This window comes from Dasypus novemcinctus, chromosome 2, assembly GCF_030445035.2.
Source record: "Dasypus novemcinctus isolate mDasNov1 chromosome 2, mDasNov1.1.hap2, whole genome shotgun sequence".
NCBI classification, from domain to species: domain Eukaryota; kingdom Metazoa; phylum Chordata; class Mammalia; order Cingulata; family Dasypodidae; genus Dasypus; species Dasypus novemcinctus.
Window position 1 is genome coordinate 190,655,156 of NC_080674.1, and position 103,402 is coordinate 190,758,557.

The window sequence follows — 103,402 nt, forward strand, 5'->3', positions numbered from 1 at the left end:
GCCTCCACTTGCTTCCTAAGCAATAATGTTTGCAAAGTAAATTTTTTGGAACTCTTAGACATTTAGATGTCTTTTATTCTACCATACTGAAGTTTGTTTTTAACTTTCAGTTATAATTTACATACCATAAAGTTCATTCATTTTAAATGTACAATTCAATGATTTTTTTTAAAGTAAATGTATAGAGTTGTTGTGTACCCATCACCATAATCCAGTTTTGGAATATCTCCCAACTAGTTCCCTTATGTCTGTTTGCAGTCAACTCCGCTTTGACCTGGGAAACCACTGAAGTGCTTTCTGCCTCTGTAGATTTTCCTTTTGTAGGTAGTTCATATAAATGGAAGCATACAATATGTAGTCTTTTACATCTGGCTTTTTAAACTTAGTATGACGCTTTTGCAGTTCATCCATTTTATAGCATGCATTAATAATTTGTTTCTTTTTAATATTCCATCCTATGGATAAACCACATTTTGTTGAGGTACTGATCAGTTGATGGACATTTGGATGTTTCCAGTTTTCACCTGACAGATAATGCTGCTATGAATATATGTCAACATGTTTCCATTTCACTTAAATGCATAGAAATACAATTGCTGACTCATACCGTAAGTTCATATTTAACTTTTTAAGAAACTGGCAAACTGTTTTCTAAAGTGGCTGCTGTATTTTACATTCCTACATGGAAGGGTTCCAATTTCTCCGTATTGTCACCGACACTTTTTTTTTTTTACTCTTTAAATAGATTGTAAATATCTCTAAGTGAAAAACTCAAGAGCTACTGTTAGGCACAAAAATACTAAATATTTAATATCATCAAGCTTGTGTGATTCACACACGGTTTTGAGGCGAGCAACCTCAGTGTCTATCCTCCTGTCTACTTAGGTGAGAGCTCCATCTTGCAAGGGATACAGTGCCACTACTTCTGTCCTCATGTAGAGAAGTTTCCTTTCATTCCATGAAAACAATTCTTTTTTTTTTTTTTAAAGATTTATTTATTTATTTAATTTCCCCCCTCCCCTGGTTGTCTGTTCTTGGTGTCTATTTGCTGCGTCTTGTTTCTTTGTCCGCTTCTCTTGTTTCTTTGTCCGCTTCTGTTGTCGTCAGCGGCACGGGAAGTGTGGGCGGCGCCATTCCTGGGCAGGCTGCACTTTCTTTTCACGCTGGGCGGCTTTCCTCACGGGCGCACTCCTTGCGCGTGGGGCTCCCCCACGCGGGGGACACCCTTGCGTGGCATGGCACTCCTTGCGCGCATCAGCGCTGCGCATGGCCAGCTCCACACGGGTCAAGGAGGCCTGGGGTATGAACCGCGGACCTCCCATCTGGTAGACGGACGCCCTAACCACTGGGCCAAAGTCCGTTTCCCGAAAACAATTCTTATACTCTGCTCTTTTCTTGAATAAAAGCTAATTTGGTATCTCTTCCAACTTTGATCACTTCATCCATTACTTGTTTTATCCGCTGTAGTTCATTTTATTTTCTCATTTTCTGCTCCATGGGTCAAAAATTCATACTTTTCCATAATAATCATATCATTTTGCACTTTGGCAATCTGAGATATTGTGTGCTGAAGAGTGAGCTCTTGCTACATCTTGGTGAACATGTTTTTATAGACAGTATCCACAATGTCCTCCGTGACCTTGATCAAAGCTGATAAAATGATTTTGGCATGTTGAGTAGTAAACTCATCTACTCCTGGTAAACATGTGAGTAAGACATGGGTGTCAAAGTAAAGTCCCCTACTTCCAAAAGAGGTGAAATCTCTCCTTTTGTGCCCCACTTACAGGGACCCAGCAGAGGCTTGATTTCTTCTAGAGGAAGCAAGAGTGGCTGCTGGGATGCCCCAGGTGAAGGGCACCAGTGACACAGGTGATACCCCCAGCATGGCACCAAGGGCACCTCCGGAGGCCGCTGAGCCTGGCCTGGGTGGAGGACATGGGGTAGCTGTGGCCAGGCCTGTCTTTTTTTGATAAAGCCATTCTAGTGGTATCTCATTGAAGTTTGTTCCAGATCAAGCCAGCCCCCTGGAGTAGAGAAGTTGTAAGTTTGTGTGGTCTTCCCAGTCCTGATACTTCTACCTTGCTGATCAAGCTGGAGGAAGGGAAGCAGCTTCAGCCAAGAATGTCACAAACTCCCACTGTTCTCACTCGAATTTCATATGTGTTTCCTGAACAAATAAATGGCTTCTCAATGTCTCGTTGCTTTTGGTCAATTTCCAGAGTCCTAATTTTTTTTTTCCCAAGTATTTTAAAAAATATATTTTTTAATCAGAGCAGTTGGGGTTTTGCAGAAGAATCACACAGAAATTGCAGAGTGCTCATATCCCCCTTCGCACTGACACCATTTTCCCCACTCTAGTTTTCTGCAGTTTTATAGTGGTTTTGTGGGGAAAAGATTAGCTGATGTCACTTGGCCATACTACTACCCTTACAGAGTTTTAGGTGAAGATTTTTTTTCTTTCTTCAAAGTTGCTTCTTTTTTTTTTTCTGGCGCCTGTTTTAGGCCTCTCTGTTTTACATTGTGTGATGGTTTGAAGCTGTTTGAACCCCAGAGAAGTATGTTCTTAAAGTTAATCCATTCCTCTGGGTGGACCTATTGTAAATAGGATCTTTTAGTGAGTAGGATCTGTACAAGATGTGAACTTTACTTAAGATGTGACTCATTCGGGATGGGTCTGAATCTTCTTACTGGAGTCCTTTATAAGAGAATATAATTTAGAGAGAGACGAGAGAAAGCCAGGGAAGAAGCTGGAAGCAACAAAACTCATCATAGAAGGAAGAGCCCAGCAGATGCCACCATGTCCCTTTCCATGTGACAGAGGAGCCCAGGATCACCAACAGCAAGTCTTCAGGAACAAGGTATCGTCTTGACAATGCCTTGATTTGGACATTTTCACAGCTTCATGACTGTAAGTTTGTAAGCTAACAAATTCCCATTGTAAAAGCCAACCCAATTTCATGGTATTTGCATTTTGGCAGCTTAGCAAACTAGAATATTGCAAGGGTTCTCTACCTTGACCACACACACAAGAATCATCTGGAAAGCTTTAAAAATCCCAATGCTCAAGCTGTACCCCCAACACATTATATCAGAATCTCTGGAGGAGGGCCCCAACATCAGTATTTTTCAAAGCTCCCCAAGTAACTCCCATGGGCAACCAGTATTGGAGCTAATATATGGCTACTTGTGGTTGTTTGTGGGCAGACTAGAGCTTGGTGTGTTAGATGGCGGGAATCGCTCAATGTCCTATCTCTGGATCTAACTCCAGGGTTGAGCAGCTTCCCCAGGGAAGCCTCTTTCAGTCCCTTGCTAGGAGGTATGAGCCTGGTGCCAGCTTTCTGGGAGCTGAAGGGAGACTCTGTATAAAAATACACTAATCTCCTTATTTTCAGTTTGATATTCTGTCCTCAAATGGTGCTTGGTATCCCCCAAGTTTACTTTATTTACCCTTCCTAGTTTTCTTCCAGGGTAGAGGATATCACCTAACTTCAGTTTGGATGGAGAAAGGGATTTAACTTCTGAAACAGACTTTCAACCAACCTTCCTGTTAATAGTACCCTCTTCACACTCACATCCAGAGTTATTGGTGGCCACCATCTCTTGAGCCTTTCATTGGTTCTAGAACATCAAAATCACGCTATTTCTTGTTTCTCCACTGCCAGCCAACTAGGCATCTCTCAGCCTAATTTTTCAGCTACCCAGATTCTGAGGCTGTTTTCCCCTCTCCCACTCTCTTTGTTCTCATGGGTTTATGCTTTTTAATAAATCCCTTTATTGTCTTTTTAGAGAAGGTTCAGGAGACAGCAAAAGCGAATGCATGTAAGATTCATCACCAGTTCTTTTCAAATGCTGCCAAAAACACACAAGTGAAAAAACCAGCTCCCACTGGAAAGCAGATATAGCTCAGTGGTTGAGCACCTGATCCCATATACAAGGTCCTGGATTCATTCCCCAGTTCCTCCTTAAAAAAAAAAAAAAAAAAAGAATAAAATGTTAGGGCTAAATTTAACCTAAAAGGTTTAAGACTTGTACACTGAAAATTACAAAATATTGCTGAAAGAAATTTAAGAAGATCTAGATAAATGGAAAGAAATAAAGACATCCCATGATCATGAATTGGAAGACTTAATATTGTTAGGATGCTTGTTATTATTACCCAAAGCAGTTTACTGATTCAATGTAATCCCTTTCAAAATCCCAGTGGCATTTCTGGCAGAAATAGAAAAAAAAAACACAATCTAAAACTCATATATAATTTCAAGTACTCAGAAGAGTCAAAACAATCTTGTAAAGGAAGAAAAAAAAGGTGGAGGACCAATATTTCCTGATTTCAAAACATATTTCAAAACCATGTAATCAAAACCGTGTGGTACTGGCATAAGGAAAGACATAGAGACAGACCATTGGAATAGAACTGAGAGCCCAAAAATTAACCTCACATCTATGGTCAATTGATTTTCAACAAGAGTGCCAAGACCATTCAATGGTGAAAGAAAGAATAATCTCTTCAATAATGATCTTGGGAAAACTGAATATCCTCATGCAAAAGAATAAAGTTGGACTCTAACTTATATAATATCCAAATATTAACTCAAAATGGACCAAAGACCTAAATGTAAAAGGTAAAACTCTAAACTCCTACAAGAAAGTGGACATGGCTCAACCAACAGAGCATCCATCTAACATATGGAATGTCCAGGGTTTGATCCCCAGGGCCTCCTGACCTGTGTGGTAAGCTGGCCCACGTGCAGTGCTGCCATGTGCAAGGATGTCACATGCAAAGAAAACACAGGAGCAAATCTGCATGACCTTGGATTTGGCAATAGATTTTTAGATATGTTATCAAAGGCACAGCCAACAAAAGAATAAGACAATTGGACTTCATTAAAATTAAAAACTTTTTTTTTTTAAGATTTTATTTATTTATTTAATTCCCCCTCCCTCCCCTGGTTGTCTGTTCTTGGGGTCTATTTGCTGCGTCTTGTTTCTTTGTCCGCTTCTGTTGTCGTCAGCGGCACGGGAGGTGTGGGTGGCGCCATTCCTGGGCAGGCTGCTCTTTCTTTTCATGCTGGGCGGCTCTCCTCACGGGCGCACTCCTTGCACCTGGGGCTCCCCCACACGGGGGACACCCTTGCGTGGCACGGCACTCCTTGCGCGCATCAGCGCTGAGCATGGCCAGCTTCACACGGGTCAAGGAGGCCCGGGGTTTGAACCACAGACCTCCCATATGGTAGACGGACGCCCTAACCACTGGGCCAAAGTCCGTTTCCCAAAATTAAAAACTTTTGAGCACCAAAGGATACTATCAAGAAAGTGAAAGACAACCCACAGATTGAGAGAAAATATTTGGGAAACACATAATTGATTAGGGTTTAACATCCCAAATGTATAAAGAATTTCTACAACTCAACAACAAAAAAGACAACCCAATTTTAAAATAGGCGAAGGACTTGAATAGACATTTCTCCAAAGAGAATGTACAAATGGCTAACGAGCACATGAAAAGATGCGCAATTTCATTAGTCATTAGGGAAATGCAAATCAAAACCACAATGAGCTACCACTTCATACCAGCTAAGATGGTTATTATTTATTTATTTTTATTCCCCCCCCACCCCTCCATCCCCATCGTCTGCTGTGTCCATTTGCTGTGTGTTCTTCTGTGACTGCTTCTATCCTTATCAGTGGCACCAGGAATCAGTGTTTCTTTTTGTTGCGTCATCTTGTTGTGTCAGCTCTCAGTGTGTGCAGCACCATTCTTGAGCAGACTGCACTTTCTTTCATGCTGGGCGGCTCTCCTTATGGGGCGCACTCCTTGCGCGTGGGGCCCCCCTATGCGGGAGACACCCCTGCCTGGCATGGCACTCCTTGCGTGCATCAGCACTGTGCATGGGCCAGCTCCACATGGGTCAAGGAGGCCCGGGGTTTGAACCACGGACCTCCCATGTGGTAGGCGGATGCCCTATCCATTGGGCCAAGTCCACTTCCCGCTGGCTTTTTTTTTTTTTTTTTTTTTTAATGGCAAGTAACAGGTGTTGGCAAGGATGTGAAGAAGTAGGAATCCCCATGCATTGCTGGTGGGAAGGCAAAATCGTGCAACTTCTGGGAAACAAACAAACAAAAAAACAGAGCAAAAAAAGAAAACAACAATAAACCCAATCAGCAGAATGATAGTTTATTTCTAAGTCTCCTTTTGTGAAGGGGAAGGGGTCATCCCACCTTCTGACTTCAAACAGTAGCCTAACTCCATTTCTCTATTTTGCATGGAGTGCTTTAGGTCCTATTTCTCCCACCAGAACTAAACTTCCAAGGTCTGCTGTCTGCTTCCCAGGCAGAGCCCATTTAAGGTAACAGCAGGTGACACCTGTGGCGAACCAGTTTGTGTCCTTCTTCCATTTCAGGTTCAGAGAGTTGTTTATCTTGTACTTGATCCCAACTCTGTCCTTTGGTTTCCTCTTAGACATTTCATCCATTATTGCACAGAGGGGATTTTCAAAGTGTGATCTCACTGCGCCATACTCACCTGGAATATCTTAGCTCCCATTTTGCCTGATTCAAAAAAGAACCTAATAATATCTGGGTAAGCTAAGTCAAATTTGTGACAACTTACTAGTAACTCAATGTATTAGTTTGGCATATATTTGATAATACCTCATGATGTGGATTGAATTGTGTCCCCGTTTAGACAAGTTCTTAGTTTTGTTCCTCATTGTGGTGGGTATGGACCATTGTACATAAGATCTCTTCATGATGTCCCTCTAGTTAAGGTGTGGCCCAAATGAAATAGGTTGGGTTTTGATCCAGATTACTGGAGTCCTTCATAAGGAAAGAGAAAGAGAAACCACCACGGGAAGGAGCCAGAAGATGGAAATCAACATACCCAGAAGGAGAAAGTAGAAGTCTTCCATATTCCTTGCTATGTGACAGAAAAGCCAAGGAACCCCAGAGATTATCAATCAGCCAAAGGTACCAGTACTGGGAAGAAGCAAGACTTCTGGTCTCTGAAAGCTGTGAGCCAATAAATTCCTGTTAGGCTAACCCATTGTATGGTGTTTATCAGCCGGGAAACTAAAACACCTCATAAAGTCATTGTGGGGATTATATGAGTTAATATGCATAGGACAATACAATGCATAGATAGTAAACTCTAGAAAATGTGAGTTATTGCTAGCAAAAATTATTCAGTTGTAGACTGTCAAATGCAGGGCTCTGGCCCTTCCTTTCCTTCCTCAATACTGCCTCTACTGGCCCTACTTCTCCTTGCCTGCACATGGATCAGTACTAACTCTCAGGGCCCTTCACTCTCTTGTTTTTTTTTTTTTTTTTGAAGAAGTTTTATTTTTTATTTATTTTTTTTATTGACTTTCTAATAATATTACATTAAAAATATATATGTGAGGTCCCATTCAGCCCCACCCCCCACCTCCCCTCTCCCCCCCCCAACAACACTCGTTCCCATCATCATGACACATCCATTGGATTTGGTAAGTACATCTTTGGGTACCTCTGCACCTCATAGTCAGTGGTCCACATCATGGCCCATACTCTCCTCCATTCCATCCAGTGGGCCCTGTGAGGATTTACAATGTCCGGTGATTACCTCTGAAGCACCATCCAAGGCAGCTCCATGTCCCAAAGATGCCTCCACCTCTCATCTCTTCCTGCCTTTCCCCATACCCATCGTCCACCATGTCCACTTTTCCCAATCCAATGCCACCTCTTCTATGTGGACATTGGATTGGTTGGCCTTCACTCTCTTGTATACCAGAACTTGGAATCCACAATTTCTCAGGGGATTCTGGTCTCCTTGCCTGGGCCTGGGCCCTGTGGACTAGGGTGAAGAAGGGAATTTCTTAGCTGCTGATTCTGTTGCTCTCCTCTCTGAATTAGTTCTTGTCCTTTCCCTAGCATGGTGAAGTTCCTCTCCCTTTAGACAAGCAATTGGTCCGTCATTATGCATTCTCCTCAGTGCCAAGCCCAGCAATGATATATGGCATAAATTTAATAATTTCAATCCTTGAGATCCTCAGCCCTTTATAACTCTAAAATATCTCTCATGCACAGGAAAATCAGGCTTTCATGCCCAGATCTTGGTCTCTAATACTACTCCTCACTAAAAGGAACAAGGGCTCCTTGGAGAAATGGTGAATTCCATGGTGAGGTAAGGTACACACAAGATGGGCATGGAATATCTTGCTATGCCAGAAGGAGAGGCTGCCCCCAAATGATGGAGGTATCACAATGACATAGCAGCCAGCTTGAAGTAGCTCCTATAGGTCAAATCGGGGAAATACGAGAATCAACATCATTTAAACCTTTTTCATACAGAACTCATCGATTCCAAAGAATGTCCATGGAGCTGTTTTTTTTTATTTGAGAAGTTGTTAGTTAACAAAACAATCATGCATATTATACAGACTGCCATACATTGCTCCACTCCCAATATCTTACATTATTGATACAAATGATGAAAGAACAATGTCATAATACTACTGCTCTACAGTCCATAGCTTATACTTGGTGTGTTTTTCTCACAAACCATCCTATTATTTATACCACATATTAGTATCGTATATTTGTTAATAATTCATGAGAGAACATTCTTATATTTGTACTATTAACCACAGTCCATCCTTCACTATGGGATTCGCTGTTACATGGACACTTGCTGTAGCAGTTTGATAAAATTGATGAAATCCAAAAAGAAATATTGGATGATGCTTATAATCTGATCTGTACCTGGGCATGACTGAGTTATGATTAGGGCGTTGAGTCCCAACCACCAAGGGGTGGGTGGACAGATAAAGGCATGGCGAAGAACAGAGTTGAGGACTTTTAATGTTGGGGTTTTGATTTTGGAGTTTGATGCTGAAGACCTAAACTGGAGTCCTGGAAGTCAGCATGCAGAGGAAAGAGAAGCCAGCCCCGGGAAGGAAGGAAACTTGAAGCTGAGTAAAGCAAGCCCCAGAAACATAGGAGCCCAGGAAGCCTGAACCCTTGCAGACGTCGGCAGCCATCTTGCTCCAACACGTGGAAATAGACTTTGGTGAGGGAAGTAACTTATGCTTTATGGCCTGGTATCTGTAAGCTCCTACCCCAAATAAATACCCTTTATAAAAACCAACCAGTTTCTGGTATTTTGCATCAGCACCCCTTTGGCTGACTAATACACTTGCCTTGTACAATTCATCCAAAATGTATACTCAGTGGCTCTCAGTTTCATCACAGAGTTGTGCTGTCATCAACTTGGTCCATTTCAGAATGTTTTCATTACTTCAAAGGAAAAACCTCACACCTGCTCATGTCCCCCACCCCCATTATTGACCCTTAGCATTGATATAGTACCTTCTTGGCAAGGAGCCAATTTTAAAGAACACTGGCTTGGAAGCAGCATTGACAAGGGGGCAGGAAGCCATAGAAAACCCTGGATGCGGGAAGTCCACCACCACTGCCACCCATGCATTCTGCAAATCCCCCCACTCCTGTCACCACCAAACCATCCAAAAAAGCCAAAGAGGCTGAAAAAGGACCAAGTGGAAGATGAATCAGAGTAGTGGCATCCTTACCTGCTAAACGTGCTCTTCCTAAAAACACCACGTAAAGAAGGCAGAGAATAACTAACTACAGAAAATGTGTACATTTTTCATAGATGTGTACTTTCTGTATTTGGTATTGTCTGAAGAACAATATTTATCAAGATTTTTGACAAATGCAGAATTTTTTCAAAAAGCTTTATTAGCACAGATAATCCCTTATGATTGTTTCAGGGCAGGAGCAAATGTCACTTTCAGAATATCTCAGAAGCTGGACTGAAATGGTGTTGGGGGAAAGTAAGATTTTTGCTTCCTTGGTTTCCAGAAGAGACGCAGTGACATGCATACCCAACAACCACCGTGGAACAGATGCTTTGTGGTGCGGTGTCATGAAATTTATTTTTAGGTCCTATTCTTTCCTCTCTGCCATCAGAACGAACTTTCTGACCTGTTGGGACCTGGCCCTACCTCCCTGGCTCCAAATTTAGTCTTTACCATGAGGACATGGAGACAGAGTCGTCACAACCATAGCTTTTAGACTGTGGATCTGTAAATTCTGCCGTCTTCTTTCAGTTGCCTCAAAATCAAAGTCTCCTTGTGAAAGGAGTTAATGTTCGATGGAAACTGTCTGTCCTCTAAACGTTTCCTGTGCAAAGCATCAAGGATAAAGATGTCATTGGTTTTGTGGCTTTTCTATTTTGATAGTCCATGGGATAAGGGAAATTGAAAGTTGTACAAACCATGCCTGATTATTGCCAGTGTCCTGCCTGAAATATCATGATTGTTCATTAAAAGTGGCATTCATAAAGTGGGAGAGAGAGAATATGAATCCCGGGCTTGGTTCTGGGCTCTGATTCCACACCCATCAGACTAGCTGAAGGCTGATTTGGGCTCTCAGTATCCTGATAACAGGAAGAAGGAGCTTTAAACAGCCAGCATAAGGTTTTTGGGGAAAATGACATTCTAATTCTAAAGTTTATGTGGAAATACAAAGGACATAGAAATCCAAAGCAACCATAAGGAATACTGCGAAAGATTTTACACTACCAGATATCAAGACTTATGGTAAGCCACCATAATTAATCAATGTGGTGTTGGTACATGGACAGATCAACAGACTAGTGGAAGAGAAGAGAGAGCCCAGAAACAGATGTACCCATATGTGGCCCTATGATGAATACAGACAAAACTGCAATTAGTGGGGAAAAAGCTGGTCTTTTCTATAAATGGTGGTTCTGGGTTGATTTGATATCTACCTGGGAAAAAAATGAATTGACCCCTACCTCATACCATAAACAAAAATGAACCCAAAATGGAGGACAGAACTAAACATAAAACCTAAACCTACAAAACTTCCAGAAGAAAACAGAGAACATCTCAGCGACCTTGGGTCTGGCAAAGAATTTTTAAGAGTGACACAAAAAATCATGAACTCTTTAAAAGAAAGAAATTGATAAATTGGACTTTATCAAAATTACAAACCTGTTCTTCAAAAAGACACTGCTATGGAAATGAAAAGGCAAGCTAAAGACTAGGAATAAATATTTCTAACACATATCTGACAAAGGACTTATATCTACCATTAAGGAGTTTCTACAGGGAGCAGAGGTGGCTCAAGCAATTAGGTGCCTCCTTTCCACATGGGAGGCCCCAGGTTAGGTTGCCAGGGCTGCCTAAAAGGAAAGATGAGCAGACAGCAAGTACAAACAACGAGGGGTAGAAAAATAAACAAATAAAAAGAAATAAATCTTGAAAAAACAAAGAGCTTCTACAACTCAGCAAGACAAACAGCCAATGAAAAACGGGCAAAGATTTGAACAGCTACTTCCCCAAAATGGATATCAAACAAGCACGTGAAAAAATGCTCAATGTGATTAATCATTAGAGAAATGCAAATCAACACTATGATGAGATACAATTACATACTCACTAGAATTGCTAAAATTAGAAAGGTTTACCAGATTGAGTATTTGCAAGGATGTGGAAGAAGAGGTAATCTAATTTAGTGCTAGTAGGGATATGGTACACCATTCTGGAAAAAGTCTGGTGCCTTATTAAAATGTTAAATATCCATGTATAACATAACCCAGCCATTCTATTTCTAGTTATTTCCTCAAGAGAAATGAAAGCAAATGTCCACATCAAGACTTTCACACAGATTTTCATAGCAGCTTTATTTGTAATAATTTTTAAAAGCCTCCAAACTGGATATGTCCCTCCTTTCCAACAGGTGACTAGAAAAACAAAGTGTGGTATTTCCATACAATGGAATATTGCCCATCAATAAAAAGGAATGAACTATTGATAACATGCATCAACGTGGATGAATCGCAAAATGATTACACTGAAAGAAGCAAGTGCAAAAGAGTGCATACTATATAGTTCCATTTGTATAAAATTCTAGAAAATGCAAAATATTCTATGGTGATGGAAGTGGAGGAAACTGCTGTAGGGAACAGATACTCCAGAAGGTAATGGTGGTCACGATCTTGATTGTGCTAGTGAGTTCACGTGCAAAATTACCCATTTAAAGTATATGCAGCTTATGATGTCAATTTTACCTTCATAAAACTGTTAAAAAGTTTCCCAAGAGGTGGTGCTACCACAAGGCTCTACCGCAGACTGTGAGTTCCCTTGGAGAGTGGGTCACAGAGGAGGCTGGATGGACTTGGAGGCCCTAAGACAAGACTCGGACACCTCTGTAAAGGACATCTTAAGGTCAGGAATCCCAAGCAGATGAGATGGCAGTCGACAGGGTGGTCTTGGCAGGAAAGGCTGACTTCATTTCCTTCCCTTACCCCAATGCACAGCACTTGTCCTTCAAACACACTGAGCTCCTTCCCATCCCAGCCCCCACAGCTTCATGTGGCAGGGGTCTCCTGATCATTCAAGCCTTAGTATCAATGAGCATCACGTCACCCTCACCCTGCCCTAAAGCCACTTTCTCTATTTCCCTATTTTATTTTCTTCACTGCATGAATCACAACCAGGAATTTTTATACATTGCATTATTTCCTTTCCTTTTTATGCTCTGTTTTCTTGCTCTCTCCCCCAGGCTTGTTGGCACTCTACAGCATTATTTTTATTGGTGATGTACCCACTCCATAGATGCCATGAGTTTTGGCTGATAAGTTACTGATGCCTCTGACAACGACTGACTGAAATGGCAGTGGGGAAGGCAAAAGGCTGGCCCTCTTACCTTACGGGGGGCCAAACTCTGGAATGCAATTTATGCTCACAGCTCCCCGTGGGGGCATGGGACCACACATCTGCTTAGCTTTTCTTCCCTGCTCTGTTCTGCTTCCCTTGATCCCTTCTCCTGAGAACACAAACCCAATAAATCATTCACAGGATTCCGGTCACAGGTTCTGCCTCTAGGGAACCCCCCTGTACCACCTTAGTTAGCGTCAAGAGAGATGATCCTCTTCACTCCCCTAGAATGAAATTCCCATCTCAAGCTCTGCTTCTGATCCCCACCCCGTTTCACATGAATGTTCGCTTGATGAGGGAATATTTTTCTTCACTTCCATTCTTTTGATCATGGTCTTAGTTTGCCACAGGGCTGCTGATGCAAAGTACCAGAAATGGGTTGGCTTTTATAATGGGAATTTTATTTGGGGTAAATGCTTACAGTTCCAAGGCCATGAAATGTCCAAATTGAGGCACCATTAGAGATGCTCTCTCACAAAGCCAGCTACTGGTGATCCTGGGGTCCTGCCACGTGGTGAAGCAAGATGGCCGCTGTGTTAGTGGTGAAGCAAGATGGCCGCTGTGTTAGTGGTGAAGCAAGATGGCCGCTGTGTTAGTGGTGAAGCAAGATGGCCGCTGTGTTAGTGGTGAAGCAAGATGGCCGCTGTGTTAGTCAGGGTTCTCTAGGGAAACAGAATCAACAAGCGCTATCTGTCAACAGCATGAGATTTTATCAGAGTCTCTCACATGACCGTGGGGATGCGCAAGGCCAGGTTCCACAGGCAGGCTGCAATCAGGGGCTCCAATGAAAGTCCAAAGAAGGTTTTTGATCAGTTCTGGGAGACAATGGCTGTCCAAATACAAACTTGGAAATTCTCACTCCATGCTGGAATCACTTCCCCTTTTAAGGTATTCAACTGATTGGGTTAAGCATCACTCATTGCTGATGGCAATCTCCGTGATTGATGTAACTATAATCAGCTATCTATGATTTACCACTGCAATAAGGTCAACGGTGACTGAAGTCCATAAATGCCCTTGTAGTACAGTTAGCCCAGTGCTTGCTCGACCAAACAACTGGGCACAGTTACCTGGCCGAGCTGACACATTAGCCTAACCATCACAGCCACTGGTCTCTGCCGAGGTCCTTGCCTTCCCTCCAGAATCTACCATCTCCCAGAGCTCAGCTGTGGGCAACCAGGCATAGTGCTTGTCTCTTTCCAGGTCTCTTCTCTCAGCCTTGGCTGCTTGGCTTTCTTCCCGAGTTCAGCTCTGAGCCATCAAGACTATTGCTCGTCTCTTCAGACTTGAGCTGCTCTGTGGGCCCAGCCTCTTGGGGACAGCATGCTTCAGCTTTGGCTGCTAGTGATCCTCGAGTCTTCTCTCAAATGGATCAAAAATGGCAGCTTCCTTTCTCTGTTACTCTCTCTCTTTGGCTCTGTCTATATAAGGTTCCAGTAAGAGGGCCAAGACTCAGCCTGTGTCATGCCTCACTGATGCAGTCCAATCCAAAGGGTCTAATACCCACAGGAATGTATTAGTTCAAGAACATAATCTTTTTCTTTTTGGGATTCATAAAAGAACTTCAAACTGTCACAATCATCAGCAAAATTATATTTAAATGGAGCTATATTCATACAATGGAATACTATGCAATCAAAATGAACGAACCACAGCATACTAATATGGATGGATCTTACAAAGCTTGGGGAAAGAAATGAGACAGAATGATTCCATTTACCTACAGTCAAAAGCAGACACACTAAATTATATTGTATAAGAATTGGTACACGGGTAATGAAAACTTTCTAAAATTAACTGAGGTGATGACAGTACAACTCTGTGATGAAAATGAAAACAACTGAGTGTACACTTTGTATGGATTGTACAAAGCATGGGACTGTAAAACGGGAATCCAGTGGTGGATGATGGACTGTGGTTAACAGGACAAAAAGGAAAACATTTTCTCCTGAATGATAATAAATATATAATATTAATACAGGTGTTTGTAATTGTGTGGGTTGGAGGAAAATACTCCAAAGGTAAGATATGAGCTATAGTTAGCAAGAATATTTTTTTAAAAGATTTAATTATTTTCATCTCTCCTCTTCCCCCCCCTCCCCCGCCCCAGTTGTCTGTTCTCTGTGTCTATTTACTGCGTGTTTTTCTTTGTCCACTTCTGTTGTTGTCAGCAGCATGGGAATCTGAGTTTCTCTTTGTTCTGTCATCTTGCTGTGTCAGCTCTCCGTGTGTGCGGTGCCATTCCTGGGCAGGCTGCACTTTCTTTCGCGCTGGGCGGCTCTCCTTACGGGGCGCACTCCTTGCGCGTGGGGCTCCCCTACGCGGGGACACCCCTGCATGGCAGGGCACTCCTTGCAAGCATCAGCACTGTGCATGGGCCAGCTCCACACGGGTCAAGGAGGCCGGGGGTTTGAACCGCAGATCTCCCATGTGGTAGACGGATGCCCGAACTACTGGGCCAAGTCCGCTTCCCAGCAGGAATATTTTGATGATGCTCTTTCCTAATTTGTAACAAATGTTTCAAAACAATGCAAGGTGTTGCTGGTGGGGTGATGTATGGGAGCCCTGTAAGATGATATGCATGTTTATTTTGTAAGTTCACAAATTTTACTATATACTTATTGTTTATGTATGTTCATGCATTAAAAAAAGAATCCCTACATAGGTGGTGAAATGTGCCTAGAGCACACAGTAGGCTGATTAATGCGCTGCACGAACACAGATGAGAGTCCCACATCTGTTTTAAAGCTCAGCTGCCAGCATCTCTGCTATACTGGGCTGGAGGCATTATGAGTCATAACTGATGGACAGGAGCCGAGTGGTTCAGAGACGGGGCCAGGTCTGGGGCAGCAGCTCGACACCTCCAACGCATCTTCAAGGTGAGGCCCAACATGCAGGGAAGCTTCTCAGGGCAGGGTCCTCTGGGAAGACAGGGGCCCGGTTCTACCTCCTGGGTCCTCTGGGGGCTTCTAGAGATAATCTCCCTGAACTAGATCTAGGGGGTGGTACCTTCCCGCCTCTGCCTATGTAAAAGGAATAAGCAGGCATTGACTCAGTCAAGGCATGACAGAAGGAACCCTGCCCCAGTTCTTTCCCTTTACACCTTCCATGGGGAGAAGAGGGATTCAAAAAAACAAACAAACCCATAGCCCACCACCTCACACAATAGAATCAGTACTTACTGGGGTGGAGGGTGAGCCTGTCCTCCTCTGGACTTCAGCTTCCTTGAGGATGCAGCCTGCTTGGGGGCAAAGGTCATGTCTGTTCTGTACCACCCATTACCTGGAGACCTAAGCATAGGTCCCTGCCCACAGCACATGTCCCCAGGATGTCACTGAACACACTGGACTGGGATCTGTGCACACACTTGTGTTCCCAGTGGTACTGGAAGCATCTTGAGGGCAGGAACTGATTGTACTGGGATCCCCTGCCAAGACCAGGGCCTGGCCCAGAGCAAGGGGCCAGTGCAAAGGTGTCCAATGACTGCATGATGAGGGCGACTGGTGTTGGTAATGCTAGACATCCCACCAGATCCTTTTCAGAATCGGGATCTAACCCTGCCTTCAGCAGTTCCCTTGAGCGAAGTCTCAACTTCTAAACCCACCTGTACAACATTTCCCCTAGCACCCTGGCCCACCTTTGCGGCTTGCTCTCTGCTGATCCCAATCCTGTACCCTAGACCCAACCTACCCTCAAGCTCTTCCTCACACTGGGAACAGACAAGCCTCACCCAGCACTACACTCTGCTTACAAGTCCTCCAGGATCCACACCCCACAAGCCCCCAAACCTGGCCACTTCTCGCTCCTCCTTGGGCCTTTGGGGGAAGGGGGTTTGCCAATGAGCCCGCTCCCAGTGTAAGCATGCAGGTGTGGGCTCCACGGTGGTCAGCAGTTGGCTAGCGCGGAGCACGCAGGGCAGGGCCAAGGGCAGGTCCGTGAGGCTTGGTGATGAGGCAGGGGGAGGAGGTGGCCCTGCATGAAGCAGGACGCTCACCTGCACTCGTGCACTCCCCCGCCCCCCAGCAGTGGCCCCGGCTCGCCTTCAGCATTCAGGACACCAGGGCTCCCGAGGCAAGGGCTCACGGCTCCCCTCTGGTCACCGCGCGCCCCGACGACGCCCACCCCGACCTCACCGTGGAGGCCCTCGGGGGCCCGCTCCTGGGCCAGGCCGGCAGCCTGTGGGAGCGGCTGCGGCAGTTCTGGAGCACCCACTTCTCGCGGCGCTTCTCGCCGCGGCGGCCGCCGCTGCGCCGCATCTCCTCCATGTCCACCTTCTACCTGCTGGACCACCGCACGCGCCAGGCCGAGCTGGGCCTGAGCTACGGCGCGCCGCGCACGCGCCTCGGCGACGAGGCCTTCGTGTTCCGCGGCGGCCGCTGGGCGGCCGAGGGCCCGCCGGGGCGGCCGCGGGCGCCGCTGCCCTCGCCGCCGGGCGCCGCGGGCTGGAAGGCGCAGGTGCAGCGCGTCAAGAGCCAGGTGCTGCTGGAGGAGAACAACTACCTGAAGCTGCAGCAGGAGCTGCTCATGGACATGCTGACCGAGACCACGGCGCGCATGCACCTGCTGGAGAAGAAGCTCGACGCCGACGCCAGCCCGGCGGCCGCGGCGCGCGCCTGGCAGAGGAAGATGCGCAAGCGCGAGGGCGCGGGCGGCGTCCTCATGCTCGAGCCGGCGGCGTGGGAGGCGCGGTGACGCAATAAAGCTGCGTGCTGCGCGCGCGTCCTCGCTCGGCGCCGGCGCCTCCACCTCCGCGCCCGCTTCGGGGCTGGCGCGGGTTCGCGGGTGCCGCGGCCTGGAGCGGGTGGGCGCGGGCTGCGCGCGCCCGGAGGCCCGCGGCCGCCTGTCTCGGGGAGGGGGGCGCGGGGGGCGGTGGAGGGGGGCGCGGGGGGCGACCCTCGGGGAAGGCGGAGGTGGGAGCCAGGCCGGCAATTGGGAGTGTCCGGGGCGGGGGGGTGGCCGGTCATGGCCTTCCGGCCCGGGGGACGAGGGCGCAGTCAGGGACGCAGGGAAGTAAAAGTGTCCGGTGCTCGGGGACCGGGGGATAGGGTGTGCGCGGAGGCCGGGGGCCCCGGGCCCCGCACAGGGTTCCCTGGGCCTGGAGGCGCGGGGTCAGTGTATTTTACCACCCTCCGGAGAGGCGCTTCCTCCAAACCTTGGGTTCTTTCTCCACCACGTGGCTGTGCGGCTTGAGACCAGTTGCTCCTCCATTCAGGGCCTCCTTTTTCTCCTTGGTGGGATGATGGAGTCTGCCCCATCCCGGGTACGAACCAGCCCTCTCTGCAGGGGGGAGTCCAGTCCTCAGCTGGGTTTCGTTTCACCCACTTTTTTTTTTTTTGGCCTTAGTTGCCAATGTTTAAAAATTGGGAAGTGTCACCCCAAAACCCAAATTTTCTATTTCTCCTGAAAAGTCAGAAGACTCGGCTCTCCTGGACCTTCCTTCTGCTTAGCAGCTGTTGGCTCAAGCCAGGTTGAGGCTGTCACCTGGCCAGCTTCTCTCCTTGCCTGCTCTAGGAGTCTGATTTGGGTCCCCGTCTAGGTCAGTGTGCTCGCTCGGGTCGCTGACACCACCACCGCTCCTACACACACACGCACCCGTGCAAGGCAAGATATGTGTTCCTGAAGGCAGTGTGTTGTAGTTGTGAATGATGTGGATACAGAACAAAGGGGAGGGTGGGCACTGGCCCTTACAACCTGCAACCCAATACTTGGAATGTAGACAGGCCATTTCAAAATCCAAGGCGACATAGGCCCTTGGGACTAGAGCAGGGGTTCTTAGCAAGGGGTCGGTGAGCTGGAATTTAAATGAAAAAAAAAAAACGTTATTCTCGTGGGGACGTATTGGTGCGGGTGTGTGTGATATATTTAGTGAATAATACACAGTATAGTGTGGACTTAGTAAGGGGTTCCTGGTGTTCACCTGACTGGCAAAGCGGTCCGTGGAACAAAAAAGGTGAAGAACCCCTGGACTAGAGAGAAGATGGGTACCTGGCAGCAGCCTAACTTGCTTTCAGGAGCAGAGTAAGAATTGCTAAACTACAAGTTTGTATAAAAACATGTCTTTATAATTAAATCAGCAAAGCTGTACAAAACATTTCTTTAGAAAGTAAACTTTAAGAATGGCACTTTTAGAGCAGTGCTCTTTTGTATTTTAACATCCTGCATTTATGTTAATATGGATTAAGTGAAAATATTTGAAATAGTTACAATGGTTGTGAAACAAAATTTCCTTTTAAAATAACTAGAAGGTAATTAAGATCACTTAAAAATGGTTAAAATGTACATCATATATATATATATATATATAACCGCAATAAAAATAAATAAGGATAAATGTGATTGTGGCTGAAAGGGGTAGTCTAGGGATTTAAGTGTTGCTTGAAGGAAAGCTAGAGAAGACTCTAGGGACTAAATAACAGTGAACCCAGAGGTGGATAGGAATTGTGGTTAATAGTACAAATACAAGAATGTTCTTCTATGAACTAGAGCAAATGTGTTTTGTCACTATTACAAGGTGGTAAGAATATAGTGAGTATGGGAAGAATACAATTAATGTAGTTTATGGACTATAGTTGACAGCAATATTGTAATACCCTTTCATCGGTGTCAAAGAAGGTGCTCTATCAATGCTAAGGGTCAATAATTGGGGTTACGGGATTTTTAAAATTTTGGACTAAGGAAAATGTTCAAAAATTTGCTGAGGTGATGACTGCACAGCTCTGTGATGAAAGTGAGAGCCACTCAGTGCACACTTTGGATGGGTGTATAAAGCATGGGACTGTATAATACGGTGAACCATGAGGTGGGTGATCGACTGTGGTCAACAGTACAAATATGAGAGTGTTCCCTCATGAACTATAACAAATGTACAGCACTAATACGTGGTGTTAATAATGGGGGGACGTTTGGAAAATACACTAAATGTAAACTATGGACCATAGTAGTAATAGTTTGAGGATATTATTTCATTATCTATAACAAATATTCCACAACAATGCAAGGTGTTGGTGAAGGGGTGATATATGGGGATCCTGCACGTTATGTATGATTGACTTATAAGCTAACAACTTCTCTAGTAATTTTAAAAAGACCAGATATTACAAAAGTCTTAGAGAATAGTGGTATGTGTACAACCTTGCGCTTGTTGGAGATAGTGTCAAAAATAAGATTAAATTTCAAAAAAATTATAATTCCTTATCCACTGAGAATAAAGAGCTGCTTAAGAATAATTAAGAAGGAAGTCAATTTACATAAGAACATGAAGTTCAAATTGTAGATGGTATGGGGAAATAACAAAAGTCATAAAGGTGATCCAAGAATGCCTAAGGTTGAGGGAATATTGCTTTGGCCAGACTAATGGAAAACAAAAAGCAGTCCTTGGGCAGAGATAAGTATCTGCCCTGCCACTCCAGTGGCAGGTGGGCAGGAAATCCCAAGGTCCACTGTGTGCCCTGTTTAGGCAAGGACATCTAAGGGGCTAAAGTGTCCGAATTAAATGGGGCAGAATAATGTTTTGAGTATCTGACTTTGTTTTTCTGCTCTGGAATTTCACTCCCTGATCTTGACCTCCCGTGGAGATGGCTAAGCGCAGTGCCCCAGGGGAAGGACATGACAGAGCAGGAGCATAGAGGACTATTTGTGGCTTTCACTTACTACCAGAATACACTGGAGCTTTGCAAAAATATGACTTTGGGCTTAAGGAAGAGGGCAAAAAGCCTGTTAGATAAGTCTCCAGCTATAGTTGAGATTAAGGGAAATAAGATGTCGTTGGTTGTCTATCTTGGAAAAAAAAGTCCTTTCTTGACCCCACATCCCTTTCCAGCTCCTGCCCCATTTCTTTGCTCCCCTTTAAAACTAAATCCCCCAAAAGTTGCTGATAGCGTCTCAAATTCCTCATTTGCTCTTAAACCCATTCACTGTGGGATTTCTCACCCACGACTCCCTGCACACCACTCTTGTCAAGGATGCTGTGGACCTCTGTGTTAGGTCCTCGTCGTACTTGGCCCTTCAACGTTTAATGCCTTCCATCCCTCTTCCTCCATGAAACCTTTCCTAACTTGGCGCCCAGGCACCACACTCCTGATTTCCCTCCTGCGTCCCCGTGGCTCCTTGGTGTCTTGCTGATTTGCCTCACTGTCACTTCCTTCAGGGCTCTGCTAAAATGTCACCTCTTCAGTGAGATGACCTTATTTAAAATAGCCTTTCTCGTCCCCCGCCCCCAACCAAGCCAACACAATGTAATCTCCTTTCATCTATTTTTCTCCAGTGTCTATCACTGTTTGACAGGCTGCACATTTTATCTATTGTTTTTCTTCCCCCATTAGAACGCCAAGCTCCCATCAGGACAGGAAAAAAAAAATTATTTTAATTTGAGAAGTTGTGAGTTAACAAGACAATCATGCATACCATACAGAATTCCCATACATCACCCCACACCACCTTACATTGCTGTGACACATTTGTTACAACTGATGAAAGAATATTGTCATAATATTACTGCTATCTAGAGCCCATAGCTTATATTTGGTGTGTTTTTCTCACAAATCATCCTATTATTAACACCATGTATTGGTATTGTATATTTGTTAGAGTTCTTGAAAGAATGTTCTCATATTTGTACTGTTAACCACAGTCCGTCATTCACCACAGGGTTCACGGTGTTACCTGGTCCCTTGCCTTGTACAGTCCATCTAAAGGATACAATCAATGGCTCTCAGTTTCATCACAGAGTTGTGCAGTCATCAGTTCGGTTCATTTCAGAATATTTCCATTAATCCAAAAGGAAAAACCCCATACTCCATTATACCCCTCCATTATTTACCCTTAGCTTTGATATAGTACCTTCTTTGCCATTGCTGTGAAAATATTACAATATTATTGTTAATATTTTGTTCTGTTCTCTGCTGAATCCCAGGACAGAACAGTGCTTAGCACTTATTCGACTCCAGATAGCTCTAAAACAGGTTCTTGACAAGGGGTCCATGAGCTTGAATTGAAATTCAAAAAACTTTATTCTTGTGGGGGCATGTTGGTGTGGGTATGATATATTAATTAAATAATACACGGAACAGTATGGACTTAGTAAGGGGTCCATGGTTTTCATCTGACTAGCAGAGGGGTCCGTGAAACAAAAAAGGTTAAGAGCCCCTGCCCAAAAATGAGCAGACATCCACAAAAAACAGCACCTGAGTCCAGCTTTTCAAGAAGAGCGCAGGAGAGCAGATCATGTTTGACTTTTGGCATTATCACAGATTTCTAGGCCCCCAGGAGGCAGGGACGGTGTAGCAGGTGGTTGGGAACTTCTGGCTGCATCTGATTGGCCCACTTATTTTAGCTGCAACCACGCCAGATGGTTCTGTGTATACTGTCAGTGCCTCACTTCAAGAGTTGTGAGTTCTGTTGTGAGTTTCCCTGCTTTTCTGCTTTTCCACTTCAGGAGCTTTCTCCCAAGCTTCAGGAGCTCCCTTGGCCCAAAGGCTCAGTCTGGGAGCAGGCAGGAGAGCTGAGGCCCCCTGGGGCCACCTTCAGCCAGTAGATGGGAGCCGTGGAGACCTGGCCCGCCTGCTCGGTCGGTCAATTCTGAGAGGCCTACAACACGGTTCTCCAGAGGGTCCCCTCCAGTTGCCTTTACTGCTAACCAGCTCAATAACACACTTTTGAATTTTTCTCCAATCACTTTCCCTTCTCCTCCCGTTTCTTCTTTTTTTTTTTAAGATTTACTTTATTTATTTCTCTCCCCTTCCCCCCAACCCCCCAGTTGTCTGCTCTCTGTGTCCATTCACTGTGTGTTCTTCTGTGACCACTTCTGCCTTATCAGTGGCACCAGGAATCTGGGGTTCTTTTTGTTGCGTCATCTTGTTGTGTCAGCTCTACATGTGTGCGGCACAATTCCCAGGCAGGGCTGCACTTTCTTTCGCACTGGGCAGCTCTCCTTAGTGGGCACACTCTGCGTGTGGGGCTCCCCTACGTGGGGGACACCCCTGCATGGCAGGGCACTCCTTGCGCGCATCAGCACTGCGCGTGGGCCAGCTCCACACGGGTCAAGGAGGCCCGGGGTTTGAACCGTGGACCTCCCATGTGGTAGACGGACGCTCTATCCATTGGGCCAAGTCTGCTTCCCTGTTTCTTGGTATTATCTACAAAATAAACTGCCTGCCTCCAAGTTCTAATCTCAGGCCCTGCTTTTTTGGAGGTTTGGGAAAGACATAGGCAAAGGCAGTTCGTGCCGGAAGTAGCACTGGAAGGGCAGACTCTCGGGACGCGAAGCCGGAAGCCGGTCACACACCTGTCAGAAGGCCACAAAGACCCTGCCACTGCTGGTCATTGGGGGTGCTGATAACCGTGGTGTCCCGAAATGGAAAACCCTCACCTGTGGTAGATCGAGGGGAAGGGATTGGAAGAGAAAGCTTGGCCTAGGCAAGACTTCGGCAAGGACTCAGGTCAGCTGCCTCTCAGCTCAGAGTGGGCTGTGAAGGCCAGAAAGTCTATCAAGGCAGTGGTTAAGGAAACCCTTACTTCCTGCAGTCAGGAGGCAGACGTGCCTGAAAAACGGGGCCGCCTGTGTCACTGGAAGGGCAGCAGAGATGCAAAGGGGCCTCCCACATGCTCAAGAGTTTTCTTATACTAAAGTTGCAGCTCTGAAAGGGAGGGAAAGGGACCCTGAGACCTGGTATGGGGATGTCCGGGTGGGTGTACCCGGGACCCTGGAGCTCTGGGAGTGCCGAGGCCTCGTGGCTAGCAGAAGGTGCTTCCTTCCCTCTTCGGACCTGGAGACGATGCCAAGGCCTTACCCGCGGTGAACGTCTTAGGAAGATCATGCAATCCTCTTTCTAAAGGTCTCCTCCCTGTCATTTCTCTCAGACCAGTGCCCTGGACTGAGACTCAGCATAGAAGCCCCAGCCGCGCAGTACAGGCCCTGTTCTGGCTTAGTCATCTCAATAAACGACCCAATAAATAACATACGCTGTCAAAAGCGGCTGAACCTGTCTGACAGAAGAAACTGGAGCACCTGTGGGAGTGGGTCTTGAGGGTACCAGACTGGGGGTACTGGGGGAAACTGGGTGTGGCAGCTTATTGACATGCGAGCACCTCCCAAGTCTCAGGATTTAGAGTCCTGCCCAGGACACCCAGAGTTTGTCCTCGTGTGCCCCTGCAGGGTGCCCAGAAGCTGGGACACAGTGGTAGCTTTCAGTTAATGAGGCGGAGACACCAGAACTGCCCTGACTTGTTTTTACTTTTTTCCATTTTTAATATGGTAACCTGTTTTCGACTCAGAATTTCTAATTTTAACCACTTTCATGTATACCATTCAGTGGCGTTAATTACATTCACAATGTTCTGCTGCCCTCACTACGTGCATTATTAGAACTTTTCCGTCACCCCAAACAGAAATTCTGCACCTGTTAAGCATTAATTCCCCATTTCCCACGTCCTCCCCAGTTCCTGGTAACCTGTAGTCTACTTCGTGTCTATGAGTGTACATAGTTTAGGTGTTTTGTAGCAGTGAGCTCATATACTGTTTGTTCTTTGTGTCTGGCTTATTTAGCTCAACATGATGTCTTCAAGCTTCATCCCTGTTGTCACATGTGTCAGAACGTCATTCTTTTTGACGGCTGAATAATATTCCATTGTATGTGAGGCAGGGCCTCGCAGCAGGTAAGACCGATGCGAGTGATGCTCACGGAGACTGGCTGATGGCGCAGGTCCACTTTATTAAGGAAGCGATCAGACTTTTATAGAGGGTAAGGCAACGTGGGTGTACGCTATTGGAGGATGTGTTGTGGCATTGTGATTGGTGCGCGTAAGCTGTTACTAGGGAGAGAGTCTGAAGCAAAGGGCCTGGCACTGGCGCTATGGCTGGCACTTTGGAGCGGGCTTTCAAGGAGGCGGATTATCTACCTCATACTTGATGCCTGCAGAGGAGGCGCGTATCAACCTCAGACCCTGGTTTCAGCTACTTGCGCCAGCCATATTTTGCCTGCCTGCGGACCCTTCCCTCAGTTCCCCCTTCTTTTTTATTTAAGGCGAGGGTGGCTAAGGCTATAAGCTTTTGTTTTGTTTGTATAGCTTGGATAGTACGCATTGTACATTTCCAAAGAGTGAACATAAGCAATAGTACAACAATTATGGCACCATACGTGATTAAGGAAGAGGGGGAAAACAAGGAGGTTAATTTTTGTAGGATGTCTTCGAATATGCCAGTGGAGTAGGCGGGAAGGTTTAAGTCTGCTATGTTATTAATGTCTTGTTGCAGGTTGCGTGTAAAGTTCCAAAAGCTAGTATTATATGAGGTGATGATCCATTTGCGAAGATTGTACCGCGAGGAATTGGCGACTGGAACTGGAGTGATGCAGAACCTTGAGAAGGGGTACCGTCCATCACAATGGGTGCTAGCAGTTTGCCATAGGGCGAAAGTTTCTTCCGAGAGAAGGTCTATTTGCTGTTGCAGATTTAGTATGGTCTGATGGGTAATAAGATTTATATGCTGTTGCTCTTGAAGGGCAGTGGCGACTGTTTGTGTTAGGTTGTTGATAGTAGCAACTGTAAGAGTTTGTTGAGTTAATGAGATCGCAGCAGTGGTGGCGGCAGCAAGGCTGGTGATGAAGATGAGTGCTATTATGGCAGAAAGTCCAAAGTCTCTTTTTGGTCGTTGGGCGAGGCTAGTGGTGTCATACTGATAGTTGACGGGCCCCACCCAATTGGAGACGTTAACAGGAACCCACAGTAATTTAGGCTGCTGTATAATGAAGGCGTAGGGGTGCTCGGCTGTCCAGCAGTTGGAGATGTTGCAAAGAGATGAATTATCACCTGTAAAGTTAACAGTAAAGGGAGTGGAGCTCTGTCAGGAGCCGGTCATCGGACGGTGTTCTTGGTATCATGTTGGTGCTGAGTCGCCTCATTTGGTAGATTACGGTGCGCAGGCGACGTCTCTCGCGGCGCGATGATTGGCGTGCCGGTGTAGGCCTTGGTGTTTCTGCCCGGGACCCAGATAGGTTGCGGTTCGTCATCTGGAAAAACACAAGCATACCCTCGTCCCTGGGTTAAGAGGGGGCTGGGTCCCTTCCATTGCTGAGATTGTGGGTCTTTCCAATATACTAGTGGAAGTGGTGTGGGGACGTGGGAGGGTCCCCAGTGTTTATGTATAGGGGAAAGGCCTTTATCATCAAATGTGAATAGATTGATGTGTATAAGTGCTCTGGTGATGATTTCATCCAGAGATGCAGGCTGGAGGGACTGCTCCTTTTTTATTAATTGTTTGAGCAGATGATGGGTGTGTTCAATGATGGCTTGTCCTTGGGGGTTATATGGAATGCCGAAATGATGTGTAATATTGTACATTTGGATAAATTGCCTGAATGAGTCGCTGCGATAAGCAGGCCCATTGTCTGTCTTAACATCCCAAGGCACATCCATAAATAAAATGGCTTGTCTGAGCGCTTTGATGCAGTGTTTTGCCTTCTCTCCTGCAAGTGCAGCAGCATACATTATGCCGGAGAAGGTGTCTTTTATAACATGTACATATTTAAGTTTGCCGAAGCTGGGCACATGGGTAACATCTAACTGCCATCGGGCATTGGGCTTGAGCCCTCTAGGGTTTACTCCTTGTGGCTGTAGGGGCCCTAAGGGTAAAAAGGGGGCACATGTGGCACATGATCGTACAAGATGTTTGCATACTTCTTTGGTTAGGTTGGGTAGTAATTGATGGAGAGATGCTGCAGAAAAGTGAAACCTAGCATGTAGATTTTTGGCTTGAGTTATAAGGTCTTCAGAGAATATCGAGATAATGAATGTTTGTACATTCCTATCAGCTAATTCGTTCCCCGCGGTTAAAGGTCCGGGAAGGTTGGAATGACTACGTATATGGGATACATACCATGGGTGATATCTCTGTTGAATGGTTTCTTGAAGAGTGATGATAGCTCTATCTAATGGTGCTTCCTTGGGTGTAAATATGCTAAATGCTAGAACTTTACATAATTGACATGCATATTGGCTATCTGTAAAAATATTCACTGGGCAATTGGGATATGCTTGCAAGGCTGCTACTATAGCCAGCAATTCTCCTCTTTGGACTGAATCTTTCAAGGGAAATTGTTTGTTAAAGGGTTGGCACAATGGTGGTACACAACATAGCAATAAGCGGTTTTTGAGGCATCAGTAAAGATTGTTATGGCATGTGGAATAGCTGTTTTTGAGGGGAATGCATGTCCTGGGCAAAAGGATAGGTGCTGGATACCTTGTAAAAGCTTATGTGAAGGGTAATGATTATCCCATGGTCCCATATAAGTGGTTAGCAGTGTTTGAAAAGATATATTGTCAATTAATAATTGATTTGTTTGTAATGTATTGATTGGCCAAATTATACAAGAAGGATCCCGATTGTATGTTTGTCGAGAAAGATGGACTAGGTTAGAGGCTAACTGTATGAAGGCTTCTATAAGTGGGGTGATGCGCCCAAGCTTGGAGAGGGAGACGTGGGACCAAAGCAATGGTCCGTTTTGCCATAAGACTCCCATAGGTATTTTTGGCGCGTTGATGACAAGGGCGAGGATTGGAGATTGGGGATCATACCGCTGGCCAGTGACTTGCGTAAGGGCTTGTGACACTTTGGACACGGCTTGCTTTGCCTCTGGTGTTACCTTAATTGATTTTGCTGGGTTGTTAATATCAGATTTTGGTAGTCTTAAGAGGTTAAATAGCGGCTCTAAATCCGCTGCTGTAATAGGTAGACTGGGTCTAATCCAATTAATGTGTCCACATACTTGTTGTAATTGAGCAAGTGTTAAGGTATCTAGGATGTCTATTTTTGGGGAGATGGGCCTGACATATCTTTGGCTGATGTAATAGCCTGGGAAGGTGAAGGGGGGTATTTTTTGTATTTTTTCTGTTTTTATGTGTAAGCCTATCTTTTGAAGGTTGGATTGTAACTGTACAAGTCCTTTGCTAAGAGTAGCTTCATTTTCATGGGCTATGAGCAAGTCATCCATATAATGAATGAGGTAGTACTCTGCTCTAAGAGGTTTGACAGCTGCATTGACATAATTTTGACATATGGTGGGGCTGTTTTTCATCCCTTGAAGAAGTACCTTCCATTGGTATCTAGGTTTCGCTCCTTGATGATTTGGGAGGGGTACTGTGAAGGCGAACTTATGTTTGTCTTTTGGATGTAAGGGTATAGAATAAAAACAGTCTTTGATATCTATGATATAAATATAGTACTTCCTAGGGATGGCAGAGGGATGAGGTAGCCCTGGCTGAGGGGAACCCATTGGAAGGATGTGCTTATTAATTTCTCTTAGGTCATGGAGAAGCCTGAATTGGTTTTTGTCTTTCTTATGAATAACAAAGACAGGAGCATTATAAGGGCTTACAGAGGGCTCAATGTGTCCCTCTTGAAGCTGTTGGTGAACTAGTTGTTGTAAAGCTTGAAGTTTGTGGGACGGAAGAGGCCATTGTTCCACCCATATAGGCTCCTCTGTGTCCCATTGGAGAGGAGTGGGTTGTGGCTGTTCCACAGGGACAACGGCCAATTCTATTGGGGGGGGATGGCTGGTGGTAAGACAAACTGTAGCTTGCTGTAATATGTCCCGACCCCAAAGAATAGTGGGGAGGGAAGGCACGAATAGGGGTTGAAATGTGCCTGAATGTCCTTCTTCATCTTCCCAAGGTATGGGTTGTGCGGTTTGTACTGTGGCAGCCTCTCCTGTAGCTCCCTGGATAGGTGGACCGGGTATAGTGTCCCATAAATGTTGATAACACGCAGGGAAGCAAGACACTTCTGCTCCTGAATCTAAGGTGCCATGGAACCACCGATTATCAGCTTTGATAGAGAGGAGAGGCTTTTCCTTTGTTATGGGAATTGTCCACATTATGGTTTTGGGGTGCTGCGAGTAGGAGGTACCCCTTGGGTATGGGGCTGGGGTTTGCCCCATTTGGAGTTTAAAGGCTTCCCTTCTCTATCAGTTTTTGCTCTACAATCCTTAGCCCAGTGGTACCCTCTATGGCACCGAGGGCAGGGAGTGGGAGGTTTAGGACATGTGGGTTGTCCTTTTTGTGGGCATTCTTTAGCGAAGTGCCCTGGGGCTTTGCAATTGAAACAGGTTGCATTTTGAGAGAGGGCCATAGCTTCTGCAAGTGTTTTTGCTAAGGTGGTAGCTAGTATTTGGGTATTTTGGTCTAAGTCCTTGCAGGCTAAGATCCAGTCATGGATGTCAGCAGTCCTAATGGGGCCTATAGCTTGTTTGCATACTGAATTTGCTCCTTCCAAGATTAGCTCACGGGCCAAAGCCTCTTGGGCTTGCTCGTTTTCTACCTTTCTAGTGCAAGCTTCTTGTACTTGGGATACAAAGGTGGAAAAGTCCTCATCTTTTTTTTTGTATGAGTTTAGTAAATTTGTCAGTTTTAGTAGCTGAGCAATTTTTAAAGGCTCTTAAAGCACAGTGTCTTACTTGATCCCAGTATGGTGGAGGAGCTTGTAAGTACACTGCTGAGTTGGTGTAGAGCCCTGTTCCGAGGAGACATTCTAGGTTAAGCTGTACTCCTCTGGATCGGTTCTCTTCTGCTTGTCTTTCACATTGGTCTTGATAGTGGGCCTTCCAATTAATATACTGTCTGGAAGTAAGGACTGCTCGTGCTAATTGATGCCAATCTCGTGGGGTGTTAAGGTTAATGCCTATGTTATCTAATAACTCTTGGGCATAAGGGCTATTAAGCCCATCATCTCGGACCGCTTCCCTAAGGCGTTTATATCGGTATGGTCAATGGGATACCAAGGGAGAGGTCTTTGAGGTGTGCGGTTGAGATTCACTGGAAATATTTGAGCCTCGGGGGTGAGTGTAGGCCACAAGTTATCATCCCCTGAGGACACTTTTTCTTCCTTAGAATTATTAGTTCCCATCATAGCATTGTAAGCACTCTGATTGGCGTCACAAGCACAGCACATTTCTTGGAAATAGGTTTCAGACACCTCAGGCCATAATTGGGAGTGTTGTTTAAATTCAGGTTGTCCAAAAAGGGCGAATAGGGGATTCCTCTCCTGAGTTGCCTTTTCGATATTAGAAGCTCGGGCTACTTGGGGATAATTTGTGCAATGTTCCTCCACGCCACCAGATGGCGCTGATGGAGAGGGAGCACTAGGAAGCTTGGCGTATCCGTGCTTCCGCTTTTGCTCAGGGGAGGAGGGCGGAAGTTCAGGGTATAGTGACTTCCGATTTTGATCTGGAGAAGAAGGCTGAAGTTCCTTTGTGCGGCTAGAAGATGGGTGATCCGCCATCTTAGCTTCCGCTTTTTCTAAAAGATTATTCATTTGGAACACCAGAGAGACCTCGTCGTCCTCGTTGGAGGAGGTAGATTTCTTAGATTTGGTCTCAACTGGGAAGGTTTCTGCGGGGCGGGGGTGGGGGTGGGGGTGGGGTGGGGCACTGCCTTGAAGGCAGGATTTGATGGTGATTAGGGTAGGAAAGGTTCTTTTTTCATGCTGCATGGAGGTAGTTACCCTGTCAATTAGGAGTCGGTAAGTATCTGGATCCCGCAGGTTCGCTCTGAGGAGCCAGGGGTTGAAGGGGAGAAGGAGGTCCCAATAGCATTGCAGCTGTCGGACCGATACTTTACAGCGGTGGCAATCTAAGAGTGCAGCAAGCGCCTGAACCTGCGGAGCCTGTCGCTTAGAAAGCGCGGAGCCCATGATGGGGGCAAGAGGCCGGCGAGGGGGTCTTACCTGAGGTTTGCCGAGGGTCCCTGTTCGGGCGCCAGTTGAGGCAGGGCCTCGCAGCAGGTAAGACCGACGCGAGTGATGCTCACGGAGACTGGCTGATGGCGCAGGTCCACTTTATTAAGGAAGCGATCAGACTTTTATAGAGGGTAAGGCAACGTGGGTGTACGCTATTGGAGGATGTGTTGTGGCATTGCGATTGGTGCGCGTAAGCTGTTACTAGGGAGAGAGTCTGAAGCAAAGGGCCTGGCACTGGCGCTATGGCTGGCACTTTGGAGCGGGCTTTCAAGGAGGCGGATTATCTACCTCATACTTGATGCCTGCAGGGGAGGCGCGTATCAACCTCAGACCCTGGTTTCAGCTACTTGCGCCAGCCATATTTTTGCCTGCCTGCGGACCCTTACCTCAGTATGTATATCCCACATTTTATTTATCCATTCATTGTTTGATGGACACTTGGGTTGCTTGACAATTGTAAATAATGCTGCTGTGAACCCTGGTGTGCAAATATCTGTTTGAGTCCCTTTCAATTTTGGGGGGTTCATACTTAGCAGTGGCATGCAGGGTCATTTGTTAGTTCTATACTTACCTTTCTGATGAACCACCAAACAATCTTCCACAGTGGCTGCACCATTATGCATTGCCACCAACAATGAATGAGTGCTTCTATTTCTCTGCATCCTCTCCAAGACTTGTAATTTTCTGTTTTCTTAATAGCGGCCATTATCTAAAAAAAAAAATTTTTTTCTGGTGTCTGTCATTTAGCATAATGGTTTTTTTCATCTGATATTAACATCTTGTAACATTAATATACACTTGTTTTGGTTTCAAAGAAAAACAGTCATATATGCAATAGTACCCATATTCAAATTTCACATGAGGTTTTACTATGCTAAACAGCCCCAAGTTATATTTTTTAGCTTTCCTTTTAGTAATATACATGACCTTAGACTTTTCCTTATAACCACCATCATACCCATGTAATAGCACTGCTAGTTATATTCTGTTGTGCTTTTACCTTTTCTATTCATTCAGAAATATTAACACATCCTTTTTATTAATTCTGCATAAGTTAACCCTCAGCTTCCATTCTCTTACCTCATTCTGTTTTCTTGTGACACATATTCAAGTTATCTCCATGAGATTACACAACGTATTTCAGTATTTGTCCTTTTGTTTGCTTCACTCAACATAATGTCGTCCAGTTTCATCCATGTTGTCATATGAATAATAGCCATTCTAATGGGTATGAAATAGTATCATTGTGGCTTTGATTTGCATTTCTGTGATGGCTAATGATGAACAACTTTTCATGTGCTTCCTGGCCATTCGTATATCTTCTTTAGAGAAATGTGTATTCAAGTCTTTTGCCCATTTTTTAGTTGGGTTGTTGATCTTTTTGTTGTTGAGTTGTAGGGTTTCATTATATATCCTGGATATTAAGCCCTTATGGATATGTGTTTTCCAAATATTTTCCCCATTGTGTAGGTTGTCTTTTTACTTTCATGATAAAGTCATTTAAGGAACAAAAGATTTTTATTTTGATGAGGTCACATTTATCTATTTTTTCTTTTGTTGCTTGCATTTTTGGTGTAAAGTCTAAGAAACCATTGCCTAACACAAGGTCCTGAAGATGCTTCCCTATGTTTTCTTCTAGGATTCCCATAGTTCTAGCCCTTATATTTATGTATTTGATTTTTTAATTGATTTTTGTATATAGCATGAGGTAGGGGTGCTCTTCCTCCTCCTTCTTTTTTCTTTCTTCAAATGGAGATACAGTTTTCCCAGCATCATTTGTTGAAGAGAATATTCTTAACCAATTGAGTGGTTTTTGCCACCTTGTCAGAAATCAATTGGTCATAAATGTGAGGGTTGACTTATAAGTTCTCAATTCTATTTCATTGATCCATATGCCTGTCCTTTTGCCAGGCATATAGAGCCCATGCTGGGTTTTTATAACTTTATTTTGTACATTTAATAATTGAAAATATAAAAAATAATTAAAAATATAAACAATAATTTTAAAAGTATTAAGAAAATACAGTTGAATAAAAACATACATTTCTCAACTAAATGTACTGGATACATATTAAAAATTTTTTTTGAATCATACAATATGTTACACAATATATTTGGTTCATAGTAATGCATTCACACAGTATTTGTCCTTTTGTGTCTGACTTGCTTCACTCAACATAATGTCCTCCAGGTTCAACCATGTTGTCATATGCTTCACGACTTCATTTCTTCTTACAGCTGCATAATATTCCACAAAACTCCACAGTTTGTTTATCCATTCATCAGTTGATGGGCACCTGGGTTGTTTCCAACTTTTGGCAATCATGAATAACACTGCTATGAACACAGATGTGCAGATATCTGTTTGCGTCACTGCTCTCAGTTCTTCTGGGTATATACCTAGTAGTGGTATTGCAGGGTCATGTGGTAAGTCTATATTCAGCTTCTTTAGGAACTGCCAAACAGTCCTCCACAGTGGCTGTACCGCTCTGCATCCCCACCAACAATGAATAAGTGTTCCTATCTTTCCACATCCTCTCCAACACTTGTAGTTCTCTGTCTTTTTAATAGAGGCCATTCTAATAGGTGTGAAATGATAATTATCTCATTGTAGGGAAGCAGACTTGGCCCAGTGGTTAGGGAATCTGTCTACCACATGGGAGGTCCGTGGTTCAAACACCAGGCCTCCTTGACCTGTGTGGAACTGGCCCATGTGCAGTGCTGATACGCACAAGGAGTGCCGTGCCACGCAGGGGTGTCCCCGCGTAGGGGAGCCCCACGCACAAAGAGTGCGCCCCGTAAGGAGAGCCGCCCAGTGCGAAAGAAAGTGCAGCCTGCCCAGGAATGGCGCTGCCCACATGGAGAAATGACACGACAAGATGACGCGACAAAAAGAGACACAGATTCCCGTGCCGCTGACAACAACAGAAGCAGACAAAGAAGAAGACGCAGCAAGTAGACACAGAGAACAGACAACTGGAGCGGGGGAAAGGGGAGAGAAAGTAATTAATTAATTAATTTAAAAATATCTCATTATAGTTTTGATTTGCATTTCCCTAGTCATTAGTGACAATCATTTTTCCATTGTTTTGTGGGTTTTTTTTTTTGCTATTTGTATTTCTTCTTTGGACAAATGTCTATTCAAGTCTTTTGTCCATTTTTAAATGGGGTTGTTTGTCTTTTTATTTTTGAGTTGTAACATCTCTTTATATTTCCTGTATATTAAACCCATATCAGATACGTGATTTCCAAATATATTCTCCCATTGAGTCAGCTGCCTTTTTATCCTTTTTATAAAGTGCTGTGAGGTACAAAAGTGTTTAATTTTAAGGAGGTCCCATTTATCTTTTTTCTTTTGTTGTGTGTGTTTTGGGTGTAAGGTTCAAGAAACCACCACTTACTACAAGGTCTCAAAGATGCCTCCCAACATTTTCTTCCAGTAGTTTTATGGTCCTGGATTTTATATTTAAGTCTTTGGTTCATTTTGAGTTGATTCTTGTGCAGGGAGTGATATAAGAGTCATTTTTCATTCTTTTGGTTATAGATATCCAGTTCTCTCAGCACTATTTTTTGAAGAGACTGTTTTGTCCTGTTAACATGAACCTGGTAGGTTTGTCAAAAGCCCAGTTGACCATATAGGTAAGGGTTTATTTCTGGATTCTCAATTCTATTCCATTGATTGATGTGTCTGTTTTTATATCTGTTTTGACCACTGTACTTTTGTAATATGTTTCAAGATCAGGTAGTGAAATTTCTCCCATGTAGCTCTTCTTTTTTAGAATGCTTTTGGTTACTCAGATGCACTTTTCTTTCCAAATGAATTTGTTAATTGCCTTTTCTAATTCTGTAAAGTAGGCTGTTGGAATTCTGATTGGTATTGCATTGAACTTATACATCAATTGGGTAGGATTGACATCTTCATGATATTTCATCTTCCAATCCATGAACACAGGATATATTTCATTTGTTTAGGTCTTCATTGATTTCTTTTAGCATTGTTTTGTAGTTTTCTGCATATAAGTCCTATACTTCCTTGGTCAAATTAATTCCTAGGTATTTGAGTCTTTTTGTTGCTTTTATAAACAGAATTTTCCCTCTGATTTCCTCCTCAGATTGTTCAGTACTACTGTACAAAAACATGACTGATTTTTGCATGTTGCTTTTGTATCCTGCCACTTTGCTGAATTCTTTTACTAGCTCAACTAGTTTTCTAAATACAGGACATGTCACCTGCAAATAGTAGGAGTTTTACTTCCTCTTTTCCTGTTTGGATGCCTTTGATTTTTTTTTTTTCTTGTCTAATTGCCCTAGCTAGAACTTCTAGTACAATATTGAATAACAGTGGTGGGAGTGGGCATCCTTGTCTTGTTCCTGATCTTAGAGGGAAAGCTTTCAACCTTTCCCCATTGAGTATGATGTTGGCTATGGATTTTTCATATACACCTTTTATCATATTGAGGAATTTTCCTTTTATTCCTATCTTTTGAAGTGTTTGGTTTTTTTTTTTTTATCAAAAAAGGATGCGGGATTTTGTCAAATGCCTTTTCTGAGTCGATTGAGATGATCCGCCTGTTTTTTTCCCTTCACTTTGTTAACGTGGTGTACTACATCGATTGATTTTCTTATTTTGACCTGGCCTTGCATACCAGGAATAAATCCCACTTGGTTATACGTCTTTTGATATGCTGTCGTATTCAATTTGCAAGTATTTTGTTGAGAAGTTTTCCATCCATGTTCACTAGAGAGATTGGTGTGTAATTTTCTTTTTTTGTAGTATCTTTATCTGGCTTTGGTATTAGGGTGATGCTGGCTTCATAAAATATGTTGGGTAATTTGCCCTCCCCTTCAATTTTTTGGGAGAGTTTAAACATGATTGGTGTTAATTCTTTTTGAAATGCTTGATAGAATTCACCTATGAAGCCATCTAGTCCTGGACTTTTCTTTGCTGGGAGAATTTGGTGATGGATCCAATCTCTTTAAATGTGATTGGTTTTTAAATTCTTGTATTTCTTGTAGCATCAGTGTAGCTTGTTTGTGCATTTCTAGGGGTTTGTCTATTTCATCTAGGTAGTCTAGTTTGTTGGCATACAGTTTCTCATAATATCTTCTTGTGATCATTTTTATTTCTGTGGGGTCAGTCATAACTTTCCCCCTTTCATTTCTGATTATGTTTATTTGCATCTTCTCTCTTTTTTTCTTTGTTAGTCTAGCTAGGGGGTTGTCAATTTTATTGATTTTCTCAAAGAAGCAGCTTTCTGTTTTGTTGATTTTCAATATTGCTTTTTTTGTTCTCAATTTTATTTATTTATTTCTGCCCTAATCTTTATTATTTCTTTCCTTCTGACTGCTTTGGGATTGGTTTGCTGTTCTTTTTCTAGTTTCTGTAGTTGTTCAGTTAAATCTTTGCGTCATCTTGCTGTTTCAAGCTGGGCGGCTCTCCTTATGGAGCACACTCCTTGCGCGTGGGACTTCCCTACACGGGGACACCCCTGCATGGCAGGGCACTCCTTGCACGCATCAGCACTGCATGTGGGCCAGCTCCACGCGGGTCAAGGAGGCCGGGGATTTGAACCGCGGACCTCCCATGTGGTAGACGACGCCCTATTCATTGGGCCAAGTCCGCTTCGCTAGTCAGAATGTTTTTGTTGCAACCCTGATGGGGTCCCTGTGATAGAGCTTCCTGCCTGAAGGCTAATAGCCTTGTAATTCAGCCGTTATCAGGAGCAGTTCTCCAGCCTTCTCTGACAGCCCCTCCCTTTTCCTCTCCCCTCTGCGCCCTCAACACTCAGTCCTGGTTAGTAGAGAAGGAGATTGGGAGAGTCAGATAACTGTAGCCTCCTGCTGGCTCCCAAGGCAAATAAGGGCTCCGCCCCGCCTGGCCTGAAAGGGCTCATGGGACATAGCAGACCACATGTGTGGGTCAGACTCTGAGTCAGTCTCAGTGGTGTCCCCTTTCCTGGGGTGGTGGGTGCCTGGAGAGCACCTTGTACAGCCGGCCCAGAGGCCTGAGGATTCTCAAGGGTCTTTGGTGTGGGGAGGGGGGCTGGCAGCAGCAGCGGCTGGTCTTCACTCGCAGTTCCGTCATGGTGACGCCCCTCCTTTCTCCCTCTCTGCCTGGGTGGGGTCCAGCCTTCGCCTGGTGTCCTAAACCCCAGAAGAGCTTTTCCAGGCTGTTTCAGCCAGGCTTCTAGTTACTTTTCTGGAGGAGAAGAAAGTTCCATGTCTTTCTAGTCCACCAATTTCCCACCATGTTTTTGTTTTTTTTTTTATCATCCACGATAATGTTATTTTAAATCATGATAGATTACGTGAAAAACAAGGGATTCCAAAGAATTTCCTGCTCTGGGAACAGATAAGTCTATATTTAACAACATTTGAAACTGTCAAGAATGCTTTGTGGTTGGATAACAGAGGAAGAAAAATGTTAAAAATGCAGGCTACTGCTCTACCCAAATATGGAAATAATGTTACATCTGGTATCTGATTCACCATCTGGAAATACTTACAAACATGAAAGCGAATAGAAAAGATGCCACAACAGAAGCCAGGAATGCTCCTCTCCTTTCCTCCTCCTCAGTACTCCCACCATGCTGTTTTGATTACTATGGCTTTGTAATAAGTTTTAAGATTGCAAAGATTGAATCCTCCAACTTCACTGTTCTTTTTCAAGATGACTTTAGCTTCTTGGAGCTCCTTACCCATCCATATAAATTTGATGATTGATTTTTCCATTTCTGCAAAAAAACTTGCTGGAATTTTGATTGGGATTGCATTGGATCTATAAATTGCTTTGGGTAGTATTGACATCTTAATAATATTTTAGTCTTCCAATACAAGAACATGGAATGTCCTTCCATTTATTTAGGTCTTCTTTAATTTTAGCGATTTTGTGTAGTTTTATGTGTACAAGTTCTTTACATTCTTGTTTAGATTTATTCCTAGGTATTTGATTCTTTTTGTTGCTATTGTGAATAGAATTTTTCTTGATTTCTTGTTCTGATCGTTCATTGTTTGTGCATAGAAACACTATGATTTTGGGGTATTGATCTTGCACCCCTCCACTTTGCTGAATTCATTCATTAAGTCTAGGAGCTTTGTTGTGTATTTTTCAGGGTTTTCTGTATATAGGATCATATCATCTGCAAATAGGGGAAGTTTTACTTCTTCCTTTTTAATTTGGATGCCTTTTATTTCTTTTCCTTGCCTAATTGCTCTGGCAAGAAAGAACTTCCAGTATAATGCCAAATAACAGTGGTGATCATTAGCATCCTTGTTCCTGACTTTAGAGAGAAAGCTTTCAGCTTTTCACCATTAAGGAGGGTGTTGACTGTGGGTTTTTCCTATATTCCCTTTATCATGTTGGGGAAATTCCCTTCTATTCCTAGTGTTCTAAGTGTTTTTATCCAGACGGGGTGCTATATTTTGTAAAAGGCCTTTTTTGCATTGATTGAGATGATCTTGTGTTGTTTTCTTTTTCCCTTCATTTTTTTTTTGATGTGGAGTACTACATTAATTGAATTTCTTATGTTAAACCAACCTTGCATACCAGTGATAAATCCCACTTAATCATGGCATATAAATCTTTTAATATGCTATTGAATTTTGTTTTCTAGTATTATGATGAGGATTTTTGCATCCATAGTCATAAAATATATTGTTCTGTAGTTTTCTTTTCTTGTATTTTTGTCTGGCTTTGGTATGAGGGCAGTGTTGGCCTTGTAGAATGAGTTAGGGAGTATTCCCTCCTCTTCAATTTTTTGCAGGAGTTTGAGCAGAATTGGAGTTAAGTCTTCTTGGAATGTTTGGTAGAATCTCCCTATGAAATCATCGATCCTGGATTTTTATTTGTTGGAAGGTTTTTGATGACTAATTCAATCTCTTTACTAGTAATTGGTTTGTTGAGATCTTATATTTCTTTTGAGTCAATGTAGGTAGTTTGTGTGTTTCTAAGAATTTGTCCTTTTCATGTAGGTTATCTAATTTATTGGCATATAGTTGTTCATAGTATCCATTTAAAATCCATTTTTTTTTAGTGTGTTCAGTAGTAATGGCTCCCTTTTCATTTTTTATTTTTGTTGTTTGTATCCTCACTCTTTTTTTTAGTCAGTCTAGAGAAAGCTTTGTTGATTTTGTTGATCTTTACAGAGAACCAACCTTTGGTTTTGTTGATTCTATTGTTTTTTGTTTTCTATTTCATTTATCTCTGCTCTAATCTTTGTTATTTCCTTCCTTCTACTTACTTTGGGTTTAGTTTGCTCTTCTTTTTCTAGTTCTTCCAGTTTTGAGGTTCAGTCTCTGATTTGAAGTCTTTTTTTTTTTTCCTCCCCCTCCCCCCTGCCCTGCTGTTTTTGCAGTATGTGTACATTCGCTATGTGATCTTCTGTGCCTATTTTTCTTTTTGTCTTCTCTTCTCATTTTTCTCCTCTCAGATTAACTGAGATTTGATCCTGGGGACTCTGATATGGAGAGAGGTTCCCTGTCACTTGTGCAACCTCAGTTTCTGTTTCTCTTGTGCCTCGCCTTGACTCTCCCCTTCATCTCTCTTTTGTTGCATCATCATCTTGCTGTGCGACTCATTTGCATGGGCACTGGCTCACCGCACAGGCACTTGGCTCACCACGTGGGCACTGGCTCGCCATGCAGGCAAGCCTTTACTAGGAGCCCCAGGGATTGAACCCAGGTCCTCCCATATGGCAGGTGGAAGACCGATTACTTGAGCTACATCCACTTCCCTCTTCCTTTTTTTTTTTTTAAACACTAAAATTTTATAGGTCGTTATCTTTTAAGTCCTCCGATCACATATACCAAACTAAAAGGAAGTATAAGTTTTTTACTTTGAAACAAGACCTTAAATCAAATAATCTGCTGTAGCTATGGACAAGGTAGTTGTCAAAGTTATTTCAAAACAAAAGCTTTGTGGGCTGCATCAAATGCGGGAGAAAAGGAATACTTTGGGGTATGGTTAAATTACCAGTGTGCATAACAGTGAGGTATGCCTCAAATAAGCCTTTAGAACTTGAAAAAACGGAACTATAACATATCCATGCAGTAATATCTTTTCAGTGCTACTAATTAAGAAAAAAAAATTAAAGCCTGCACTGGAAATTTACAGTATGGCAGAATTTTGTTTCTCCTACTTCTTGACCCTAACATGTTAATGCACAGATTTTATGACAGGGTCTGTATTAAAAATCTAAACATTTTCACAAGACTTTAAACATCACTGGGAAACTGAATTTAGTCCCTCTTCTTTTTTAACGTAAGCATTTAAAGTTCTAAATTTCCTTCTCATCCCTGCCTTCACTGCATCCCATAAGTTTTGGTATGTTGTATTTTCATTTTCATTCACCTCAAGATATTACCTAATTTTGCTTCTGATTTCCTCTTTTACCCATTGGTTAAGAGTATATTGTTTAATTTCCACATATTTGTGAATTTTCCCTTTCTTCATCTGTTATTTATTTCCAGCTTCATTCTCCTGTGGTTGGGCATATACATTGTATGATTTCAATAGTTTTGAACTTATTGAGACTTGTTCTGGACCCAGCATATGTCTATACTGGAGAATGATCCATGTGTACTCAAGAAGAATTTGTATTCTGTTTTCATTGGATACAGTGTTCTATTATGTCTGTTAGGTCTAGTTGGTTTAGTGTATCATTCAAGTACTGTTTTTCCTTACTGATCTTCTGACTAAATGTTCTATCTATTATTAAGAGTAGTGTGTTAAAGTCTCCTACTATTAACGTAGAACCATCAGGTTTCCCCTTCAATTCTGTCAGTATTTACTTCATATATTTTGGGGCTTTGCTGTTAGGTAATTTGTAATTACTACATCTTACTGTTGAATTGTCCCTTTTATCATTTTATAATTACCATGTTTGTCCCATAACTGTTTTTGACTTAAAGTCTTTTTTTTATCAGATAGTAGTATAGCCATCCCAGCACTCTTTTGGTTACTACTTGTGCATGATATATATATAATATTTTATAAAATGTTACTGAAGTTATATCATTCATACATGAACATGCATAAATAATAAGTGTATAACAAAAGTTGTGAACTTACAAAACAAACATGCATATCGTCATACAAGGCTCCCATACGTCACCCCACCACCAACACCTTGCATTGTTGTGAAAACATTTGTTACAAACTATGAAAGAGCATTTGTCAAACTCTTACTACTAACTATAGCCCATATCTTACATTTGGTGTATTTTCCTCCCAACCTACCCAATTATTAACACCCTGCATTCATATTATATATTTGTTATAGTTCAAGATAGTACACTCTCATATTTGTCCTGTTAACCACAGTCCATCTTCCACCACTGGATTCCCTATTCATGGTATAAGTTTTTTCTATCCTTTCACCATCAACCTATTTGTATCTTTGAATTTAAGGTGAGTCTCTTACAGACAGCATATAGTTGGGTCATGCTTTTTCTTAAAATCCAGTCTGCCAGTCTCTGTCTTCTGACTGGAGAGTTGAATCCATTTACATTCAAAGTCACTACTGGTAATACAGGTCTTTGAAGAGCCATTTTGCTATTTAACCTTTGTAAGTCTTATACCCTTTTAGTCCCTTACGTCCATTAAAGCCTACTTTTATATTTATTTGCTTTCTTAAGTTGTACCATATTGAGTGCATTCTCATTTCTATCTTTTTTTTTTTAATTAATTTTATTCCCCTGCCTTATTGTTTGCACTCACTGTCTGCTCTCTCTGTCCATTTGCTTTGTGTTCTTCTGTGTCTGCTTGTCTTCTCATCTTTCTCTTTAGGAGGCACTGGGAACTGATCACGGGACCTCCGGTGTGGGAGAGACAGTTGCTTGAGCCACCTCATCTCCCCAACCAGGTGCGTCTCTCTCTGTCTCTCCTCTGCGTCTCCCTTTGTTGTGTCATCTTGCTGCACCAGCTCTCTGCGGCTCTGGCTGGCGTGCCTTCACCAGGAGGTACCAGGGCCTCCCATATGGTAGATGGGAGCCCAATCGCTTGACCCACATCTGCTTCCCTCATTTCTATCTTGATACATTTTTCATCTGTTTTCCTTGTGGTTTCTCTAGGGTTAAGATTTTACATCTTATATCCATAACCAAAAGAATGAAAGAGGACCTCTATCTCACTCCTATATAAGAATCAACTCAAAATGGATCAAAAACCTAAATATAAAAGCTAGGAGCATCAAAATACCAGAAAAAAATGTAGGGAAACATCTTCAAGACATTATGGTGGGTAGTAGTTTCTTGGACCTTACACCCAAAGCACAAGCAACAACAACAAAAAAGATAAATGGGGCCTTATCAAAATTAAACACTTTTGCACTTCACAGGACTTTGTCAACAGGGTGAAAAGGCAGCTGACTCAGTGGGAGAAAATATTTGGAAATCACATGTCCAATAAGGGTTTAAGAACCATGATATATAAGAGATGCTACAACTCAACAATAAAAAGACAAATGAACAAATTAAAAATTGGCAAAAGACTTGAACAGACATTTGTCCAAAGAAGAAATACAAATGGTAAAAAAAAAATGTTCAGCATCATTAGCAAGTAGGGAAATGCAAATCAAAACTACAATGAGGGAAGCGGATTTGGCTCAATGAATAGAGCATCTGCCTACCATATGGGAGTCCAGGGTTCAAACCCAGGGCCTCCTGACCCGTGTGGTGAGCTGGGTCCATGTGCAGTGCTGCTGCATACAAGGATTGCCGTGCCACGCGGGGTACCCACACACAGGGGAGCCCCACGTGTGAGGAGTGCACCCTGCAAGGAAAGCCGCCCCACATGAGAAAAGTGCAGCCTGCCTAGGAGTGACACTGCACACACGGAGAACTGATGCAGCAAGATGACAAACAAAAAGAGATACAGATTCCCAGTGCCACTGACAAGAGGAATAACAGAAAATGCAAGCGAACACAGGAGAACATACAGCGAATGGACACAGAGCAGACAATGGAGAGGGAAGGGGAGGGGGACAGAGGGAGAGGGAGCGGGAAGGTGGGGGAGGGGAAGGGAGGGAGGGGAAAAGGGAGGGGAGAGAAATAAATAAATCTTTAAAAAAAACTACAATGAGATATTTCACACCTATTGGAATGGTGACTATTAAAAAAACAGAGAACTACAAGAGTTGGAGAGGATTGGAGAGGTAGGAACATTTATTCACTGTTGATGGGAATGCAGAAAGGTACAGACACTGTGGAGGACTGTTTGGCTATTCCTTTTTTTTTTTTTTTCAGGGGATCAGGTTAAATGCCACTGACAAGTTTATTGTACCAAGTCATAGCATTTGTACAATTTGTTTGGCTATTCCTATAGAAGTTGAATATAGATTTGCCACATGACCCTGCAATACCACTCCTGGGTATATACCCAGAAGAACTGATGAAAGCAGTGACACAAACAGACATCTGCACGCTGATGTCCACGGTGGCGTTATTCACAATTGCCAAAGGTTGGAAACAACCCAGGTTCATCGATCAATGAATGGATCAACAAACTGGTATATTCACAGGATGGAATATTAAGCAGCTATAAGAAGAAAAGAAGTCGAAAAGCATATGACAGCATGGGTGATCCTGGAGGACATTATGTTGAGTGAAGCAAGCCAGACACAAAAGGACAAATACTGTATGATTGCCCTATTATGAACTAAATATATTGTGTAACCTCATGGAGTTAATAACTTGAATATGGGTTACCAGAAAATAGAAAGAGTTTAGAGAATGGAAAGCTGATGGTTAACTTGTGCAGAATTAGTAAAAAGGATATGTGTTTATCTTTATAAATGAATAGAAAAGGTGAAAGCACAACATAACATTTGTAACTAGCAGTACTATTATGTGGGTATGAAAGCGGTTTAAAGGGAAGTCAAAGGCCGTGTGTATTACAAAAGAAAGCTAAAAAATGTACCATGGAACTATATTGCATAGTAAAACCACATGTGAAATACGGAAAGGAAAAAAAAAAGGCATTTTGATAATGAATACCCTTTTCTTGAGGTTCCGGGACCAGGAATTGAACCCAGGACCTCATATGCAGGAAGCTGGTGCTCAATCACTGAGCCACGTTGGCTCCTTGAGTTGATTTTTTCATTTGTTGGCTTGTGTTTGTTTTTTTCTTTGTTTTTAGGAGGCACCAGGGACCGAACCCGGTGGGAAGGAGGTGCTTAACCACTGGAGCCATATGTGCTCTGAATGCCCATTTTTAAAAGGTATGTACTTTGAAGAAATTAATGAAATCTCTGAACATTAAAATTTTTTTTAACATAATAGAGTTCTGCAATGACGACACTGGAGTAGGCAGGCAGGGCTAAACTCTCTCTCAAAAGCAATGGAGACAGGGCCAAAAGCTGTCCTAGGGATCAGCCTTGGGGGTCAGCAGATCAGGGCAATGCTCTGCAGCTCCCAGGAGGACAAGGAACAGAGAGACGAAAAACCTGAAACAACAAACGTGATTTACCAAACTCCTGTGGTGGCTGGGAAAGGCTCCCACCCCCCACCCTCAAGACATTAAGCCTAGATAAAACCCCTGGCCCACTGCAGTCAACTGAGAGGGAACATATGTCTTCTTTCCTGTCAGCTGTTATGAGGCAAGAGGGAGGGTGAGTCAGAGGGTTTCTGTTCAGTGAGTTCAGCCAGCAGAGCCCTCTTTGAATCTTGGCTCTGGACAGACCAGAAACACTGGAAAGTAGAGGATGGAAGAAACATCTCCATGGAAATGTTTGCTGATGAGAGCCATCTGCTGGTGGGTCAGGAAATTGCAAGGAGAAAAAGTGCTTTTAGGTCTCCTTATAGCCTGCTGGGACAAAATCTGTGCCCCATTAGTGAGTCCCTGGCCTGATTTTGAAACTTAAGCTGAGTAATTTTAAATACTTAGAATAAGTTGACCCTAAAATCAAAGAAGAACTATTAAAAAAAAAAACACTAGGCAAGAGAGAAAAATTCACCATCAGAGTAAATTTACCAACATATTCAGATGCCTAGACATCAGCAAAAAATTACAAGCCATACTAAGAAACAGGAAGAAATGACCAGTCAAAGGAACAAACTAAACATCCTGATGAGATACAGGATTTAAGATACCTAATCAATGATAATCATACAAATCTCCTAAATCAACTAAAAGACTTAAATGAAAATATGACTAAAGGATAAAGGATATTAAGAAGAAGAGATAAAGGATATTAATAAAAATTAAAAATAAATTTAAAAAAGAAGACATTGGGTAAACATAAAGAACAATTTGAAAGCCTGCAAAAAAAAGTAATAGAATTTTTGGGAATGAAGGACTTGATGGGTGAGATTAAAAATACATTAGAGGGAAGTGGACTTGGCCCAGTGGATAGGGCGTCCATCTACCACATGGAAGGTCCGTGGTTCAAACCCCGGGCCTCCTTGACCTGTGTGGAGCTGGCCCATGTGCAGTGCTGATGTGCGCAAGGAGTGCCCTGCCACACACGGGTGTCCCCTGCGTAGGGGAGCCCCATATGCAAGGAGTGCAACCTGTAAGGAGAGCCGCCCAGCGCAAAAGAAAGAGCAGCCTGCCCAGGAATGGCGCCGCACACACGGAGAGCTGACACAGCAAGATGACGCAACAAAAAAGAAACACAGATTCCCAGTACCGCTGATAAGGGCAGAAGTGGTCACAGAAGAACATGCAGTGAATGGACACAGAGAGCAGACAACTGGGCGGGGGTGGGGGGAGGAGAGAAATAAATAAAATAAATCTTAAAAAAAAAATACATTAGAGAAAGTGGATGTGACTCACGTGACTGGGCTCGCGCCTACCACATGGGAGTTCACTGGTTCAGATCCCAATGCCTAGAGAAGACAGTGAGCTGGCATGACAGGCAGGTGCAGCAGACTGACACAAGAAGAAAAAAACATAATGAGCGACACAACAAAGTGGGAAGCAGAGGTTCCTGGTGCCTCCTAAAGAAGACAGCAAACTGATACGATGGGCAGGCATGGCAAGCTGATGCAGCAAGATGATGCAACAAGAAACATGGGGAGGAAAAATAGAATGAGATACAGCAAGCAGGGAGCGAAGGTGGCTCTAAGCAATTGGGTGCCTCCCTCCCACGTGGGAGGTCATGGGTTCATTTCCCAGTTCCTCCTAAAAAGAAGATGAGCAGATATAGAGAGCAGGTAGCAAGTGCAGACAACGAAGAGGGGGAGATATAAATAAATAAACCTGAAAAAATACATTAGAAAAAGTGTAACATGATCTGTATAACATAGGGAAACTTCACGTAGAATACAAATATGTGATACTGCATATGTAAGACTCTTTTTACAAACTGTAAATACAAATAAACTAGAGTGAAGGAAACAGAGTAGCACTTTTATATGGCAGGTGAAGCATTGAGTGCTTGAGAGGTGATGAGTTTTGTTTGTCTGTTTTTTTTTTATTATTATTTTACTGGAATAATGAGAATGCTTAAAAATGATTGAAGTGATGAATGCACAACTATGTGATTATACCGAGTACCATTGATTGTACACTTTGGATGGATTTTTGTTTTATTGCTTTATTAATAAGTATCAATAAAATTGATTTTTGAAAAAATAAATGTGAAAGGATATTCTTCAAGCAGAAAGAAAATGATGCCAGATTGATGGCTCAAGATTCAGGATGGACTGAAGAACAATAATTGTTAATTAAACTCATATATTTAAATGAATATTGAATGGATAGAGTAATAATGATACATGTGGCCTAGCGCAATAAAGTGTTAAATACACACACACACACAAAATACATTAGACGCACATAACAGCAGATTTGAATTGCTCAAAGACAGAATTGGTGATTTTGAGGACAGAACATCCAAACTGGAAAAGACAGGAAAACAGAAAGAGAAAAGGATGGCAAAAATGGAACAGGATTTCAGGGAATGGAATGACAATGCAAAAACACATAAACATACTTGTTATTAGTGTCCAAGAAAAAGAGAATGGAAAAGGGGTAGAAAGAATATTTGAGGAAATAACAACCGAAAGCTTCCCAACCCTTATGAAAGACATAAATATCAAACCTAATGCAGAGTGTAAACTACAACATAAACTATAATCCATGCTGTGTAGCAATGCTTCAAAATGTACACATCATATGCAATAAATGTACCACACTAATGAAAGAAGTTGATGTGGGAGGAGTGGGGGTGTGGGGAGTGGGGTATATGGGAACCTCTTATATTTTTTAATGTAACGTTTTATGTGATTTATGTATCTTTTTAAAAAAGATAATAAAAAAGAACGCCCCCCCCAAAAAAAAGAAATGGGACCCAAACTAAAGCTTAGTTGGTGCAAGTATCATCAGATCACATGTAAATTAGTAAGAAGATTAAACTAGGTACTTTTAATAAATTTCTAAACTACTCATGTGAAAAAAAAGAGACTATTTGAGGAAATAATAACCAAAAGCTTCCCAAGCCTTATGAAAGAGATAAATATCAAACCCAAGAAGGACAATGCACCCCAAACAGAATAAATCACTATTCAGAATGGCAAATATCACTGATAAAGACAGGATTCTGAAAGGAACAAGAGAAAAGCAAAGAATCACATACACGTGAACCTCAACAAGATTAAGGGCCAACCTCTAATCAGAAACCACAGAGGCAACAACAAAAAAAGCAGTATGATGTATTTAAGGTACTGAAAAAGAAAAACGGCCAACCAAAAATTCTGTATCCAACAAAACTGCCCTTCAGAAATAAGAGTGAATTTAAAGTCTTCACAGACAAACAAAAACTGAGAGAATATGTTACCAAAAGACCAGAATTAAAAGAGATACTACAGGAAGTGCTGCAGCCTGAAAGGAAAAAAATAAGTGTGAAAGACTTGGAGAAGAGTATAGACATGAAGATTATTAGGAAGGGTAAATTAAAGGATAAAAAGACAGACAATAGTAAGACGTGACAATGAAAAGCCAAAGGACAAATGGAGGAAGTAAGTAATGCCTTTATAGTAATAACAATGAAAGTTAATGACTTGAACTCCCCAAGCAAAAGACCTAAACTGATAGAATGGATTTTTGAAAAATGAGCCAGGGAAATGGATGTGGCTCAACCAATTGGGATTCTGTCTACCATACAGGAGGTCCAGGGTTCAATGCCCAAGTTCTCCTGGTGAGGGCAAGCTGGCCGACATGGAGTGCTGGCCCACACAGAAAAGCCACCCTGCACAGGAGTGCTGGCCATTGTGGAGAGCTGGTGCAGGAGGATGATGCAACAAGAGACACAGAGGAGAGAAAATAAGAAGATGTAGCAGAACAGGGAGCTGAGGTGGTGCAAGAGAGTAATCACTCTCTCCCACTCCAGAAGGTCCCATGATTGGTTCCTGGAGCCACCTAATGAGAATACAAGCAGACATGGAAGAACACACAGTGATTGGACACAGAGAGTAGACAATGGGGAGGAGGGGAGAAATTTTTTAGAAGTCTAAAAAAAAGACTCCAATTAAAAAAAAAAGAGCCATATATATGCTGTCTACAAGAGACTCACCTCAGGCATAAGGACACAAATTGACAGTGAAAGACTGGAAAAGGTATTCCATGCAAATAGTAACAAAAAAAAAAAGTTAACAGACGTTAAATGGAAAACTGTTATAGGGAATAAAGAAAATCATTATATATTAACAAAACGGGCAATTCACCAAGAAGAAAGAAACTATACTAAATATTTATGCACCTAATCTGAGTGGCCCAAGATACATGAGGCACACGCTGGCAAAGCTAAAGGGAGAAATAAAAGTCTCTACAATAATAGTTAGAGACTTCAATATACCACTCTCAGTTTTGGATAGAACGTAGGACAGAGGATAAATAAAGAAACAGAGAGCTTGAATAATTATGATGAAAGAACAGGACCTAACAGACATTTACAGAGCATTACATCCCAAAGCAGCAGGATATAGATTCTTTTCAAGTGCTCATGGATCCTTCTCCAGGAATGACCATACGCTGGGTCACAAGACAGGTCTTAATAAATTTAAAAAGCTTGAAAGTATACAAAGCACTTTCTCTGATCATAACAGAATGAAGCTAGAAATAAATAATGGGTGGAAAAAGGGAAAATTCATAAATATATGGAAATTAATAACACACTTTTAAATAACCAGTGGATCAAAGATGAAATTGCAAGAGAATTCGGTAAATATATTGAGACTAAGGAGGATGAGAATACAACTGTCAAAACCTATGGGACACCACAAAAGCAGTGCTGAGGGGGAAATTTATAGCCCTCAGTGCTTATACTGAAAAAGAAGAAAGAGCTAAAATTGAAGATCTAACTTCAAACCTTGAGGAAATAGAAAAAGAACAGCAAACTAATCCCAAACCAAACCAAAGGAAAGAAATAGTAAAAATCAGAGCAGAAATAAATGAAATCAAGAACAAAAAGATAGTAGATAGAATCAACAAAACCAAAGTTAGTTCTTTGAGAAAATCAACAAAATTGATAAACTCTTAGTTGGAATGACAAAGAAAAGAAGAGAGAAGATGCAAATAAATAAAATAAAAAATGAGAGGGGGGACATTGCCACTGACTCCATAGAAATAAGAGATCATAAGAAGATACAATGAAAAACTGTACACCTAAACACTTGACAACGTAGACAAGAGGGACAAATTCCTAGAAACGTAAGAATACGCTGATTATAGAAGAAATAGAAGACCTCAACAAATGAATCATAACTGAAGAGATTAAAAGTCATTAAAAACCTTTCAAAGATGAAAAGCCCAGGACCAGATGGCTTTAAAGGTGAATTCTACTAATCATTCAAAGACAATCTAAACCAATCTTGCTCAAGCTATTCCAAAAAATTGACCAGGAGAGAATGCTACCAAACTCATTCTATGAAGCCAACTTCACCCTAATACCCAAACCAGACAAAGATACTATGAAAGAAGAAAATTATAGACCAAGATCTCTAATGAATATGGATGCAAAAATCCTCAACAAAATACTGGCAAACCAAATCCAAAAGCACATTAAAAGAATTATACACCATGACCAACTGGGTTTTATCCCAAGTGTGCAAAGGTGGATCAACACAAGAAAATCAATTAGTGTAATAAACCATATTAATAAATTGAAGAAGAAAAATCACATAATCCTCCCAATTGATGCAGAAAAGCAGCAAGAAATACAGCACTCTTTCTTGACAAAAACTTTCCAAAAAATAAGAATGGAAGATTTCTCAATATGGTAAAATGCATGTATGAAAAACCTACAGCTAGCATTTTACTCAATGGTGAAAGATTGGGAAAGCGGATGTGACTCAAGCGATTGAGCTCCCACCTACCACACGGGAAGTCCCTGGTTCAATACCTGGTGCTTCCTAAAGAAGACAGCAAGCAGGCATGATGGGCAGGTGGGGCAAGATAATGCAACAAGATGACATAACAAGAGACACAAGAAGAAGAAAAAAAATGTAATGAGGGACACAACAAAGCAGGGAGCAGAGGTTCCTGGTGTCTCCTAGAGAGGACAAGCAAGAGAGCAAGCTGATGTGACAGGTAAGCATAACAAGCTGACACAACAAGATGATGCAACAAGAGATACAGGAAGATAAAACATAATGAGAGCCATAATAAAAAGGGAACAGAGGTGGCTCAAGAGATTAGGCACTTCCCTCCCTCATTGGAGGTCCCAGGTTCGGTTCCTGGTGCTTCTGAAAGAAAGAAGGAAGATGAACAGACACAGCAAATGCAAACAATGAGGGGGAGGGGAGGATAAATAAATAACATCTTTTAAAAAATGGTGAAAGATTGAAAGTTTTCCTGCTGAAATCAGGGACAAGACAAAGATGCCCACTGTCACCACTATTATTCAATATTGTCCTACATAAAGAAATAAAACGCACCCAAATAGGAAAGGAAGAAATAAAACTTTTACTGTTTGCTGATGATATGATTCTATATTTAGAAAGTTCTGAAAAATCCATGAAAAGGCTACTAGAACTAATAGACAAGTTCAGCAAAGTGGCAAGAGATGAGATTAATATACAAAAATCAGTAGAGTTTCTATACACTACTGATGAACAATCTGAGGAGGAAATCAGATGAAAATTCCATTTATAGTAGTGACTAAAAGAATCAAGTATTTAGGAATAAATGTAACCAAGGATATAAAGGACCTGTATTCAGAAAACTATAAAACATTGTTAAAAGAAACCAAAGACTTAAGTAAATGGAAGGGCATTCTGTGTTCATGGACTAGAAGACTAAATATCATTAAGATGTCAGTTCTACCCAGACTGATTTATGGATTCAACACAATCCCAATAAAACTCTCAACAGCCTTTTTTGCAGAAATGAAAAATCCAATTATAATTATTTATTTGGAAAGGTAAGGGGCCCCAAATAGCCAAAAATGTCTTTAAAAAGAAGAATGAGAGAGCAGATGTAGCTCAGTGGTTGAGAACCTGCCTCCCACACATGAGGTTCCAGGTTCAATCCCCGGTACCTCCTTAAAAAAAAAAAAGAGGAAGAATGAAGTTGGAGAAGTTTAAAGCATGTTATTTAGCTACAATGGAAAAAAACAACAATAACAAAACCCAGCATGGTATTGGCATAGAGAGAGGCAGATTGGCCCATGGAACTGAATTGTGAACTCAGAAAAGACCCTCACATCTATAATCAAGTGATTTTTGACAAGGCTGTCAAGTCCTCACAGATGTACCAGAAGAGTTTATGGTGCTGGGAGAACTGGATATCCATATCCAAAAGAAAGAAAGAGGACCCCTGTCTCACACCTTATACAAAAATAAACTCAAAATGGATCAAAGACCTAACTACAAAAGTGACAACCATAAAACTCCTAGAAGAAAATGTAGTATATCTTCAAGATTTTGTGGTAATTGGTCATTTCCTAAACCTTAAACCCAAAGCATGAGCAACAAGAGGAAAAAAAGATAAATGGGACCTCCTCAAAATTAAACACTTTTGCACCTCAATGACTATGTCAAAAGGGTGAAAGGCAGCCAACTCAATGGGAGAAAATACTTGGAAATCACATATCCAACAGGGGTTTAATATCCATGATATAAAAAGAGATACTACAATTCAACAATAAAAAGACAAGCTACCTGATTAAAAAATGAGCAAAAGACTTGAATAGACATTTGTCCAGAGAAGAAATACAAATAAAAAAAAAAACACATGAAAAAATGATGAACATCACTAGCGATTAGGGAAATGCAAATCAAAACTACAATGAAGTATCATTTCACAGCTATTAGAATGGCTACTATTGAAAAGTCAGAAAACTACAAGTATTGGTGAGGATGTGGAAAAATAAGAACACTTATTTACAGTGGGTGGGAATGTAGAATGGTACAGCCACTGCGAAGGACTGACAGTTCCTAAGGAAGTTGGATATGGACTTGCCATGTGACCCGGCAATACCACTACTAGTTATATGCTCAGAAGACTGAGAGCGGTGACACGAGCAGACATCTTCACACCGATGTTCATAGTGGCATTATCACAACTGCCAAAAGATGGAAACAACCCAGGTGTCCATCAACCTCAACCAACGAATGGATAAACAAATTGTGACATATACATACAATGGAATATTATGCAGCTATAAGAAGAATGAAATCATGAAGCACATGGCAACATGTATCAAACTTGAGGACATTATATTGAGTGAAGCAAGCCAGACAAAAAAGAACAAATACCATATGATTGCACTATTATGAATGAAATACATTGTGTAAACTCATGGAGTTAATAATTAGAATATAATGAGGTTAAAGAATGGAAAGCTGAGGGTTAATTTGTGCAAAACTGGTAAAAATGTTGTTTGTAAATCTTTGGAAATAACTAGAAATGGTGAAAGCACATCATAGTGTTTGTAACTAGTGAACCTATTACATGGGTATGACAGTGGTTGAAAAGGAAAGTCTAAGGACACGTGTATATTACTAGAAGGAAAGCAAAAAAAAATGTAATATGGGACTGTATAATATAGTGAAACATCATGTGAAATATGAAAATGGGTAGTCTTGTTTATATAAAACTGTTTTTACAAAATATAGATACAAATAATCTAGAGAGATGGAAACAGAATAGCAACTATGTATGGCAGGGGAAGCAGAGAGATTGAGAGGTGATGAGTTTTTTTGTTTGTCTTTTTTTGTTTATTATTATTGGAATAATGAAAGTACTCTAGTAATGATTGAATTGATGAATGCACAGCTATGTGGTTATACAAATACCATTGATTGTACACTATGGATTTATGCTTTATTAATTATGGATAAAATTGATGTGTTAAAAAATAATTTAGGGAAACGGACTTTGGCCCAGTGGTTAGGGCGTCCGTCTACCATATGGGAGGTCCGCGGTTCAAACCCCGGGCCTCCTTGACCCGTGTGGAGCTGGCCCATGCGCAGAGCTGATGCGCGCAAGGAGTGCCCTGCCACGCAGGGGTGTCCCCCGCGTGGGGGAGCCCCACGCGCAAGGAGTGCGCCCATGAGGAATGCCGCCCAGCGTGAAAAGAAAGAGCAGCCTGCCCAGGAATGGCGCCGCCCACACTTCCCGTGCCGCTGACGACAACAGAAGCGGACAAAGAAACAAGACGCAGCAAATAGACACCAAGAACAGACAACCAAGGGAGGGGGGGGGAATTAAATAAATAAATCTTTTTAAAAAAACATAATTTAAATCCTAAATAGATAGCAATTCTATTTGGTTTGATACCAGCTTCACTTCAATAGCACATACACTTTTCCTAAACCCCTTTGTGCCCCCAATTTTTTTGTACTTGTTACTACTTATATCTTTGTTCATTGTATGTCCAAAAACCTAAATTTATCATTACTTTTTATGTATTTGCATTTTGGCACTTTAGAGAAGAAGTAGAGTCACATATCAAACAATACAATACAATAATACTGGCATTTATATTTATCCAAATGTTTACTTTTACTGCAGGTCTTTATTTCTTCATGCTAGTTTGAACCATTGTCTAGTATCCTTTCACTTAAATTTGAAGAATTCCCTTTAGCACTGCTTGTACGGCAGGTCTGGGGGTGATGTACTCCCTCAGCTTTTGTTTATCTGAGAATGTCTTAATGTCTCACTCATCTGTTAAAATAAGCTTTAAAATTAAAAAAAATGTCTAATATACTTTTATTACAGAAGTTGTGAACTTATAAAACAATCATACACGTGTAGAGTTCCCATACAATAGCCCTTCACCTACACACCACACCATTATGGAGCATTTGTTGGAGATCATGAGATAATATCATCAAATTTACCACTAACTATGGTCCATAGCATACATTTGGCATATTTTTTCCATAACCCCCTATTAACACAGTACATCTTTGGTATTGATACAAGAATATTACAGTATTGTTGTTATCTCTAGGCCATAGGTTACATTAATTGTATTTCCTCCATGCTTCTCCATATTCCCACCTCACTCCAATAGCGACGTACATCCGTTCTAATTCACAGAAGGACATTCTTTTATACTATTAACCACAATTCTCATTTATGTGTGGGTTCACTATGTTATTCAGTCCCTAGAGAATATTCTTTATCTTCTTTCAATTGATATTTACATCCCAAGACTACTCTTTACAGCCACGATCCCATTTATAAACCAGCTGCTACTCATTACAATGTGTTAGCATCAACTCTATCCATTTCCACACTTTTACAGTCAAGTTAAGTACCAGTACTGTCTTCCACAGAGGCTGCACATTTTACAGTCCCAAAAGTGAGGGAGTGTTCCTATTTCTCCACATCCTCTCCAGCACTTAACTGTTGTCTGTTTTTATAATAACGGCCATTCTACGCAGTGTGAGATGTTTCATTGACGTTTTGATTTGCATTTCCCTAGTAGCTAGGGATATTGAACGTTTTTCGATTTGCTTTTTGGCCATTTGTATTTCCTCTTTGGAGAAATGTCTATTTAAGTCTTTTGCCCATTTTTTAAAATTGGCTGACTTGCTCTTTTATTGTTGAGTTGTATGATCTCTTTATATAGAATGGAAATCAAACCCTTAACCAGATATGTAGTTTCCAAATATTTTTTCCCATTGAGTGGGCTGTCTTTTCATCTTTGTGATGAAGTTCTTTGAATCACAAAAATGTTTAAGTTTGAGGAAGTCCCATTTATCCATATTTTCTTTCAGTACTCCTGCTTTAAGTGTAAGGTTTAAGAATGTACCATCTACCACCAGGTCTTAAAGATGTTTTCCTTCCTTTTCTTCTAAGAGATTTATGGTTCTAGCTTTTATAAGTCTTTGATCCATTTTGAGTAAATTTTTGTATATGATGTGAGATAGGGGTCCTCTTTCTTTCTTTCGGCAATGGACATCCAGTTTTCCCAGCACCATTTGTTGAATAGACTGTTCTTACCCAGCTAGGTGGTTTTGACAGACTTGTCAAAAATCACTTGACCATAGATGTAAGGGTCTGTTTCTGAACCATCAATTCGATTCTGTTAGTCTGTGTGTCTCTTTATTCCAGTACCACACTATTTTTACCAATGTAGCTAGGTAATATGATTTAAAGTCTGGAAGTGAAAATCCTTCAACTTTGTTTTTCCTTTTTAAGATGTTTCTGGCTATTTAGGGGCCCCTTACCCTTCCAAATAAATTTAATAATTGTGTTTTCCATTTGTTTAAAAAATGCTAGTGGAATTTTTATCGGAATTTCCTTGAATCTCTATATCAATTTAGGTAGAATTGAAATCTTAATGATATTTAGTCTTCCAATCCGTGAGCATGGAATGTTCTTCCAATTATTTAGGTCTTTTTAAAATTTATTTTAGCAATGCATTGTAGTTTTCTTGAATACAAGTGCTTTATATCCTTGGTTAAGTTTATGGCTAAATATTTGATTCTTTTAGTTGCTATTGTAAATAGAACTTTTCCCCTAACTTTCTTCTCTGATTGCACATTAATAGAATATTTTTGCCTATTTATCTTGTATCCTGACACTACTGAAATTGTTTACTAGCTTTAGCAGCTTTGTTGTTGATTTTTCGGGACTTTCCAGACATAGGATCATTTCATCTGCGAACAGTAAAAGTTTTACTTCTTCCTTTCCAACATGGATGAATTTATTTCTTTTTCTAGCCTGATTGCTCTAGCTAGAGCCTCTAGCACTGTATTGAACAACACTGGTGACAGTGGGCATCCTTGTCTTGTTCCTGATCTCAGTGGGAAGGCTTCCAGTCTTTCGCCACTGAGCACAATGTTAGTTGGGTTTTTCACATATGGCCTTTATCATGTTGAGAAAGTTTCCTTCAATTCCTATCTTTTGTAGTATTTTTATTAAGAAATGATGCTGTATTTTGTCAAATGCCTTTTCTACAGCAATTGATAGGATTTGGGGATTTTTACTCTTTGATTCACTAATGTGTGTATTACACTGGTTGGTTTTCTTGTGTTGACCCACCCTTGCATGACTGGCATAAAACCCACTTGATCATGATGAGTAATTCTTTTAACGTGTTGTTGAATTCGATTAGCACAGGGGTTCTTAACCAGGGGTCCATGGACCCCCAAGGGGTTGGTGGAAAGATTTCAGGGGGCTGTGAGCTTGAATTGAAAACAATCAACTTATTATCTTTATTTTCTCTGACCTCTAACTGAAATCCAGCATTTCCTTCACTTATGAATGTATGCGATAAATAAATTACAGTAGTTTCGTTTCACCTGAATGGCAAAGGTGTCGGTGGAACAAAAAAGGTTAAAAACCCCTGGATTAGCCAGTATTTTATTGAGGATTTTTGCATCCGTATTTATTAGGGATATGGGTCTGTAATTTTATATTTCATAATCTCTTTACCTGGCTTTGCTAACGGTGATATGGCTTCATAGAATGAGTTTGGTAGCATTCCTTCTTGTTCCATTTTTTGGAAGAACTTTAGTAAGATTGATTTTAAATATTCTTTTTTTTGTTTTTTGTTTTAGTCCTTTTTAAAAATATACTTAAAAATTCTTAAAGGATAGTTAGATTACATAAATGTTATATAAAAAATATAGGGGATTCCCATATGCTCTGCTCCCTACCCCTCCCACATTACTAACATCCTTCATTAGTGTGGTACATTTGTTACAATGATGAACACGTTTTGGAGCATTGCCCCTAAGCATGGGTTATAGTTTACATTGTAGTTTACACTCTCACCTGCACAATTTTGTAAGTTATGACAAGATATATAATGGCATGTATCTGTCATTGCAATGTCATTCAGGACAATTCCCAAGTCCCAGAAATGCCCCCATATTACACCTATTTTTCCCTCTCCCTCTGGTCAGAACCTCCAGTGGCCACTGCCTCCACATCCATGGTAAAAGTTCTTCCATTGCTAGAATCACAAGACGTCTAAAGTAGAATAGCAGTAAGTCTACTCTAGTCCATCATTCATTCCCCAATCCTGAGGACTCTGGGATGGTAATGCCCACTCCACTTCTAATTGAGAGGTGGCTTAAGTCCCATGGGGCAGAGGGATAGGACTACCTTGCTTGCAGTTGCAGACTCTTTCTGTTCCTTGAGATGGTCATTGTCCATCATTACCTCCTTGTTAGTTATCCTGGGTGAGTCCAATGAACTAGAGAGTAGGTGTTGCAACTTTGTTGAGATTCAGAGCCCAGCTGGCATATGGACAATCCAAAGATTTAAGTGTCTTGGACATACCCCTATCAACTCTAGTACTAACTATAGCTTCATATAGAAGGGCAGAAGAGCCATGTGTAGGGAAACCACAACTGGAGAGCATAAATTCCAAAGAAGGTCCAACTGGCAGGATACCAAATTCCTGAGCTATCTGCCCTGCCTATAGTATTTGGATGTTTCCAGAGCCCTATGGAGCCCCACTATTTGAGGCAATATTTACTGTGGCAGATAATGAGGTCCTGCTGAGATGTGCATAAGCTTAACCTCTGGAATGGCCTTCTAACTCACTTTGAAGTCTCTTAGCCATATAAGCTCATTTGTCTTCACACTTTCCCTCTTTTGGTCAAGGTCTTTTTCCAGTTGCATTCCTAGTTGGTTCTTGGTAGTAATCCTTTGGTGCCAGGGAGACTTATCCCCGGAATTCATGTCCCATGCTGCAGGGAAGGTAATACATTTATACACTGAGTCTGGCTTAGAGAGAGGCCACATTTAGCAACAAGGAGGCTCTCAGGAGGTAATTCGTAGGCAACCTATAATACTAAGCTAAGTTTCCATTTCAAAAGTAAAGGTTCATAAGTACAGGCATAATATCAAGGGCCCATCAATGGTCCATCCTTTTCACTGGTCATTGGCCCTGTACTCGGGGTATTCTTGTTGTCCCATTAGAGAATGTGGCAGAGTTCCCCAGGATGGGAATTCGATATTCTTCTGATTATTGTGTGAATCTCCACTCACAGAGATAATGCCCCATGAACATTTGGACACATTTATATGCCTTATAGGTATGCCCCAGCTGAACCTCCTCCCATGCATCCCCATCACTGACATCCCACACCAATGGTCCTCCCCTGCCACAGTTGTAACCCTCCTGTGATCCAAAACTTCTTTAAAAATGAAGCCAAAAAAATAACCAAATACAATTAATAAGCAAATGAAATAATGATAGTTTTAAAAATAAATAAAATTTTAAAAATTAAAAAAATTTTAATAATAAAAATATATACATTTTGACATTATGGCTTTCATCACTGTAAGATCTGTTGTCTTGTATGTACAGTGACATTTTCCTCTGTTTATTCCCCCAGTGTCTTATTTTTTAAATTTTGTCTTTAAAGAAGCTTTAGGTTACAGAAAAGAAGTTAGAAGATAGGGGATTCCCATATACCAAATATCCTCCCCCTTTTCCCCTTTCCCCAATTAATAACATTTTACACGTGGATGACACATTTATTACAACTGATGTTCAAATATTGAACGTTGCTACAAACTATGATTTATATTGTGGTTTACATTTTGGACCATATATAGTGACTGCAGTATAGTGAGAGTCCTCCAAGTTTGCTTTTTCTTTTTAAGATGTTTCTGGTTATTAAGAGCCCCTTACCCTTCCAAATAAATTTGATAATCGTGTTTTCCACTTATTTATTTATTTATTTTTTAAAGATTTATTATTTTATTTAATTCCCCCCCCCCCCCCCCCCCCCCGTTGTCTGTTCTTGGTGTCTATTTGCTGCGTCTTGTTTGTCCGCTTCTGTTGTCGTCAGCGGCACGGGAAGTGTGGGCGGCGCCATTCCTGGGCAGGCTGCTCTTTCTTTTCACGCTGGGCGGCTCTCCTTACGGGGCGCACTCCTTGCGTGTGGGGCTCTCACGCGGGGGACACCCTTGCGTGGCACGGCACTCCTTGCGCGCATCAGCACTGCGCATGGCCAGCTCCACACGGGTCAAGGAGGCCCGGGGTTTGAACCGCGGACCTCCCATATGGTAGACGGACGCCCTAACCACTGGGCCAAAGTCCGTTTCCCTCCACTTATTTTTTAAAATGCTGGTGGAATTTTTATAATTTTTTTTATCAGGATTGCATTGAATCTGTACATCAGTTTGGGTAGAACTGACATCTTAATGATATTAATGATATTTAATCTTCCAATACATGAGCATGGAATGCTCTTCCAATTATTTAGGTCCTTTTTTATCTCTTTTGACAATGAGTTGTAGTTGTAGTTTTCTGAATTCAAGTGCTTTACATGGTTGGTTAAGTTTATTCCCAATATTTGATTCTTTTAGTCATTTTGTAAATGGATTTTTTTTCCCGACTTCCTCCTCAGAGTGTGCATTACTAGTGTCTTTTAAAGCCTAGTTCATCTGATATAGGTAAAGCTACTCTGGCTTTTTTGTTGTTGTTTTTACTGCATGCATGGAATATCCTTTTCTAGTTTTTCACTTTCAATCTTTTGGTATTCTTGGTTCTAAGGTAAGCCTCTTGCTGACAGCATATAGGTGGCTCACAGTTTCTTATCCGTTCTGCCAGTCTGTGTCTTTTTTTTTTAATTAAAATTATTTATTTATTTTTAAAAATTACATTAAAAAAATATGAGGTCCCAATCAACCCCACCGCCCCCACCCCCCACTCCCCCCAGTCTGTGTCTTTTGATTGGGGAATTTAATCCATTAACATTCAGTGTTATTACTGTAAAGGCAGTTCTTATTTCATCCATTTTGACCATTGGGTTTTATCTGTCATATTTTATTTCACCACTCTTTTGAGACTTTTTATTACTTTTACTGGTATAATCTTCATTTCTAGACTCTCTTCCAAGCCTCTCTCCTGTTTTTTTTTCTTTTCAGATTGTAGCACACCCTTTAGTATTTCCTGCAAGTCTGGCCTCTTGGTTACAAACTCTCTCCATTTCTGATTATCTGTGAATATTACAAACTTGCCCTCATTTTTGAAAGACAATCTTGCCAGATATAAGATTCTTGGCTGGAAGTTTTTCTCTTGCAGTATCTTAAATATACCATACCATTGTTTTCTTGCCTCCATGGTTTCTAGTGAGAAATCAGCACTTAATCCTATTGGGTATCCCTTATATGTTATGCATCACTGTTCTCTTGCTGCTCTCAGAATTCTCTTTTTCTTTGGCATTTGACATTTTGATTAACTTGTATCTTGGAGTTGGTCTATTTGGATTTATTCAGGTGGGAGTACATTGTGCTTCTTGGACATCTATGATTAGTTGTCTCAACTCCTTTATGTCATCTGGAGGCTTATCTTGTTCCTTTAACTGGGCCATATTTTCCTGTTTCTTGGTGTGGGTTGTAACTTTTTGTTGGTGTCTTGGCATCTGGCTTACTAGATGCACTTATTCTGGGTGCAGTTTCTCTCTTTAGGGCTTTTTTTGCTCTTTCTCCCTTTTGGGTTGTGTAATAGGAACCAAGGATGTAGTTGGTGCTGTAAGCTGTGGAGGCTAAACTGTCCTCATTGTCCCAGGGTCCAATGAAACTTCTCCCAACTTTCTCCTTTACCAGGGGTAGAGATAGAGCCACAACCATGTGTAATAATCCAAGTTGTGCAGACCTAGACTCTAGTTGCCCAGGGAGACGATGGAGCTTCACACCCCTTTCTCCCTTGCAGGGATGGAGCTGCAGGTGTGGACAGCAATCTATGCTGTGGTGGTCCAAAATGACTGCATTTGCCCCAGTAGATTTCTGACTAGTCAGTCTGTGCCCGCCAAATGTACCCGCAGTTACCCAGAAAGACTGATGGCAGGGCTTGCCAGCTTCCTCCTTGCTGGAAGCAGGGTGGACGCCTAGGCTAAGGCTGTAGGCTGATCTAGGTGAAAGAAGCTGGTCCTGACTTCACCGTGATTTTCAGTCAGCTGAAAATCCCCTCATGCCAGGGACAGTGTCAAAATGGCGGCTACCAGCCTCTTTCCAACTTGGACAGGTTCAAACTTTAGTTGTTCTTAGGATTTTATTTTAGCCAGCTAAATTTACTAATCAGCAGCTGAAGTCAGTGGCCAACTGTCTCTTCTTCCCCTGTTTTTGGGAAATGGAGCTTCCAATTCCAGCCACAGAATAGCTCCTGAGGCAGCTTGTGCCACCAGAGTAGGATGATCACCAACCTCTGTGGTATGCCCTATATTTTCCTGGAGAGGCTGGCACAGGTCCCCCCAGCTTCCTCCCTGCCAGAGGTGGGGAGGTGGCTTAGGCTAGAGCTGCAATCTGACCTGAATGGAAAGAAACTGGTCCCTGCCAGCACTGTGATTTTCAGTCAGCCCCACCTCCCCTTGTGCCTAGGGCAGAGTTAACATGGCAGCTACCAGCCTTTTTCTGACTTTGACAGGTTCAAACTTCAGCTGTTCTTAGATTATACTTTAACCATTCTTAGGATTATACTTTAGCCCCCTGAATTTTCTAATCAGTAGCTGAAGTTGGTGCCCAACCATCTCTTCCTCCCCTGGTTTTGGGAAGTGGAGCTTCCAATTCCAGCCACAGAATAGCTGCTGAGGTGGCTTGTGCTGCCAGTGGAGGATGGGCACCAGCCTCCATGGCGTGGAGTGCTTTTTTTACTTATGAATCTTCTCAGCAGATGTGCAGTCTCCTCCTTCCATTCTTTCAAGGATGTTGCGGGATGCTCTTATGGTCTCCTGGAACCCCCAAACAGGTGCTTTAGTTAGCTCTGGATGATTACTAACTGCCCTGTAGCAGGAGCTGACTCTAGAAGTTCTCTACTCTGCCTCCATCTAGCTGGTTGCCCCCTCTCTGTTTTTTTGATAGCCACAAGTCTAATAGGTATAAGATGATACCCCATTGTAATTTTGATTTGCATTTCCCTAATAATTAGTGATGTTGAACATCTTTTCATGTGCTTTTTTAGCCATTTGTATTTCTTCTTTAGAGAAATGTCTATTCAAATTCCTTGCCCATTTTTTAAGTGAGTTGTTTGTCTTTTTATTTTCGAGGTGTAGGATTTCTTTGTATATGCTGGATGTTAGACACCTATCAGATATATTGTTACCAAATATTTTCTTCCATTGAGTAAACTGCCTTTTCACTTCCTTGACAAACTCCTTTGAGGCGCAAAAGTTTTTAATTTTGAGGTGGTCTCCTTTATCTATTTTTTCTTTTGTTGTTCATGCTTTGAATGTAAAGTTCATGAAACCATTTCCTAATACAAGATCCTGTAGATGCTTCCTTACATAATCTTCCAAGATATTTATGGTCTTTGCCTTATATTTAGATCTTTGATCCATCTTGAGTTGATTTTTGTATAAGGTGTGAAATGATAGTGTTCCTCTCTCGTTCTTTGGATATGGATGTCCAGTTCACCAAGCGCCATTTGTTGAAGAGGCCATCCTCTCCCAGTTGACTGGGCTTGGTGTCCTTGTTGAATATCAGTTGACTCTATATGCAAGGATCTATATTAGAATTCTCCATCCAGTTCCATTGGTCAGTATGTCTATCCTTGTGCCAGTATCATGCAGTTTTGTCCACTGTAGCTTTGTAGAATGTTTTAAAGTCAGTTAGCATAATCCCTCTAATTTCATTTTTCTTTTTCAATATGTCTTTGACTGTCTGAGGCCTCTTGCCCTTCCAAATAAATTCCATAGTTAGCTTTTCCAATTCAGTAAAAAATGCTGTGGTAATTTTTATTGGGATTGCATTAAACCTGTAAATTAGGTTGGGTAGAATAGACATCTTAATGATGTTTAGCTTTCCTATCCATAAACATGGAATATTCTCCCATTTATTTAGTTCTTCTTTGATTTCCTTTAATAGTGTTATGTGTAGGTTTCTGCATACAAGCCATTTACATCTTTAGTTAAGTTTATTCCTAGCTATTTGATTCTTTTAGTTGCTATTGTAAATGGAATTTTTTTCTTGATTTCCTCCTCAGATAGCTCATCATGGGTGTAAGGAAATGCTAATGATTTTTGCACATTGGTCTTATAACCTGTCACTTTACTAAACTCATTTATGAGCTCTAGAAGCTTTGTTGTAGATTTCTCAGGGTTTTTTATGTATAGGATCATGTCATCTGCATATAGTGAAATTTTTACTTTTTCCTTTCCAATTTGGATGCCTTTTGTATCTTTTTCTTTCCTAAGTGCTTAAGCAGGTACTTCTACACAATGTTAAATAAGAGCAGTGAAAGTGGGCATCCTTGTCATGTTCCAGATTTTAAGGGAAAGCTTGTAGGATTTCACCATTGAATATAATGCCAGCTGTGGGTTTTTCATATATATCCTTTATCATGTTGAGGAAGTTTCCTTCTATTTCTGTCTTTTGAAGTGCTTTTATCGAGAAATGGTGCTGTATTTTGTCAAATGCTTTTTCTGCATCTATAGAGATGATTGTGTGATGTCTTTCTTTCGATTTGTTTATGCGATATATTACATTGATTGATTTTCTTATATTTGCACTATGCTTGCATACCAAGGGTGAAACCCACTTGGTCATGGTGTGTAATTTGTCTGATGTGTTGTTGAATACAATTAGCAAGTATTTTCTTGAGGATTTTAACATGTAGTTTCATTAGAGAGATTGATCTATAGTTTTCCTTTCTTGTGGCGTCTTTGTTTGGCTTTGGTATTAGAGTGATGTTGGCATCACAGAATGAGTTAGGCAATGTTCCTTCCATGTCTATTTTTCGGAAGAGTTTAAGCAGGATTGGTGTTAGTTCTTTCCAGAACGTTTGGTAGAATTTATCTGTGAAACCGTCTGGTCCTGGGCTCTTGTTAGTTGGGAGGTTTTTGATGACTAATTCAATCTTGATCCTTGTGATTGGTCTGTTGAGTTCATCATTTTCTTCTTTCATCAAAGTAGTCAGGTTCTGTGTTTCTAGGAATTTGTCCATTTCCTCTAAATTATCCATCTTGTTGGCATACAATTTTTCAAAGTATCCTCTTATGATACTCTTTATTTCTGTGGCATCAGTGTTGATATCCCTTTCCTTGTTTCTTATTTTATGTATGTGCTTCTCTCTCTTTTTTTCTTTGTTAGTCTAGCTAAGGGTTTGTCAATTAATCTTCTCAAAGAACCAGGTTTTGGTTTTGTTATTTTTTTCTAGTGTGTTCTTATTTTCAACTTCATTTAGCTCTGCTCTAATGTTTGCTATTTCCTTCTTCCTACTTGCTTTGGGATTAGTTCGTTGTTCTTTTTCTAATTCCGCCAGGTGTTCAGTTAGGTCTTTGATTTTAGCTCTTTATTCTTTTTTAATGTCGGCATTTATGGCTATGAATTTCCCTCTCACTACAGCTTTAGCTGCATCCCATAGGTTTTGATATGTTGTGTTGTCATTTCATTTCATTTAAGGTAGTTACTGATTTCCTTTGCAGTTTCTTCCTTAACCCACTGATTATCTAAGAGCGTGTTGTTTAACTTCAATATCTTTGTGCCTAATCTGCTTTTCTGCCCCTTACTGATTTCCAGTTTCATTCCATTGTGGTCAGAGAAATTACTTTGCATAATTTCAATCTTTCTGAATTTATTGAGAGTTGTTCTGTGGCCTAACATGTGGTCTATCCTGGAGAATGATACATATGTGCTCAAGAAGAATGTATATCCTGCTGTATTTGAGTGTAATGTTTTGTATATGTCTATTAGGTCCAGATCCTCTAATGTATTATTCAAAGTCTCTGTTTCTTTATTGCTCCTCTATTGAGATGTTCTGTCTAATGGTGATAATGGTGTATCAATATTCCCCACTATAACTGTAGAGGCATCTATTTCTCCACTTAGTCTTTCCAATGTTTTCCTCATGTATTTTGAGGTGCCCCAGTTAGATGCATACATGTTTATGATTGTTCTTTCTTCTTGATAGCTTACCCCTTGTATTCATATATAGTGGCCTTCTTTGTATCTTACAATAGTTTTGCATTTAAAGTCTATATTGTCTGATATTAATATAACTACTCCTCCCCTTTTCTGATTATTGTTTGCATGTAAAACTGTTTTCCAACCATTCACTTTCAGCCTCCTTGCATCCCTGCATCTAAAGTGAGTTTCCTGTAGGCAGCATATGGATGGGTCATATTTCCTTATCCATTCTGCCAATCTGTTTCTCTTGATTGGAGAATTAATCCATTAACATTCAGTGGTATTACTGTCAGGGAATTACTTACATTAGCCATATTTTCTTTAGGTTGATGTATGCCATTTGCTGTTTTATGTTCTCATTTTATCTTTTTAGTTGTTCTTTTTTTTTTTTAAGATTTATTTTTCATTTATTTCTCTCCCCATCCCTCCCCGCCCACACCCCCCTCCCCACCCCGCCCCGGTTGTCTGCACTCTGTGTCCATTCTCTGTGTGTTCTTCTGTGTCTGCTTGCATTCTTGTCAAACGGCCCCGGGAATCTGTGAGTCTTTTTTTGTTGTTGCATCATATTGCTGCATCAGCTATCTGTGTGTGCAGTGCCACTCCTCGGCAGGCTGCATTTTTCACACGGGGCAGCTCTCCTTGCAGGGTGTACTCCTTGCATGGAGGGCACCCCTATGCAGGGGGCGCCCCTGCATGGCATGGCACTCCTTGCACAAGGCAGCACTGCATGTGAGCCAGCTCACCACACAGGCCAGGTGGCCCTGGGTACTGAACCCTGGACCCTCCATATGGTAGGCAGATGCTCTGTCAGTTGAACCACGTCTGCTTCCCTATGCTTATTTTCTTTCTTTCTTTCTTTTTAATAATAGCTATTCTAAATGGGTGTGAAGTGGTATCTCATTGTGTTTTTTATTTGAATTCCCTAGCATTTTTTCATGTTTATTGGCCATTTGCACCTGCAAAAGTTTTGAGGAAGGGATCTGAAAGCTCAGGGAAGTGAAACGTTGGAATGGATTTGTTACATGAGGCCAGAAGATTCACCAGTAGGCAACTCTTAGAGAACAGAGTCGAGTGGTAAATCTTCTGAGGGAACATTGGCAGGGACCAAAGATCCAGAAGGGCCTTCTTGGCCCCTAGAGACTGTGCAAATAAGGAGTCCTGTGTGGAGCTGGATAGGGTCTAGGACTCAGAGAGAAGGAGCTGCTAAGGTCAGGGCTGGAGAAGCCCCACATAGGCCTTTCCTGGAACCACAGAGCAGGAGTTTTGACCCCTGGTCCCCTCCCCTCAGAAGCCATCACCAACAGTGTGTCCACTTCTTTCTGTTCCTCCAGACAGGGGTCCAACCTGGCTCTAATGAGCCAGAACTGATGGAAGGGAAGTGGGTCCTATGGACCCCTGGGTTTTCAAAAGGGTCTGTAGGTGGGTTTAGAGTCTCTGACATCCAGCATTTCTTGGGGATATCTCAGCAGTTCAGAAGACTGAGGTGCCTGCCAGCCCTCTAGGAAAGGAGAGAGAGGGAGCAAGTGGCCTTGGACTTGACAGAGAGATGGTCAAAGCTCGGTCAATGGCCTGATGGCCAGAGAGGGTGGGTGGTGGGCACTGAGGAGGACCTGCATGTGCTATGAGAAGTGAAACATAGTGGAGGAGAAGGCTCGAACTTGCAAAATATGAGCAGACCTATGAAGACACCCAAGACATTCATCAACCAGTCACAATGCATGGATCCTGTTAGATTCTTGATTCAAACAAGCTAATCAACAGCAACATCTACAACACATAAGAACCAGGGAAAGATGAAAACGGGCTGACTATTTGATTTTTTTTTTAAGGTTTATTTTATTTATCCCCCCTGCTTGCTGCTTGCTTGCTGTATGCTCTCTGTGTCCATTCTCTGAGCATTCTTTTGTGTCTGCTTGTCTCCCTTTGTTGCGTTATCTTGGTGCAGGCTGTCAGCTTTCTGTGGGCACAGGCCAGCTTGCCTTCACAAGGAGGCCCTGAAAAGCGATCCCAGAGCCTCCCATATGGTACACAGGAGCCCAATCGGTTAAGCCACATCTGCTTCCCTATTAGATTTTATTACAGAATTGTTAAATTTCTGTAGGCAACTCAGACCAGCAGAATATCTCAGTCTACATATAATACCAGGAGTTAAAAATGCTTTTTGACCTGAATCAAGGGGGAAATGGAAAGGACAAATGAGTTTATATGGCTATGAGTCTCCAAAAAGAGCTGGGAGGTTATCAGAGGGTTTGCCCTTATGCAAACCTCAGCAGAGTCCCAGAGACAGATAAAGTAGATACAACACTGGGTATTGGTTCTTCTGAGGGCTACAGAGACCCACAGGTTCTATGGTCATGGCAGATGGAGTTCAGTGCCATGTCAGTTGGCCCTTCTTTGGAGTTTGTGTTTCTGTGTGATGGAGCTGGACTCAGATGTAATCTTTTTTCACAAGCCTCTCCTGTTACTTTTACCAGAACTATAGTTGGTGCTGGGGTTTAATATATACCCAGGGGGCCTGAATCTCTAGAGCCAGGCCCTGAGCCTCAACAGACTTCAGCTCCTACACTCTGGTTTATTGGACTTACCCCACTCAGCTAACATGGAGTTGAAGAAGGTCAACCACCACACCAGGGAGCCTAGAGTGCCTACAACTGAAAGCAGGAGGATTGCATCCAGCATCCCTGTGGAATCTAAGTCCCCTCTTGATATAGATGTGGAGTGGACACAACCAATCCAAGGTCCACAGGATGGAGGAATAGAATATGGATTAGAGTGGATTACTCAGTGGATTACTGATATTCTATTCATGAACTACTGTGATTAGTAATCAAAGAAAATGTGGCATTGGTGTGGAGAAAGTGGCCATGGTGGCTGCTGGGTGTGGGGAATGGGAGGAAGAGATGAGATGTGGAAGCGTTTTCAGGACTTGGAGTTGTCCTGGGTGATGCTGCAGGAACAGTTACCAGACATTGTATGTCCTCCCATGGCCCACTGGGTGGACTGTGGGAGAGTGTGGGCTATGATGTGGACCATTGACCATGACGTGCAGCGGTGCTCAGAGATGTATTCGCCAAATGCAATGAATGTCTTATGATGATGGAGGAGATTGTTGCTATGGGGGGAGGAGTGGGGTGAGGGGGGTGGGGGATATATGGGGACCTCATATTTTTTGAATGTAATATTAAAAAAATAAATAAAGACAAAAAAAATAAATTTCTGTGGGCACGAAATACTAAAGTTATTTTTAAAAATCCTTATCTTTAGAGATACCTACTAGACTATTTAGAGATAAAATGATATGATGTGATAGTGATAGAAAGCAGATTACTGGTTCAAGGGGCAGAGAAAGGAGAGAGAGGAATGGGGAATCAATGCTTAATGGGGGCAGAGCTTCTCTTTGGGGTAATGGAAAAGTTAGATCATGGATGATGGTGATGATAGCACAACATTGTGAATGTAGTTATGCACTGAATTGTGTACTTGAATGTAGTTAAAATGGGAAATTAAAAAAGAAATGATACGATGTCTGGAATTTGTTTCCAACTAGTCTAGGAATTAGGTGAGGGCAAAGATGGAAAACGTTTGGCCATAGTTAATTGTAGAAATGGGTAATGGGTAAGAATTTATTTTTCTTTTCTTTTCTTTTTTTAAGTAAGCTTTATTTCAACTTCAAATAATAAGATAATAGACAAAAGGCAGCTTACCAAATTATGGAAGCATTACTCTAAAAAGTTCTGCCCAGGCACATTTATCTTATTTAATCCTAAAAACAAACTCAATTGTCTCTCCAGTGTTCAGAAAGATATATAAATGAGCACAGATTGGTTAAATGACATGACCAAGGTCTCTTTGTTAATGAAGAAAAAATGCTTAATCATTTTCATAACCCATAAAATTAATCCCATATTCTTGTTATTTGACCTCTATCATTTATATAGTACTTTCTTTGCCTTTGCTACAAAAATATTACAATATTACTATTAACTATAGTCTATAAGTTACCTTAGTTGGATTTTTCCCATATATCACCATATTCTTAACACCTTGTAGTAGAACATTCTTGCATTTATATTACTAACCACAATCCTCATCTACCACCCAAATCACTAAGTTATACAGTCCCTAGATTATCCCTAGATACAGTCCCTAGATTATCCTCTAGTGTCTTTCAATTAACGTTAACCACCCTAAACTACCCCTTTCAGCCACAATCACATTTACATATCTTATCGGTGTTTATTATACTCATTATAACATACTACCATCAACTCGATCCATTACCATATATCTACAATTCCACATATATTCAACATCAGCTGAATTGTAGACACTTTCTTAACTGTTGATTAATTGGATTATTCAATCATAGAAACTGGGTAATGCATACATGAGGACTCATTATGTTTCTTTCTAATTTTGTATATGTTTGACATTTTCCATAATAATTTTTTTTCAAAAAGAGAGGAGAAAAAAAAGGAAGCCTGAATTTTTCTTGTAACCATTAAAGAGATTGAATTAGTATTTAAAAACCTTCCCACAAAGAAAATACCAGGGCCAGATGGGTTCGTAGGCAAGCTCCACCAAACTGTCAAGGAACAGATTATTCCGATCGTAGAAGAACGATCTCTTCCTGAGAACATGAAAATGAGAACATTCCTGAGCTCACAGCTAGTCTGATCTTGACAGCAAAGCCAGGAAAGGAGTATATGAAAATAGAAAATCACAGGCCAATCTTACCAAAAAGATAGAAGCGATTAAATTAGAAGTAGCAAAAAGACCAATGCAAAAAAGCCTTACAAATTATTAGCAAACCAAATTCAACCGCTTATTGAAGTAACAATTTGCCACAGACCAAGTTGCGTTTATTCCAGGAATATAAAGGTGAATTAATGTTCAAAAATTTTTAACTATAACACATAAATAGATTAAAGGAGATAAACCATATGATAATCTCTATAGATGCAGAAAAAGCCTTTGATAAAATTCGGCATCTCCCCCTAGAAAAAAAATCGTAGTACACCAAAAATAGAAAGGAATATCTAACTAGTTAGAAGATACCCTCCAAAAACTTATGCCAATCTTTTAAAATGCTTTCCCGTATTGTTTATTCTATTATCTCACCCTTTTTGTGAATAATTAACAGCACCTATTTAAATCGCTAAACTGATGAATTTCTACGTAAGGCATATACCCATGAATCCACAACCATGATCAAGACAATGGACGTGTTTATCACCTCCCTAAAGTTTCTCTGTGTGCTTTAGTAATCCTTCCCTCCCATCCCTTGTAGCTTTTTTTTTTTTTAAAGATTTATTTATTTATTTAATTTCCCCCCCTCCCCTGGTTGTCTGTTCTTGGTGTCTATTTGCTGCGTCTTGTTTCTTTGTCCGCTTCTGTTGTCGTCAGCGGCACGGGAAGTGTGGGCGGCGCCATTCCTGGGCAGGCTGCTCCCTCCTTTCGCGCTGGGCGGCTTTCCTCACGGGCGCACTCCTTGCGCGTGGGGCTCCCCCACGCGGGGGACACCCCTGCGTGGCAGGGCACTCCTTGCGCACATCAGCACTGCGCATGGCCAGCTCCACACGGGTCAAGGAGGCCCGGGGTTTGAACCGCGGACCTCCCATATGGTAGACGGACGCCCTAACCACTGGGCCAAAGTCCATTTCCCCCTTGTAGCTTTAAGGGCACCACTGAACAACTTTCTCTTACTATAGAATTTCATCTTCTGGAACTTCATATATATGGGATAAAACAGTATGCCCTATTTTGAAAAACTTAGTTTCTTATGTGAATTTATCTCAAAAAAACTGCATTAAAAAATAAATAAATATGCAAGAATAGCCAGAAATAACAGCTATGTATAGCAGGGGAAGCATAGAGAGATTGAGAAATTGATTCATTTCCTTGTTTGTTTGTTTGTTTGTTTGTTTGTGTATTAGTCAGCCACAGGGGTGCTGATGCAAAGTACCAGAACTCTGCTGGCTTTTATAAAGGATATTTATCTGGGGTGGAAGCTTACAGTCACAAGGCCCTAAAGAGTCCAACCCAAGGTACCATAAGAGGTACTTTCTCACTGAAGTCATTTGCCACATGTTGAAGCAAGATGGCGGGCAATGTCTGCAAGGGTTCAGCCTTCCTTCCTCCTCTTATGGTTCATGGTCCCAGCTTCTTCTGATCTCAGCTGTAGGCTGGCATTAGGCTCGTCTCTATCCCCAGGGCTCAATTCTCTCCAGGCTCCACCGCTCTGTTCTCTTCACAAGATCAGCTTTGGACTATCAGGCTCATCTCTCTTCCGGGGGCTGCAGGATCCTCTGTTTCTTCTCTGTGCTTCTGCTTCCATGTGAGAGTCTGTTTTATCAGCCCAAGGGAGCTGGGACTTGAAGCTGAGTCACACTCTAATGACGTGGTTGAATCAAAGCCCTAATCTTAACATCATTTAATCAGATGTCTCAGCTGATTCTAAAACAATCAAAGGGTATCATGCCCAGAGCAACAGACCAGTTTACAAACATAATATCTTTTTTGAAATTCATAAATTACATCAAACTGCTACCATTTGTCTGGTTTTTATTATTATTTTTTCCCATCTTTTTAAATTATCTTTTTCTTTTTAATGATACATAGATCTGTTTATTATTATTATTGAAATAATGAAAATATTCTAATAGTGATTGAAGTGATAAATGCACAGCTATGTGATTATACCAAATACCATTGATTGTAGACTTGGGATGAATTGTATATTTTATTAATATGTATCAATAAAATTAATTTAGAAAACATAGTTTCTTTTACTCTGCATAATTTTGAGATTCATTCATGTTGTATATATCAACATTCGTTTATAATCCTGACTGGTAGTCCATGGTATGAAAATACCACAATTTGTTCTCCCATTCATTTGTTAATGGAAATTTGGGTTGTTCCCAGTTTTGAACTGTTACACATAAAACTGCTATGAACACTCACATTCAAGTAATTTCTCTTGGGTATGGTAACTCTACACTTAACCTTTTGAGGAACTGCCAGACTCTTTTCCAAATTGGCTGCCCCATTCTACATTCCCACCAGCAATTGTAGTTGGGTTCCAATTTCTCCACATCCTTTATCAATGCTGGTAATTTTCCATGTCTTTGATTATACCCATCCTGGTGGAAGAGATCTCAGAAAACACCTCCATGCCTCCCTTAGGCTCTACACGTGTCAAGATTACAGAGAGTTCAATTCAACTAACTCTGTATTGATTAAACTCTTAAAAATTGGTGTACATAATTACATGTTTCCAACGACCATGAAACATGGTACATTCAGAGGTCTAGCTTGCATCTCTGATTTCTGTCCCTTCCCCCTGCTCCTTCCTTCCCCTCTAAATAAATGTCCATATTACTTTTTATTTATCTTTCCGTTGTTTATACTTAAAAATATTAGTGGAATGTATATTTTTTGTATGTATATATATTTCCTTCCTTTCTTGGGTAGAAGATAGCATACAGTAAAACCTGTAAAGCACCTTGCTTTCTTCACTTAAACTCTGGAGTCTAGAATGTGGGTTGAGAAGGGGGAGCTGATGCTGAATGTATGTAGAATGTTTAATAAGGTCGAGTGTATGTAAAGGCAAACGCACAGAGTTGATGGTAACACATTATAGTGAGTAGAATGGGGTAGGCTAGGGAGGTTAATATTAAAGGAAAGAAACCTAGAGGATAATCTAGGGACTGTATAACAGTGATTTCGGTGGTGGAGGACGATTGTGGTTAATAGAATGTTCCTCTATTACAAGGTGTTAAGATTATGGAGATCCATGGAAAAATATAACTAATGTAATGAAGAGACTATAGTGAACAGTAATATTGTAATATTTTTACAGCAATGGCAGGCAAAGAAGGTACTATATCAATACCAAGGGTCACTAATAGGTGGGCATAAGAGGGTATGGGGTTTTTCCTTTTGGAGTAATGAACACATTCTGAAATGGACTGAGCTGGTGGCAGTTTCTATTATGAAACTGAGAGCCACTGAGGGTACATTTTGGATGGATTGTACAAGGCAGGGGACCATATAACACAGTGAACCCCATGGTGCAAGAGGAACTGATTAAGGGTACAAATATGAGAATGTTCTGAGGTAGGATAGAATAGGGACCTAAGGAGAACAGGCTTAAACTTAATAAATTTCTACACAAACACCACCCAGGAGAAAAAATGTAAAGCAGCATCCTGATGGACTCACATAGGTTATCAGAAGGCAGTGGGTGCCTGCTGACGTAATGGGAATGCAGTCTATACCATTCCCCCATCAGCTGTGGAAACAGCACCAAGAGCATGCACCCGCTAACTGCACAAACAAGTCATGGGAAGGCAGCTTGCAATATTCACCCAGCAGAAAGCAGGAGAAAAACAGGATATTCCTACTCTACCCACCTATTTTCATGAGCTCCGCATGCAGCAAATTCCAGCAGGGCTCAAGAGCAACAGCCAGGAGCCAATTACTATGAGACACCAGCCCCTGAAACTCAAACCACCCAATAAATTTTCCCCACTTTATCTTAAATACTCCAATCAGGATAAACCCTAACCACAATGATAGCCAATAAAACCGGAAACCCCTGGAAAGGGGCACTTGTCTTTTTTGAGAACACCTGCCTACATATCTTTTTTTTTTTTAAGTTCCTATTTTTATTGGGAGATACAGTTAAACAAGTAGATAAATTTGCCATTTATAGATTGTGATAAGTACTATGAAGGGAATAAACAGGATTACAAAATGGAAAGTAACGAAGAGAACAAAGAGGAGGAAGGAAGAATTTTCTTTAAGAATTTACTTAAGCAGAAATTTTATTTCCAACCTCTTCAGAGATTTTTTTTTCTTTTCATTTTTTAAAAAGATACTTAGATTACATAAATGTTACAGAGACTATATAGGGGATTCCCATATGTCCTGGTCCCCACACCTCCCACATTTTCCCACATTAGCAACATCTTTCATTAGTATGGTACAGTCATTGCAATTGATAAACATGCTTTGGAACATTGCCACTAAGCATGGATTATAGTTTACATTGTAGTTTACACTCTCCCACTCAATTCTGTAGGTTATGGCAAGATATATAATGGCCTGTATCTGTTGTTGTAATGTCATTCAGGATGATTCCCAAGTCCTGATAATGCCTCCATATTGCACCTGTTTTTCCTCTCCCTATCGTCAGAACCTCCAGTGGCCACTGCCTCCACATTAATGATATTTCTTCCTTTACTAGAATCACAGTAAGTCTGTAGTAGAATACTAAAAAGTCTATGTTAGTCCATAGTTCATTCCCCAATATTGAGGATTCTGGGATGGTGATGCCCACTCCATTTTTAATTGAGGGGGGGCTTTGATCCCATATGGCTGATGGATAGGACTCTCTCGTTTGCAGTTGTAGACACTCTGGTTCCTTGGTATGCTGGTTATCCATCATCTCCTCCTTGTTAGTTGTCCTGGGTGAGTCCAATGACTTGGAGAGTAGGTACTGCAACTCTGTTGAGATTCAGGGTCTAGCTGGCACATGGATAACCCAAAGATTTAAGTTTCTTGGACATACACCTACCAACTGTAGTACTAATTATAAGTTCAAATAGAAGGGACAGGAAAGCCATGTGTAGGGAAACCACAACTGAGTCCAACTCTGTCATACTAGGGAGCATAAATTCCAAAGTAAAGTCCACTGGCAAGGGACCGAACTCCTGAGCTATTTGCCCTGACTATAGTATCTGGATATCTCCAGAGTCCTCATGAGCCCCACTAGTTGGGGGTAGTATCTACTTTGGCTGTCAATGAGATCCTCCTGAGCTGTGCATAAACATTACCTCTGGAATAACTTTCCAACTGACTTTGAAGTCTCTTAGCCATATAAGCTCATTTATCTTTAATCTTTACCTTTACCCCTTTGGGTCAAGAACTTTTTTTTTTTTTCAGTTGCATTGCTTGTTGATACTTGGTAGCAATCCTTTGGTGCCAGGGAGGCTCATACCCAGGAGTTATGTCCCATGCTGGGGGAAAGTTATTGCATTTACATGTTGAATTTGGCTTAGGGAGACCATCTACATATCTTGATGGGTATACTTTCCCTGTAATAAATTCTTTTTCTAACTTCCTCATAACTGTGGTGCATCTCTGAATTCCTTCTTACAACATAACTAAGAACCTAGAAATTAGCACTGGTTACAGTTCTCTCATGAACTATAGCAAATATACGATACGAATACATGGTGTGAATAGGATGGTTTGTGGGAAAAATACACCAAATATAAGCTGTGGGTTATAGATAGCAGTAATATTGTAATGATGTTCTTTCATCAACTGTAACAAATATATAAATACACCAAGTATAAGCTATGGGCTATAGATAGCAGTAATACTGTAATGATGTTCTTTCATCAACTATAGCAAATGTGTCACAACAATGTAAGGTGTTGGTGATGGGGCGTGTATGGGAATCCAGTATGGTATGCATGATGATGGTTTCATAAACTCACAACATCTCAAATTAAAACGAGAGAGAATATGGAAAGAAATAAAGATGTTTTGAGGCAATCAGCTGTGAAAGAAATAAAAGTCATTTCACAGTGCAGTCATATTGCCACTAGTTCTGTGAAGGAATGTAGTTTTTTAAAAAAAAAGGATGTATGCTGAAACTCACACTATGGCAGCACATAGAGCTATTCCCATTCTTTTCTATAGCTGCATTGTATTCTACTAAGTGGGTATACTATATTCTGATCCACTATGTCTTAAATGCTTGGATTGTTTCCTCTCTTTTGCTAATACAATTAACACTGTGCATATGTGACTTTGTAGCTTTGCTAGTTAGCATTTGGGATAGATTCTCAGAAGTGGGATTGTTTGGTCAAAGGGTAAAGGCCAATGTAATTTCGCTGCATGTTGTTCCATCATCTTACATAGGAAGTGTAGCCAAGCAATTTTGCATAACCCAGCAATTCCTGAGTGTGCCTGCTCCCCCATGGCCTTGCCAACCAACTTGTCAACCCCTTGGGTTTTTGCTAATCTAATACATGAGAAATATCTCAGTATGCTTTTATTTTGCATTTCTGTTATTATGGGCAAGAGTGAGCATCTTTTCCTCTGCTTAATGGTCCTTTGCATTTATTTTTCTGTGACCTGTTACTATCTTAATCCACATTTTCTATAACATTATTAGTCTTTTACATTACAACTTTTAGAAACTTTATAAAGCAGTGACATTAACTCATGTGTGTGATATGGTTTGCAAATACTTTTCCAGTTTGCCAATTTTCTTTCACTTTGCAGATTTTTTTATTTTGCCCAAATTTAAAAATATGTATATATTTTATGTAGTTGAATTTGTCAGTCTTTTCCCTTACTGCTTCAAAATTTTGTATTGTAGTCAGGGAAGTTTTCTCTATCCCAGGAAAAGAAAACAATTCACTGATGTTTTCTACTATTACTGGGATGGGTTCATTTTTTTTCATACTTAGCTCTCTGATCCCCTCTGGAATTTATCCTCACCAGCAACTTCTGAAAGGCTGCATTCCTTCCTCAGCAGGTCCCTGGTATTTGCCAGGGGTTTCAGGCTTCTAGAGCTTTCTTCACTGCCAGCCCCTGCCCAGTCCCTGAGCCCTCTGAATCTGCTCTCCACAGTGCCTAGCCACGGTACATAGCAGCCTTACCTGTTAGGTTTTTGAGTCTTAGTCTATGAAATCAAGTGAGCAATTCTTCATATCAACTTAGAAGTCTCTAGGGAAGCGGACTTGGCCCAGTGGTTAGGGTGTCCACCTACCACATGGGAGGTCCGTGGTTCAAACCCCGGGCCTCCTTGACCCGTGTGGAGCTGGCCACACACACTGCTGATGTGCACAAGGAGTGCCCTGCCACACAGGGGTGACCCCCACATAGGGGAGCCCCACGGGCAAGGAGTGCGCCCCTAAGAAGAGCAGCCCAGCGCGAAAGAAAGTGCAGCCTGCCCAGGAATGGTGCTGCACACATGGAGAGCTGACACAACAAGGTGATGCAACAAAGAGACACAGATTCCCATTGCCACAGACAGGGATACAAGTGGACACAGAAGAATACACAGCGAATGGACACAGAGAGCAGACAACTGGGGGGGGGTGGCGGGCAGGGAGGAAGGGGAGAGAAATTTAAAAAATAAATCTTAAAAAAAAACAGAAGTCTCTGAAGCTCTGTGGAATGCTGGGAAATTCCATCTCAGGGATTTGTAGCTAGACCCCTGGCCCAGGTTGTAAGCAGGTCGTGGCGTCCTACTGGGCGTACGTACTGGGGAAGCCCCTTGGGCTGGGGGTCCCTTGACCACACTGGTGACCTCTGGTGTCCATTGCCTAGGACGTTGCTTCAGGTCGTGCTTAGTCCACAGCCATCTCAGGCGGTGCTGGGCGCCACCATGGGGCCCAGGCAGACATCGGTGCTACCATCCCGCCTCCCTGCTGCACCCCTGGGCTTCCGACTTCTCTGGGGTCCTGTCTCCCCTGGGGTCCTGTCTCTCCTCTGGGGTCCTGTGTCTCCCCTGGGGCCCTGTCTCCCCTGGGGTCCTGTCTCTCCTCTGGGGTCCTGTCTCTCCTCTGGGATCCTGTGTCTCCCGTGGGGTCCTGTCTCTCCCATGGGGTCCTGTCTCTCCCCTGGGGTCCTGTCTCTCCCCTGGGGTCCTGTCTCTCCTCTGGGGTCCTGTCTCTCCTCTGGGATCCTCTGTCTCTCCTCCAGGATCCTGTGTCTCCCCTGGGGTCCTGTCTCTCCTCTGGGGTCCTACGTTCTTGAGATGTGGACATGGAGCAGGATCCCTGCTGCACCCACAGACCCCGTCCCCTTGCATTTTGGGGATACCTCCCCTCACAATTTTCCCCGCCCTCCCCCTCCTTCCTCCCGTCTCTCCAGGACCCCTCCATCATGTCCTCAGTGGACCCTAACTCTAGGAAGACGAAGCCACCAGGGGAAACATCTTGCAGGCCATTTTGGCTTTTGGCTTTGACCATGAACCTCCCCTGGAGCCAGGGCCACCAATGTGACCATGTACCTGCTTGACTTTGGGGAAGGGTCAAATACAGGGAACACAGGTACAAACGAATAGAAAATGGAATTCTTCTGACACTCTTTGGTAAACACACACACACATTTACAAAAGTAGTACCAAAATATATAATAAAATGCTTTTACCTTGCTTTTTACCACCAAATTTTGTATCTCCTGAAATAGTCTTAAAAATATATCTTTAGGGTTTACATAGCTTTCCATTATTTAGCTATAACACAATTTAACTCATTTCAAGTTTTTGGACATTTAGATGATGACCAATTCCTCCCTCGTATTTTTATTTTTACTATTTATTTATTTGAGGTACCAGGCCTGGGAATGGAACCTGGGACCTTACGTGTGGGAAGCTGTCTCTCGACCACTGAGCCCCATCAGCTTCCCTGAGTTGGTTTTTCCATTTGTTTGCTTGTTGTTTGTTTTGTTTTGTTTTGTTTTTAGGAGGCACCAGGGACTGAACTCAGGAACTCCCATATGGGAAGTGGGCACTCAACCTCTTGAGCTACATCTGGTCCCCTCCCCACCCAGAAATGGTCCTGAGCTGAAGAACTTGGTAGCGATGGTGGGTGGTCTCCTTGTTTCCCTAGGGTCCTTTCCCACAGGTGGAGTTCTGAAGGAATTATTGTATCAGAACCCAATTGTATGCCTCTTCAGATCCTCTCTGCTCGCCATTTTTTTCCCTTTAACTTTAAAAAAATTTTTAAAGATACTTAGATTATACAACTGTCACATAAAAAATATAGGGGATTCTCATATGCCCCACTCCCCACACTTCCCACATTAACAACATCCTTCATTAGTGAGGTACATTCATTGCGATTGATGAACACATTTTGGAGCATTGCCACTAAGCATAGATTAAAGTTTACATTGTGGTTTACACTCTCTCCCACCCAATTCTGTAGGTTTTGGCTGCATATATAATGGCCTGTATCTGTCATTGCAATGTTGTTCAGGACAAATTCCCAAATCCCAAAAATGCCCCCATATTACACCTGTTTTTCTCTCTCCCTGCTCTCAGAACCTCCAGTGGCCATGGCCTCCATATCAGTGATATAATTTCTTACATTGCTAGAATCACAGTAAGTCTATAGTAGAACACCAGTAAATCTAAATCTACTTTAGTTCATTCCCCAATCTTGATTGGGGATTCTGATTGGTGATGTCCACTCCATAACTTTTTTTTTTAAGATTTATTTACTTATTTCTCCGTCCCCCCCCCACCTCTGCCCCAGCGTTTTGCGCTCGCTGTCTGGTTTCTGTGTCCATTCTCTGCATGTTCTTTTGTGTCTGTCTGTCTTCTCTCTAGGCAGCACTGGGAATCGATCCTGGCACCTACTGGAGTGGGAGAGAGGCGTTCGATCTCTTGCACCACCTCAGCCCCCTGGTCTGCTGCATCTCTTATTGTCTCTCCTCTGTGTCTGGTTTTGTTGAGTCACCATGCTGTTATCAGCTCTCTGTGCTGACACAGCACTCCTGAGTGGGCCAGCATGCCGCACACAGGCCAGCTCTCCATGCAGGCCAGCTTGCCACGTAGGCCATCTTGCCTTCACCAAGAGGCCCTGGGAATTGAACCCTGGACCTCCCATATGGTAGATGAGAACCCAATCACTTGAACCACATCCACTTCCCCAAAACTTTTTGTTTCGAAATATTTTCAAACTTACAGGACAGCTACAAAAACGATGCAAACCCCATACAGAAAACACCGTCTCCCACCTCTCCCAGATACCCAGATTCACCAGTTTTAACATTTTCCCTCATTTGCCATGTTATTCTGTCTTATCTATTATCTACCTACCTGCCTATCTGTGGCAGTTTGAGATTATTTATGAATCCCAGAAAGAGAAAAATTACATTTGTAAATCAATCTGTTCTGGGTGTGATACCCTTTGATTGCATTCTATTTAGCTGAAATGTCATGATTGCATTACCTGTTAAGACTAGGGCTTTGATTCAATCACATCCATAGGGTGTGACTTCCGTTGATTCCCCGCTTTCTTGGTGGGTTTATATAGACACTCACTCAAGAAGACACCCAGAAGAAGAGAGAACTTTGTCATTTTGAGCCTGCAGTAGTCATTCACCTGAGAGTTTGCAGCTGAGAAAACCTGGAGGGAAAGGAGAGTGCAGGCAGAGAACAGCGACCCTCTTGCTTTAACATGTGGCAGCTGACTTGTTGAGAAAGCAACCTTGAGTTGGACTCTTTAGGGCCTGGTAACTGTAAGGTTTTACCCCCAAATAAATGCCCTTTATAAAAGCCAACAGATTTCTGGTAGTTTGCATTGGTACTCCTTTGGCAAACTAATACACCATCTATCCATCTGTCTGTCTATTTATCAATCCATTTTCTGAGCACTTGAGAGTAGGTTGTCTACACCTCATGCTCCTTGAACACTTAATACTGCCACGTACATTTCCTAAGAACAAGGATATTCACTCGTGTAACCACCTGAAGTGCAGTTTTCAAGTTCAAGAAATTTAACTTTGATATCGAGCATACAGTCTATATTCCAATTTTTTTATACGTCCCATAAACGTCCATTTGAGCCTTTTCTCCTCCCTCGTTAGATCCCATTCGGGATCATACGTTGCACTTTTTTGTTATTTGACTATCTTTTTTTTCGTTAGAGAAGTTGTGTCTTTACAGAACAATCATGCATCAAATACAGCGTTGCCACGTACCACCCTATCATCAATGCCTTGCCTTGGTGTGGCACATTTGCTACAAATGATGAAAGTACGTTTCTACTATTGTACTCTTAACAATAGCCCAGTGGTGTAACTTAGGGTTCCCTGTGCAGTGCAGTTCCAGGATTAAAAAAAAAAAATTCTAGCAGCGTACAGACAACCTAAAATTTCCCCCTTTCACCCACATCCCGATGTATCAGTAGGCGCTGTTGGTTAGGTTCACAGTGTTGCGCACTTTTCCTCCAGCGCGCGGGGCTCCACTCTGAGCCGGCTTCAGCCAGCTTTGCCAGGAGCCCCAGGTCCGCTGGAGAGGCTGGGCCCGCCCTGGAGCGCACGCTTCACCAGGTGCCACCGAGGGCTGAGCGACCCGGGCCGCCGCTGCCACGGTGCCTGGGAGAAGAGGCCTGCTTACTTCCCGAGCCAGCGCGCGCCGGCTCTGCGTTCAAGGGCGCCCCGGCCAAGCCGGGAACGTGCGCTCGGCGCTCCTCTTCTGCGTAAAGCCACACAAGCTCGTAAACGTCCCAGACGTTTGGTATTTGAGGCGCAGGGTTTCGGGTGAAAAGCCGAGGGCCGCACCCCGCGCCGGCGCGAGTCCGCGGAGGCGGCCGCTGGCGCTCGTCTTCAGCGTCTACTTCCGCGCGCGCGCGCAGAGGGACTCGGCCGAGACAGACCCCGCCCGCCGCGCCTTCCCGCCCGCCGCCCCCGAGCGAGGGTGGGCGCGCGGGGCTCGGGCGCCCCCTGCTGCTCACTCGGAGCACGGCCGAGTTTCTCCTCAAGGCAGCGTCCTCGTCCCCTGGTGGAGCCTGGGACAGGCTTGCCAGTTGCTGCTCCTGAGATTCTGGGCGACTTCCCCGCCACCCCCCCCCGGGGAGGGGCGTGCCTCACCAGCGAGGACCCCAGGGCTTCTCTGCAGCCCCGGAGCGCCGCTGCCGTCTCCTTCTCTGGGCGCTGCACGTCTCCTGGGCGTTCTTTGGCCGGGCACCCTTGGCTTTCAGGCTGGCTGGATCAGTGCCAGGGGCGTTGGCTGTGGACCTGGCCTGCGGGCCAGCTCCGCGCTGCCCACTCGCTGGCCTGTGGCGTTGTGCAGGTCTCTGAGCCTGGTTCTGGGAGATTTGGGATTGCTGGGAGGGCCCAGTTGGAAAGAGGAGGTGAAGCACTTAGCAATGAAGTCTGGCCCTGAAATAGTCACTGACCCCCGACCGACTGAACTTGCATTCCTCTGCTCCCCATCACCCCCCAGCTGGTAGCTGCCCCTCCCACCCATGGCTCTCTGCTCCAAAGACACCCCCAATCCACTCTTTCCTACATCACTCGGCGTGATGTCGTCCTCCCCTTAGGACTGAACATGGGCTTCCCTTTATCTTTTTTGAGTTATTTAATTTTTGATTACAGAATTTGTGAGCTTACACAACAATCATGCATAATGTGTGGAGTTCCCATATATCAACCCTCCACCAACAACTAACACTGTTGTGGAATATTTGTTACAGATGGTGAAAGAACTTGATCAGTCTATTAACCACTAACTAGGATCCATAGTGTACACTTGTTATGTTTTTTCCATACACCCCCTATTATTAACACCATGTATTGTATTCTACATTTCTTACAGTTCCTGAGAGAACACGCTCATATTTATACTGTTAACACAGTCCATCTTCTACCACACGGTTCACTGTGTTATACAGTCCAGGGCCTTGTACATTCTGTCCAAACTTTACACTCAGTAGCTCTCAGTTTCATCACAGAGCTGTGCAGTCATCGCCCCAGTAGACCTCTGAACATATTCCTTAATCCAAAAGGAACAAACCCATACCCCCCAGCATTGATCCTCAGCATTGATACTGTACCTTCTTTGGCACTGATGCAAGAATATTACAATATTGCTGTTAACTATAGTCCATAAGTTACATTAACTGTATTTTTCGCATGCATCACTATATTTTTACCACCTTGTAATAGGTGACCACTATGTTAGTTGTATACGCACTGTAACATTTTTTTTCTTTTTTTTGAGATTTATTTATTTATTTATTTCTCTCCCCTTCTCCCCCAACCCCCTGCCCTGGTTGTCTGTTTTCTGTGTCTATTTGCTGCGTCTTCTTCGTCCGCTTCTTTTGTTGTCAGCGGCATGGGAATCTGTGTTTCTTTTTGCTGTGTCATCTTGTTGTGTCAGCTCTCTGTGTGTGCGGCGCCATTCCTGGGCAGGCTGCACTTTCTTTCGTGCTGGGCGGTTCTCCTTATGGGGCGCATTCCTTGCGCGTGGGGCTCCCCTACGCAGGGGACACCCCTGCGTGGCAGGGCACTCCTTGCGCGCATCAGCACTGCACATGGGCCAGCTCCATACGGGTCAAGGAGGCCCGGGGTTTGAAGCGCAGACCTCCCATGTGGTAGACGGACACCCTAACCACTGGGCCAAGTCCGCTTCCCTCACTTTAACATTTTATTCTTTTAAAGAAGGTACCAGGGATTGAACCCGGGACCATGTACTTGGGAAGCAGGTGCTCAAACCACTGAGCTACACCTGCTCCCCAGTTATACTCACTTTAATGTATTACCATCAACTCTATCCATTTCTACACCTTTCTAGTTAAGCTAATTGAAATTTCTGCATACATTAAACATCATTCAGCCTTCATCCTATATCCTAGTAACCTACAGTCTATGTTTTAACTCCTTGTGTTTATTCTTCATATTCAGAATATGAAGAATAATTTTAGTGAGACCATACAATATTTGTCTTTTTGTGTGGTTTATTTCACTTAGCATAATGTCCTCAAGGTTCATCCATGTTCTCCTATGTGCCCTAATTTCATTTCTTCTTGTAGGAGCATAGTATTCCATCATACACATATATCACATTTTGTTTATCCATTCTTCGGTTGATGGACACTTGAGTTGTTTCCATCTTTTGTCATTTGTGAATAGTTCTTCTATGAACATCAGTGTGCAAATGTCTGTTATGCATCATTGTTTCAATTCTTCTAGATATATTCCTAGTAGGGGGATTAACAGATCTTATGGCAGTTCTGTATTTAGCTTTCTGAGGAAATGCCAAACTGTCTTCCACAGAGGCTGCACCATTTTACATTCCCACCAACAATGAAGGAATGGTACTATTTCTCCACATCCTCTCCAGCACTTGTTTTCTGTTGTTGTTGTTTTTTAAATAATGGCCATTCTATGAGATGTGAGATGATATCTCATTTTGGTTTTAATTTTTATTTTCCTAATAGCTAGTGATAGTGAACCTTCTCTCATATACTTTTTTACCATTTACATTTTGTGAAATGTCTATTTAAGTCTTTTGGTCATTTTTAAATTGGATTGCTTGCTCTTTTATTGTTGAGTTGTATGGTCTTTTTATATAAAATGGAAATAAAACCCTTATTGGATATGTGGTTTCCAAATATTTTCTTCCATTGAGTGGGTTGTCTTTTCACCTTCTTGATATGTGGTTTGAAGCACAAAGTGTTTAAGTCTGAGGAGGTCCAATTCATCCATTTTTTCCTTTCATTGGACATGCTTTAGGTATAAGGTTTAAGAAACCACCACCTATCACCAGACCCTGAAGATGTTTCCTTACATACTCTTCTAGGAACTTTATGGTTCTTGCTTTTATATTTAGGTCTTTGGTCTGTTTTGAGTTAGTTTTTGTAGAAGGTGTGAGGTAGGGGTCCTCTTTCTTTCTTTTGGGTGTGTATATCCAGTTCTCCCAGCACCATTTGTTGAACAGACTGTTCTGATACCACTGTGTGAGTTTGACATCCTTGTTAAAAATCACTTGACCATAGATATGAGTGTCTTTTTCTGAACCATCATTTCAGTTTCCTTTTTTTTTTTTTTAAGGATTTATTTATTTATTTAAATCCCCCCCTCCCTCGGTTGTCTGTTCTCTGTGTCTATTTGCTGCGTCTTGTTTCTTTTGTCCGCTTCTGTTGTCATCAGCGGCACGGGAAGTGTGGGCAGTGCCATTCCTGGGCAGGCTGCACTTTCTTTTGCGCTGGGTGGCTCTCCTTACGGGGTGCACTCCTTGCGCGTGGGGCTCCCCTACGCGGGGGACACCCCTCCGGGGCACGGCACTCCTTGCACGCATCAGCACTACGCATGGGCCAGCTCCACATGGGTCAAGGAGGCCCGGGGTTTGAACCGCGGACCTCCCATGTGGTAGACGGACGCCCTAACCACTGGGCCAAGTCCGCTTCCCCATTTCAGTTCCTTTGATCTATGTCTATCTTTATGCCACCATACAATGCTGGGTTGTTGTTGTTGTTGCTTTTACTACTGTAGCCAGGTAATATGATTTAAGTCTGGATGGGAGAGTCCTCCAACTTTGTTCTTCCTTTTTAAGATGTTGCTGGAGGGAAGCGGATGTGACTCAACTAATAGAGCTTCCACTTACCATGTGGAAGGAACTGAGTTCAATCCCTGGGGCCTCCTGGTGAAAAAGAAGAAGAGAAAGCGTGCCTGCGCGGCGAGCCAGTGCCTGCCCGAGTGCCCATGTGGTGAGCCAGTGGCCCGCACAAGGGAGTCACGCAGAAAGATACATCAAAAGAGAGGCAAGGGGAGAGTCAAGGTGAAGCGCAGCAGAAGCCAGGAACTGAGGTGGAGCAAGTGACAGGGAACTTCTCTCCCCATCAGAGGTCTCCAGGATTGAATTCCGGTGAATCCTAGAGGAGAGAAAATGAGAGGAGAAGACAACGACAACACAGACAGCAAAAACAGCAGGGCGGGAGGAGGAGAAGGGGGAAAAATAAATAAATCAATAAATCTTTAAAGAAGAAAAAAAGATGTTACTGGATATTTGGAGTCCCTTACCCTTCCAAATAAATTTGATAATTGAGTTCTCCATTTCTTTAAAAAAGGGTTTTTATTGGGATTGCTTTGAGTCTCTATATCAGTTTGGATAGAATTTACTGCTTAACGATATTTAGTCATCCCATCCATGAATGTTCTTCCGTTTGTTTACGTCTTTGATTTATTTTAGCAATGAATTGTTGTTTTCTGAATACAAGTGTTTCACCTCCTTGGTTAAGATTATTCCTAAATATTTGATTCTTTTTGTTGTTATTGGAAATGGAACTTTCTCCTGACTTCTTCCTCAGATTGCTCATTATTAGTGTATAGAAACACTACTTTTTTTTTTTTAATATTTATTTATTATTATTATTATTTTTTAATTACATTAAAAAAATATATATGAGGTCCCATTCAACCCCACCGCCCCCGCCCCCCACTCCCCCCACAGCAACACTCTCTCCCATCATCGTGATACATCCATTGCACCTGGTAAGTTCATCTCTGAGCATCACTGCACCCCATAGTCAATGGTCCACATCATAGCCCAGACTCTCTCACGTTCCATCCAGTGGGCCCTGGGGGGATCTACAGTGTCCCGTAATTGTCCGTGAAGCACTATCCAGGACAACTCCACGTCCTGAAAACGCCTCCACATCTCATCTCTTCCTCCCGTTCCCCACACCCAGCAGCCCCCATGGCTACCGTTCCCACACCCATTCCACATTTTCTCTGTGGACATTGGATTGGTTGTGTCCATTGCACATCTATGTCAAGTGAGGGCTTAGATTCCACATGGGTACTGGATGCACTCTTCCCGCTTCTAGTTGTAGACACTCTAGGCTCCATGTTGTGATGGTTGACCTTCTTCAACTCCATGTTAGCTGAGTGGAGTAAGTCCAATAAGTCAAAGTGTAGGAGCTGAAGTCTGTTGAGGCTCTGGGCCTGGGTGTCATATTATCAGTCCAGAGATTCAAATCCCCTACATATATCTTAAACCCAGCACCAACTACAATTCCAATAAAGTAGCATGCAAGTCTTGTGAAAAGAGATCCCCTCTGAGTCCATTTCCATCACGCAGAAACACCAGCTCCAAAGAAGGGCCATCTGTCATGGCAGTGAACCCCTTCTGCCATGACCATAGAACCCGTGGGTCTCTTTATCCCTCAAAAGAACCAATACCTGGGGTTGTATCTACCTTATCTGTCTCTTAGACTCTGTTCAGTTGTACATAGGGGTATTCCTTCTGACAACCTCCAGACTCTTTTTTAGAGACTCACAGCCTTATAATCTCATTTCTCCTTTCCATTTCCCCCTTACATTAGGTCAAACCGCTTCCCGAAGTCATGTTATTATATGTAGATAGGTATATTCTGCTGTTCCGCATTGAATCTTTAATTCAAGGTCATTTTCTAGTTGCTTCTTCAGCTGGTATGTGGTAGTGATCCCTTGGTGCCAGGGAGGCTCATCCCCGGGTGTCGTGTCCCACGCTGGGGGGAATGCATCACATCTACACGCTGAGTTTGGCTGTGAGAGGAAACACTACTTTTTTAACAAATCATTTTTATTGATACATATTAATAAAGCACACAATTCATCCAAACTATACAATCAAGGGTATTTGGTATAATCACATAGTTATGCATCCATCACTTCAATCATTATAAAAGTATTTTCGTTATTTCAATAATAATAAACAAAAAACAGACAAACAAGAAAATTCTTCACCTCTCAATCTGTTTCCCCTGCACTGCTGCTTTTTGCATATTAATCTTGTATCCTGTCACTCTGCTGAATTCATTTATTAGCTCTAGCAGTTTTGTTGTATATTTTGGGGGAATTTTCTAGGTATAGTATCATTTCACCTGTGAATAGCAAAAATTTTGCTTCTTCCTTACCAATCTGGACATGCTTTATTTCTTTTTCTTGCCTGCACTGTATTGCTAGCAATTTAACAACAGTGGTGACAGTGGGCATCCTTATCGTGTTCCCAATCTCAAGCTTTCAGTCTTGCACCATTGAGTACAATGTTAGCTGTGGATTTTTCAGATAGGCCATTCATCATGTTAAGAAAGTTTCCTTCAATTCCTATCTTTTGGAGTGCTGGGTTTTTTTCCAAGAAAGGATTCTGTATTTTGTCAAATGCCTTTTCTGCATCAATCGAGATGATCATGTGGTTTTTCTTTTTTGATTTATTAACGTGGTGTATTTTCTTTTGTTGATCTTGCATGCTCAGGATAAAATCCAGTTGATCATGATGAAGAATTATTTTAATGTATTGTTGGTTTAGATTAGCGAGTATTTTGTTGAGGATTTTTACATCCATATTCATTAGGGGAATGGGTCTGTAATTTTCTTTTTCCATAATATCTTCATCTGACTTTGGTATTAGGGTGATATTGCCTTCATAGAATTAGTTTAGTAGAGTTCCTTCCTGTTCAATTTTTTGGAAGAGTTTTGGAGAGATTGGTATTAAATCTTCTTTGAATGCTTGGTAGAATTCACCTGTGAAGCCATCTGGCCCTAGGCTTTTCATTTTGGGGGTTGTTTGACGACTGTATCAATCTCTTTGCTGGTGAAGGGTGTGTTGAGGTCTCCTATTTCTTCTAGGGTCACTGTAGGCTGTTTGTATGTACCTAGGAATTTTTCCATTTTGTCTACATTGTCTAGTTTTGCTGGTATTCAGTTGTTCATTGTATCCTTTTATGATCTTTTATTCCTGTGGGATCAGAAGTAACATCCCATTTTCATTTCATTTTATTCATTTGCATATTCTCTTTTTTTCCTTTGTTAATCTAGATAAGGGTTTGTCAATTTTGTTGCTCTTCTTGAAAAACCAACTTTTGGTTTTGTTGATTGTTTTGTTTTTTGTTGTTGTTCTCAATTTCATTTATCTCTGATCTTTGTTACTTCATTCCTTCTGCTTGTTTTGGGCATAGTTTGCTGTTCCTTTTCTTTTTTTTTTTTTTAAAAGATTTATTTATTTATTTATTTAATTCCCCACCCCCTTCCCCGGTTGTCTGTTCTCTGTGTCTATTTGCTGAGTCTTCTTTGTCCACTTCTGTTATTGTCAGTGGCACGGGAATCTGTGTCTCTTGGTTGTGTCATCTTGCTGTGTCAGCTCTCCCTGTGGGCAGCACCATTCTTAGGCAAGCTGCACTTTCTTTTGCGCTGGGCGGCTCTCCCTACGGGGTACACTCCTTGTGCGTGGGGCTCCCCTACGCGGGGGACACCCTTGTGTGGCAGGGTGCTCCTTGTGCACATCAGCACTGCGAGTGGGCCAGCTCCACACGGGTCAAGGAGGCCTGGGGTTTGAACTGCGGACCTCCCATGTAGTAGGCGGACGCCCTAACCACTGGGCCAAGTCCACTTCCCCCAGTGTCTTCTTAATATCCTTAATTTTTTTAGCCATCTCAGTGAATTTATTAGGGAGATTTGTTTGAACATCTATGATTAGTTGTCTCAACTCCTTTGTGTCTCCTGGGGGCTTAGTTTGTTCCTTTCACTGGGCCATATCTTCTTGTTTCTTGGTATGGCTTGCAACTTTTTGTTGGTGTCTCAGCATCTGATTTACTAGATGTTTCTATTTTAGGCCCTTTTTTCTCTTTGGTCTAGGTCTTTCTATTTTATTTCTTTATTCCTCTCCCCTTCCCCTCCCCACTGTTGTCTTCTCTCTGTGTCCATTCGCTGTGTGTTCTTCTGTGTCCACTTGCATTATCCGGTGGCACTGGGAAACTGAGTCTCTTTTTGTTGCGTCATCTTGCTGCATCAGCTCTCTGTGTGTGCGGCCCCACTCCTAGGTGGGCTGTGCTTTTTTCACACGGGGCAGCTCTCTTTGTGGGGGCACTCTCCTTGCACGTGGGGCTCCCCTACACAGGGGACACCCCTGCGTGGCAGGGCACTCCTTGCACGCATCAGCACTGTGCATGGGCCAGCTCACCACATGGGTCAGGAGGCCCGGGGGTTGAACCCTGGACCATATGGTAGGCGGACGCCCTATCAGTTAAGCCCTGTCCACCTCCCTAGGGCTTTCTATTTTATTGGCTTTCTGCTATAGCCCCTCTTTGATACTTTATTCAACTTAATTTGGAACTTTGAAGTGGCTCATGTTTAGCCAATCTTAATTTTTTCAGCTCTTTTTCATCGGTTTCTTGCCCTTTCTCCCTTGCTGGTTGTGGAATAGGAGCTAAGAATGTGGTTGGTACTGTAAACCATAGAGGCTGAAACCGCCCACCTTGCTCCAGGAACCGATGAAGCTTCTGCCACCTTTCTCCTCTCCACAGGTAGGGAAGGAGGTGCAGACATGTGCAGTCATCCAAGATGTGCAGGCCAAGACCATCTGTAGTTTCCTGGAGAGACGGTGAAACTTCACACCCCTTCCTCCCCAGCCTGGGTGGGGATGGAGCCACAGGTGCAGGCAGCAGACTGAGCAGTGTAAGTCAAAACCGACCAAGGTGCCCAGGTAGACTGAGGAAGCACCGCCCCCCACCCCTGCCAGGCATGGGAATGGAGCCTCCAGGGTGCCCTGCAACCCAGTCCGTGCGGGCTGAGAGTGAGTTGCCCGGAGAGGGTGAGAGCACTGTCCCTCCTGCCGCCCCGTCAGGGGTGAGGATGGAGTCAGAGATGTGTCTAACATCTAGTCCATGCCAGCTGAGAGAGCTGCAGTTACCGGGAGAGGCTAAGGGAGCACTGTCCCTTCTGTCCTGTCAGGGATGGGAACAAAACCAGAGGAGTGCCCAAAAATCTAGGTCATGTGTGCTGAAAATGCCTGCAGTTGCCCCGAGAGGCTGGGTAAACACCGCCCCCCTCCTCATATCAAGGGTGGGGGTTGAGCCACAGATATGTCCCAACAATCCTGTCCGTATAGCCTGAAAACACCTATAGTTGCCCGGAAAGGCTGGTGCAGGTCCCCCAGCTCCCTCCCTGCTGGAGATGGGGCTGAAGTCTAAGGCTGGAGCTGCAGGCTGATCTCCGTGGAAAGAAGCCGGTGCCTGCCATCACTGTGATTTTCAACCAGCCAGGCTTCCCCTCGGGTCAGGCACAGAGTGAAATTGGAGGCTAATGGCCTCTTTCCAACGTGGACAGGTTCACACTCGAGCTGTTCTGAGGTCTGGACTTTAGCCAGCCGAATTTTCTAATCAGTAGCTGAAATCAGTGCCCGACCATCTCTTCCTCCTTCGTTTTTGGGAAATGGGGCTTTCCACTCCAGCCAGGGTTTAGCGCCTGGGCAGCCAGTGGGTGATGGGCTCCAGCCTCCATGGCGTGGAGTACTCCACTCACCAATCGTCACTGCAGATGGGCAGTCTCCTCCTTCTTAGCCTCCAAGGATGTTGCAGGATGCTCTTTTGGTCTCCCAAATGCAAAGGATCCAAAAGAGCAGGGGAAGAGATCCCATTGTGGCTGGTCTCCTGTGGAAGCCAACTGCCTGGTCAAGGTTGGTGGATGATGACTCTGCACACCTGGCCTTGCATTGGAAATTGGAGACAAATCTGTGCTGCCCTTGGGCAGAGTGTGTATACATCGAAGGGGTCCTGCCATGGAGGTGCCAAGCAACCGGTGTGCTGTCTGTGTTTTGGGAGAAGAGTGTGGAAGATGAGAAAGACAATGGCCTTGGTATAGTTGGGTTGTGACCGAGAAGGCCAGACTTTCTGGGGATGCTGCCATCATCTCCCAACTAAATGACTAATTGGATGGGTATTCGTTAAGTTTACTAGTCAGTTTAAAGGCAAATGAAATTTAGGAGTGCTACCAATCAGTACTCTATTTTGACTGAAAGAGGAATTTCCTTTTCAGTGTACATATATAGAAACATACTCAGTCTACGTGGGGAGGTCATTTGTATTGTTCACTCATATTTCTGGTTCTTTTCCCAGACCCTTGGGAAGATTTCATTTCCTGGCCTCTTGAAAAAAATGGTTGACTTGTTTGGTTAGTGAGCTGTTAGCAGAAGCAATGTGTGTCACTTCTGGCCAGAAGCCTTTAAGATCCACAGCAGTGGATCCAGATGGTGAAACGTCATCAGGCTAGGTTGATGAGACACATGAGAAATGAAGCATCGACTTTGTCATATGGAGCCACTGAGATTTTGTTTTGTTATTGCAGCATAACCTTGCCCATCCTGACTAATGTATACTAAATCTTTCTGAAACAAAACAGGGTACAGGCAAACCAGCAGATGGGCAGGCGGGCAAATAAATTATTTCCCTTGAGACTGTGAGCACTGAGAATCCCAAATTCATTTCCTGGATAACGGAAAGCAGGCAAAATTATCCTTAAATGGAGGCAGGCATGTATCATATTCACAGTGAGCTGAAGATTATGTAAGCTCACCTGCTCTGGCCTGGAGGGCCAGGATCCTCCCTATTCAATTAGGGCTGCCTTGCTGCTCTTTATTGTACTTCTCTGCATATCATCCCTCTGAGAACTCAGATTGGAGTGAACTCTCCTTGGGACTTTTGGTGACGGTAGCCTCCTCCGCCCTCCTCGAGGGCTCTGAGGCTCTTGTCTTTTTCTTATCCATTTATTTTCTATGTGTACATTAGTATGTTAACACTGGGCAGCCTTTGGTGAACATCGTCATCTGCACCAATATGTGTGTAAAGAAAGGTTGGAGTGGGGTAATATTAACACACTATGGCTCAAGTGGGAAAAAAAGTAACTCATTTTCAGATATACAGATGAGGTACTTCTTGCTCTGAACCCCCATTCCTGCTGAAAGTGGAAACACAAATTTACTCTTTAAGACCAACAATCTGGGGAAGCGGATTTGGCTCAGCTGATGGAGCATCTGCCTACCACATGGGAGGCCCAGGGTTCAAACCCAGGGCCCCCTGACCTGTGTGGAGCTGCCTCACGCACAGTGCTGATGCGCGTGAGGAGTGCCTTGCCATGCAGGGGTGTCCCCCGCATGGGGGAGCCCCATGAGCAAGGAGTGTGCCGCGTAAGGAGAGCTGCACAGTGTGAAAGAAAGTCCAGCCTGCCCAGGAATAGTGTTGCACACACGGAGAGCTGATGCAGCGAGATGACGCAACAGAAAAAGACACAGATTCCCTGGCCACTGACAAGAATAGAAGCGGACACAGAAGAACACACAGTGAATGGACAAAGAGAGCAGACAACTGGGGTCGGGGGGGTCAGGGGAGAGAAATAAATAATCTTTAAAAAAAAAAAAAGACTGACCATGTGTTCTTGGTTTGATTTAGTCTCTTTTGGGATATTCTTCAGGGTGATCATTTAAAATTCTTTAGCGAATCTCCAAAAGAGAAAGATTATGCTTTTGAGTTAATCCATTCCTGTGGTGTGAGACCCATTTGACTGGACTATATCAGTGACTCGGGACTCAGGTTGACTCTCTGGCCTCTTACTGGGTCTGATAAAAAGAGACACATGGAGACACAGGAAAAGGGAGCTGCCATATTACTGATCCTGCCACGTGAGAGAGGGGATTGCAGGAAAACAGAAACTCTAAGAGGCTCAAGGGGTCAATGCCCAGGGAGAGAGGAGCCATCTGCTGATAACTCACAGCTGACCTCGGGAAGAAAGCAGAGCGGACAAGACTGATAGAGGAGACCTGGAAAGAGACAAGTCCTGTGCCTGCTTGCCCACAGCTGAGCGTAGGTCCTGGAGGAAGGCTGCGACCTCGGCAGGGATCGCAGCCATCTTGTTTCGCCACGTGGCGGGACGCCAGGATCAACAGTAGCTGACTTTGGTGAGAGAGCACCTCTGATGGTGCCTTGGCTTGCACATTTCATTGCCTCAGAACTGAAGTTTTTACCCCAGTAAGTCCCCTTTATAAAAGCCGACCCACTTCTGGTACTTTGCATTAGCAGGCCTTTGGCAAGCTGAGGCAATCAGTCTCTCAGTATGTCTTTCTCTGCATCTCTGTTTTGTAGCTCACCCAACTCTAGGTTGTGAGGTTGTTTTAATACCTGAGAAAAGTGAATCAGTGCATGCTCCCCTCACTCTGCATCCTTATCAGTCTGTTCAAAATCCTTAGATGTATTTTAGAACGCAGAACTTTCTGGATTTTAGGAAAATACCTAGTCCCCATTTCCCTCTTTGCCCACAGGAGGCCGACTTTGGGTTCCACCCTTAGGGATAAATGCCGACTTGTCCAAGGCAATCCCGGTAAATGTTTTCCCTTGCTTGGTCTGGGTGGAGCACAGGACTAAATTCTGACTGGGGTGGAGGAGTGAAGGTGGGGGTTGTTTTGCCATGGGGCTTGTTTTTAAAAAGGAAACACAGGGAAACGGACTTGGCCCAGTGGTTAGGGCGTCCGTCTACCACATGGGAGGTCCGCGGTTCAAACCCCGGGCCTCCTTGACCCGTGTGGAGCTGGCCCATGCGCGCAAGGAGTGCCGTGCCGCGTAGGGGAGCCCCACGCGCAAGGAGTGCGCCCCGTAAGGAGAGCCGCCCAGCGGGAAAGAAAGTGCAGCCTGCCGAGGAATGGCGCCGCCCACACTTCCCGTGCCACTGATGACAACAGAAGCGGACAAAGAAACAAGACGCAGCAAATAGACACAGAAAACAGCCAACGGGGGGGGGGGGGGGGGGGGGGTTTAATAAATAAATAAATAAAAAGAAACACAGGTAAAGAAATGAATTTTGTTATCAAAACCTTGTCAAGGGGAGTGGATATATCACAGTGGTTGAGTGCCTGCTTCCCACGTACAAGGTCGTGGGTTCAATCCCTGGTACCTCCTTAAAAGAAAACACCTTATCAAATAAAAAAATCTGGGCCCAGAGGATTTTACTGATCAATTTTCTTTGAACCCCCAAAGAAGAAAGAAAAACAGTTGTATACAAATGCTTTTTAAAGATAAAGAGAACACTGACTGACCAATTCATTTTATGAGGGCTGCATAACCTAACGCAAAGACCTGACAAAGACATCAGAAAAATTGAAATTACAGACCAGTAAGGCCTCATGAATATAGATTTAAAAACCTTTAATGAATATTAGCAAATCAAAACCAACATTATTTAGAAACATCATACATTGTGGCTTAAAGTTTTATCCCAGGAATGCAAGGCCTATTTTAATATTTGGAAAAATCAACCAACGTGGGTTTCTCTCATTCTGCATATTTGCCAGGCCTGGAGATTACAGACCTGCAAACTCTTATTCAAAACCCTTAGATATATTTCAGAATACAGAATTTTCTTTACTTTTAGAAATTACATGATGCCACCAGTGGGCTCAGGGCAGCACCCCCAAATTAAACACGTTAATTAATGTTTGTGCAGCTAAATGCAAGAATATTCTCTCCAAGAAAGATGAATCAAGATGCAAATAGCCTGATCCAAGTTCAGGTCGAGTCTTGCTATTGTTAAATGAATTGTCCTAGAATGAGTCAAACTGAAACCAAAACCCCTTTCTGGTTTTCAGAATTGGGTAGCAGGGGTTGTGAACGTGAATCACTCTTGACCCTTGGCCGCTTTTACTGCTGCTTTTAATTTGCATATCCCTGATTCCTTGAGATATTGATTCCCTAATATTGAATATTAATATTCCCTAATAATGAAACCTATGATTCATAGGTTTCAGGTAATTTGTCCTTTTGGAGAGGCTTAGTTTTTCTGTCTCCCATCAGCTTTGGGAGGAGGCAGCCTCTGAAGGCACCTGCCTTTCTCACCCTCCTGGTTCAGCATGCTGCGGCTGCCCCCTTTTGGCCCTGCCAGCCACCATCTTCTTTATCCTTTTAGTAAAAACTACGTGTCTGAAATTCTAAATAAGTTTGTTTCTTTCAGAATCAACGCCTTATTAGCCAGGTGGTAATTTCATCCAGCTCCACCCATGGCGCCAAACTCATCTTCCACCCACCGTGAAAGATTACCCAGAGGGCTTTGCACCCTGTCAGGTAGGGCCTGCTCCCCCAGCCAGCAGGAAGTACTTACAGAAGAATGACCGTCATCCTTCAGCACCCCTTAACAAGAAGTATAAACCCTCTGAGAGGGGAGTTGAGGCAGGCTAGTTTAGGGAATGGGAAGACGAGCCTAAAACCGGGCAGGAAAACATGGCCGTGAAACACGTGGCCATGGAACCCTGCCTGGAAACCCCCTGAGGGAAAGACCCCACCAAGAAGACTCCAGAAGAACCCCGCCAGAACCTGGTCAGGAGCCCCAGCTGGAACAAGACCTCACTGGGAGTCAAGGGGAAAGCCTCCATACCCTCAAGGGGCCTCACCTTTCCCCTCGGGGAACTGATGGGTGGGGTGATCCATCAGAAGGGCCAACAGCCGGGACCCCTCCCCCAAACACTAGCCAGGGCAGGAGTAAGGAACAGCTTAAGAAAGGTAGCCCCACAAGTCAAATCGCGCTCTCTGTCTGGAGGAGCCGGCACCTACGTTTTGGGATGCATAAGCAGTTATTTTCTCCCGGTCCTGTTCTCTTCTCCCATTTTCTCAATTAAACTACTGACCTAATTAAACTGGCACGTTCTTAAAATCTTCTGTGTTACATAGCTAAGAACCTAGAGGAATCTATCACCCCCCGACTTCATTTTCTTATTGGCTTGCTGATCTTTTCCTTCAAAATGTGTAAGTACCATTACATGTTAAGACTTTTTCCTTTGTCTTTCACATATTTTATAAATATTTTCTCAGTCTGTTTATAGTTTTGCTTATGTCTTTTCCCATGAAGAATTTAAAATTTGTATATAATGATGAATCAGACATTAAATAAATCATTAATATCTTAACATATTAAATGCATTATGAAATATTTGATTCAAGCAAAAGTAGGTTCTTGCCTGATGGACTTCATTAATGATCAACTCCTGAGACACTAGGGTTTCAAAGACCCTTAACTGAAGTAATTTAATCAAAAGGTCCCATCTACAATAGGTTTGCACACAGGAATGGTTTAGCTCTAAGGACATGATCTTCTGGGGTCCACCCAGCTTCCAACTGTAACAAGTGCTGAGAAGGAGGTGGAGAGGTAGTGATAAAATGACAGGGCAGTACGTGGGAGCCAGACCATGTAGGATCTGGTAGGCCAAGGTAAAGAAATTAGATTGAATTCAAAATACAATGAGAACCCTTCAAGGATTTAAGCAGAAGAGTGACATGATCTGCTTTGCATTTTTGAAAGATAGCTCTGGACTGCAAATGGCTTTGGATTCCTTTTTGGGGGATGATGAAAATGTTCCAAACCTTGATTGTAGTGACATTTGCATAAGTTTGTGATTCTACTAAAAGCCATTGACCACAGCCAACGTTGTACTCAATGGAGAAGGGTTGAAAGCTTTCCCTCTAAAGTTGGGAACAAGACAAGGAAGCCCACTGTCACCACTGTTATTCAATATTGTACTAGAAGTTCTAGCTAAGGCAATTAAACAAACAAACAAAAAAAATTAAAGGCATCCAAATAGGAAAAGAGGAGTAAAACTCTCACTCTTTGTAGATGACATGATCCTGTACTTAGAATAATTCTGAAATACCCACAACAAAGCTACTTGAGCTAATAAATGAGTTCAGCAAAGTGACAGGATACAAGATCAACATGCAAAAATTAGTAATGTTTTTGTACACTAGTACTGAATAATCTGAGGAGGAATTCTGGAAAATTCCATTTACAAAAACAACAAAGAGTCTCAAAAGCTAGGAATTAATTTAACCAAAGAAGTACAGGACCTATATGCAGAAAACTACAAAACAATGCTAAATGAAATTTAAAAAGACCTAAACAAATGGAAAGACATTCCAAGTTCATGGATTGAAAGAATAAATATTGTGAAGATGTCACTCTTACCCAAACTGATTTAGAGTCAATGCAATACCAATCAAAATCCCAACAACTTATTTTACAGAATTAGAAAAGGCAATTACCAAATTCTTTTGGAAGGACAAGTGCACCCAAATAGCCAAAAGCATTCTAAAAAAGAAGAGCAATGTGGCAGGAATTCACTACCTGTCCTTGAAACATATTACAAAGCTACAGTGGTTAAAGCAGCATGGTACTGGCATAAAGATATGCACTTTGATCAGTGAAATAGAATTGAGAATCCAGAAATAAACTCTCACCTATACAGTCAACTGGTTTTTGACAAACCTACCAAGTTAATATTAATGGGACAAAACAATCTCTTCAACAACAAATGGTGCTAGGAGAACTGGATCTCTATAACCAAAAGAGTGAAAAAGGGGAAATGGATGTGGCTCAAGTGATTGGGCTCCCATCTACCATATGGGAAGTGCAGGGTTTGCTTCCTGGGGCCTCCTGATGAAGGCAAGCTAGCCCACACAGCAAGCCGGCCTGAGTGGAGTGCTGGCCCATGCAGCAATGCTGGCCCACGTGGACAGCTGGCCTGAGTGGAGAGCTGGTGCAGGAAAATGACACAACAAAAATAGACACAGAGAAGAGACAATAAGAGATGCAGCAGACCGGGGAGCTGAGGTGGTACAAGAGATTAAGCACCTCTCTCCCACTTGGAAGGTCCCAGGACTAGTTCCAGGTACCACCTAAAGAGAAGACGAGCAGACACAGAAGAACACACAGCAAATGCATGCAGAGAGCAGACAACGAGCGGGTGTGGGGGAAGAAGTAAGTAAATAAATCTTTAAAAAAAAAAGAAAGAGGACCCCTATCTTACTCCCTATACAAGAATCAACTCAAAATGGATCAAAGCCCTAAATATAAAAGCCAGGACGATAAAGCTACTAGAAGAAAATGTAGGGAAACGCTTCAAGACCTGGTAGTAGGTGGTAGTTTCTTGGACTATATACCCAAAGCATGCAAAACAACAGAAAAAAATAGATAAATGAAACCTCCTCAATATTAAGCACTTTTGCACCTCATAGGACTTTGTCAAAAGGGTGAAGAGGGGAAGTGGACGTAGCTCAAGTGATAGAGCTTTCCACCGACCATATGGGAGGACCTGGGTTCAATCCCTGGGGCCTCCTGATGAAAAAGAAGAGAAAGTGTGCCGCACGGCAAGCCAGTTCCCGTGCCAGTGCCTGCATGGTGAGCCAGTGCCCGCTCGAGTGCCCCTGTGGTGAGCCAGTGCCCCATGCAAGTGAGTCACGCGGCAAGATGATGATGCATCAAAGGAGAGACAAGGGGAGAGTCAAGGTGAAGCACAGTGGAAACCAGGAACTGAGGTGGTACAATTGACAGGGAACCTCTCTCCCCATCAGAAGTTTCCAGGATTGAATCCTGGGGAATCCTAGAAGAGAGAAAATGAGAAGAGAAGAGAACACAGACAGCAAAAACAGTAGGGTGGGTGGAGGGGAAGGGGGGGGAAGTAAATAAATAAATAAATATTTTTTAAAAAGGGGGAGTAAGGCAGCTGATTCAAAGGGAGAAAATATTTGGAAATCACATATCCGATAAAGGTTTAATATGCAGGGCATATAAAGAGATGCTACAACTGAACAATAAGAAGACAAATGATCCAATTTAAAAATGGGCCAAAGACTTGAATAGATATTTGTCCAAAGAAGAAATACAAATGGCAAAAAACACATGTAGAAATGTTCAACATTGCTAATGATTAGGGAAATGCAAATCAAAACTACGATGAGATATCATTTCACATCTATCAGAATGGCCACTATTAAAATGACAGGGAACTACAAGTGTTGGAGAGATTGTGGAGAGACAGGAACACTTATTCACTGTTGGTGGGAATGCAGAATGGTACAGCCACTGTGGAGGACTGTTTGGCAGTTCCTAAAGAAGTTGAATATAGACTTGCCATGGGACCTTGCAACACCACTCCTGGGTATATACCCCGAAGAACTGAGAGCAGTGACACGAACAGACATCTGCACACTGATGTTCATAGTGACATTATTCATGATTGTCAAAAGCTGGAAACAACCCACGTGTCCATCAACTGATGAATGGATAAACAAACTGTGGTGCATACACGTGACGGAATATTATGCAGCTGTAAGAAGATATGAAGTTGTAAAGCATATGACAACACGGATGAACCTGGAGGACATTATGTTGAGTGAAGCAAGCCACACACAAAAGGACAAATACTGTATGATTCCACTACTATGAACCAAATATATTGTGTAACATATTGTATGATTAAAAAATATTTATATGGGGAAACGGATGTGGCCAACCAATTGGACTCCCATCTACCATATGGGAGGTCCAAGATTCAATGCCCAGGGCCTCCTGGTGAGGGCAAGCTGGCCCACATGGTGAGCTGGCCCACGCAGAGTGCTGGCCCACGTGGGAATGTGGCCCCCTGCAGGAGTGCTGCCCTCCGTGGGAATATCACCCTGTGCAGGAAAGCCACCCTGCACAGGAGTGCCGGCCGACGTGGAGAGCTGGTGCAGCAAGATGATGCAACAAAAGACACAGAGGAGAGAAAACAAGAAGACATAGCAAAATAGGAGATGAGGTGGTGCAAGAGAGTAATCGCCTCTTTCACTGTGGAAGTTCCCAGGATTGGTTCCCTTAGCTGCCTAATGAGAATACAAGAAGACACACAAGAATATGTGGTGAATGGACATAGAGAGCAGACAATGGGGGGACCTGGGCGGGGAGTGGGGTGGGGAAGAGAAATAAATAAATCTTTAAAAAAATTTCTATCCAGTACATTTGAGAAATGAATGTTTTTATTAAGAAAACAAAAAAACCATTGAATTGCACACTTTAAATGGGTGAATTTTATAATGTGTGAATCATATCCCAATAAAGATGTGGGGGGAATAATCACTTTTGCTGCATGGGAGGGTGCCCAGGAAGAGGACAAGTTTACAGCTTTCATCAGATGATGAAGCCTGGTGCAGAGTGGTGCTGGGGACAGGGAGGGTACAAAGAAAGGAAGTAGAGGCGGCAGGCTGTGGTGACTATCTGCTGGGCCGGGGTGGGGGGAGGAAGGAGGAATGACTCTTGAGCAAACTCTTCCTGCATAGCAGCCAGAATCATCTTCTGAGGATAGAGGTTAGACCATATCACTGGCTTCAGCCTCTAGTGAGTGGTTTCCCACTGTAAGTAAATCAACCCCACCCTGCTAGTCCAGCCTCGGTGCTGCCACCAGTGTCCTTTTGCCTGCCAGCCTCAAAGCCTGGTTCCTTCCACCAGACCCCTCCGCCCGAACCAGACCCTATCTCCTGTCAGATCCCAGCTGAAATGTCATTTTCTCAGTGACCTTCCCTAGTTTCTCAAATTTTTAGGGGCTCTCACTTGCCTTCATAGCACTTGACAAAATTCCTATCGACTGAATTGGATCAGTTTCTGGGTTTTGTTCACCTCCCCAGCTGTACTGTGTGATACTGCAGGGCAGGGACCTCTTCTCCCACGATCACGCATTTGCACCCAGTACTCAGCCCAGGGTATATAACCCAAGAGGGTGTGTCACGACCCCTTTCTAGGCCCTCAGCCGGCCGCAGACACTGGACCAGTGGTTGGGTGCCCCAGCCTCTGCATGGGGGGCAGCACTGTAGAGAAGACTTTGTTTTCAGAGCACAAAGCACCTGAATTCATGTTTCGATCATTTAAATGGATACAGTATTTTGAGTCGTTACCAATCCTATTTAACACCCAACGAGGCGGGAATGGTGGCTATGAGACTGCTGCAATTGCACAGCTAAAAGTGCAGTTGTGCGATCACCAAAATAATGTCCCTAAGCTACAGTTGGCCTATTTGTAAAATGGGGGTTATATTAGGATGTATCCCATTAGGTTGTTTTGGGGATTAGGTGAGATATTGTTTGTAATACACTGGCACAGAATAAGCATTTTATGTGTGTATGTATATATTTCACACACCATGCACACACACACACACACACACCCGTTTTTCACATATATTGCAAATTTTTAGTTTGCCTTGCAATTCTCCCACTTTAAAAGTTTTTCAAATTTTAAAAACTGTTTTTACACAAATTTATTGCCTTTTCTGGTGAGGATGTCTTTGATTTCATGTCTAGAAATGTCTTCCTTGTCCCAAAATTTTATAAATGCATAGATATTTTATTTCAGCTCCCTTAGCATTTCATACTTTTACATTTAAACCTTCCTGTTTATTAGAATTTATTTTGTTGCATGGTGTGAGATAGGGTACTAACGCTATTTTTTCCCAAGTGGCTCGTTATTTGGTTTAACCTTGTTTATTGAAAATCCTTTCCATTCTGATATGAACTATCACCTTACTGAACATTGAATTCTCAAATATACCTGTTTGTAGATTTTGTTCCATTGATCTCTTTCTGTGCTAGTCACATTGTTTCAATTATTATAACATTAAAATAATTTAACATTGTTGATATACCCCTTGATAATTTATCTTCTTAAAAGATTTATTTATTTTCCCCCTTTCCCTTCTCCTGCCCTGCTGTTTTTGCTTCTGTGTTGTCTTCTCCTCGTTTTCTCTCCTCTAGGAGTCACTGGGATTTGATCCTGGAGACCTCTGATAGGGAGAGGAGGTTCCCTGTCACTTGCGCCACCTCAGTTCCTGGTCTCTGCTGTGCTTCACCTTGACTCTCCCCTTGTCTCTCTTCTGATGCATTATCATCTTGCTGCATGACTCACTTGTGCAGGCCACTGGCTCACCATGCAGGCCACGGTCTCACCATGCGGGCACTCGTGCAGGCACTCGTGTGGGCACTGGCTCACCATGTGGGCACTCATTTCCCGTGCGGGCAACTCACTTGCCCCGTGGGCATGCTTTCTCTTCTTCTTTTTCACGAGGAGGCCCCAGGGATCAAACCCAGGTCCTCCCATATGGTAGGCAGAAGCTCTAGCACTTGAGCCACATCTGTTTCCCCTCTTGATAATTTAAAATTCTGCTTCCCCACTACATACCACTACAGCATAAGCATTTCTTCAGACTATTAAAAAAAATATATAAACCATTTTAATATCTGTAACATGTCATCATAAAAATTAAAGAAAAAACTAGAATATTCCAGTTTCCTTCAAACCTAAGATGTCATGGATTGTAAGATCCACTGTTATTTTATGAACCACTAAGAAAAAAATGCTGCAAATTAAGTTGTAATATGTTAAGGGTTTGAAGACATCCCTATTTTGGAGAGTTTAAGCTGTGAAAAATATGTGAACCTTAGTTAATGAGAAGGGTAGTTATCCATGTGTGCTGATACACATATAGCACATATGTGTAATTATATGTGCTTCATCTCAGGTGGGAAAGGCCTTTCTCAGCTTAAAGACAAAGAAGTAAATCTTAAAGGAACATCTCCATTGCCTTGACTTCATCAAAGTGAAAAACTTCTGTATGTCTAAACATTAAAAAATAACAGCAGTCATAAATGAGCTCCATGAGAAAAATGTGTAGGGCCACTATGACTCAGGGTTAACAGCATTAATTGAGCTCTCTACACTGTAAGAAGTACGCCAAGACCAAAGGATCACTGGAGAAAAGAACTCGAACCCACAACTTAAATAAGAAGGAACTGGCTGTGAATGTATGAAATTTATTCTGCCTCACTAATAATCAAACAAAGGCTCTTTAGAGATATCATTTTTTCTCAGTATTAAATTAGCAAAGCTGAGACGAAAGGAAGTTCCCAATGCTGGCAAAACAGGGAGACATGGACACTTCACACACCACAGAGAGGACTGTCAAGTACTGTAATTTTTATTAGTGGTAGCCCTAAAAGTATTCAGATCCTTTTACTGAATAATTTTACTTCTAGAAATCTCTAAGGAAATGATCTAATTTTTTCTATAATGATTATAAATTACATATCCTTTTATAAGGGAAGAAAATCCCAGAAAACTTGGGGGAAAAAAATAGGAAAAATAACTTAGGAGTGTGGCCATGTTGTAAAAGGTAAAAAAAAAAAATTTTTTTTAATGCTGTAACAGGCTGGTCAAAAGCCAGTTTAGAAGTGTTCTTAGGTCATCTAATAAGACCAGAGAGCTCTTAAATGCTGGTACCTTTTGTGAAGGGAAAGAGGAAAGCTTTTGTCCTGGAAAGAGAGTACGGAAGAGCAAAAGTGTACGGTTGCTTTAGCATTTGCAAAGATAGACATCTTGGCTGGAGGGCACGCACTGCGGTTCATTCACTCAGCCTTTTCATCCGTGTCGGGTTTGCACCCAGCGAGGATTTTCCTTTACAAACAGACCCTATGGCTCCCTGCTGGAGATCTCCCAACTCTTTCCCGCGCCTAGGGCCCTGCCTATCTCTGGCATGCGATT

General features: G+C 42.5%; 1 protein-coding gene, 3 long non-coding RNA genes and 1 pseudogene across 6 annotated transcripts; 2 read left to right on the forward strand and 3 right to left on the reverse strand.

The window, feature by feature from the left end:
* Positions 1 to 664: 664 nt before the first annotated feature.
* On the reverse strand, positions 665 to 2,201 carry LOC101439193 (mitochondrial calcium uniporter regulator 1-like; annotated as a pseudogene).
* Positions 2,202 to 16,691: 14,490 nt separating this feature from the next.
* Positions 16,692 to 17,435, forward strand: CBY3 (chibby family member 3). The gene has a single exon (XM_058285354.1). The coding sequence runs from the start codon at positions 16,692 to 16,694 to the stop codon at positions 17,433 to 17,435; it is 744 nt and encodes a 247-aa protein (XP_058141337.1).
* Positions 17,436 to 24,431: 6,996 nt separating this feature from the next.
* Positions 24,432 to 30,762, reverse strand: LOC131274967 (uncharacterized). Its single transcript, XR_009182294.2, has 2 exons — positions 30,457 to 30,762; positions 24,432 to 25,747 (listed from the first exon to the last, which is right to left on the reverse strand). It is a non-coding gene; the product is annotated as an uncharacterized lncRNA (long non-coding RNA).
* Positions 29,225 to 85,322, forward strand: LOC131274965 (uncharacterized). The gene is made up of 3 exons (XR_009182292.2): positions 29,225 to 30,085; positions 43,604 to 43,685; positions 84,828 to 85,322. It is a non-coding gene; the product is annotated as an uncharacterized lncRNA (long non-coding RNA).
* Positions 77,817 to 81,430, reverse strand: LOC131274961 (uncharacterized). Of its 3 annotated transcripts, none has more exons than XR_011647202.1 (3): positions 81,362 to 81,430; positions 79,720 to 79,896; positions 77,817 to 79,123 (listed from the first exon to the last, which is right to left on the reverse strand). It is a non-coding gene; the product is annotated as an uncharacterized lncRNA (long non-coding RNA). The 3 variants fall into 3 exon arrangements; XR_009182289.2 differs by lacking the exon at positions 81,362 to 81,430 and adding an exon at positions 80,889 to 81,095; XR_009182287.2 differs by lacking the exon at positions 81,362 to 81,430 and having other exon boundaries at positions 79,720 to 80,882.
* Positions 85,323 to 103,402: the final 18,080 nt, after the last annotated feature.

Excerpts from the sequence above, each read along its gene's own strand:
- CBY3 (XM_058285354.1), top strand. The coding sequence starts at position 16,692 with ATGAGGCAGGGGGAGGAGGTGGCCCTGCATGAAGCAGGACGCTCACCT.